Raw genomic sequence first — 140813 nt, 5'->3', positions numbered from 1 at the left:
TAGGGGTTATGATCCCTTCAATATCATCCCCCAAAGATTTTTCTGCTCAATCAATGCTCAAGTTGATGCTCAATATCAATGCTAATGTTTGGCCCAAAATGATCGCTGCTCAATATCGATGCTGATGCTTGAACTCAAATAATCATTACTCAATATCGATGCTAATGACTGTTTGCAAGTGGTGATGTCGCTATACTTAAGCTACCTATTTGACTACATTTTCTTTCTTTTATGTGACCTTAACTATTTTCTCATTGTTAGTTCCTCTCAATCATAGGCACTATTTTTTTATCTCTTTACCTGGGAGGGCCTAATAATGTGTACCCAGATTGAGATGCCCTGTTTTGGTGTGAGGAGCGGGTCCGTGGCCGTGGTCGTCAAGATACGCCTATCTATAATAAGTGTTGCATAGGTAGTAGCATTGTTCTGCCTCCGTACAAGCCGCCACCAGAACCCTTGATTAGTCTTTTAACTGGCCATGATAGTAATTTTTCAAACTTCTTTGATGGCATTATGCACTACAATTCTATGTTTGCTATGATATCTATGGGGGTGAATGTCATAAAATCCATTAATGACAGCCGAGGGCCTTATATTTTCAAGATTAGTAGCCAGATATGCCATTGAATAGGATCATTAATCCCATCAAGTGGCAAAAGGCCAGAATATTGTTAGCTCTATATCCATTAATAAGGTGAGGAACAAAATGGTTGTTGCTTCACATGAAGACGCTGTTTTCTAGCCTAATGAAGCTATTGTCTCTTCTTTGGTAGCAATGTTCGATTATCATAACCCAATCGTCCAAGTTTTTTGTACTTCTCGAGATAGGCTATCAGATGAAGCTGATGATCGGTACTCGGTGAAGATATTTAGTGTCCCAAATCAACATGGCAATGTTTATAGTGCCCCTATTGCCTCAGAAATGATTGGCTTGGTGATAAATGATCTAGGGATGACCGATGAAGGTCGAGCCTGAGTGGTCCAGGATCATGCATCTAACCTACAGAAGATCAAAGAAACTCACTATAAGTTTATATCGATGCAATACCCAATATTATTTCCATATAGTGAGTAAGGTTTCCACAAAGATCTAAAGTACCGACAGTGCTGATGAGCAGAGACAATTAAGAGAAAAAATGTCACAATGGTAGAATACTTTTCATATAGACTGCATGACAGAGTTGCTGACTTTAACACCCCCTTGCATGGCAAGAAACTCAGTCAAGCATATTTTGTTGATGCTTATTGCTGCGTTGAGGATGGCCGATTAAGCCATTATAGAAAGCTATCATTTCAGCTCAAATATAAGACTTCTCAGTATAAATCTTTAGTTCATGCAGTCAACAGTGGTGTCACCGAGGCTTCAACTGCAGGTCAGAGAGTCTACTTGACAGGTTCATTTCTCGGAGGCCCACGCTGGTACTACCAAAATTACTAATATTATGTAGCTATTTGTCATCTGTTTGGATGCCTGGATCTTTTCATCACGTTTACATGCAATGCTTCCTGGCCAGAGATAACAGAGGCTCTATCATCTGTACCAGCACAACACCCATCTGATCGACCTGACATTGTTGATCGCTTTTTCTATATGAAGCTTATCCTGCTCATGGATGACTTAACAAAGTATTCATTTTTTTTGGCCCCATATTTGGAGGTACTGCACAATGTTCCTTTACAATTTGTTATCATACTTTACATTATCTATCATAATTTTTTCCTACCTTTATTTTTGATGCAGTTGTTTACACAATTGAGTTCTAAAAGAGGGGTTTGCCACATGTTCACATAATTGTATGGCTAAAAAAGGATGGCCCCCTTAGTGTTGAACAAATTGATACTTACATATCAGCATAGCTACCAAATCCCTTCATTGACCCTGTTGGATATGAATCTGTTTCAAAATTTATGATACATGGGACATGTGGTGCTATAAATTCAGCTTCTCCTTGCATGGTTGATGGGAAATACTGTAAGTTCTATCCCAAAGAATGGGTAACAGTACATCTGTGTCATCAAATGGTCATGTTATATATGCACGACCAAATAATAGCATCACAGTTCAAAAGAACGGTGTGGACATTGACAATCGGTTTGTGGTTCCCCACAATGTTGACCTCTATGTCAAGTACGATACACATATAAATGTTGAAAGTGTTAACTGTGATGGTATGGAGAAGTACCTCTTCAAGTACACAACCAAAGGCTTTGATTGTGCAAAGGTTGGGATCCAAAATAGAGGCAGTAATAATGTTGTTGGAGTGAACGAAATAAAGCAGTATTTAGACTACAGATGCAAAACGCCCAATGATGCAGCATGGCGTCTTCTCCAATTCGATATCCACCACACTAATCCATCTTTGGAGCGGCTGAATGTCCACCTTTCACTTGAGAACAATGTCTTATTTGCTGAAGACGATTGGACATGGCATGCTGATGGAAAGTATTGGGCACAACGCCGTAATGATCGTGACAAAATTGGGCGCATAACTAATGTCATCCCTAACGAAGGAGAGGTTTTCTACATGCGTATGTTGCTACACATTGCGAAATGAGCATGAAACTACTTTGATTTATGAACTATCACTGGCCACTAATACCCTATGTTTGAAGCTGCCTGTGAAGCTTTTGGTTTACTTGGTGATGATCGTGAATGGTCCCATGCTATGGCTGATGCAGCACACTGGGCGCTTCCATACCAACTCTGACAACTATTTGTCACACTGCTTCTATTTTGCCAAGTTACAAGTCCACTAAAGTTGTTTTATGAATATGCACAGATAATGAGAGATGATATGAAGTGGCACGCCGGGCACCTCACACTAGGGGCACCTCAACCATTACTTGAGCAGCAAACCAGGCCTTATGTTCTACTTGAATTAGATGCCTTACTAAAAAATGTGGGTTATACCTTGAACCAGTTCCAATTACCACAACCAAACCATCATGCCTCCTCAATTCTTCAGATTGACTAATAATGGATGAACTCTCCTATGGTCCTGATGCTGCAACAACAATAGCTAAGCAGATCAGCCAATTGAATGCAAATCAACGACGTATTTATGATGCTATAAAACACTCTATTCTAAATAATTGTGGTCACACCTTCTTTATCTATGGATATGGTGGCACTAGAAAGACATTTCTACGGAATACTATGCTCAATGGTATTAGATGCCAAGGAAAAATAGCACTAGCAGTGGCATCATTGGGTATAGTAGCGTTATTACTACTGGGTGGTCGTACGCCTCACTCACACTTCAGAATTCCTTTAAACATTGATGAGCACTCTATGTGTGCAGTAAAGAAAAGGAGGAAGCTATCTGAATTGATTGAACAAACTGTACTCATTATATGGGACGAAGCACCTGTCAACCATAGACATTGCTTTGAAGCACTAGATCGTACACTTCAAGATATCATGTCATCTAAAGACCATACCTCAGCAAGCAAACAATTTGGTGGCATAACAGTAGTACTTGGTGGAGATTTCAGGCAAACTCTACCTGTCATCCCAAATGCAAAGAAGCACCAGATTCTAGCCGCCTCGATTACTCGCTCCTATTTGTGGCAACATTGCTTTGTGCTTGAATTGACTGCAAACATGAGGCTTCGATGTTCGTCCCTTTCTCATTCTAACAAGATTGCGCTTCAACAATTTGCTTAATGGCTTCTCTCTGTTGGCGCCGGCAAAGTCCCTGGTAGTATGCTTGTTGAGCAGCATGACACGGCTTGGATCCAAATTCCAGAATACCTATTGTTACAGCCTGAGGAAAGAACCCTTGCAGGTTTGATTTCTTTTGTATACGAATCACCACCATAAGCCTCTAAATTAGAAAACTTTCTATGTGAAAGAGCAATTTTGGCTCCAACAAATGAGGTAGTTGTTGCCATAAATACACAGATAATAAACCAAATTGCTACTGAAGAGATGTCATACTATAGCTGCGATAGCATCGATGATACAATAGTCTACTGTTGTACTACCCAATCTCTGTATCCTACAGAATTTCTTAACACAATACGCATGAGTGGGCTTCCAAACTATCATCTGCAACTTAAAGTTGGTACTCCCATATTGCTTCTTAGAAATATGGATCCAACAAAGGGCTTATGTAATGGAACAAGGCTCATAGTCACACAACTTGCTCATCGTATAATTGAGGCACAAATAATCACAGGGAAAGCAAGGGGAACACTGTCCTACATTCCAAGAATTGTCTCTATTTCAACTGACCCCAAATGGCCTTTCAAAATAAAGTGTCGTCAATTCCCCGTTCGTGTTTCATACGTGATGACCATAAACAAAAGTCAAGGCCAAACACTGAGCAAGGTTCTTGTGTACCTACCAAGGCCTGTATTCTCCCATGGCCAGCTCTACATCACTTTCTCACGTGTTACATCTCTGAAAGGTCTACATGTCATCATTGAGAACAACTCCTCTAGATATGAAATCAGTACACATAATGTTGTCTACACTGAAATTTTTCATGATATATCGGATCAGCATTGTTAGTTTATGCTAGTATTCTCACATACACTCAATATATTCAGTAGCAATTAAATATATCTATCTGCTAATGCAACTTTTACAATTTCAAGTTTAGTGAACAATGCATGCCCTCATCATACTGAAGAATTTCTTCACCTTTTGGACCTTCTCTAGATGGCACTTCCTTTTTACATGTTCTTTATCTTCCATGCTACTGCAAGGCTCTTTTCTCAAAAGGTATTAATATTTTCCATCTCGGTGATATATTCATGTACCAGTCTTTTGCCATTTTCTTACCAGCAAGCTTTGTTTCTCGATCGCTTTCACTGCTAACAATTTGACATTTGTTTTTCAATTACCACTGCTAACACCTATATAAGCAGTCTTTTTGCCATTTTATTAACCCTCACTTCTTCCTGCCAGAGAGGGCAACTAGAAGGTGAAGACACCCATCGATCTACCCCCTCAAGAGTCAAAAATTTCTGGTATTAACTCATATAGGACATACTGGTTGAGTTTCTACAATCGCACATGTGTTTTCTTGATTCCAGTTTGACATTTTTTTGGCTTATCCATTCTACAACGTTGCCTAAAGGTTGCAGCGATTGTTAATATGGGTCGAGCCCAACGCTAGCATCATCATCCTAGACTTGCTCAGTTCCACCTCCTGCCATCGTTTTCAAGAATGTGATGGTTCATGTACTGCACATGCCTTCATTTGTCTAACAAATCCATGATATATCTTTTAGTTCAAGTTTCACACCACTATTTTTTTCCGAATCGACCAAGTACATGTGACTCCCGTTTTTCGCCACGCCACAACCGTCCCGCTTGCAACCATCGCTCGACCATCTCCGTCAGCCGAAACCGCTGTTCCCACATGTTCGTCGTGCCCCTACATCTTGGCAACCGCCGTCCACGGCTATAAAACCCATATCGAACACCCGACCAAGGCTCCTCTTGCCCCACTGCGCCCAAGCCATCAAACCTCGCCAGATTTCCTCCACCATAGCTCCCTCATGCCATCACCGGACTTCCTCTACTCCCCAGCGCCATCATCGTACCGTTCCGCTGCTTCCCAATGCCGTCTGAGCTCAGGACACCGTTCGTCGTCCACATCTCGACGTCCCTGACCGATCCCTATTGAGTTCCGGCCAACACAAGAAGCTCTAGCTGCTGTCGAACCTTTTCCGAGCCACATAGTCGTCGTCGAGCCGCCTCAGACTTCGCCGACACCCACAACCGTGTTAAACAGACTTGCCATCGACGTATGGTCGCGCTCCACCGCTCGCCGTCGCCTCCCGAGCATCGCAGAGTTTCCTCCGCCGACCTCTAGCCGTGCGTCGCCGTGAAGACCCGCCGCTGTCGCCATCCCGAGTCGAAGCCGAGAAAACCCACCCTCCACCATTCGATCGTAGATCAACGGCCAAGATTAAAAGGTGAGATACCCCTCCGCTAGCCAATCAGATGACGCCACGTGTTCTCTTTATCCCAGTCAGCACTCATAGTCCACGTCAGTGCCACGAACCTTCCACATGTCGGTCCATGTCAGCCGAGCTGAGCTAGTTAGTAGCCACGTCTACGTGCTGATGTCATAATTAGGTTTTCTAAATTAATCTGTTAATTCTTTTAAATAGGTAATTTTGTAATTAGGTCCCTAGACTTTTTGAGTGTAAAAAAAAGCCCCTTTCAACCCCTGATATTTTACTTTTAACCCTTTATAGTTTATTTACTTACATATAGGTCCCTAAAATTTTACAAATAAGCACTAGAATTTTCTATTTTTACAAAATAGCCCCTATTGTTTTATGAAATGACCCCTGTAACTTCAAACCTTTATAACTTTTTCACACGAGCTCTGTTTTAGGCGATTCTTACGCTCACATGATCGTAGTAACAAGTACTTTCCGTTGTAAGCTTTTATAGTGCTTTGATGTTGTTTGGTATATTGGTCTTAGTGTTTCCTTTGTATTATTTGTCGGTAGTTTCTGCGATTAGTTGATAACGTTCTGGAACAGTTCGAGAGACTTCAAGATCAAGATTTTGACCATATTGAGCAGCATCTAGGCAAGTGTCCTTGATCACATTGACCATATTATAGGAAAGTGTCTTTTACTTTCTAAGTTGCATGCTTGTCAATATGAATCACATGGCTAGGGTTTACTAGATTCTTCTATGATTATCATTGTCGTCTGTGTTGTAGTTTTGGTGTTGTGGGTAGAAATACTTAGTCGTGTTGTCATGTCAGGTGGTTTAAATGTGAATCTATTTAATGGTCTATGCAACATGAACTGGTCTGGTAATCTTGGTAGCAACATGGGTACCTAGGGACTTGGGCAAGTGGAACGAGGGTGGTTGTGACATTATGGTTATCTCTGGTGATGGTTTTCTTCAGTTGGCCTGTGGACGCGTTCCAGGCAGTTTGGTTATTCTGATATTCATGATGGTTATTTACCCATGTTACTAGTGGTAGTCTTGCCCAAGTCAATAGCTAAGGACCAGTTCATGGACATGTAACCCGGCACAACAGCGCAACCACGAGGCCTATATGGGTACAGTCTGACTAATTAATTAGCCACCCCTCTGGTTTTGTGAGCATCATTGGGCGGTTGAGTGGCACAAGAGGGGGCTTCTGCAGTGATAGAATCACTGTTAGTGGTGAAACCCTAGTGGGTGCTTGCAGGTCGACGGGAGTTTTGTAAATGCCTAGTAGTGATTTCCTGACGCCCACCTCGAAAGTGTGTAAGTGGTTGGCTGGCACGACAATATGGAGACTGTCATCTGGTAATGCGGGTGTTGAAATCACGACTTGTGGGTAAAGTGTGCAATCTCTACAGAGTGTAAAAACTGATATATCAGACGTGCTCATGGTCAAGAGCGGGCTTAGACTTCTTCATGATTAGTGGGGATCTTGGATGGTTGGTTTTGGGTAGTCGGGAGGTGGTAACCCGATGAGTTGGTAGCTAGGTATGGAATACCTGGTGAGTTTGGTAGTCGGATGGAAATCGATGAGCTGTTCTTGTGTAGTAGTATCATCACACATAGTAAATAGGACTTCTAGGTCTTCTTTGAATCCTAGGTTGTTATGGCTTAGTTGCAGTAAACTTGAGTCAAGTCATTCTTGTCTTAATCCCTCATGTCATGCTCTCCCACACTTACGGAGTACGATATGTACTCACACTTGCTATCTCCAATAATAAATGATGCTCAATTGGAGAAGACTACACAGAGATCAAGGAAGCTGATGGCTAAAAGGAAGACAGAGCGTACTAGGTCGCGTTGCCCCCAGTCATTTGCATGTGGTGTGCCCTGAAGCTTTTGTTGGAGTTTCCTCTTGTTCTTCCGCTGTGGTTTAAAAACTCTGGTATTTGTTTCAATAAAGTTGTTTTTATTTGATATAGTACTATTTATCGTGGATGATGTCACTACATGTATGATAAAACTAATCCTAGTATATATGTAGTTTGCATCCGATTTGGCCTTGTAAAATCGGGTGTGACAGTACACGTGTTCGATGGGCCAAACAAATGGTCCATGGAGATAGGATTTCTTTTCCTAAATATTTTTTACTTACTAGTGCTATTTACATATGTTTCATTTCCTTTTCATTGCCATGGATCATTACCAAGGGTTTTACTTGATCAATGAAGAATTTATGGAGTTGAGTTTGGTTCTGTCATTGATGGGATGAACCTCTTGCGACTGAAATTGGCTTCAAAGAGTAATGCCATCTCCATTACAGATAAGACAAGTAGGAAATTAGAAGGTTAAAAAAATCTCACTTGGTCACCTCCCATTAGCTTCCTCCCTGTGACTAGAGCTGATAAAATAGTAGGTTATGATTCCATAGGTGTATTACCACTTGGTACCTCATGATTAGACCCTCCTCTATCAACTGCTAAAAGTCTATCCTCCGGTTATGTGTATGCTTATCTCCTTTGGTTGACAGGAATTTAGCTACGGATGCAAGTGAGCAACTTCTTATTGGTGAAGTTCTAAACGACCAGAACAAATAATAAGCAATATATCCCCATAATACCTTTTTACGAAGTGAATCTTCAGTGCTGATATATTTGTTACTCGGCCATGCTTATGTTACTGTGACACAGTTGTTCCTTCCCTTCATGTTTTTATTCCTTGGGTTGCCATTCCTCAAGTGCCACATGCTGAAAAGGTAAACCTATGTGCACAAGAATCCATTATCTTAATTTAAAAGAAGAGACTATATCCTTGTTCCTTTTTGTTCACAAGATATGCAAAATCAATGTTTTCTGGTTCCTTCTGCATGTATTCATTATCTTAATGTTCTTTTCTAACTTCCAAATTTCCTTTTCAAATTTAAGGTTTCTCTGGCATCAGTGTAAATCCATGTACCAGTTATTTGTTGATTGTATGGTAGAGTGTGTTATAGTTTGTCAAAAAACTCACTTCTTTCAGCAATGTAACTTGCGGTTGTTCATTAATATGGTAGATTTACCATTGTGCAGCATTTATAGTATTTTGAGATGTGCATTTCCTATTTCTTGCTCATTCTGGTGGAAATATTGCCATTGTATTTTTTGACTGGAAAGTGAGCTATTCTAGAAAACAAGGAATTGCTTTGAGCAAGTTTATCCCTCGTCCCTTTGTGTCTAGATATTTTTGGCAAATACAGTATTTACATGGTGTGGGATGCAATTTGTTAGGATGTCATATCATAGGTGCAATTTAGTGATCAATCATGTTCCATGTATTGCTTATGTTCTTTAGATGTGTACTCAGCATGGTTGAACTAGAATAGAACAAAATATTTTGTCCAACTTTAGCCTTTATGGGTCCTTTGATTTGTTTAAAGATAATGTGTATGAAACACCTTGTACCAGCACGATCCGTGGGAGCTCAGTTGGCCAAAGAACATAAATCTCTCATTAAGTTACTTGATTTTACATTGTTGAAATGATAAAAGGGCTCAATTTAGATTTTACTCCTCATATGATTTACTGTTTGAGTAGTCACATGATCATCACTTGAGTTGTATCAAATATTGTGTACACTTTGCTAACTATCTATGTATGAAATGATGAATTTTTTTAGAATAAAGTACCTTCTATAATGTATAATATATGATAAGTTACAGCTCCAGTTCTCCGTCGGTCTCTTGCAAAATGTTGTCATAAATAGATATGTATCATATATATGGTATGAATCAATTATGAATTTTTATTGCGCCCGTGGCAACACATCATATATATGGTATGAATCAATTATGACTTTTTATTGCGCCCGTGGCAACACACGGGTATTGCTAGTCCTAAAGGTGAATGGTCTGAGATTACTAAAGAACCTAGTTGAACAAACCATGTAAAAACATCAAGAAGTTGCATGACACACAATTGAGAAAGCAAAACACGCCGATCCGCGCCGCAGCCAACTCTTGCACGCGTTGCTCCCGCTATCGTGTGCATGCAGCCTGCGAGAGTGCCGCACCGGATTCTCACGCGCATGGATCCTCCATTGTCCGCGTCGGGCTTTCAAGCGTGCCGACAGCCTATTTCTCATGTGTGCCACCGCCTGCCCCGCCTATTTCTCATATGCGCTGCCACCGCTGCCGTGGATGACAAAGGTAGCGACATGCATTAGGGACGTGAGGGGCAGTCTTCATCAACAACAAGATGAGGAAGCACCTCACGTGGTAAAGGCGACGGCTCCGACTGGACATGAACACTACCACAATGCATGATAGATCTTGTATAATTGAATGTTTAGGAGACAATGATTACCATATGGATTCAGAATAAAAAGATTGTCTTGCCCTTAAATGACATAGTGGGTAAATTTTATTAATATTATGATAATTACTAAAATATCTAATTAAGTGGATCGTTGGATTAAATTTATACTACCTCTCGTATAGAGCACCATAAAAATGCTAAAAAAAGTCTTTTTGTTATATACAGTGTTGCAGCCTAGTTCGGTGAGTACAAATATATGACCTCATCCTAACCCAAAGTGAAGCTTGAACTTGACTCCGTAACATGGAGCGGTACATACACTCATCATTGTCACAAAATCATCTCCATACAAGTAACTAATCAAAATCTCAACTCTTACGTCTGTTCATACGGTATCAAATTCAGCCAAACAAATAAAAACGTATCTCAACCTATTCAGAAAGATACAAACAATTAAATACCTTTCTTTTTAACAAATATAACTACACTCAATCTATTTATACTATGCAGAAACAAATACACCCTTATGTACACGACAGTGACAAAGAATCTTGTATAAGTGCCTGCCACTGCCAAAAAAAAAAAAAAATCAGTACGGGGAACAAAAGGTACCAATCATTTGTACTGCAGGAGCAGCGGATGATTTTTCATAATTCAGGAGCGAGCTATCTACACATAAACACAACTAACTGTACAAGCAAGGTCAGGTTCAGCAACCTGTGCAGGCTGTGCTCCATTGCTTCATCTCTGCAGCGACTACCCATTGAGTAGTAAATAGCCTCAGATAGTCGTTCCAATGGCCATGCCCGTGCTTGAGGGAGGCTGAATGGCTGATGGAATAGTACACTAGTGTAGTACTCCTCCACTAGTTATTCAAGAGAAAAGCAGGGTACTAATTGCACACATTCACAAACATTTTCTCAAGAGTACAAGACAAGTAGACAACCCGGAATCAATGCATGAGACGCCCCCACAAACACAGCAAGCAGTACGAACCAAGAACACCGCCCACCTGCTCTCAAATCTCATTGCTGGACTGAAAAACACAGGATACCTCAACTCTTGTCGGAAGCCAGCAGTTCTGCGGTTAAAATCAGCACGAACTCTAGCTTCAACTCTTTCAATGGCCGTGAAAGGAACCTTCCTACCTAGAAGGCACGAACTCTTTCTCTGTACTGTGGTTGCCTTATTAGACGCTACCCCCTTGATCGGAGGTGTCCTCGTAGTAATACGGCGACAGCTTGCCAACCCGCGGCCTGGCCTCGGCGCACACTTCTTGCAGCATCTTCACCACTCTACGCATCGCCGGCCGGTTGATCGGCAGGGAGCTCGCGCAGAGGAGGCCGATGTTCAGGACCCCGACGATCTCTTCCTTGAAGGTCATGTCGAGCTTGCTGTCTAGCACGTGTTCCACTCCCTTCTGATCAATTGTGCTGCACACCCACTTCACCAGGTCCTTCTCCCCAAACTCAGGATCGACTGGTAGTTTCCCGGTCACGAGCTCGAGGAGGACCACTCCAAAGCTGTATGTGTCACTCTTCTCGTTGACGCGCAGTGTGTATGCATACTCTATGGAAGGAAAGATCATGACAAGAAAATCAGGCTTACAAGTCTATGGAAGGACAGGACTACGTACCTGGGCTTAAGTAAACAACAATCTGAGACACTTACCGGGCGCAATGTAACCGCACGAGCCGGCGATGACCGACATGGACTTGGGTGCGCGGCCAGTGACCTCCACCACCTTGGCGACCCCGAAATCCGCAACACGGGCACCGAATTCTGCGTCCAGGAGGATGTTGTTAGACTTGACGTCCCTGTGGACGATGGCCGGGACACAGTCATGGTGAAGGTAGGATAGCCCCTCTGCTGCATCCAGTGCAATCTTGTACCGCGTTGGCCAATCCAGCAAGCCAGCCTTGCTGCTGTGCAGCACATCACCGAGGCTACCATTGAGCATGTACTCGTACACCAGCAGCTTGCAGTCCTTGTGCGTGCAGCAGCACCAGAGCTTGACAATGTTCTTGTGCCGAATCTTGCCGAGTGTCCTCACCTCAGCCTCAAAGCTGTCGTCGGCAGCAGAGCCCTGGCCGCCGTCCTCGATATCCTTCTTTATTGCCCCGCTCCACAGCTTCTTGACGGCGACCACCTCACCATTGCTCAGCACTGCCTTGTACACCTTCCCGGATGCACCGCTGCCAATGGCATTATCCTCATCAAGGCAATCCAGGATCTCATACTCGCTGAATGAGAGCTTGTGGAACGATGTCAATGTCCATTTCGAGCGGTAGGCGCTCAGCTTCGATTTGTTGAAGCTCCGGTACCGCCAGTAGAACCACGCAACTCCGGCAACCAAAACAAGAGCCGCAACTAGGAATATCGAGAGCATCATCCAGGCAAAGCCGGAGTGGTACTTTGCCCTTCCCTGCGAATTGGCACATAAACCGGCAATTTCTCCACACAGCTCAGGGTTGCCCAAGAAGCTGTTGCGGTACGCCTCTGTGGCATACTGCGGCGGTAGAGGGCCCCTGAGCTTGTTGTTGGAGACATTGAACTGGTTCAGCTTCAGGTTCTCCAGTTGCATTGGTACCTCGCCGGTGAGTTTGTTGCCGGAGAGGTCAAGGTAGTTGAGCACCGGCAGGTCACCGAGCTCCGGTGGTATGGAGCCAGTGAAGCCATTGTCGGCGAGGTTCAGCTCACTGAGCTTCTTCCAAGATTCGATCCCCCGAATCAACTGGCCGTACAGCGAATTGTTGCGGAGAACAAGCCGGCCAAGTTCTGCCAAGCCGCCAAGAGAGGCTGGGAGCGGGCCAAAGAGCATGTTGCCGTCGGCCGACAGCTCGTACAGCTTCGAGACCAATCCAATTTCCGATGGGATGCTCCCTGTTAGCCGGTTGTTGGACAGCACCAGCTTAGACAAGTTGGCCGCGCCGGCGATGACCGGGGAGATCTCTCCGGTGAGCTGGTTGTCATTGAGTTCGAGCAGCGACATGTGCGGCAGGCCCCAGACCGCACCGGGCACGTCGCCGTCGAGCCTGTTGTTCGACAGCCGCACCCGCCGCAGCCTCTGGCACCGGCCGAGCGCCTCGGGGATGCGCCCGGACAGGATGTTGTCGAGCATCAGCAGCTCCTCCAGCTCGCCGCGGTCGCATATCCCCGGCGGGATCTCGCCGGAGATGGAGTTGTCGGACAGGTCGACGCACACCAGCGGCGTGTTCTTGCCGAGGTCGGCAGGCAGCGTGCCGTTCAGCCTGTTGGCGAACAGCCGCAGCTCGACGAGGGACGGCGCCTTCGCCACCGACTCCGGCACGGGCCCCGTGAGCGAGTTGGCATACAGGTGCACGCTCTCTAGCTTGGGCGCCTCGAAGAGGTCCTCGGGGATGGCGCCGTCGAGCCGGTTCATGGAGAAATCGATGCCCCTGAGCTCCCGGAGCTTGCCGAAGCCCTTGGGAATCGGGCCGGAGAGCGAGTTGTTGTACAGCTCGATCTGAAGGGCGCTGGTGAGCCCCGTAATCTCTGGCGGGATCGGGCCGGTGAGCGCGTTCGTGGACAGGTCGAGGTCGGTGAGGTTGCCGAGCCGGCCGAGGGAGGGCGGGATGGAGCCGACGAGGTTGCAGCCGGCGAGCCAGAGGACGCGCAGGGCGGACAGGTCTCCGAGCTCGGCCGGCACGGGGCCCGCCGCAAAGGGGTTGTAGGACAGGTTGAGCTCCTGGAGCGTGGCGAGGCCGCCAAGAAACGGCGGGACCTCGCCGCCGAGCAGGTTGTAGACGAGGGAGAGCGACTCGAGCTTCTTGAAGTGGCCAAAGGACTTGGGGATAGGGCCGGAGAAGTTGTTGCTCTCGAGGTTGAGGTAGACGAGGTCCGGGAGGTCGGCGAGCGCGTCGGGGAGGTTGCCGACGAGCGAGTTCATGGAGAGGTCGAGGCGCTCCAGCGCCTTGCAGCGGGCGACGGCAAGGTCGGGGCCGATGTAGTTCATGTAGAGGTTGACGGAGCGCAGGCGCGGGAGGCGGCAGAGCGCAGCGGGGAAGGAACCCGCGAGGTTGAGGCCCGGGAGGGAGATTTCCGTGACGGCGCCGCTGCCGGCGTCGCAGGAGACGCCGGTCCAGTTGCAGGGCGTGGCGTCGCGGGGGTTCCAGTCGGCGAGCGCGGGCGACGGGACGGTGAGGACGCGCTTGGCGTCGAGCAGGTAGAGGCCGTCCTGATTGAGCGCGCGCGCCAGGAGCGCGGCATTGACGAGGAGGAGGAGGGTGAGGAAGGAGCCCATGGTTCGTGGCTTGCTGATCGGGGGCGTGGATGGGGGTCAGAGGAAGGGCGGTGGGGAGGGGGCAGGCATCGGCATCGGCATGTGCGGGAAGAGAGCTGAGTTGGTGGGTGGTGTTATGGAGATGGGGGAGGGGAGCTGAGCCGCCTGAGGTGAACGGAGACGAGTGGATGGAGGCAGCAGAGCAGCTGCTGCCGCTCCATATTTTACTCCTCCGTTCGTTTTGAGGCAGTGATTAATGGAGGAGACCAGCGTTTGACTGACCTGACCTGACCTGTTTTGTTGCGGTCAAACCAGTTCAACGGTGTCTTGTCTGTCGGTGAGAATTTGTTAGCTGCCTCTGGTAGGGATCCGCATCGTCTGATTTTGCTTCGACAAAGTCAAAAATATTACAGTAACCTGACTCACATTCTCCATGAGCATGGATCCGGATTGTTCTATCGAATTAAAGTTTGATTTGGTAGAAATTTACTTAAAAAAAAGTGTCATCCATATATGTTATCGTACAAATCTCTCTCAATTGGGGGCATGAGGGGAGCTAAGACTACTCTAACGGTTTTTCTTCGTGGACGAAAAACTCATCGTGAAAGGGTTTTTTTTTTCTTTTCAGTATTCAAACGGTTTTTCTTCACGGTTCCCGTTACAAAGAGATTTTTAAGGTCATTCCCTTCAGAACGAGATTTTCTCTTCTTTCCCTTCGTGATTCCCCTCGAAGGGAAGCTGTTGGAGATGAGAGAAAAATAAAGGTAATGAAAACGGGGAAGGGAATCGAGAAGGAAACGAAATAAAAGGAATATGGTTGGAGATAGTCTAAGGGGTAGTCTAGATATGTCTGCTCACATTTTCTTCTTGATTTGTTGCAGTCAGTAAGAGTGACTTCAGCCGGAGGTGCAACTCTTGGACGGCGGGAGGCGGTGCAACTTTGGCTAGTCGGTGTGGGTGGTGAATCTGCGCGAGGAGGAAGAGCGGCGGCGCAGTCCGGATCTGCAAAGTGCAAAGGTGAGGAAAAACAATACCCCACGGCTGTAGCATGTTGAGGGTAAAAATACGTGAATGGTATGCAATGGCGGACCCAGGGATTTCAATGAATTTGGGCTGGGTGCAGACCATACCCGTATAGGTTAGATTTTGCCTAAAATTTGACTGGTGCAAGTCACAAATTTTCTTATAGCCTATATAGAGATACAGAGACGGATTGAGACAGAGTACAGACGGATGCTTAGGGTCGCCGGACCCTAGGTCCGCCAGTGATGGCATGGTAGGTTAATGGTGCACAAGTACACGGGAAACTCCATAACAACCAGCAAAAAATTAGTACGAAACTAGGTTGCAAGCGATTCGGCAAAACCGCCGAAATATTCCGCGCCATTCTAGGCTCGAATTGATCTGAGCTCTAGGCGTTTGGTACCAATTCTACTGAATCGGCGCATAAACGGAATCGATTCAACCTTTCAAACAAGCTCTTAATGTGCCATCATTTTCTCATAGCTGAGCTAAGGCCTCTCCTACTACTCCATCTTGACCTATATCTTAGATATTAGATACATGTTCATGTATGATGAAATCTAATGTAGCAAGCAATTAAATGATAAAAGAGAATAAACTACTGTTTTGTAGAAGAAACAAGCTAGCCTTGAAATCCAAGAGATAAGAAACAACAAAATATGCATCGAGAGAAAGGTAATATCCTCGGTATGTGTTATTGCATTCATCTATTGATCATACAAAGCTCTAAAAATAAAAGCTATAAACATTATGTAATGAGAGGGTTGTTTCTTAGTACATATGCGTTTCTTGCATAATATCTCCGGTAAGAAATAGCTATTGGCAGCTTGTATTGTGAGTGATCTAATACTACAGTGCATGCAATTACTACATCGATCCTATATGATTGATGAGAGAGAGAGAGGCACGCACCTGAGGCCATTGCGCGCATTGCATGGTCCCTGACCATCTGCTGTATCTCCTCATGCAGCACGCAACTCATACGGAGGAAGAATCGGCTCGTCTCGTTTATCAACCACTTCTAACCTTCGGAGAAAGAGAGAGAGGGAGCATGATATGATCCGGCCGCATGGCTGGCCGGCAGGATAAAGAATGGAAGAACCCGGGTCTGGGAGGTGGTTAGACTGACAGGGGACACACGGCCCGCTTGAATGCCTCGTCTGTACGTGTCCAATAATCATCTGGGATGTATTTGGTTGATGGAACAGGTTTCGTTATATATTTTGGATAAACAGAAATAGATTAAGTGGAGTCATATGTGCTGAATAGAATAGTGTTTGATTGGTTGTATCTAAGGCTACATGAACAGATACAATAAGCTGATTTTTTATTTGCTTGACTTAATCTGAGACTGTATAAGCAGATACAATAGTTGAGATTGTGATTGGCTACTCATATGAAGATATTTTTATGACACTGATAAATGAGTCGGCTTGTATGAGCGGATACAGAGTCTACATCTGCTCATCCAAGATCAGGAGTGAAGCTCAAGGCCATTAGTATCAGAACTGGTTTGATCATTTATTGACTTTAACCGGCTTTGTAATCCGTAGACAACATGGAGAGAAGTAGAAAGATTCTGTTGTTTGATGGCTATTTTTCGTACTAGAAGGTGCGCATGGAGGTTTATCTCTTAAGACAAGGCAATGCAATTTGGGAGGTAGTTGATTCCAACTACAAGATCTCTGCTGCTCGCACGACTCAGGTTCAAATTGAATAGTATAAGACCAACAACAAGGCCAGAAATATTTTGTTCACAAGTCTAAGTCAGAGTGAGTTCGACAGGGTTCAAAACCTTCGTACTGCCTAGAAGATATGGACTATTCTGAGTGTCTTTCATGAAGGCACTAATCAGATTAAGGCCAAACGCCAAATCACGTACAACTAAGAATATCAAATATTTGTGCAAAGCCTCGGCGAGTCTTTGGATGCCATATTTGCTCGTTTTGATGGAATTGTTAGCAATCTTCAATCAACTGGTATTTTGCCCTATTCTGACCACGAGAGAGCGATTAAACTTCTCTATGCTCTAGATCGTAGCATATGTAAAGTGAAGATATCGAGCATCGAAGAGTCATCAAGTTACGACACGTTAACTTGTGATGAACTCTTCAGCAAGCTCAAGTTCACCGAGATAGCCAAGGCCGTTCGGATTGGTCTCGAAAACCCCCTATCTTAGAACATGGTGTTGGTTTTTGGACCTAGCGATGGCAACCAGTCTGAAGTTGGTGTTTCTTGTGCTAACATTTTATCTGGTGGATTTATTTTGTCTTCCTTGGTCTCTATTATAGAGGAGCAGGTGGATGTGCTTGATGATGAGGATCTTGCATTGATCATGAAGAAATTCATCCGCTTCTACAACAAACATCGAGACCAGAGGAAGGCAGTTCTCGTGCCTACTTTGAGTGTTGTGACACCACCCACTTCAAGACAGACTTCCCCAAGCTCAAAAAGAAGGAAGATCATGACCACGACTATGACAAGTACAAAAAGAAGAATAAAAAGCCCTTCTTCAAAAAGAACCATGACAAGATGGCCAAGGCAGCTTCTAGGGCTTTTGTCGGAGGATGAACTCCTCAAGCGGGGATCATGGGGGACCCCCTTTGAGATTCGACCGGGGGATGATTCTGAATCTACCTCGTATGTGAATTTAATGCGAGTATGTGAGATGTAGGCGGGATGGATGATCGACTGCTAGTGGGAGTAAATGCTCGAGGGATTTTAGACAGGTTCGGGCCGCATGGAGCGTAATACCCTATTCCTGTGTGTATGCTATTAATGCTTTGGGAATACCTCTCTGTGGATCTCTTGTGTTACAAGGTTTTCTGTCTAAGTCTAGAGCTTCGGTCTTGCTTCGAGCTTGGTGAACCTCTGCTCAACTTCTCAAACTTGTGTGCTGAGCTTCACTTCACTTGTTAGACTTGTTGACCCTCTCCTATTCTTCTCCGGGGTGCACCCCCTTTTATCCTGTTGGGGGAGGCTTGGCGTGCCCAGAAAGGAGAGCACGAGCTCCCACGAACCATAAATGGAAAGCAACCATCATGGGGCTGCAGTTTGATGTTACAGGGGGTTGAAAATGCGCCCTCGGCCGGCCTTGTCGCTCATTACGCCAACTTCAGCAGGTGTAGAGAGGGGGGCCCACTGGGCAGCCGCCGAACAACCCCGCATGCCCGCTCGGTCATAGCTGGTCTGACATAGCAGGGGGGCAGGCGATATGCCTCGAGCCCAGCGACGATATCTCCAAGCTGTTTCCTTCATGGACACCGCAGGGTGACATACGATGGGACCCATCACATTAAATGTCCCCACGCCCCTGCCAGGCGGTGGCAGGGGCTGGCGTACTCAGTACGGCAGGCGTGGGTGGGAGTGGTTAGAAGTGACAAGCCACACTCCCTCTTAAATGCAGCATCGGGCCTTCCACCGATTGACATCTCACCGTTGAGCCCTTGTGGGGTCCACCGGCAAGTGGCTTCTCTACTCAGATCATCGGGAAACTATGGGTGCTCGGGGACCACTGTTCATGGCCCCGAGCGCCCTCTGCCAGAACTGGTTCTTCTCGGATCCTTGGGGAACTATGGGTGCTCGGGGACCACTGTTCATGGCCCCGAGCGCTATCTCCCGGAACTGGTACTTCTCGGGTCCTCGGGGAACTACGGATCCTCGGGGGCCACTGTTCATGGCCCCGAACGCCCTCTCCCCGAACTGGTACTTCTCGTGTCTTCAGGGAACTACGGGTACTCAGGGGCCACTGTTCATGGCCCCGAGCGCCCTCTCTCGGAACTTGTACTTCTCGGGTCCTCGGGGAACTATGGGTATTCGGGGGCCACTGTTCATGGCCCTGAGCGCCCCCTCCCAGAACTTGTACTTCTCGGGTCCTCGGGGAACTACGGGTACTCAGGGGCCACTGTTCATATCCCCGAGTGCCCCCTCTCGGAACTGGGTCTTCTCGGGCCTCGGGGAGATGGTCCCCGAGGAAAGGCGCCACGTGGCATTCTGCTGTCCTGGCCTCGGGACTCAGGGACCCCTGGTTCCCATGTCACCGACAGCAGCCCCGGGCCCATCGGCAGGTGATGGCCCAGAGACTGCGGATGGGGCCCTATTTCTTCAAGATCGATCACAGCATCGGTGCCACGTGGCTTGTCGTCAGGCGCCAAAATCTTGCGGTCTTTGCAACCTTTCTGGCCCAGGCTCTTGGTACGGCCCAGGTGGGAAAACCGAAAGGGCGCGCGCCCTTTCGACTTTCGAGGGGAATGATAACGAGGCGGGAGGCGCGTGTGGCAACAGTGCGGATCGAGGGTGGTGCACCTGGCAACTGCGTGAATCGAGGGAGATACGCCTCGTAGATTGCGCTGAGGAATGTGCCGTTTGAATTCCCCACGATAAAAGGAGAGGGGCAACGGGAATGTGCCGTTTGAATTCCCCACGATAAAAGGAGAGGGGCAACGAATCGTTGCCCCCCACTCCATTCTTGCGGTTGCCATCCTCTACCTTCGTCTTCCTTGCGCACTGGGAGCTTTCTCTTCAGCCCGCGGCGCACCTTGCTTCTAGCTTCTTCCAGCACACTCTCCACCCCCAAAAACTGCCGAGGGCAAGAAGCGGCCGTCGGGACGCGTCAAGTTCCAACAGCGTCCTGCCGAAGTCCCGCCTCATGAATGAGGAGGGGGCAGAGAAGGTCTGCAAGTTGATAGTCCCTGCCGGCCAGCGGGAGGCGTCGGTGGTGACACCGGCGAACTTTCCGCCCTCCACGCGCAGGCCCGGGCAGATCGTAATCTTCGTGTCTTTTATCGCCGCCGGCCTAGTGCCGCCGTTCTCGACGTTCCTCCTGCAAGTGCTGGACACGTTCGGCGTCCAGCTCGCCCATCTGAGTCCGAACTCGGTGGTCATCCTGACGATCTTCGCCCACTTCTGCGAGATGTTCGTGGGAGTGCCACCATCGGTCGCGCTCTTCCGGCACTTCTTCATTCTTCGAGCGGCCGGGAAGAAGAAGGGATCTGACGAGGTGGAGGTGGTCGGCTGCTGCAACTTCCACCTGCGGGAGGGACTCGGCGACGTCTACATCCCGCAGGTGCTGCGCGGCAAATGGGATGACTAGCGCCGGAACTGGGTCTACGTCGACGTCAGTCCCCATGACCGCCTCGCGCTGCCCCAAACGCTGGCGGAGCCCCACAAGCCGATCTGGGGGGCGGCCCCTACGGAAGACGAGGGCCAGCGCCCAGTGTTGAACCGTATCGAAGACCTGCGCTAGGCGGGGCTTACCTCGCTAATGGTGGTCGCTGATTACCTGCACCGCCGTCTGGCCCCTCTGCGGGAGCGCGCCCGCTTCGCCGGGATGTACACCAGTCCGGGCGACTTGACGCGGACCTGCATAGGCGAGGAGGGGGACCTCGACGAGGGGGCCCTGGCGACCCTGCTGAAGGTGGTGACCGGCATCGACGACCTCGCCTGGGTGGTCCTGCCCCGCGAGGAGCTGGCGCTTTGCACCCACCCGGGCCGGGCAGCTCTGCAGGCGTCAATGCTGACCTTCGACGCTCAGGGGCTGGTGGACCGTCCGGGGTGCCGGGACCCCAGGACTATACACATCCCCAGGGTGAATGACAACGGAGGGAGGGGCACCGCCGCCGAAGACAGCAGGCCGACGACCCGAGGCGACAAGGGGAAGCGTCCCCAGGCGTACGTCCCTCAGCCATCCTTATCCTCATCGCCGTCACCTCCGCGACAACGGACGACGGCAGGCGGCGTGACGGCGGGCAGCCGAGGCGGCCAGTCTTCGGGAGCGGATTCCGGGGCGAAGGCCGGAACTAGGGCGCGGCAACCCGGGGGACAGAGCCCGGCTGGTGGTGCAACGGCTGGCGGCCGGACCAACCAGCCTTTAGAGGCAGGCTCCGGGGCGGTCGTCGGGACCGGCCCACGACGGCCTGAGGGCCAGAGCCCTCCCCCGAAAAGGAGGAGGTCTGAGCCGAAGCCGCAGAGCCCAGACTTCCGGATCCCGCAGTCCCAATGGCGGTATCACGGGCCCAAAACCACGTAAGCTCCCTTTCTGTCTCGAGCACATTTTGCCCGGATTTTGGCTAGTTACTAACCTGTTTTCGTTTCAAGCCGCCCAAGGACTTTGCAGGAGGCCAGAAGCCCCGGGAGCAGCCGAGGCCAGCCCCTGTACCTAGGCCGAGTGCACCGGCGGACCCCGAGCCGAGGGCTCCAGCCAGTTCTGAGCCAAGAGCCCCGGCCGGTCCTGAGCAGAGAGCCCCGGCTGACCCTACCCCGAGCCCTCCGAGGAAGGAGCGAGCGGCCACAGGGGAGGTGGTTGCGACAAGGGCGGTGCCGGCGTGGTCGCCGTCGGGGTCCCCGAGCGCCTCTACAGAGAGGGGTCGCAGGGGACCCAGCCCCCGGCCACCTTCTGGCCTGGCCCCGGAACCCCTCCCCGACGGTGGCACCCTGACGGGACCTCCCACTGAGGGTGTTACCTGGGTTCCCCCAACTAGGCTCGAGGGCTCTCCTTCATCCTGGTCGGCAGGCAGGACGGATGGCCGTGTGAGCCTTTCTTCAAAGGCCCTGGCTGGGACGAGCGCCCGGGCAGAGGCTAGGCGGGAGAGGTCATCGGCCAGAGCGTTGTCGCGGCGAGGTATGTGCTGCAGCTCCAGGCCGTAGAAGTGCCTCTCCAGCCTCCTGACTTCCGCCACGTACGCCGCCATCTGTGAGTCTGCGCACTGGTATTCCTTGGATACTTGGTTAACCACCAGTTGGGAGTCTCCCTTGACAAGCAGCCGCCAGATCCCGAGACCCACTGCTGCTCGGAGACTAGCGATGAGGCCCTCATATTCCGCCATATTGTTGGTTGCCCAAAAATGCAGCTGCATGATGTACTGGAGTACTTCACCCGTTGGGTAGGTGAGCACCACTCCAGCCCCCGCGCCTTTTCAGCGTGAGGGAGCCATCAAAGTGCATGACCCAGTACCCGGGCCCATATTGCCCGGGGTATGCGGACAACTCTTCATTGTCAATGTCGGGGACTGGCGTCCACTCTGCCACGAAGTAGGACAGAGCCTGGCTTTTGATTGCCTGGCAGCTGACGAAGTGTAGATCGAATTCTGCGAGCTCCACTGCCCATTTGACAATGCGCCCAGTGCCTTCTCGGTTCCGCAGGATCGGCTCCAGTGGGTATGTGGTGACCACCGAGACCTTGTGCGCCTCGAAGTAGTGGCGCAGCTTCCTGGAAGCGATGAGCACTGCATAGAGTATCTTCTGGGCTTGGGGGTATCTTGTCTTGGCGTCTCGAAGGATTTCACTGACGAAGTACACCGGTCGCTGTATATGGCGGGCCCAGACAGCGGCCTTGCCCGAGGGCTTTTCACAGCCCCCGAGCTCAGCGCAGTAGTCGGGGCCGGCTAAGGTCTCGGGCTTGACTCCCTGGTCGGGAAGAGCCCCGAGACATGTAGGCTGCTCGGGGGCGGCCGGGAGCTCGGACCCAGCACCTTGCCCCGAACACTCGTCACGCTCCACCACCAGTACCATGCTCACGACCTGAGGAGTGGCCGAGACGTAGAGCAATAAAGGCTCACCCTCGGAGGGGGCCACTAGTACGGGTGGTGAGGTGAGATACTTCTTCAAGTCTTGGAAGGCCTGCTCGGCCTCCGGTGTCCAGTCAAAGTGACCGGTCTTCTTCAGGAGTTTGAAGAGTGGGAGCCCTCGCTCCCCGAGCTTGGAGATGAAGCGCCCCAGGGCCGCCATGCAGCCAGCGAGACGTTGGACCTCTTTGAGACGGGCCAGGGGACGCATCTACCCGATGGTCCGGATCTTCTCTGGGTTGGCCTCGATCCCTCGGCTGGAAACCAAGAAACCGAGGAGCTTGCCCGCGGGTACCCTGAAGACGCACTTCTCGGGGTTGGGCTTCAAGCGGGTGGTGCGGAGACTATTAAAATTCTCAGCTAAGTCTTCCAGCAGGGTGGCCCAATCTCGGGACTTGACCACGAGGTCGTCGACATAAGCTTCGACGTTGCGACCAACCTGCGTATCAAGGGTAATGCGCACGGCCCACTGGAATGACGATCCAGCGTTGCGCAAACCAAAAGGCATTGACATGTAGCAATAGGTCCCCACTGGGGTAGTGAAAGATGTTTTTCCTTGTCCTGTTTGGCCATGCGGATTTGGTGATAACCCAAATTTGCATCTAGAAAACACAAAAGATCGCATCCCGCAGTGGAAAATCTACAATCTGATCTATGCGGGGTAAAGGAAAATGATCTTTTGGACAAGCCTTGTTTAAGTCGGTGTAGTCGACACACATCCGCAGCTTGCCGTTGGCCTTCGGGACATGACCACGAGATCGTCGACGTAAGCTTCGACGTTGCGGCCAACCTGCGTATTAAGGGTAATGCGCACGGCCCGCTGGAATGAAGATCCAGCGTTGCGCAAACCAAAAGGCATTGACACATAGCAATAGGTCCCCACCAGGGAAATAAAAGATGTTTTTTCCTCGTCCTGTTTGGCATGCGGATTTGGTGATAACCCGAATTTGCATCTAAAAAATACAAAAAATCGCATCCCGCAGTGGAATCGACTATCTGATCTATGCAGGGTAAAGGAAAAGGATCTTTTGGACAAGCCTTGTTTAGGTCGGTGTAGTCGACACACATCCACAGCTTGCCGTTGGTCTTCGGGACGACGACTGGGCTTGCCAGCCACTCCAGGTGGAGGACCTCTCGGATGAAGCCGGCGGCGAGGAGCTTGTTGACTTGCTCCCAAATGAACTCCTGCCGCTCGGGCGCCTGCTGCCGGATCTCCTACCTCACCAGCCGTGCGTCTGGTTGCACAGCAAGGCGGTGCTCGATCACCTCCCTAGGGATCCCGGGCATATCTGACGGCTGCCATGCAAACACGTCAGCGTTATCCCAGAAGAAAGCAACGAGCGCGCTTTCCTATTTGTCTCCCAGGTCACCACCGATTCGGATGACCTAGGACGAGTCTTCGCCCACCACGACCTCCTTCGTGGGGATGGAGGCGTCGACGGTGAGTCGGGGTTTGGATGAAGAGGGTCCCGAACCCCCTGGGTGTCCTTCGACCTCGGCCCGAGCAGAGACCAAGGCCGAGTATAGCTGCTCGGCGTAGGAGACGGCGCTATCGGTCTCGGCATCTTGACCGTGAGGAAGGTGTAGTGCGTCACCACCATGAACCGGGCGAGCGCCGGGCGCCCGAGGATGGCGTTGTAGGGGAGAGGGACTTCCGCGACATAGAAGATGATGTTCTCCGTCCGGAAGTTGTCCCAGCTCCCGAAGGTGACGGGCAGCTTGACCTGCTCAAGGGGTAGAGTGTGTCCTGACGTTACCCCGTAAAAGGGGAGGGACAGCTTTAGGCGTCTCGATGGCTCCTGCAGCTTCTTGAAGGCCTCCTGGGACAAGAGGTTTTGGCCTGCACCCCAGTCGATCAACACCCGGCTGACCTTCACATTGCAGATGGTGGGGGACACTACTAGAGGTAGTCGCCCCGCCCCTACAGTACTCGCGGGGTGGTCCGCCAGACAGAAGGTGATCGGGGTCTCCGACCACTTCAGAGGCCTTGCGACCGCAACGCCCGGGGTTGCCGAGCACACCTCACACCGCATTGTCTTGACGCAACAACGAGAGGAGGGCGTGTAGGCGCCTCCGTCGATGAAAGCGACGGTGTGCTCGGGCTCTCGGAACCCGAGCTCTTGGTTTTCGGGGGCGGCTCTGTCGTCGCCACCCCTGCGGCGCTCCTCGCGCTCCTTCTGGCGCCGCTCGATGAGGCCCTTGACCGAATGGCACTCAGTGAGGTCGTGCCAGTCAGTTTGGTGGATTTCACACCGCTTTCCCGGCTTGGGCCTCGCGGGAGCGGGCTTCTTGTCGACAGCCGCCTGGCGTGTCGGACTGCAGGCAGGGCCCTCCGCCGGCACGACTGGGGCAGTGTCGCGCTTCTTCCTCATTTTCTTTTCCCACTTGTCGGAGCGGGAAGGACCTGCCTTGTTGGCAGCGTGTTGCTCAGGGCGCGGGACATGCCACGCCCAAGCTTCCGCCACCTTTGCGCACTTGTCGGCCAACGCGAAGAGCTCCGCGGTGGTTTCGACCTCATGCGTACCTAGCTTTTCGAGCATCCGCTCATCGCGGATACCCTGCCGGAAGGTGACTATGATTGCGTGGGGGGTGATCCGAGGAATGGTGTTGCGGACCTGGCTGAAACGCTGTATGAAACGCCTCAGCGTCTCCCCCTCTTGCTATTTAACGGTGTGGAGGTCGCACTCCAAGCCGGGGCGCGTGAAAGTGCCCTGAAAATTAACCACAAATTGGTGGCACATGTCATCCCAGGAATCAATGGATCCTGGGGGTAAGTTCATAAGCCAAGAGCGGGCAGAACCCCTCAAGGCTATGTGGAAGTAATTGGCCATTACCTTTTCGTTCCCGCCCACCGCTTGGATGGCGGTGGTGTAGATTTGGAGGAACTCGGCGGGGTTGATGAACTCATTGTACTTCTTCGGTAGTTTTGGCCGGAACTTCATGGGTCAGTTGACCCGGCGGAGCTCGCTGGTGAATGCGCGGTAGCCCGTGCCGTATCCCACGGCGCCAGCAGTGCCCTTGGGGGGTGAATGCCGGTGCACCGGGGAACCCCGGCGGTCGCGGGCCGTCATAGAGGAAGCCTGGTCCTCTGCCTCGGCCTCGCGCCGGGACTCCCGGTGGCGCTCAAGAGTAATGCGCGCATCCTCGACATCCCTCCGCTCATTGAGGTGCAAGCGGAGGTCCTGAGCTCCTGTTGTGGCCAGGGGGGCGGCGCTTCGCCTGGAGCCCCCTCAGCCGATTTTGCCGCCACCTGAAGATGGTCCGGCTTTTGTTGCACCGCGGTGGGAGGTGGCGCGGGAACTTTCGGCCAGCACCTGCCGGTGAGCTGTGCCTACCAAGGCGGCCACCTCCTGCAGCCAACGACCTTCTGGGGTTTCCCCTGCTGTCTTGATAGGCCGGTGCGTGAGGAGTGCTTGCGCCACAAGCAAAGCACTCCCAGGGCTGGCATCACCGAAGGTGAGCCTACGCCGTAACGGCACCTGGTGTTGTCCGGACGTAGATCTTGCGGCATTTGCCGCTTGCTGAGGGCTGGGCGGCCTGCCTGCGACAGCGGCGGCCCTGCTTGGCCCAGTGTCGTTGTCCCCAAGAGAGGGAGGCGCCGTACGGGCCGGCTGCTGCTGTTGCTGAGGAACAGCAGGTGCCGGGGCCTCCTAGGGCACGTGCTCCACTTCTTCACTAGAGTTTGAGCCAGTGCGTTGAAGACGATGTCCGCCCACCATTTTTCCTGCAGAAAACAAGGCGGATTCAGGGATGCAAACTTAACGAACTGAAACATCTAAGTAGCATTTACCCAACACGATCATCCAGGGTGAACAAGAATTGGGGATCGGATGCAAGCAAAATTCCCGCCAATGGCTGAGATGTTCAGTCGAGCAAACCCCACATATAGTTATTGATCCCCTTCATCTTCTGTGGCCCTGTCGGTCGGTACGAAAAATCAGCTTTTAAATAAAAACAAAAATTTGCACTGAAAACCGAAAAACTTGCAGCAAAACAAGGGAGCCAATAGAAGGAGACTAGAAGGAGATGAACACAAGTATAAAGAGCAATATGATCTTCATTACTTGCAGAGGACATCCCCTTTTTGGTATATTGCAAAAGTATTTTTCTCATAAAAGCTCTCACCTAATACATATGCTAAGCACTCCTCTCACCCTTCTAAAACTCTAGCTTACAACTCTCAACTGGCTGGCTCCAGGCTCTTCAAAAGATGTACCCCTCTATTTATAAGCCTAGGGAGGTTTCCTAGCCCTTAAATTTTCTTGTTCCTAAAAAACCCCTCACTTCCAATACACTCTTACCTTTCACCGGGACATTTTGGTCCAAACTTTTCTCCGTCCATCGAATGGCCGTGCCTTCGTTACGACTTAGCTTTATATCGATGCAAGCTTCACAATGATGCCACGTGCACTCCGTCCTTCCATAGTTTTGAGGCCAAATCGTGAAACTGCCTTTCACGCTTCTCAAAGCGTGACTCACCGCCACTTCCTTATGCCTGAAGCAAGCATTCCTGATGTCGACACGTGCACTCCATCTTGCGATCTTGACCACCGACAAGTCTCTCCCACTCCCGATCCCTCAGACTGCCTTATCACTTGCACTGGCATCTCTTTCACTCGACTTTGTTAACACATCATCTTCACCCATCTTCTCACGCTCCACTTGTTCTCCATGTGTACAACAAAGATCACCCTTGACTCCGCCCAGCTTCCAATCGTCCGGCACCAAACACCCTACTTAGCCTGCGCCAAGTTGCATCCACTACCTACACATCATGAGACAAGCAAACACGTATCTACAACTCCATAAATAAGCACAAGGTCCAGTTAGACATCATCAATATCCATGTTGAAACACATCGGATAGAAAATATGAATACCGGATGATCCGGTGTTATCACCAGTACAAGCACCGGACCATCTGGTGTTATCATCAGTACAAGCCCTCCGGTGAAGTCTCCGGTGTGTACACTATCTATCAACGGACTATCCGGTGTATACAAGCACACCAAACATCCTATTTTGCAACCTCTCTGGAATAAATATTCGGGCGTAGCATTCGGTGTACACATTGCTCATCACAGGACCATCCAGTGTGTGAAATAGCACCAGACATACTTTGCAAGCTCTTCGAAATAAATAGTCCAGTGAAACATCCAATGTTCACATTGCTCATTACCAGACCATTTGGTGTAGACTTCAATTTTTGCCACTAGCTTGAAATGTTCTGGTGTTCGTAATGCTATATCGCCGGATCATTCGGCGTGTATAAAATCTCCAACGTCGGACCATCTGGTAAGGCAAATTTTTCTAAACTCAAAGATAAAAATATCAATTCTATTTTCTCTGTAACTTTGGTTAGTCATGATCATAAATGTAACACAAAGACAAGCTCATGAAATCCTATAAATCATCAAATCAAATCAATAACCTTCTCAATTACAAATTACATATAAACTAAGACACATTTTAATTTGGTTTATCATTCACTACTTACACAAACTACCATTAGTATCAGTTTAAAATCACCATCGGTGCCGGGTTTTTTTAACAAGGAGCAAAATGCTCAATTATATGTACTGTTGCTAGCACACCAGGATTGCGGTTAAATGGTTGTAAACAAAAAGAAAATAAAAGAATTGTGGTTAAATGATTGGACCTTTATACATGTGAGAGGAATTAAACTAGCACAATCTATCTATCTTGATTCCATGTCTACTTTGTGAAAAGAAATGATTGGGTGCTAGCTCGGATTACTTGTCCTATCAGATATGATATGATCGATCATGAGAGGTGTCGGGAAAAGGAACACCTCCGATCTCTAGGTACCAATGCCCTTCCTAGCCTGGAACTTAAAGGAGATGAGTGAGAACCCTTTATTCCCTCCGTCAGGCTGCAATCAACTCTCAAAGCTCCTTTGATCGATCCATCACAAGATAGATCGCACAGCCAACTCATCAGTGATCCGATGCAAAATCTCCCAATTATATTTTTGCTTAGCTAGGACTGGGAGAGAGCTGTTCAATTCATTCGCACTTGCACATACTAGAATATATAGAAGAGATCAAATATAATATAATGTGTAAATTAAGAAATCAGGCATGGCCCATGCATGATCTCGACAGTACGTCTCGGAGCTCGATCTGTACTGTAAAGCAAAAAACTTGCCCGTAGTAAACAAGGAAGAAAAAGGACGTCTCATGATGTAAGTATCACACCTAAAATTCTGATTTTGGTTATGAGTATTTTAAAATAATAAAATAATATATTTTTTTAATTTGAAAGCTTTCCAAATGATTTTTTTAAGCTTAAAAAGAATTTGTTTCGTGAGGTGAAAAATATATTTATAAATATTAGAATAGGTTAGGGAATTTTAAGATAGGATAAATTCTTTATTATTTTTCTTATATCATTCAAAAATCATCAACGAACAATCTCATCCCACGTACTTTTGATCCAACGCAATGTGCACCGTCTTTCCTCAATATTTTTCTCTCTAGCATGTGGCTCCAGACCAGCAACATGCCATCAATTTTGCATCACGTTGAATTGCTAACAGGACGGCGCACATATGTGCTAAAGCCAGCCCAAACTAGCTCGCTTGCATGTGCATGTACCTAATCATTTTCATCCACCTCCAAACGACGTCAACCATTCGCCTAGCAACCACAACCGCCCAGCTGCCCATCTCCATGGCACTTGCCCTCTCTTCTCTCCCCTATTATTTTTTCATTCAATCCCCCACATCAATCAATCTTTATTTTCCTCAATTCAATATCAAAAACTGCTACTCCAAATATCTCTAATGGCCATAATGACAATTGAAGCCGGCTGCCAGTTATTCTTCATCGTCAGTCTCGTCTTCTCACTAAGATTCAGAGTTCAAGACGGCCTCAAATGCAAATCTTGACAATACCAAAGTTGTAGGTCTCGTCGAGAGCTTTGATTTGCACATATGGAAGTCCCCATTTTCATAATGGAGTTAGGAGTTATGGCCCCTGAAATCAGTGTTGCACAGATTGGTCTGAATTCAAACAGTTTATTTTGTGACACATTTTTGTAAATTAAGACAGTGTTTCCAGAAATTCCAATGAATACCAAGGTTGTAGATCTTTTCGAGTAATACAAGATAGAGTCCAAAAACATCCAATTTTGTATCCCTAAGGTAGAGTTATCATCATCAGAACACATGCCTATGAATTAGCGTCGTGCAATCGGATCACAACTTGAGCCTAGGCCATGGCCGGTTTGGATCCCACCTTGGATCACTAGCTCGATGTTCCTAGCCCCATAAAAAGGGACCAACACACCCTCCCCTACCCTTTTCCCACGCCCACCAAACCCTAGCCGCCACCTCGACCTGTCGGGCGTCGTTCGTCGTCGCAAATAGCCATATCATCGCCGGTTGGTATCTGTGTTCCCGGTGATCCGTCCAGCCAAATTCCTTGATATTTTTCCAATATGTGCCCTAAGTTGTCCCCCACTATGTCCCAAGATAGTTTGTCCATAGGAGGGCAGATGACGCCGGGATCTACGTCGTCGTTCGTGCTGCTCTGTGTCTGGCTGCGTCCAGGGCACGAACCGAAGAATCCATCGGTGTTCCCAATGAATCCAGTGAAGATCCAGCCAAGACACCCGTGTCACCATGTAGAACATCGATGGAAACTCAGGATCCCTGAAGGGATCGGCAAGATCTTCATTGGTGCAATGGGGACGTGAGCCCGAATTCTAGAGTCTCCGTGAATCCTTCTTCACCGATTGTTGCAGCAAGGTGAGGACCCCGGATCAGCCCCTTCCCCTCCTACTTTTCCCTGTTTGGACACCATTTGTGATCCCTAACCGAACCCCCAACCCCGACCAAAGCTCGATCTACGCCGCCATGGTCGTCACCATCGTGAATAGACGCGCCGTCGCGGATGGCATTGGTGTTCCCCGGTCGATCAGAGATCGGATTGCCATGCCCTTTGACCAACACATGCCCCTGGATGTCCCACATGCCCTCACCAAACTAATTGGCCATTAGAGCCCTGAAGCCACCGGGATCACGATTGCCGTGACACTGCCCCAATCTGGAGTTCTGCGCGTGCAGCGCAGGTTCAAATCGCGTTCCCGGGTGAACCGGCACTCCAATCCCTTAGTCCTTTGGCTGACACATGCCTTTGATAGTCCTTAACATCCTCCTAATTTGGGTTGTCCAAATCTGCACTAGAGCTACCGTACTCAACGTCAGCATTGCCGCTGCCCTGTTTGGATAAGTTCTGCGCGTGCACTGCAGGTTAAGTCCGTGTTCCCCATCAATCTAGCAGTGGTTTTGATGTACCGACTACGTCATGGTGTGTTACGTCACATCTTCTTTATGTACACATGAGGGTCCCCTTGGATCTGCAGTGACGCCACCAGGAATACGATCCCAACCTCCAATGTCGTTGCACAGTCTCACCAAAGTCCCCGATCGATCTCCCTCTACGAGGATGATATGTCTGAACCACTACCGCGGCATCATGTTCTAAGGAAAAAACTTTTTCAGATGGTTCCCCAAAACACAACAAATCTTCGGTAATGCACACATATTCTTTGATGTGTCTATGCGCGACCACTACCGAACCTAGGAGCGTTTGTCGTTGTTTTGCCGCTATCTCGGAACCTCTCTACCAAAACCATCCATAAAACCGAGCTTTTCTTCTCGTGTTCTACACCGTGCCCTCCTTGATTTTTTTGAAACACCATTGCTTCCCAATATCGATGTCAGTGATCGCCGCCGCCGTCTCTATCCAATCGTGCACCTCCCTGCCTTCAGCTCGCCGGTGTGCGTGTCTTTCTGTACCCCGGGTCAAGCTGAGCCCTCCATAAGTTCATGGCTGCGCAGCGACTCTGTCTACACCATCTCTGTCAACCCCAGACCTTTCACCCACCGGCGACATCTAGAGCCCACTGCCAGCCGACTCCTGCATGTCAAGCTCCCCTGTTTTGCTCTCTGATTTCTCTCTCTTGGTGAGAAACCCTAACAACCCTCCAGGGATCCTTTATTTCTGTCCTTATCCCCTGTTTAGGATGTTTACATGTTAGCCGTTGTCTTCTATAGTTAATTCTATTCCAACTCTTATAATTCAACTAGAGTTCATCATCTCACATCTTGTTCCAACTCTATGAATTCGCCTAAATCTCATACCTTATCCAACCATAGTGTTTTTATAATGTTTTGTCTCTGTTTAGTGTATTGTTTCTTAGTTGTTTTGTGCTTTTTCTTTCGTTGGTAGATCTTGTGAGCAAAATATGATATTTCTATAGATTCGATGAGCTACAAGGTTGAGACTTCAAGATATGCCAGAACTGAGTTTACGAAAATAACTAAGCAGCAGCCAGGCAAGTGTCATTGAATATCTTGTACCTATTTTTAGAAATTTATGTTAGTTTTTTATCCTTTATTGCATGCTTATCTAATTTGGAAATCTATGAATAGGGTTTACTAGCTTTTGTCCGATTATCCTTATCGTCGTTGATCTAGTCACTGCCATGGTTGGGTTATGAGTTAAACTTGACTAATATTTATGCAACATGAATCGGGTGTGGTAATCTTTTGTAGCAACATGGTATATGGATCCTAACAAGATGGTTTGTTTGAGGATGGTGCAAGAAGGCGCATGTGTTGTGCTACATGGTGGGAATGTGTATGTTCCTAGGTGGGGTCATAAGGACTGGTTCTTGAAGCATGTAACCCAGCTAAATAGCGCAATCACGAGGCCTATATGGGTACAGCCTAACCAATTAATTAGCCACCCCTTTGATTTTGTGGGCATCAGTGGATGGTTAATGGCACAAGAGGGGGCTTCTGCAGCGATAAAATCATCTGTTAGCGGTAAAACCTTAGTGCGTGCCTACGGATCGGTAGAAGCTTTGTAAAGGTCTTGTAGTGATCTCCTGGTAGCACACCATAGGAAGTGTGCAAGTGCTTGATCAGCACGGCAACATGGAGACTGTCACCTGGTAATGTGCGTGATGAAATCATGACTCGTGGGTAAAGTGTGCAACTCTGCAGAGTATCAAACTGATTGATCGGCCGTGCTCACGATCAAGAGTAAGTTTGGACTTTTTCTTGATTAGTTGGGATCAGGGTTCTGGAATGGATGGTCGGGTAGCCAGGTAATAGGATTACCTGGCGAGTTATGATAGCTGGATATAGAATATCGAGTGAGTTTGGTAGTCGGATGGGATCCGATGAGCTGTTCTTCTTGTTTAAGTTGTGTCTTTATACTTAGTAAATATGATATATGTTTCTTAGAGTTATACGTTAAGGTTGCTTAGTGCAGTAAACCAGTGTCTAATCTTTTCTTGACTTAAGTCCTCATGTCATACTTTTCTACACTTGCGAAGTACGATATGTACTCACACTTGCTATTTCCAATAATAAATGCTGCTCAGTTGGAGAAAACTACAAGAAGATCAAGGAAGCTAAAGGCTACAATGAAGACGCAGCGTCTTAGGCCACGTTACCCCCACTCGATTGCCTGTGGTGTGCCCTGAAGCTTTCGTTAGAGTTCCCTCTTGTTCTTCCGCTGTTGTTTAAAAACTCTGGTACCTATTTCAATAAAGTTGTTTTTGTTTGATATAGAACTGTGTATCATTGATAATATCACAGTATGTATGATAAAACTGATCATAGCATACATATGGAATACACCTGATTATTCTTTTGAAAAAACAGGCATGACAAGGGGTATCAGAGCTATATATCGACTGTAGGAACATGACCCTAGTAAGAATGGATGATTGGAACCCCTACTGCTGAATATGAAGGTTCGCCGATGAAGATGAAGGTTCGTCGCTAAAGATAAAGGTTCGATGCTGAAGTTTCTCCTTAACGGTTAAGATTTTTCCACTCACTTAGGTGCCCTTTTGTTTAGTGAGTGAAAGCTCGGCCTTGTATACAAAGAACTAGCAAACATTGCTTTGTGTTTTCTTCAAATTATAAAAATATTTTTTTAAGGGGGTAGCTGATCGCAAGACAAACCCTAAGGCCGCATGCTCTTCCTTCTAATTTCTCTCTAGTCCACCCAAATCTCGGGGCGAGATTTCTTTTAAGGGGAGTAGTTTGTCACACACCAAAATTTGGATTTTGGGTTGTGGGTATTTTAAAACAATAAAATAATATTTTTTTCAGGAATTTGAAAGCTTTTCAAACAAATTTTTTTAGAGTTTAAAAAGAATTTATTTTGTGGGATGAAAAATGTATTTATAAAATATTAGAAAAGGTTAAGTAATTTCAAGGTTGGATAAATCCTTGTTCCATTTTTTCCATATCATCCAAAAATCCTCTGAGAACAATCTCATCTCACGCCCTTTTGATCCAACCCAACGTATACTGTCTTTCCTCAATATTTTTCTCTCTAGCATGTGGCTCCAAACCAGCAATATACCATCAACCTTGCATCACGTTGGATTGCTAGCAGGACGGTCCACATATGTGCTAAAGCCAGCCCAGACCAGCTCACTTACATGTGCATGTACCTGATCGTTTTCATCCACCTCCAAACGACGTCGTCCATTCGCCTGACAACCACGGTCGCCCAACTACTCATCTCCATAGCACTTGCCCTCCCTTCTCTCCCCCATCATTTCTTCATTCAATCTCCCATATCAATCTAATCTTCATTCCCCTCAATTCAATATCAAAAACTGATACTCTAAATGTCTCTAATGGCCATAATGGCAATTGAAGCCGGCTGCCAGTTACTCCTCGTCGCCAGCCTCGTCTTCTCACTCAAATTCGGAGTTCAACGGGCTCAAATGCAAATCTTGACAATACTAAAGTTGTAGGTCTCGTCGAGAGTTTCAATTTGCACCTATAAAAGTCCTCATTTACATAATAGAGCTAGGAGTTATGGCCCCTGAAATCAATGTTGCACATATTGGTATGAGTTCAAAAAGTTTATTTTGTGACGAATTTTTGGAAATCAAGACAGTGTTTCTAGAAATTCCAATAAATACCAAGATTATAGATCTTTTCAAGTACTATAAGATAGAGTTCATAAATATCCAATTTGGTATCAGGAAGGTGGAGTTATCGTCTTAACATGATGTGTCTTGAAGCTTTCGTTGGAGTCCCTCTTGTTCTTCTGCTTCTGTTTAAAAACTTTGGTATCTATTTCAATAAAGTTATTCTATTCGATATGGAACTGTATATTACTAATAATATCACCGTGTGTATAATAAAACTTATCTTAATATATATGTGAAATATATCTAAGTTATTATTTACCGGACGTGACAGTAAGTTACTCATGAAAAATAAGACTGGTACCAGGACTCATATCAATATACATAATCTGGCCGGCGCTAGCTGCTGAGCGTTGTGCTTTGCTTTGAAGGTTTAATATGGATCCTAGCCTAATTTGCTTTAAAGCACGGTAGCCGATAGATCACTGTGCCCAGCCATATGTGCCGAGCTTGCTTGCAACAATTCATATAATTAATGGTCCAAGCAATTGATATTGTTAAACTAAGATTTAAGAATGAAGGATGTGTGTATCTTGCTTGTATAGTGGAGGTAGCCATCATCACGCGCAGGCGAGCGAGCTGGTAGGTGCTTTGGTTTGTTGAATTGGTGGTGGTGGGTGGTTTGGTCTGTTCTGGAAGGTTCTGCGACTGTTGAATCAGTGAATGAACAATGATTTTTGCCTTGACAAAAAACAGTTAGAATTAGTTGAGGTTGCTATTTGAGCTCGAGCTTGTGGCTAGGTTTGAATCCAGCTCGTTAAAGGTTCCCTATATCCGTGACCTGCAACTGTGGGTGGAAACGGATCGAATATGTATGGAATCGAATTGGGATAGTATGATTTACTATATTTTAATCCGAATGTGAATACGGATTCGGATACTCTCGGATGCGAATACAAAATGAATAGTCTAAATTCGAATTTGCATTCGGATATCTACTCAATCTTCGAAATTTATGTCTAGAATTTAAATTTTTGATAAAATTTGAATGAAATTTGGTAAAACTTGACTAATATTTATTCTAATTTGATTGGGATAGAATTTTAGAAATTTGGTTCGAAATTCATGTCAAAAATTTAAACTTTTGGCCAAATTTGACTGGAATTTGATAAAATTTGATTGGAATTTGATCAAATATGACTGAAATTTGCTCCAATTTGATTGGGCCGGAATTTCGCTTACCTCTAAAATTTCTAAAACTTTAGCAAAATTTGGTTACCTGGTTGGCGGATACGGATACGAATCGGATATATCTCAAATTCGAATATCCACATTTGAATCTAAATCTCGAAAAACGAATTCGGATGTATCCATTTTAGTATCCATTTCAGAAACAAATACGAATACGGAGATCCATATTCGTGTTTTAACGGATACGAATATCGGATAATTCAGATACACGGTCATCCATTTTCACCCTAACCTGCAGCTTGAGACAATCAATACCTGTATGAGTGAGTTCCTTGGTACGATCAAAATTGGCTGATATCAAAATCAATTAATTCTTCAAACTGGGCTGCAGCAGCAGGTCACCATTTTGGGCCTCTGCTCTGCTCTGCTCTGATAAAATGGATAGGCAGGCAGGCAGGCAGGCAGGTTGGATGACGGCGACGTCTATCCGCGGGGACCCAAGAAAACCCCACCCCACCCCTCCCCTCCCCTCCGCCCACAAACTTTTTATCCTCCCCCGCTCCCTCCTTGCCACTTCCCACGCTGCCTGCAATGTCGGCGCTCGGCACGCTCTCCGGGGGCGTCGCCGGCCTCCTCCGCCTCCGCCTCCGCCGCCGCGCCGCACCCGCCCCCTCCGCGCTGCAGTTCCCGGCGGTCAAGTGCGCCGCAGTGCCCGACGCCGGCCAGCTCGTCTGGGGCTGCCAGCTCCGCCCGGCGCTCCTCCCCGCCGCCCTGCTCTCGTCGCAATCCAACAGGAGGCAGACGTTCCGCCCGCCCGCCGCATCCGAGTCCGCAGGGTCAGTATCTCGCTCACTAGCGCCCATTTCCAACTCTGCAGCTGGAAGCTTCTAGAACCGCTGCTCGGTCATTTGTTTATACTACCACTACGTACTAGTAGTTGCTTACGAATCCCTCCCACCCGTCGTTGAGAAGACAGCAATTGGCGTCAGCTGCGCGTGCCTTCCTAGTTGCTTCCACCATTTCGCTTTCTGTTTTAAATCTTGCGGCGCAAATCAGCGATTCCATTCCAAATGATGCTGGCCCCACTTACGGATCACTGACCACCTGTACCCACTCACGCAGCGACATAATCTGTACAAGCAACACCGGAATGTGATATGCTGCTTGCAAAAAATAAAATCAAAATTAGTTGCATGCTTTTGATGATTCCTTTCCTGGTTTGATTGTGACAGTGAGGCGAAGCCGGCGGGGTTCCTGGACAAGTACCCGGCGCTCGTCACCGGCTTCTTCTTCTTCATGTGGTACGTTTCACAGCCTCAGAGTCACACCACCTCCTTTGCATTTGCACTGCATCTTTTCAGCTCAGGTAATTCGTCAATTGTCTAAACATTGCCACACTGGCCAACTGATGCTCCAGGTACTTCTTGAACGTGATATTCAACATCCTGAACAAGAAGATCTACAACTACTTCCCCTACCCATAGTAAGTCAACTATGCTTTCCCTTGCTTCAGAGCCAAAAATCTTTAGCGCTCTTACTTACATTTTTGTGATCAAGTTACCACTTACATGGGAAAATGTGTTGAAACCGAACTCGGATCTCGGCTTTGATCAAGCACAGGCACAGCTCGAATGCGATGAACACAAAGAACACGAACACACACACACACACACAACGAGAGATGAAGAGTGATATATGCGCTGCCAAACATTGCAGCCTTTTCTTGGAGTTTTTCATTGCCTTTTATACAGACGAAAGATTGATCCTGGAGCGTGCGGCCCGCTTCTTGCGCCATGTCGTCCAACGCCCGCTTCTACCGCCACGCCACGCACCAGCAACGTCGTGCCCGCGCCGTGCATGCCGCGGCATGCCTAGACTCGGCCACAACGTGAACTCAGCACGCCTCAGGCCTCTAACTAACTCTAACTAACCAACATACGAGAACGCAGAATAGGTGACACGAGGTTGAAGATGCACAGTAAAAACAGGATGTGATTTTATGCAGCGATAATGAGAAACGAGATTTATTCTAACAAATCACCCCCTAATCTTGTTTCACCTCAACTACTCCAAGCTTATGCCTCATCTCGACGAACTTGATGCGCCCGAGCGACTTAGTGAGAATATCGGCCAATTGCCCAGCTGTGCTGACATGATCTACCTTCACCTTTCCTTCATCGATGCACTCACGAATGAAATGGAACTTTGTATCAATATGCTTACTTCTATCATGGTGCACCGGATTCTTGCTCAGCGCTATCGTCGACATGTTGTCCACCAGCAGCTTCACCTGAATTGGAGTGCTCGCCATCAGTTCACCCAGCAGACGACTCAACCACACCCCCTGATAGGCTGCTGCTGCTACCACGATATACTCCGCCTCACAAGACGAGAGTGCCACGACCTTTTGCTTCTGCGACGCCCAAGTGATGAGACTGGTGCTGAGGAAGAAAACGACTCCCGTCGTGCTCTTTCAATCATCAACATCGCCGGCAAAATCACTGTCACTGAACCCAACAAGCATAGGTTGCAGACCAGTGTTCTTGTAGCTGCAGCCGTACCCAATGGTTCCTCTCAGGTACCGGAGTATGTGCTTCACCGCCGCCCAATGCTGCACTCCAGGAGCCTCCATGAATCTGCTGACCATGCCCACTGAATGGGCAAGATCAGGCCTGGTGTTGACAAGTAACGCAGGCTACCAACAATGCTTCTGAACTTGATGACGTCCACCATCTCTCCTCCTTCCTTCTTGCTCAACCTGAGCTGATTCTCTATGGGAGTTTGGCAAGGATTACAGTCACTCATCCCAGCCAATTCAAGGATCTTGGCTGCATATGAGCTCTGGCACAGTGTGATCTCACCTTCTCCTTGCTTCACCTCGATGCCCAAGTAGGTACTTAGGAGTCCGAGATCACTCATGTTGAAGCGTTGCATCATCTCCTGCTTGAACTTGACGATGTCATCGTTGCTTGGCCCACAGATGATCAGATCGTCGACATACACGCCAACAAGGAGGAAGGAGGGATGATCCCCTCTCCTATACACGACATGATCCAGCTTGCTTCGCTCGAAACCGAGCGCGATCAGCTCCTTGTCTAGCCGCGCGTTCCATGCCCGTGGCGCTTGACGCAGCCCATAACGCCTTTTGAAGCTTGAGCACCTGCTTATTGCTGTCACCAACAATGAACCCTGGAGGCTGGTGCACGTAGATGTCCTCGGAGAGATCACCATTCAAGAACGCAGATTTTACGTCCATGTGGTGAACTTGCCACCCGCCGTACGCGGCGAGCGCAATCAACAGCCGCACGGTCTCCATGCGCGCTACCGAAGCAAATACTTCGTCGAAATCCACCCCCTGGCGCTGAGCATATCCCTTTGCAACCAGGCGGGCTTTGTGCTTGACGATGTTGCCCGCCGGGTCCTTCTTGACTTTGAACACCCACTTAAGCCCTATGGCTCGGTGACCCGCAGGCAATGTCGCCGGCTCCCACGTACTGTTCTCCCGAATTGCCTCCATCTCCACCTCCATTGCTTGGCGCCAGCAGCCCTCAGACAAGGCCTGCTCGACACTTGTGGGCTCCTCCGCAGCGAGCAGACAAAGCCCGCTGTAGTCGAAGTCATGGATCTCCTCTGTGGTGTCGATGAGGTTCGGGATCGTGCGGAATCGGAGCGCCACGCCATCTGAATCGACGGCGCCCTCAGTCGGTGGAGTCGCCCACTGAACACCCGCAGGAGTCCACGATGTAGCCATTTGATCTTGCATCGGACTTGGGATGGCTGCAGCCGGCGTCGACGCGTGCGGGATTGACGCTGAAGATGGCAGTGCAGGCATCTGCAGGCCTCCCGGATTTCCGTTAGCAACATCGCCTGATGTCGGACGACAAGTAGCGGTCGCGTACTCCACGATGAATGTCACTGCAGTGTCCTCGTGCTCACCACCGTTCTCCGCCCAGTTCCACGCCTTCTTCTCGTCAAAGACCACATCCCACGTGACCATGAGTTTCTTCCCCACCGAATCGTACACCCGGTAGGCTTTCGTCCTCGGCTCGTAGCTGAGAAACACGCCGGGAATGGACTTGTCCGCCAGCTTTGTCACGCCCGGGCCGACCCTCTTGACGTAGGCGACACACTCGAACGTGCGCAGGTGTCGAACGCTAGGCTTCTTCTTGTACCAAGCCTCGAACGGAGTTTTCCCGTCCAGGCTCCTCGTCGGGGATCGGTTTAGAATGTAGACTGCGGTCTTCACTGCCTCGCCCCAAAATTCAGCCGGTACCTGCATGCTCTTGAGCAGACACCGGGCCATCTCCACCACAGTCTGGTTTCACCGCTCGACAACGCCATTCTGTTGAGGTGAGTATGGCGCGGTGTGTAGTGCTTGATACCGTTCTCGTTGCAGAAGTTTCCGAACTCGACGGAGTTGAACTCGCCGCCGCGGTTCGACCGAAACGCCTTGAGCCGGCCACCTAGCTCATTTTCAGCGGCTGCCTTGATCTTTTTGAAGAGTCTGAATGCCTCATCCTTTGATGAGAGGAGCTCCAACCACATAAACCGGCTGTGATCATCCACCATCAGCAAGAAGTACTTCTTCCCTCCTGGGGTCTGTGGTGAGATCTGGCCGCAAAGGTCGCCATGGAACAGCTCGAGCCCGTGCTCCGCTCGGTACGTCGTGCCGTGCGGGAATGGTGCGCGGTGCTGCTTGCCGAGAGCGTAGCCATCGCAGAACTGCTCCCCACGCTGGATCACGGGTATGCCCTCCACCATCTGCTTGACGCCGAGATCACGCAACGATCTGAAGTTCAGATGCCCAAAACGGGCATGCCACAACCACGCCACGTCGTCGATCTTGGAAAGGAGGCACATCAGCGCACTCAGATGCAACTTAAGGGTGTACAGCCTATTCCTGGTGCGTGCCGCGCGGGCCAGCAGTGCGCGCTCGTGGTCATAGACACACAGCACACCGTCGTCAATGATGATCTTGCATCCTCCTCCTTCTAGCTGTCCAAGACTGATAATGTTACTTTTCAAACTTGGAATGTGGTATACCTCAGTGAGGACCTTGTGCTCCTCGTTCTTGCTTGCCATCATCACGACGCCGAGCCCACTGTTGATCCATCGCCGAACCGCACCAAGCCACGGACGGACTCGTCGAGGGATGCGAGCGCAACACGACACCCCGTCATGTGATTCGTCGCGCCCGTGTCCAGGTACCAGATGTCGTCATCGCACTCCACCGGGAACACGCGCTCCTCATTGAGGAACACGTTATGGGACGTGGTGTGCGCGACATTGCAAGCGTGTGCAAGGAGAAGCATAGGCTGCTCGACATCGGCCTTGGCGAGATGCGCTTCCTCGCGACGCTCACGTCGCGGCTTCTTACATTCCTTGGTGGCTTCTTACATTCCCAATGGCCATAGATGCCGCAGTTGCGGCACTTTCCCTTTCGCCGTGGAGTTCCTTCAGAGGTCAGTTTAACAGTGGTGTCGCGGCTGTCACTCCGTGCGTTGCCCTTGTTCTTTCCATGAGCGTGACCTCTGCCCCTTTTGCCGCTTGACGATGAATCACCTTGTATTCGGTGCTTCCACTTGGCGAGCCAGTCCTCCTCCGCAAGGAGCAACCGCCCGGACTTGTCACGGACCTCGTCGCTATCGTTGAAGCGATCCTCCGCAGCGCGCAGCCGCCCGACCAACTCCTCGATTGACATCTTGTTCAGATCGAGCTAGGTCTCAATCGAGAGAGCGATCTGAGAGTAGCGGGCTGGCACGACGCGGAGCATCTTCTTGACGATGCGGACGTCCTCCATCGACTCACCGAGCGTGCGGATATTGCTGGCGAGACCGGAAATTCACATTGCGAAATCGTCAACGGCCTCACCCTCCTTGAAAGTAATGTTCTTGAATTCCTTCAAGAGCTTTTGGGCGTTCGCCTCCTTGACTCGATCGATGCCCATCCGCATCGTTTTCACCACCTCCCACGCTTCCTTAGCGGTCTTCCACGGCAATAGTGGAGCGCATCTCGACCGGCACGGCGAGCAGGAGCGCAACCAGCGCTAGTCGGTCATCACGCCGATCAACCTCGCCGATCTCGATGGCCTCCCAAAGCCCCTGTGCCTCCAGGTTCACCTGCATCACAAGGTCCCACTTGTTGTAGTTTGTGCACGTCAACTCCGGGTACACGATCGATGCGCCCGACTCCTTCACGATCCGCTCCACCACAACCTCCCGCGACGCGCCGCTGCTGTCGCCCTTCGTCTGGTCGCCGATGCGAGCCTTCGGGGATGGGGAGCGACTGCCGCCGGCCATGTTCAGCTAGCAATCCTCCAACCCGAGCTCTGGTACCACGTGTTGAAACCGAACTCGGATCTCGGCTCCGATCAAGCACATGCATAGCTCGAACGTGATGAACATGAACACACACCACAACGAGAGATGAAGAGTGGTATATGCGCTGCCAAACGTTGCAGCCTTTTCTTGGAGTTTTTCATTGCCTTTTATACAAACGAAAGATTGATCCTGGAGCATGCGGCCCGCTTCTTGCGCCATGCCGTCCAACGCCCGCTTCTACCGCCACGCCGCGCACCAGCAACGTCGTGCCCCTGCCGTGCGTGCCGCGGCATGCCTAGACTCGGCCACAACGTGAACTCAGCACGCTTCAGGCCTCTAACTAACTCTAACTAACCAACATACGAGAACGCAGAACAGGTGACGCGAGGTTGAAGATGCACAGTAAAACACAGGATGTGATTTTATGCAGCGATAATGAGAAACGAGATTATTCTAACAAAATGTACTGCTTGTCGCAGCTTTGTGTCAGTGATCCATCTGTTTGTGGGCGTCGTATACTGCCTTGTGAGCTGGACTGTCGGTCTCCCCAAGCGCGCGGTAATTTGTACAACCTACCATAGTTTTTTTAAGGACTACTACCTACTGCAATACTGTTTGTTCTCTTTGACTTTTTTTAAAAAGTTTTTTTTATGTGAAAACGTAGTGCCATTTAGTTATTTCCTAATGAGAATAATGGAATGTATTTGTTAAGTGTTCTAGTTGCTGAGTACAAACCCATTACGTGATTTAATGTATCTTTTGCGGAAATTAACAATAAACCCAACACAAAATCGTTCTGTTCTGTAGCCTATCAATTCTACGCTCCTGAAGCTGCTCTTTCCAGTGGCTCTGTGCCATGCTCTTGGTCATGTCACTAGCAACGTGTCCTTCGCTGCTGTGGCAGTCTCATTTGCTCACACTATTAAAGGTGCTTCTTTTATTTCCATTTATATTTCGTTGTGGAATCTTCTTGCCCCTTTTTTGTTCTATATGCTGATGTTTTTATGTTGCATAACTGCAATGCAGCTCTGGAGCCCTTCTTCAATGCAGCTGCTACTCAGTTTGTCCTTGGACAGCAAGTTCCCTTGTCTCTGTGGTTGTCTCTTGCCCCTGTTGTCCTTGGTAATTCTCAATTCAATCCTCTGATAGTAGGGTGCTAGTAAAGTTGCTAATTACAGTATCAATGGCAAGGTAAAATACAAGGTGCCATAATAAGAAACTAGGAATATCTTGATCTATTGAAGTTTTAGCTTTTTGACTGGACTGAAGAACACACTCTATTCGAAGTTTAAGTTTTTGTTTTTGTATTTTAACTCTTAGTTTCAACTGAATTCCATACCTTTTCTTGTTCAACCTCTCTAACCGCATGAAGATCACCAGGTGTTTCAATGGCGTCACTCACCGAGCTTTCATTCAACTGGACCGGCTTCATCAATGCCATGATCTCTAACATCTCATTCACTTACAGGAGCATTTATTCGAAGAAAGCTATGGTTTGTGCTAATGACTTGACTTGCTATAATCGGCTTTATCATGCTTTTTTTGCCCCAACTCTTGTTTTAATCATTTTTTATCATTGCAGACTGACATGGATAGCACCAATGTGTATGCTTACATCTCAATAATTGCTCTCATTGTCTGCATTCCACCTGCACTGATTGTAAGTATGTTGACCCAAGAAGTAAAAAAAGGGGGCATTCATGTATTATAATTAATGGTGTTATTCATATGTTCCCATACTTGTTCAGATTGAAGGGCCTCAACTAATGCAATACGGATTTAAGGATGCTATTGCAAAAGTAGGTTTGCAAAAGTTCGTTTCAGATCTTTTCTTCGTTGGACTGTTCTACCATCTTTATAACCAGGTAACCAGTTCCTCCATATTGCGCAAATCATACAGGTACTATTATATGAATGATCTGTCTAGCATTTGAGCTGGTTCACCACACAGTCATATTATAATAGCATGTGGCAGTACATTTTTTTTCTTTCCTATGCAATACAATTAGCATTTAGTGATCTACCTTTAGTTGATCATGACATTGCCAAACAGGCATGCACAATTTTATCATGGACTGCCTTTCATCTGTTATAACATTACTAATGCGATCATGGGCTCATGGCATGGCAGGTTGCTACAAACACTTTGGAGCGAGTGGCTCCTCTGACACATGCTGTGGGCAATGTGTTGAAACGTGTTTTTGTCATTAGTTTCTCAATCGTTGTTTTTGGTAAGTGAACAGTTTCTTCTTTTCCAGGAATTGAGCAATGCATATTCTATTTGTTTTCCTGTTGTCATTTTCTACATGACATGCTTATGCCTTGCTAACATTTTGTAAACCTTACGCTGAACAGGCAACAGAATTACCACACAAACTGGAATTGGCACTTGCATTGCCATAGCTGGTGTTGCCATGTACTCTTACATTAAGGCTAAGATTGAAGAAGAGAAAAGGGTGAGTTTTTATTGCAGTTATCACTGTCTCCTAAATCTGAATACATGTATCAGTGGAAACATTGATGCACACATCATTGCTTGATTCTAATTGAAAAATGGATGCACACCTCACCGCTTTGAAGCCTGAATTGTACGCACTCCGTTGGTTTACCATGGTTATTAGCCCACGATGATGTCCGATACATTTTAGAAAAATAATGTGCCTACGTTAGCTTGAGTAGTGCTGAGCATTTTAATGACGGTTTTTCTTTTTAGTTACCACATTATACATATTAGATATTACACTTCAATAAGTAAGATATTTGAACGCTGTTTCTTTTAAAAGTGGAATAACAAAACCGAAGATTTTCCAACACTTATCTGATACGTCCTGCTCATCCTCTAGAGTAACCTTTTTTTTTTCTTTTTTTGGGAAATGAGACTATTGAAGTAACTGGGCATGAGAAAGTGAATATCACTTTAATTACCTTGACATGGTTAGAAAGGCCACACCAGTGTTTCACCGTTGAATCTTCAATCCTGTTTTTCTCCCTCAGCTGCTTTTATCTATTAGCATTAGTGTGCCAGCGAGCACTGATCTAAACCATCAGCATACCCAAAAGTTTGTTTTACTCTATTCGCATTCCAAAAATGTACGCAAACTGATTTACTAACGTTGTCATCTCACTCTTTCTTAAATCCAGCAAAAGAGCGCATGATGAGGTGACTGCTGTGAATATGGTCAGGTGGCTATGTGCTTGAGTTGTACTTCCTCGGAGAACATCTTTGACAATAATGACATCTTCTCTGCCTTGTTTTATTTTTATTTTGAGTTATTTGGTCAATTGTTCCAATTTGGTGTTGAACAGCACGTTGCAGATGGTAAGATTGCTTACCATCAGATGATCGTCAAGAGAGCTTCAATGTGTAAAAATAAACGCTCATACTTGAAAAAGGCTTTTCGTTTTGTATGTGATAACCGAGTATTCTGTTTCTCCTTGTATCCTTCTTGTGGTGCTGTAATGGATACGAATTTGGGTTCTTAAATAAATATGTTACCTGGTAGACCGGCTGTAATTGCCTGTTAAAACTGCCTGAAAAATTTGAATGTAGTTTTTATTTTTAAAAATTTTGGGTTGAAAATAAAAGAAAAAAACGGTGGATATTCACTCACATTCACCATTTCAACCAATAGGCCTCTGATCGGTTCACAGGGCACATAAATTAAAAATTACCATGTCACTAGAACAAGTGCTCTATGAGTGTAATTTTGAAGCAGGTACGTTGATACAATTTTTTCTTTATATCACTCTGATGCCGATAGGACTACATCTATTTCAAATGCAGATTCTGCTAAAACATACACATCAATAAAATCTTGCCCGAGGGTAGAATTGTTAGGAGCGCGGAAAAGTTCGGCCAAGTTTCAGCGGCATACTAGCTTGACAGCGCACATCCGCGAATGTATATCATGCCTTCAGCGCAAATATTTCTACACATGGTCATCTACAGAAACTCAAAATAGTCCCAAGAATGATCAAAAGTTTCAGCAAAAACTAGTGCCAGTGCGAAACATGCAACTCTTGCCAGTACAGAACGATCAATTGGTAGCCTGAAGAATTATATTCATTCAACATTCAACCAATTACCTGTGAAAAACCTTCAGTAAACCATGGAATAAAATTAACACACAATAAACATACTGTTACAGATATGTTATAGAATTAACATCTGCTCTTTTCTCTCACTTCTTGTATTTTGCTTCCCCAGACTAACAGAAATCTACCTAGCCAATTACTGGCAATATTCACAATAACTTTCATTATAAAATGTCACTGAACCAGGCCTAAGAACCCAATAGCCTTTTGATCCCAGCTTTTTGATCAGAAGTCAGCCTGGAAGGGAACTTGATGTTGAATTTAATCCGCAGATTTCCCTTCTTAGTGGGGTCCTTAGGTATTGGCATGCCCTCTCCAGGGACCACCTCTTCATAGCTGGGATGGATTACCGAGTTAATGGGTAACAACAGACTCCGCCCATCAAGCGTAGTGACCCGCACAGTATATCCGGTCAGCGCTTCAGCCAAAGAGATTTTCTCTGTCATGACAAGATCATTCCCCTCCCTAGTGAAAACATCATGAGGCTTCTCTTCAATAATGAAAACAATATCAGCAGCTGTCATATTTGGAGCTTCATTTCCCTTTTCAGGAAAAGTTATCTTTGTCCCCTTCTTCCAACCAGGCTTTACATCTATCGTCAAAATTTCCTCCACCTGTGAGACTCTCCTGTTAAGAATAGTATGATTAGCATCCAGGTAAAGAATACAAAGTTACCAAAAAAAAAAGGTTCTCATTTCATTAGGGTACATATGAGGATCCTAAGCAAAATAACTTTCATGGAAGAAGCATATGCATCAAAACTGAAAGGCACTTTCTCATATACATAAGTAGGATTAGCACCCTCTAAAAAACAGAAAAACATAAAGTGTCATCAACAATGGAAGGAGGAAACACCAGCAACTAGCAAGCCCTGGGAGGCTAATAATACCACCATGAGCAGCAAATTAGAAATATATTCTTTCGTGTTTTTCTGTGCTTTTGTCAATAGCTATAAAGAATATTTTCCATTATAAAATGTTGCCAAATAATCAGAGAATACAAAACTTCCCAGTAATAGCAATACTATTGCATGAAATTGATAAGCACATAAATCTAAACTAGCATTTCCTTGCTTCCCCCACGGAGGCACTAGTTAAGTTAGAAAAGTTTAAATTCAATAATGACCTTTTTGTCTTCAGCTAGAGCGATGCATAAGCAATTATTAACAAGAGTATCACTTGTCGCAGATTTGTTTCGGAAAAATAAACAAAAGACTATAAAAAGCAGAAGTCTGAGGCTGTGTGATTTCTTTAACACCTAGCAAAAGGAGCTTCTACTCAGAATACTTTTACCAGTTCACGTAGTAGCAGTGACCAGACTGATAAGACTATTATGAGGTATTAAAAGGGAAACATGAAAACGTAGGGTATCATTGAAAAGAAAGATGGAATGGCAAATCATTTAGTAAAACGTCGGCAATGCTATAGGTCAGAAACAGTCGTAACAGTTTGCTGGCTATACGATTGCTCTTGCAGATTGGCATTAACTGTCGCAGAAACAGAAAAGAAATATTTCCGTTGCCTATCAATATCACTGGTTGTGCAGCAGTCATTTATGCAATAGCACAAGCCAAGATGGAAAGTAGTCCGTAAAGAAGTCTTGAATTTAGTCTCCACTGGCTTAATTCACCAGGTATGGGTATGTTTATACTATCGTATTCATTACCACTTGCAGGCATCGACAGGATCAGTTTTGTTAATATATCAATGAAATAAAAAAAAGGAAGAATGTTCAGCTCAATTTATATACAACTTAGCAGCAAACGATTGATCAGAGAGAGTAAACGATACAGGGAGTGATCGATTATGCTTGGCAAGGAAATAAGACAATCAATACAATGGAGGGGCTGCTATATATTTCATCACTCACAATGGATATTGTGACAGTGCTGCAACACCAATAATTCGGGCTCTATATTAGGTCTCAACTCTGTCATAGAGCCAAAGTGTTCAAACCAAGAAAATGCATCATACCTACAATAGAAAAGAACTTACCTTCCACGAAAGATAACTTACCACCTTTCCAAAATAACAACAGTTGATTAGTTGATGATTCTGTCTATGTCAAATTAATGTGTCACTTTTAGTAGTTCAATAGCAACCAAGCCATCTTATTGCAACAGCAGTGTAGTTGGATATGGCATAAATGAGTAAATAGTCTAGTACACTATGAAAGAGTCCCATATAGGAGCTTACCCACTGGCATCTATAGTCTCTCTTGAGATTTTCATCTTTTTTGTTACACCCTTGTACAGATCTGAAAGGCTAACTGGAAGCCGATTCTCAATGGGATGTGGCTTGTGTAATGGTCGCTGCATATTGACAGAACTGGCAGAACCGACACCGCCAAAGCGTGAAGCGAAGAACTCATTGCCAAACGTAGACCTCTGGAATCCTGGTTCCCCCCGCATGCCTCCCATGCCAGAGAATCCAAAGAACTCGGCAAAAATATCATCGGCGCTCCTCGGATTAAAATGGAATGAGGTGGAGTGGGCCCCACCAGGGTAGAAGGAAGATGCACCAGGACCTCCTGCTCCTGGGGGCGGTTGCCCCTTGAGCCCTTCTTCCCCTAGCTGATCATAGATTGTGCGTTTCTGGGGATCGCTAAGGACCTGAGAGGTAACACATAGCATTAATGTGTATATTTATATAAAGCCTGGAAGTCGAACTTGTTCAACAGCTGCAAGAACTGATTGAGAAAAACAAATGCCTTTGGATTGCACTACCAGAAAATGCAAGACATAGAGTGAAATTTACAAGCCAACTGTGCGGATTATCAAGGCCTCAAAGCGCTAAGGTAATGTTTGGATGAAAAGAATATCCCTAGTGAAGTTGCAACAATTGTTCCTACGTCCTGGGTATCATTAATTTCATATCACCACCTTTAAAAAGGGCTAAAGAATCACTCTCACAATGTACACCATCATAATAATTCTACAAAACACGTGATCGAAAGTAAGGAGGAACTCTCCAAGGCCTGGCAATGCAGGTTCTTCTCTATTCCATTTACCCATGAAAGTTAAAACAAGCGCCAGATCGACAAAAAAAAACCTACAGTAACAAGTACGCAATCGAAACAGCCAGATTCAAGCATTAACATGGTCCAAGGCCAGGATAATAAGCCGATATGAAGTATGATGGCAAACACAGGTACCCAAGGATGGATCAAAAGGTGGAAAGGTGATTTTTTTTACAGGATTTTCCATTGGCAGTGTCGAATTACTTCGTAACTATCGAGAGAACAGGCAACTACTCACGATTTTCGCCATCATAAACTAGAGGGACAATGAAGCAAGAAGCCATATTGGGATCAAACAGTTATCGTTGCAAGAGTAAGGAGGCTAGGAAAAAAAAAGGTAGAGAGAGAGAGAGAGAGAGGGAGGGACAACATCGTAGGCCTCGGAGATCTGCTTGAACTTGGCCTCCGCCTCCTTCTTGTTAGTGGGGTTCTTGTCGGGGTGCCAGCGCATGGCGAGCTTGCGGTAGGCCTTCTTGAGGTCGTCGTCGGTGGCGCCGCGGTCGACGGCGAGAACCTTGTAGTAGTCGACCCCCATCTCCCTGGGCGGCAGAGGCGCCTCCCTGCGCCGGCTGTTGGCCCGCGCGGACGAAGACGACGAATCGAAGGACTTCCGCTTGGTTCCGCCGGCCTCTCGAATCTTGCCGGCTTTTGTGCCCCAGCCCACTCGCGTCGAGGTCGGTCGCCGGTGGTCGCCTTGCGCCGCGCGGGTGGCTTGGGAGAAGAGTCGGGCAGTCGAAGGTTCCAGAAGCAGGTATCCGATACGTGTCGGACGTGGGCTCCAGATCCCCGCTGCGTGTTTCCTACCGGGCTGCAAAAAGTGGGGGGCTGCAAAAAGGCCCACTTATTTTGCAGCCCCAGGCTCATTCCGAGCTTTTTTATTTTTATATTTTTTTAATTAAAATTTTAAATAAATAAATTTCTCGAAGCAATATTTACCGGAAAATGCGTGCGTGGAGCCATTTGCTCGTCTAGATAGATCGCACTCGTCTTGCTTCAACAATTCCTTCAAAAAGTCAGGGCACATGAACCAAAGATTCTAAGACCACAGAGAGCCAAAGGAAAGGAAAATGACACCATCGATGATCCACAAACTGGCGATAATCATGTTGCATTGGGCCATGTGCGCGATGATTTTCGTCCTTGCGACTGCTAGCTCCATCCATGATCGACCCGTTGGTGTTTTCGCCACAACATTAATTTTCTCATGACATGTGTATATTATTAATTAATTTGTTGTACGATCGAGGCAGCGACCGAGCGAGCTAGCTGCCGGTTCAGAGCAACTAGTCTGATTGGCGCGTCACGTCTATTTTTATTTTGCTACGTAAAGTATGATAAAAAAAACTAAAAAATTAAGTTCACAAATTTTGTATATTTTAATATTTATTTATAAAATTATTAATGTTAAACACATTAAATTAATAATAGAGAAAACAATAGTACTTTTATACATGTACATAGTTTTAACATGTAGGTGAAAGTAATATTAACCAAAAAAATTTGTTTCATATTTTTTTTAGTTTTAGATATTTTTCTTTGCATTTTAGATTTTTTTCAACTGATTTATTAATGTAACTAATATTTATTTCGATATTTTTCTAGAATTTTTGAAAAAAAGAAAATTACATATGTATATATATACGTATATATATACACATATACATATATACTTATACATATATATGTACATATATACCTACAGGTATATATGTATACGTATATATACATATATATATACGTGTAGGTACCATACGTACTCAGGACCCACTGCTACAGTAGCAGGGCCCTGAGAGGCTTCGATTCCTCCACGGTTAGGATACAGTATTGACAAGGTCCAGACTTGTGTGGGATAGACAAGCTAATCAGAAAGATGCATAGTATCACCTAGCATATATAGCAACTACGTACGTACACTCGTCTCACCAGACACCGCCATGCATTGTCTACTTCGACGAACAAGATGTATAGAATAGATAACATATATAAAATCATTGTATGTTAAAAGAGGAGAGCACGTGGCAAGATATAGAGCTTAAACACAACACAAATAGTATGTAGTGAACAGGTTAATTCAGAGTAGACTTCCCCAAACACGGGGTGATTCTCTCGCCCTTTCCGTCGAGGAATCCTCCTTGGTTATGTTGGTATTAGATCTAGCTAGCTGGTTCGGTTGGTGGAAAGAATGGATGGAACGTTGGCGAGAGATGATCAAATTGTGCGCTCAAGGATTGCAGTACCTAGGTCGAAATCCAGCACTAGTCCAACCAAAGAAGGGGAGCATTTTTCCTAGTGTATGCATCTTGCTGCTAGCTAGCAAATTAATCATTTTCTCCTGATAGATTTTTTGAGTTTCAAATGAAACCTAGAAATTAATTTCTAGAAACCTTACACAATTTTCCTTTTGAAATAGTATAGTTTGGTCTGAACCACAAAGCGGTGAGCACTCTTGTACGTCCACGCGAGGTGATCAAGGGAGGTTATTGTTAAAAAACCTAGAGTTTTACAATCGAATGTGGATCCATCTCGATCTTTTGAAAGATTTGATTATATCTTTTAGAAATTTTGGCACTATATATACAGGGCATAACCTCTCGTTGTAGAATACAGATGAATAAAGAATAAACAGTTTTTCTCCTATATTGTGTATCCTTTGTAATTATTCGAGAGATCGTTGGACTACACCCGGTAACAGCGACTTCTCAACACGTTATCAGCACGAAGCTTTACTGGAGACCAAGCTAGCGGAACGAATCTGCTTGCGATCGATCTGTATTGCATCGACATCGTCGTCAAGTAGGCAGGTCATGGTCTAGCCTATATGCCCTACGTGGCATGAATCTGTTCGTAAGAATTGTAAGATACGATCACAGTAGATCTAAATTGAAAGAATCACTGCCAGCGCCTCTACACAGTGTGCCGTCATAGCCCTTGCACGGCACATCGCTGTGAGCCCTGCCGAAGCTCCTGCTTGTTGCCATCATTGTCACGTTGCCCTGCTATTGAGTGCGCTGCCGGAGGCCCTGTTGCGTTGCCGCATGGGCTGGAGGCCCTGTCGTTCCTTCTGTCGCCTATGGAGCAGAGAGGAAGATCGGTTGAGGGTCGTGCTGCTACCCTATCGGCAGCTGCCACATACCCCGCCTAGCCTTTACCGTGCGCACGCTGTCGCACCTGAAGGCACCGCCCTGCTGCCTGCGCTACCCATCTTGCTGGCCTACACGTAACGCACCGGCCACCAACTCCTGCAACAGAACACGCAAGCGCTGCACTATCTGTTGGCTGCCGCCCTGCTGGCCAGAGGCCTTATCGGCCAAGCATGCACCGAATCACGCAAGCACTGAATGCATGCATGACAACACCATGCCATAATGCATCGATCACGTAGTCATGCTGTCGTGCTCCTTGGCCACGTGCCGCACTACTACTACTGCTACCCATCGCCCTTGTTGTTATGTTGTCTTGGCCCTGCAGGGCCACACCCTGAGTTGCTGCCCGCGTAGAGGAAGAGCAGAGGCCCTACTGGCCGGCAATCTGCAGCACGCCATAGTCCATGCGCACCATGCCTTGCCCCACCCATGTGCGTCCGCTGCCAGCTTGGGTTTGCCCCACTGCCACCACCACTGAAAGGGAACAGGGGCGGGTGGAAACCCAAACCCCGGGTAGATTGGGCTAAATGGGTCGGTAGCCCATTAGTGGAAATTAGGCTCGTTAAAGGAAGAAAACTGGTGGAAATAAAGAGAGAAGCCACATGGGCCGGCTAGAAAGAATAGTAGTGGGCCAAAATAGAAAAAAGGTATACAGAAATTTTGCAAATTAAACCTTGTGGTTTTTGAAAATTATACAAATCTTGGAATTTTGCGTATAAACCCATGGACTTTGCAGAAAAACCTGAAAATACTTTTTCCTGCATGAAAGTACCCCTAGAATTTGAATTTTGCATCTATTATCAGCAATTATGCGGTATTTATTTCTATGTTATTGTTTAAATTGCCTGGTATGCGTTTAAATTTAGTAATATTCATATAATAGCATAGAAAATATCGAAAAATTTGTAGTAATCCTAATTAGCAACACGATGCAACTTTACTAGCAGTAATACTTGCGTCATTTGAATATGTAAATGGTTGGCATCACGAACAAGGACTTCGTTGAGCTAAGGGCAGATGGCCGTAACTATCTCACTTGTGCATTGGATGTTGGATTATACTAGGAGCAATAAAAGCTTCATACTGCCATTGGTCTAGAAATAAGTAGTGCAATGGTTCCCACAAAGAATGAGAATGATCAAGCACTTTATTTTCTCCGTCACCATCTCTCTCCACTTTGAAGGATGAGTACATGGCAATGACCAGTTCTAAGGCACTATAGGACGCACTGCAGGAGCATTTTGAGCGTCTTAAGTACACCATTAAGCCCCTTGCAGAGCAAGAATAGGTTCGGCTCCGTTTTTGTGACTGCAAGCGGGAGATCACTGTTAGGTACCACATCACCATCGCAGGACTTCTTCTCTTCTTCTCCGCGTTGGAAGAAGTGTCTTCTTCGTCACGACCAGCATTACTCTTCTTCTTCTTCGCGTTGGCGAAAATATCTTCGTCCTCACAATCATCATTCCTCTTGTACTGACTCGCATTGCACACTGGACATCTATCCAAGGCTTTGTACTCTTTACGATAGAGGATACAGTGGTTCGGACAAGCGTGTATTTTTTGCACATCCAATGACAATGGGCAGATAAGCTTCTCCGCCTGATAAGTGGTGGTGGACAAGGAGTTAGGCTTCGAAAGCATGTTTGCCAAGAGACTCAACAGATCCGAGAAACTCTTGTCTGACCATCCATTGCTGGCCTTCAACCTTAGAAGTTCAAGCACCGAATGCAATACCGTAAACTCCTTATCACAGCCCTTCAATTCCTCATACAAAAGTTCCGTCGATGCCTTCTTTAACGCCTCGAAATTATCTAAACCTCTCGTATCCCTTAAAACATGCGGTTCTGCGTTGCGCAGCATTTCCTCCAGATCAAAATCAGTATCATCATCCATCATATCATCAGTGTCGCCTTCCACTGCTCCCTCGTCATCACCATCCACTTGATTAGCAGCGATGTCCTCGTTTAGTTCACTAGTACGTTGTTCGCCGTGATTGGACCAACATTTGTAATCCTCAACAAAACCTCTCAAGATCAACTGTGATTTGATTATGCTTGATTTGTCCCACAATTTCTGTTTCTTGTAGTCAGAACATGGACAGTATATTTCCTTTGTCTTCTTAGTCATAGCGTCATTCTGTGGTCCTGATCTCGGGACTCGAGGACCCCTGATTCCTTTGTCACCGACAGGGGTGAATTAGGACACTTAGAAACTATTCAGCTCCAAAAATTTATAAGATAAATCTATCTCAAATTATATCTAAATGTGCTCTAGGTTTATCTAATGTATCTACTTTACCACTGTTAACACCAGATGATCCAGTGAAAACAATTGTACTAACACTAGATCATCTGGTAAGTATAAACTCAGGAACTAGCCGTTGGAATTTCACTCACAGCCTCTTTGAATACCGGACACTCTGATGTACCTTCAAATCCATCATCGAACCTTTCAGTGAGTTATCTTGAGCCAGACCGCGCTATTTCTTCTCTGTAAGAAATACTTCGGTGCATTTATCTTTAGAATACCGGACTTTCCAGTGGGTTATTCTTCATTCTTCAACACTTGCAGTTGCCTAGAAATACTCTGGTGTTATACTCCGGTGTGCACAAACCAAGCACCAGACCATCTGGTGAGTTGATATTTAATCTTCTATACTTGCATTCTTCTATGCAAGAAATACTCCAGTGCTATCTAGTGCATATCACAGGACTATCCGGTGAGGTCCTCAGCCTTCTCCACTTTTTCAAAAATACTCTGGTGAAATCAACACAGAGCACTAGACTATCCGGTGAGGCTATCGGCCTTTGTGCATAAAGTCACGGTGAGTGCAAACTCTACTACACCGGACTATTCGATTAGGTCAATTCTCCTAGGACTTCTCCAATTCAATTAAACTTTGTCCCGACTGCAATAGCTTCTTAATGTATTGCATCCATGAGACCTACTAACATATATTCTTGACAAACATGTTAGTCCTAATAACTATGTTGTTGTTAATCACTAAAATCATAATCATGACCAAATAGGATCATTTTTCGCTGCAGCTGGCCTGGGCACGGTTACGGCACGACGGGCCGGTTGGGCAGGGAGGGGTGGTCGAGCGGCACGGTGGGGGCGACCGGCCAGGTGGAGGCAGGGGCGGGGACAACAAGGCGACTGGACGGCTGACCGGCAGGACGGGAGTGGCTGAGGCGAAGGTGAGGATGGTCGGGTGACGCAAACAGGGGTGGCTAGGGCAGGGGCAAAGGCAGAGGCAAGGAAGCTGTACCAGGCCATGTTGATGTGTCAACCCAAGCACTACCTAGATCATATCATATCATGTCTGAAGCGTACCTATAGTAATATGCTTTGGACTAACCCAATAAGGTCAACTCTAGTAGAGCCTGCAAATCTGAAAATACAGTGCTACAGTGTTTTCCGGATTGCTGTAGCACAGAAACCTTCTCGAGCAGATACTTATCCAGCGTACTGTAGCAGTACGCAATACTGTTCACAGAGGTGGTAGTGGCCGGGGAGAGGAACACTGCGGTAGTACTGTAGCAATACTGTAGCAGTACTGTTTACAGAGACTGTCTGGAGGGAGAAAAAACTTGTAGACGGGAGAAAATAGGTAGCTGTTGGAGATGAAAAAAATAAGAAATACTGTAATAGTGATAAGGAATATATAATAGTGTTTTTAAAGATAAAAATCTAAGATAATAACCGGAGATAGACTAAACACGGTAAAGATGGACAGCACTAAATGGCTCCATCATGCATCGTCATGGGTCTAAGAGTCCGTTCCTCTCTTTCGATATTGATTGAGCACGTACGACTAGCTAGCTAGGACCATAGATATGCATGCTCAACCCCCTGCTTACACGCCAAAAGCTAGTCATTTCCATTTTAATTACCAAGCAGATTAACCGACAAAGTAATTAAATTTCGCAAAACTATACATCTGATCGATATATCCAACTAAAAGTGAAAGTGAATTCGTAATTTGCTGATTAATTTCTAAGCGCGCGGTACCTCCAAGCACGAAGCACGGTAAAATTAAAGTAGCATGACCTGATCCCGATCGATAGATAGATCTGTATCTGTGGCTGCTGTTACACCAACATATATGTGCAGGGCAGGCAGGCGGTTTTGTACGTCGTTTTTCCTGTGTGCGTACGTACTTGCAGTGCACCGACAACAGGACGCGTGGGCCCTGCCTGAGCCCGACTAAGTGCTCCATCACCACATGGTGGTATGTTCAGCTACTGCTAGTGTACTTGATCAGACGGATCGAGCTTAATTATATATATTAGCCTCAACGTACGTACGCATAAATTAAGCAGCACGCAGTTAATTAGTCAGCCCGACGAAACGAAGTTGAGGTGGGAGCGATAGATCGGAGACGGCCCGGCAGAATTATTTTCTATGGCCAAATTCAGCCGCCAGTACTCACTGAGATATCGCATACAGATAAACGCTGCGGATCGGAGCCTAGTGTCGATCATATGCGATTATGAGTCGCTACCATCGATCAGTCGATCGATGTACATACATACAATGAGAGAGAGAGACGGGCGTTGCCACAAAGGAAAGAGAGATCAGAGAAACCCTATAAAGCAAGTGTAGAGAGACAAATCTCAATTCAAGGAGGTTGTGGTGGTCCTCATGTCCTGCCCCTAATACTCCAAAATCACCACCAAACTAGTCTTGTAGCTAGGAGTTAGTCCATTGTTCTCACACCTATCTTCTTCTTTTTCTTTTTCTTCTTCTTCGGTGGTCATCGAGCGAGCTTCTCATGCAGGAGTACTGATCGATCGATACACTCACCATCCACCTTGCTCTTCGATCTGTCAAGCCCAACGATCCTTACACAGTAATCGATCGAGCAAAAACCATAGCTGATCGAATCTGCACCAAAAAGTTAGAGAGATTAATTTAGGACTAGTAATAATTTTGTATATATTAGAATCTCTAGTTGTTGCTAGTGGCCCGGATCGATGCTTGAGGTGTCCACGCTGCGAAGCCCTAGCAAGGCGGATCAGCTTGGGTTCGTCGGCGACCATGTCGGGTTCCCCAGCATGTCCGCCACCGACTGCGTTGACTTCATGGTCGACGACAACCTGCTCCTCGACTACATCGACTTCAGCTGCGACGTCCCGTTCTTCGACGCCCACGGGTACATCCTCCCGGACCTCGAGGTCGACCCCACGGAGCTCCTCGCCGGGTTCTCCACCCCGGACGACCCGACAGTGAGCCCGGCGTCAGACGGTTGCCGAGCCCGTGGCGACGCCGAGGCGAAGCCCCCGGACGTGAAGAGCAAAGGGAAGGATTTGTTAGAAGACAAAGATGAAACGAAGCGGTTGTTGCAAGATGTGAAGAACGGGGATGAGGTCTTGAGCGACACCAAGCCGTCGGCGTCGGCGTCGGCCAAGAACACCCATGGCAAGCGGAGGGTGAAGGTACGTACGTACTATAACACCTTGCATGCCCTAGCTAGATACTGTATATACCAAGAGTAATACAGAAATATTAAGGGATTAAGCACAAGCACCACACCTCCATGCGAGCAGATCATTCAGATCTGAGCAGAGCGCACACACGCACTTTCGACTCGCTGCATCAGCTGGCACATAGATCATCATGGGATATGATGCAGAGACCTGGCTGCCCTGCATGGTGCTAGTACTGCGGCCTGCAGAGGCAACACGCCAAGTCGAGCTCGCTCGGCTGCTGCTGTTCTAGTTTGCATGCTCTTCAATTCGTACGCATGGAGATGGAGCTTTACACCCAAGTGCATGCGCAATGAATAGGGCCATGGGAATCCCCGTACGTGTAGCTCTCTAGCTTTTCGGATAGATGGATGAATTCGAAAGAGCTGATCGACAGAGCAGGCCGGTGTCACGGCCGGGATCGACCAAGCTAAGGATGCACGCATGCATATACCAACAAACACCCGGTACAAGTTGCAGCACCAGCACGTACAGTATTGTCTTTGCTACCATATGCAGCTAGGATAAAAAATCTAAGGCTCAAGGATTGCATTTAAAAAAAAAATCTATGTACATTATATTAGATTTCAGACATAGATCGATCGGTGTTTTTTACTAGCAAGTTTCTTATATACATGTGGATGTGATATTTATTAGGTGGACTGGACGCCGGAGTTGCACCGGAGGTTCGTGCAGGCGGTGGAGCAGCTCGGGATGGACAAGGCCGTGCCGTCCCGGATCCTGGAGATCATGGGGATCGAGTGCCTCACTCGTCACAACATTGCCAGCCACCTCCAGGTACGCACGCAACTTGTCAGCGCATGCAGCAGTGATCGAGATAGTACCAGTGCAGTACATCATGTGACGACGTGAATCTTTTACCAGGTTCTGCCAAAGCAGGGCTTGCAGTAAAAGTGAAAGCATGCATTTTCAAACACGGGACGCATTGCAGTTTATCTACGGGCAAAATTCAAAATTAGACAACATATACACACAATCGTATTTACCGAAATAGATAACATGTCAGTATATTTACAATTTTAGCATCCGTATTCAGCACACTGTGTGCCGAATATGACACTGTAGCCACCGTATTCGGCACACAGTGTGTCGAATATGGGATCGTACGTGCGTCCTCGCCAGGGACGATGACACGAACGTTGGACGGGCCTGTGCCATCATGACTGGCGTGGACACGACCTATATCCGCGCCATCATCCCTGGCGCGAAGCTACTTCCTCCCAGCTCATTTTGCTTTTTTCACATCGTGCTTTGCTTTTGTCGCGTCGCTGTCGTTTCGGTGTCTTTCTATCTGTGATTATGGCCGGCGGTGCGTTATTTTGTTGCGATGCTTTCAGTGCGTCGTCTGCCGCCTGCTACAAAATGAGGAGCGAGCAGCAGAGCGCAAGGCAAGGAGCAGAGCGCAAGGCGAGAAGGAGCAGCAGCGCGAGATCAGTTATGTCGTTCGATGCCATGTTGTCATTTTATTTAATTACCAACTTTTATCAAAATTTAAAATTATTTACTAATTTAATTTTCATTTGATGCCGACGTATTTTCATTTTATGTAATTACCAACTTTCAACAAAATTTGAAATTATTTGCTAATTTAACTGTCATTTGATACCGGCGTGTTGTCATTTCATGTAATCGCTAGGGACGATGGAGCAAATAATTTCAAATTTTGTTCAAAGTTGGAGCAAATTTTCGGAGTACATCGTGTGCCGAATACAGGCAAAAGTGTATTTCGGCACTCGGCCGAATACAGTTGGTATTCGGCACACGGTGTGCCAAAATACATGTTTTCTTCGTGCCGATTTGGCTCTTCATTTTATGTAAGCTATTTAATGTGATTTGACCACTTTCTTACTCATGCATTTTGAAATATACAGTTATATTACCAACTAATTTTTAATTTGGTTACATAAAATACATAGCCAAATCACATGAAATAGCTTACATAAAATGACGTAGGCGGCAGGCGACGCGTTGAAAGCATCGCAATAAAATGACGCACCACTGGTCATAATCACATACAGAAAGACACCGAAATGACAGCACGTGAAAAAAGCAAAAGGAACGGAGCTGGGAGGAAGTCGCTTCGCGCCAGGGACGATGACGCGGATGTAGGCCGTGTCCGCGCCAGTCATGATGGCGCGGACCCGTCCAGCGTCCACGTCATTGTCCCTGGCGCGGACCCACGTACGTCGCTACAGCCCATATTCGGCACACCGTGTGCCGAATACGGTGGCTACAGTGCCATATTCGGCACACGGTGTGCCGAATACGAACTATAGTGCTGTATTCGGTACACGGTGTGCCAAATACGAATACTAAAATTGTAAATACGCTGACATATTGTCTATTTCAGTAAATACGATCGCGTATGTTGTCTAATTTTGAATTTTTGTCATCTACAGATAAAATTCAAAATTAAACAACATACATAACTGTATTTATTAAAATAGACAATATGTCAGCGTATAGACCAATAGACCATGCATTGCATTTATATCGCTCGCTGGCTCGCTGCATCTGCATGTCCGTGGCGTCATCTCATACGTGTATGTATATATATTCCTTTGCTCAAACCGCCGTGCAAACTAATCAATGAGCTTGCTTAATATATTAATTACTACCAGTTACTCTCTTGAATGATGGATCGATGTCGTCATTGCTGCAGAAGTATCGGTCGCACAGAAAGCACCTCATGTCGCGAGAGGCAGAGGCGCAGAAGCGGCGGCAGATGCACGCGCCGACGAAGGGCATGCCACTGCCAGCTGCAGCAGGCCCGCGGGTCGTGCCGACCATCGGGTTCCCGCCGCCTCCGCCGTTCGTCGGGGTCGGGCCGCTGCACGTGTGGGGCCACCCGCCCACCGCGCCCGTCGCGGTGGCGGCACCCATGCTACCCGTGTGGCCACGGCACCTGACGCCGCCCGGCCGGCCGCTGCCGCCGGTGGACCCGGCGTCGTACTGGCACCAGCAGTATAACGTGCGTGTATCGCATCGCATCGCATATGACTCGTTCGTTCTAGTAGCTTTGACTCACTTTTCGTCCTCTCATCGGTGCATGCTGCAGGCGGCGAGGAAGTGGGGCCCACATGCAGTGACAGAAGGGACACCTTGCGTGCCGCCGGCCGCCATGGTAAACTACTCTAACCTCCATGCCATGCTCGCGCGATCGTTTCTTTATGCCTTTGATTTCGTTCTAATTAACATACTAGTGTACGTATTGGTCCATGTGTACGTGGACGTCTAGTTGCAGAGGTTTCCTGCGCCGCCGGTGCCGGGGATGGTGCCGCACCCCATGTACAGACCGATCCCGCCGCCGCCGCCTCCTCCTCCGCAGAGCAGCAAGGTCGCCGGCTTGCAGCTTCAGCTCGAAGCCCACCCGGTACGCATTGGCCTATAACTTTTGCCGGCATTTCTTATTGGAGATAAATAATACTGAGACCTTAATTAATTCGGATTATATTGATGACTGATCTATCAATATATATAATTGTTCCTTCCTCGTGCAGTCCAAGGAGAGCATAGATGCAGCCATTGGAGATGTTTTAGCGAAGCCATGGCTGCCACTTCCCCTCGGGCTGAAGCCGCCGTCGCTGGACAGCGTCATGTCGGAGCTGCAGAAGCAAGGCATACCCAAGGTCCCACCGGCGGCGACGAGCGCCAGCTGATCGAACGGTTTCCACCTCTCGCCGCCGGCGACGGATCGATGATATGCATGGCGCATCGGCACGTTCATGCATGCATGCTTTTGTGTAGATTAGCAGCAGCAGCAGCAGTAATCATTTGAGGGTTGCGTGTTTTGTAAGATGAGACAACCAACAACACTATGTTGTGCTAATTACTATTATCAGGAAACTCTGACAGTTTGGTTACTGACTTACTGGTACACGAATCAAATGTCCAACATCAGAGATGAGGCGTCGGGAATATAATCAGATGTCCGGCATCGACCTCGTATAGTATAGTACGCACTTGAAATAGTGATGCTTTGCGGCTTGGAGATCAACAGAAACAAGGCAAGGCCCTGCATGATATGGCTACTCAACTTGTTCGATGATTCTTCGTTTCCTGAAGGGCTGCACAGGCATGCTCCCTGGAGCACTGTGCTTTCGCCTCCTTTCCTCCTTACGGTTCTCTGCTTCAATCATCGCACGCCTTAAGTTGCCTGCCTTGTAGATTGGCTTCGGTAGGTGTCTATGCCTGCAATAACAAACCAAAGATGCAACTTTACTTAGGAAACAAATTATTAGAGAAGCAAGACTCTGCCTGCCCATCGACGACTTGATTAAAACACGCAATAGATAATTAGAGATCATCCCTGAAGCAGGAACTCTCCATGCCAGGACGTAGTAGCTTACCGCACAATCCGCTTGACTTCTGGAAGGTGCTTATACCGCTCCTTGACAGCATCCAGGTATTCTTGCTTTTTGCGCTCCCTTGGAAGAAGCTGCAAAGCAGATTTGTTGACAATCACATACCAGACCCAACATAAAAAATGTTAATAAACAGAAGATAAACCAACAATGAGCAATAAAGCGAGGTTGTAAATGCTCTATCTAACTCAGTGAGCAGATAATGATTTTTTACCACAAGCTAACAAAAAGAATGAACGTCAAACAAAGTAAGTAGTGCAACCATTTTCCAGAATAAGCATCATAAGCTAACAGCGGAGAAAGAAGTTGAACATGGAAACAGGCAGCTGTGAACTTGTCTAAGTTAGCTTCCAGTTGAGCTCAATAATAACTATGAACTAGAGGGCAGCAAGCATGCCCAAAGCCACAAACACAGTAGCAACTAGCGAACAGTGCATGGCGTCAAAAAACTTACGACTCCCAATTGTTCTGAAGCTTTGGACTTCCACAGCCGAAGATTTGTATCATCACTGCCAGATACTACATAGGTCCCGTCATAGGTGTACTTCACACAAAACACCCTTCAAAGTAATGTTGTAAATTGGTTAAGATCTGACAATAATATTCATGGTAAATAGCAGAAGATTATCTTTCAACAAAAAGATGCATCGAATGGAAATACCATAAATTGTAATATACAAACAGAGAGGAGAGGAGGGGGGATCTGAAGATAAATTTGCTGAGGGATATGTATTCTAAAAGTGTATAGAAGAATTTTTTGCTGACAAATCTGAACTGAACTAACAGATCAACTAAAATTGAAGTTCCGCATAAAAACCCAGTCTGAATTTTGGTCTAAGAATGAGGGCACCGATGGTAACTAGAACAAACTAAGTATGCAAAGAATGGCAAATAATGCAAGAAAGGAAAACCTTTGCATCCTCTTGGTATGGTAAATCTCTCTGCTGTGATCACCATTATAATTGAAGATTCTTACCTGCAAAAGCATTAGATATAAGTTGCCATAGAGAAAAGACCAAGACATATTTAGAGTGCGAACTCATTGTATCATCTTCAAGAGATAGCATACTGTTCTATCATAGGAACCAGTAACAAATTCACGCCCTGTTGGTGAGTAGTCAATATCCATCCTGAAAACCAAAACTCGTGTTAGAACAGCCTCACATATTAAAAGAAGATAAACATGCATTCTGACAATGTGATCAGTAAAGATAAACTACATTAAGTATTATCTTTTATGTGTATAAGAAGCTTGCTACAAATGCATCTACAAAAGGCACATCAATACATCCTTAATCAACATTAAGACAGATTAGCAACCCCAAGAAAAAATTAAAGTACCAAAGTCACCTTCCATTTTCAATATGTACCCTTCGGTTTATTCATATGCTCTTCATATTGATAATGAATATATGCTAGTCTGGGCAATAAATCTTTCCCCTAAAAAGGGAGTCACCTTCACAGCTATATCTACTTAAAAAGAAAAATCAGTACAGAAGAAAATTTTGCAAGCAATTAGTACTCACACTGCTGAAACATGGCCTTTGTGAACAACTTTGGCTTCATCCAGCCTTCTACAATCGAAGGAGTAACAGTTTGTGTCTTCATTTGCCTAGCAATAAGAAATATCAGCACATATATTTTATCTGTAGAGATAGCTTCATAAGTATGTGAGCTCCGTAACTGCAGCAAGTATAGAAGAACAGCACGAATCCATTGTTATGACAGTCCGATTATGTGATAATTAAAGCCAATAAAAAAATAGTTCAATCTTACAGCAGTGAAGTTCATGGGTTCCCTAGGGTTCCAGCATATTGAATTGCACCTTGTCTGCATAAGCAAATAATACATTAGCTTCTTCACAAGTCAGCAGGTACCAAAACAGAGGCTAAAAGAAATGTATATTTATCAAGATTAAGAAAATGAGAATTCAATAACCTTCATGATTAGCTTTCTTGCTGGCGATGACATGCGTAGGTCATAAAGTGTTATACTCCTATCACTGGAAAATTGACACCACAGTATTTTAGAAAACTAAAAGTACTAGTGTAAAGCAAAAAAAAAACTACATGAAACCAATATGAAATATATCCTATATTACAACTATACTGCATAAACAAAAAGAGTAGTCAGTTCGTAATGAATAAATCTATAACCCAAGAAAAGATTATCATTTTTGGGTCATGTTATCTAAGATACTAAAACTTAAAACAAGTAGACAAGTGTTATCCACAGAATGTGCATAAAGGCAAATTAGAAATAAAAACCATAAAATACAGGCATTGAAAGAGATCTCATTCTCTTCATTGAGAGGCTACACATGTCCTGACCCCTTGGGACCACATTGACATCAAAATTGCTAAGCAATTTGCAGTGATCAAGGCTAAACCAACAATTTGCTCCTGAATAACAAACTGCCAGAGTGAAGACAGTCTACTAGAATCCATGATTGCATGTAGTGTTAGACTAGCCCAACTATAAATGGGCAATTCTTTGAAAGGTCTTCTCAACATGCAAAGATATCTGACCCTCTTGTTGATGCCATTTAAATTATACATATCTGTGAAACATGATCATATTTAGCCATAGTGATTGATCTCTGGAAATAAATATTCAGAAGAAAGGAACTAATTTTCTCACATCTTTCACAACCAAAAATAACATTGGCAACAAGAAATGACATTATGGTCATCGTCTCATAAAGCACAACAAAAGGATAAATCCACATTCATTTCATTCAAATAATAGCTTACCGCCTGCTAGTTAATAAGATGATAACAAAACAGTTAGAAAAATAGCAAAGTTCGCAGATATAGTAATAAAGTTACCTAGCTGATGTAATTAAAACGTCAGGTTCTCCAGGATCAAATCGCACGGAAAGAACTGTATCTTTACCCCATTCAAAACTATTTATTGGCTCCGACCTATCCAAATAAAATTAGCATTGGTGTTGGTGACAGACAAAAGAAAGCTTATATTGCTAGAATATGAATCAGTAAATACTATACCTGTTATGATCCCATATATCTACTTGAGCACCGACAGTGGCAAAGAGACTACCACCCCACTGATGGTCAGCACCCCTAAAAATAGTGACAACAAAGATGATTTTTTCACGCAAATGGTAATGAGAGGAAGTCAAGCTAGTACAAAAATATTGCTCTTACCAGAATGCATGCTTCCAGGTGTAGACTGCCGATGGCTGTAAACCAAATTGGTGAATTGAACAAATAAGAAACAGGGATAGAATAAAAGAGAAATGTAGATATGTTTATCCAATGCATGCCTGGGAAGCCTCTCCAGTGCAGTTGCTAGTATCCACCATCCTAAGCATTGGAACTTTCCAGAGTCGAACACTGCAATCAGTCAAAGTGTAAGTGCACTGTAACAACACAGACATCAGTAGTCAGCAGTCACACAACTGCTTTACTTTACACCTAGAAACCGTACAGTTTAATCACGTAAATCTAACTATTATAACCTGTTTGCAAAAGCTTAACGCATGCGCAACCCTACAGGCCGTTGCAAGGCAGAACAAGCTTCTTAGTACAAGTGGGTCTTAGGTGTATCTACAAAGCCTCCATAAAATGAGGCCATTAGGTGGGGCTTTAAACTGGCGGCAGGTCTTCATTCTAAACCCTCATGCCCACAAATATAATACATTCTACTCAACTAAGACACTGCAACCTCTCTGGTATAGAGCCAGCTTTCCACGACAGGTGTGAAGCAACAGCCAACATAACACATGGAAACCCAGTGGACACTAGAACACCTCTGCCCAAGACAAAGAAAGTAACATCCACAATTAACTTACGTGCAATCAACGCCGCATGATATAAGAAGATCACCATCGGTAGATGTGGTTAAACCTCTTACAGCACCCTGGTGTCCAGGGAATTGGCAAACTGTTTTCCTGTTTTTTTTTTTTTTTGTTGTAGGAAACACATACAAAAAAAAAACATTCACAAGCGACAGGAATAGGATATGAGACAAGAACCAATTGATGAAACAAATCTTGAACGGGGAAGAAAAGAAGTCATCCTCAGGGAAAAACATTGTAACAGCAGTACCTTGCAGCAATGTCCCATAAGCGAATATCTGTCAAGAAAACAGAACGGTACATTTTACCACTTGATCCGAAGATAAATAAGGTGAAGCGAAATCAGAATCACTTTTCCTTCATGTCAAAGATGACTAGCAAAGATAATTAACTATCTTAAACATTTCAGTTAGTGGTTGACCCAAAAAAAAAAAATAGGTTCCAAATTTACATACAACAGCAACATCAACCATACCACTGCTGTTTACTACAATCATATCGTGTTTGCAAAGTTATAACACAAAACTCGTGGGTTCTTGAATCTTGACACTTTGGGGGCCATACAATAATTTCAGAAGGAGCGCATAATTACATGTTGTCGAGGTATAACAGTAAGACTCAGTCAGCCCCAATAAGATATCACTTTTTCTTACTCTATGTTGAGTCCCTGAGATCAATAAAGCATTAGGCATTTCTTTTGCAAATGAACTGAACAAGTCACTTAATGTACACTTCCCGACACCCAAACTGGGAGCAACAATGCTGTGTTTGCCCTATGCAACTCACATTAACCATTCCCTTTCTAGATGTCAATTCCTGACAATTTTATGATGATAAAATTAACATTGCGTTCTAAATAATAGATGACACAAGCCAGTTGCATCAATTGCATGCTAGAAGCCATTTTACAGTCTCTTTCTTAGTAAACGCGGAGCATGCTAGAGCATGACTGCAACAAATGCAGATAAACGCTTAGGTTCATATTCTAGTTTCTAGATACATCCATATCTTTTGAGTTGAATTTCGCTGGACCAGAACAGAATTAGAAGATGAGAAATGGAAGGTAGTCTGAGCAAGAGAAGAATACGGTAAGAATTCACTAGAACCAGCTACGAGAAACACTCAGGCAAATCATCTCACGTTAGTATCACGCCAGGGCCCAAATTAAAAAGTCAGAAATCAAAATGATGTACTTGTATGACATAAGTTATTAATAAATTTAGTTCATCATTTTACCAAAGGGAGAAATAAGTTTGTGCAAAGACACTCAATAAGATAAACGCTGGTCCAGAAGTAGGAAATTACCCCCATCCATGGAACCAGAAACTATTGCTTTCAAATGATTGGGATTTTTTGCCATGCACGATACAGCATCAATATGCCCGTCCATTGCTCCAATAAATGGCTTTGCAAATATCTGCAAAAGGAGAGCAGTAAAATTCTCGTTGCAATAAAAAGTAACCAACAAAACATGAATGCAGAGAAGGAAGAAGGGACATACCTTCTCTAACTTTGCAGCGTTAAGTGCCCGAGTGTACTCAACAGCTTTCTCTTGTGTACGAAGTCCTGGATCATAATTGCGGAATACTTTCTGTTGAGACCAACAAGTGTGGTTGGGAATGTCAGTCATGGAGGGAAGTAATACTTCAAAGCATAAATGCTTGAGCATGTAATCGGGCAGTCTTTGAAAGAGTTCAACCTAGTGTTGGCAGTGGTATTCAATGAAATAACCACTATAGGTTTAAGAGAAAAAAGACCCTTAGTTCATAATTATGTACAACATTCAACATCCGATAGTGTATGCCGAAGATTTCAAATTATAATGCTATTGTGCTAAAACAACAAACTAGCATCTTATCTAGTACACACTTGATCAAGAAATTCGATGTGTAACAAATGCAAGCCTGGTACTTTTACCCGTCAATGGAAGTTGAATTGAACTAGATGAAACAGACTGAACCCTGCAAGAGGGCCTTCTAGGTGTCAAACCGATTGAAAATCAAGGAGCATCGTTATAAGGGGGACATGATTTTGACAAAAAGGGATCGAACTGCTCCTTCATAAATTTACAAGTAGAATAATTTCACTAGAAACGCACTAAAATGAGAAACAAAAAAAAGATGGCAGACAAACTATTCCGCAGGTAATGAAAGCACTGTAACAGCAGCAGCAGCAGCAGCTAAAGCAACGCACTTGATGCTTTGGGAAACAGAGAGTAGGCTGCAACACTAGAGTTGAAGTTCATAAAACCGAGTTGACGATGTCACTCCCTCACGTGGTAGAAAGCAAAGTAACGGATTCGACGCTGCTACAATGAAACCGAGCAAACACAGCAGCAGTAGCAACAAGGAAAGCAACGCGGGCATCGCCGTCGCGACAGGGGTCGCCTACCTGCAGGTCCTGGCTGCGCTCGCGCGTGAAGTCGTCGGTGGAGCGCGATATCACCTTCACCTTCATCGCGCCGGCGGGATCGGAGAGGCAGAAGAGCACTAGACAGGAGATGCAACCGCGGAGCTAGGGTTTTGCGCCGCCCTCGACCGCCGAGGGGAGAAGAAGAAGGCTCCTTGGATTTCGGCCAACGGCTCAAACCGCCCTCGGTCGTGGAACAATAAATAAAATAAAACACTGGGCCGGCCCTCTACAGGATTCATGGGCCCAAATACGGCCCATGTCATGCTTTGCGTTGGAATTACATTACTGCCATCTGCTCTGCTCTGCTCTGCTCCGCTCCACCACCACGATGGCCGCCGCCGCCGCCACCGCTAGGTCGCTGCTCCGCGCGTCCGCTTCCCTTCTCCGCGCGGCCCCGGCGAGGTCCGCCTCGTCGTCTGCGACGCGGACGCCTCTTAGGCGTGCGTTGGCTGCACCCCCTCGCCTCCTTAGGTACGACCTGGCCCCACCCTCTTCTCTGTCCCTCTTAACAAGCAAGATACGGACTGGTGGTGATGGCGTTGCTCTCTGCGTAGGTCGCCCGTCGAGGCGAGCTTCTGCGTCGAGTCTTTGCTGCCGCTGCACAGCGCCACCGCCGCTGCGCGGATGACGTCCATGCTCGCCGTCCCCGGCCGAGGCCTCGGCTGGCTCACGGAAGGTAAAGACCAGCACCACCCTCTGGCCTTCGAATCTGCTATAGTTCAGAGACTACGGTAGCTTTGTGTGCTAGGCCCAAGCTAACAATGCTCTAACCTGCCATAGTTGTTGACATTGTGCAAATAAGACTCTAGTGGCCTTTGTTAAGTTTTTTCAGAATGTGCACGTCTATTTTTTTTCTCGTTTCTTTAGCATATATATCCTAGTGTAGGCAGGCTTAGATGCAGTGCATAATTCTCTTCTCTGCCATGTTTCCTTCTTTTTGTTTGGTGTATGTCATCTCATGTTGGCATCATTCACCAGTCCTGTTTCTAGTGTGTTTGATGAACCAGAGTCATTTTCTGTTTTTCTTTTCATTTATTGTTGTAGGATCAGATGAAACTATTTGACGAGCAACCGAGGAAAGGTGATCACTAGAATGTCTCCACCATTTTGTTGAAATGTCATTCAATGTTATGCAACTTACAACCTATGATTACCGAACCATTTTCTGATTCGTGAGTAAAAGGTTGCTTTGGTTATGAATGAAACGGCCTATTGGGTATAAAGCATTCCTCCCCCACCAAATCGTCACACTGTTTTTCAAGTTATTGAAATGACTACCTGTTCTTCAAAAGAATGCATAGGTGGCTGATAATGATTGCTCCACAAAACTTGTTGTCTTATTGAGCCAATGAGCCTTCAGTATATTGTAGTCAGGAAAAGCAGTATATTGTATTCAGGAAAAGGAGGATAACAATTTATAGTATTGGAGGATATGGTGTGTAAGACTCCTAATTCTGCTTCAAATAATGAAATGACATCATTTACAAAGTTCGCTCTGGGAAAAAATTAAATAAATTGGTTTAGAAGTGTTACGAATTAACTGGGGAAGATGAAACAAAATGAATTGAGAATACTATAAAGTATAAACTTTGTGCTGGAGCAATATTAAAGAAAATGGTTCAAGATATGTTTTTAAAGTTCTTAGCAGAGTGAAGTCCAGTTCCCCTTGATGAATAAGAGGCCATGAATTGCTTGGTGTAACTAATCAGTTATTACTCAAGAGAGTTAGCTTTGCATGATACTGAATGACGAAAATCATATGGTCACAACCTGCCCTACTGGGAAAACCAAATTATAGACAAAGACCACGGAAATATGTAATATACTCACATCGGTGATGTTAGGTTCTTCGAACAATCATGACGAATTAATATTGTTGGATAACAGCTGAAACTGATGGAGTATGATGCTGGCACCATAGGAACCAGGAGATCGTTGGTGTTTCAGAGTTCTTTTGTGGTCCTGCAGAATGAGTTGACAAAAAAGGAAGCATGGTTTCCATTGTCTAATATGTGAACTATGATGATGACTTAATAAACAGTTTTGGATGTGGCTCAGCCTTTTTGGCCTTCCCATTGACTAAAATCTTTATGTAATGATCTGGTGACCGAAATTCTTGCAAGGTGCAAGACGTGTTATTTTATCGTCAGTCCTTCGGAACATCCTTTGCCGCTTTTGACCTTGAGTTATGAGTCACATTTATCATGGAAAAACACTTGTGTCAATGATGTTCCTGTGGGCATCAAATAATTCTCCAACATATGATCTCAAATAATTTACAAATAACAGTATCTACAGGTGCTTTGTTGCCAAGTTTGGTGGGAAATTCCATTGCATTTCGTCATTCTGGTAGCTAGACATGAACTTCATGCAGATAGGCGGCTGGACTTTGAAAATCGAAAGAAACGCCGATGGCAGGACCCAGAGGCCATCTCCACAGACCAAACCAGACGCCACTACAATTGAGAGCATACTTGCAGTTTGCTTGTCTGCCCTCTTCCAGATGATGAGTATCAGGCTCCCAATGCACGTGTCTATGGCGAACGTCGGTCCAACAAAGAAGGGGATCGACATGGCCATGATGTTTGGGACGTAGCCTTTCACCTTCCAGTTCTTTGCCCTGGATATCGTCGCCGCACCATCCAAGCTCAATGCCAGGAAGAAGCAAGCTACACAGAGCTTCGTGGAGTGCTTGGGAAGCGCCTTGACTCCTTCAGCACTTAGCACCGCGATGCCGCGGTAGGCGATGGCCATGGGCGCCGCGTAGACCGATCCAGCTTCTCCCAGGTGCTCCTTGCCGACGATTCTCTGGAAGGCGAGGAAGACGAACGGGTTGATGAGGCAACCGAGCGTTGTTCCGATCACCTGGCTCGCGAACATGGACAAGGGCGAGGTGAGCGTCAGGTACGCCGTCTTGAAGTCTTGCATGAGCTCTGCGGTGCTGCCGATGACCACCACCACCACAGCGCAGGCCGCAAGGCCAGCGACAGCACCACCGGATGCTTCGCCGGCCCACGCCCCGACGATGAATATGGCGAGCTTGCCGTAGACGATGCCGGGAGACCAGTCCGTGAGTCCAGAACGCCAGGAGGGGAGCTATGGCGTAGCATAAGGTAAGGTAGCCGGCGAGCGCGAAATGGGTCGGCACGTCCTCGCTCTGAAAAGTTTGCATCCTGCGCCGATCATCGTAGCTGGGAGATGATGTTCATCCTTTTGTTCCTGGCTTTTTTGGTGTAACTGGCGTGCTGCCTTGATGCTGATTGCACCCAGTTGGAACAAGGAATCCCCAAGCACCATCGATATGCCCATGGGTACCTGCTTCATTTCATTTTATTGATGAAGCACCACATAATTAAAAGATACTAGTCAGTCACTGAAGAATATCAAGCCATGCTTCAAAATAAGCGTTCTCATAGTAAAAAAGAAAAAGAAAAAAACTAAACTCAAGTCTGCTGCTCGCCTTGTATCCATTGATTCCCCTGAAGCTGCTCGGCGAAGGATCGGTGAACCATTTCCCTTGCTTGCGTTGCAGAACGGGCCAGATGATCTTTGCGCCGAGGAGCAGCGAGAAATTTATCAGGTAAGGGCAGATCATGCCGACGCCGACGAGACTCAGGGAGAAATCGAAGTAGAATCGTTCCTTGTACGCCTTCAGCCCGAAGATAGGAAAGGCTTGGAAGCCACAGCCGTCTCCTCCCGTGTAGAACCACTGGAAGACGGCCCACGTGAAGCTTCCAACCAGAGATTTGAGCAGAGCGCGCACTTGCAATCTAAGGAGAGAAAAACTAATACATTTAGTATATGACAATAACTAGAATTTAGAGATCGCATTTTACAAATGAAATGATCAAGAGGACATATTGTGGTAACACTAGATGAGCAACACTGGACATTAAGGCCATGTGTTGTGTTTACTTTGCAGTTGCAGCCCCCTTCGGTGTGTGGAAGCTGTTGACAATGCCAGCTATAGCTGAACCAGATGGGTACAACAATTTGTAGTCCAGAATCATGATCTGCCAGGGAATGTCAAAGAAAAATAATGTTGAAACTCGATGAGTTGTTCCATCAAATCAACAAGATGGAGAGCTTTACACGATTGCTAAACCAGTTTGGTTCTAATTCTTAGTGCCATGTTGATCCAAGTCTTGAAGAAATGCAATAAAACCAAGCAGACTATATTTCTTAATTCTTATGTAGGGGGGGAAAGTTGATCAAGCACTGGCTATTCTTAGATGGGAAATGGCATCAAGATGGATCTCTCACCTTCGTCAACGGGAGCGTGCTGAACAAGCTGGAGAAACTTGTGAGGAAGAGGAAGGCCATGATCTTCCCTGTATGCAGCGTATACACATCCTTCCCTGTGGCTGTCCTGCCGGCTGATTTCGCGACCGTCTCGGTCATCGCCGGCAAATAGGACGTGAAGCCACCTGCACAATTCAGGTGTTCGTTCCCATCAAATCAACCAGCTCTGAATTTTTTTCACGAATACGCAGGAGGACTACGTATCATTGTATTAAGAAGGAGAATAATAAGTTTAAGTACAAACACGGCGCGGGAGAATAAGCCTGTTTAGTGGTAAGAGCCGCAACACATAGGTGATTACTCGCAAAATAAACGACCTAAATGTCTTGCACCCACTGCTATCCAAAGATGCGCGTCCTCCTTGATCCGCTCGATAACCTGCTCCACCGAGGAAGAACGACGATCGAAGAGTCTTGGGTTGCGCTCCTTCCAAAGGTGCCAAGCAAAGAGCGTGATCATGTAGTTGGTGCCTTTTCGCATCGTCGCTGGCTGCAAAGAGGAGATGTGAGCCCACCAGTCTTGCAAGGAGGATCTTTGTAGGAACGTGCACAGACGCCATGCCCAAGTGAGGGAATCCCACCAAATGGACTTAGCGAAAGAGCATTCGACCAGGATGTGATCCATAGTCTCAAGGTTCTGATCACAAAGCCAGCAAGTTATGCATCAAGGCCGTGTTTGAGGCGCATGTCCGCCGTCCAGATGCGCTGATGAGACGCGAGCCAGATGAAGAACTTGACCTTCAGGGGTGCCCAAGCCTTCCAAATCCTTTCGGCACCTTGAAACAGAACCGCACCTTGGCAAAGGACGTTGTAGGCTGACCGCACTAAGTAGAGGTCATCTGCGGTCCATCGCCAAACGAAGATCTCGTCCCTCTGCTCATTCAACTGCACTTCCGAGAGGCGCGACCAGAGCAAGACGTATTGCACCAACGCTTGCACTGATAACGCCCACGCTTGCACTGATAACGCCCCTTGGCTATCCCGAATCCATTGCCGGCCCTGGAGAGCTTGTGCAACCGTTCGAGTTCGAGCAGCACGGCTAGTGACCAGCTTGCAGAGCGCAGGCGCAAGTGACTGGATGTTCTTCTCGTCGATCCAATTGTCGATCCAAAAGAGGGCACGATCGCCCCTGCCTAGGTTTACGTAGACAGAGGCGTTGAAGAGAGCTTGAACCTCCGGCTCCATGTGCAGCTGAAGCGTGGACCAAGCACGCTCCCGATCAACCTTCTTCAACCATAACCAGCAGAGGTGAAGTGTAAAACCTACAAGCTTGAGGTCGGGTACGCCGAGGCCACCAAATTTCAAAAGTCTACACACCGCACCCCAAGCAACCGCGTATTTGCCCCGCACCGATACATCAGTTCCAAACCAGAGGAACCTTCGATGAATGGCGTCGATTTCCTCTATCAACCAGGCGGGAAGATGTGCCGCCATGATCGTGTAGATCGGCATGGACAAAAGGGCGAATTTCACTAGGATGAGATGACCACTTTTCTGCAACAACGGCCCCTTCCAAGGCGGGAGCTTGTCGGTGATGCTCTCCACAAGCGAGCGAAGCTAGGATCTCAGGAGTTTCTTATTAGCCAACGGAAGGCCGAGGTATTTGATCAGAAAATTCATATTGTGGCATGGAAGATTTCCTAAACTGCTTGTAAGGTGGCCTCACATCCAAAGATTGGAGTAATAAAGCATTTGTCCAAGTTGGTCCCCAGGTAGATCCGAAGATATCCATAACTGACTTGATCACTGAGGCTTCATGGAGCATCAGAGAGGCAAACAAGATCACTTCATCCGCATACAAGCTACATTGGTGATGAATTGTCAGGTGACCAATCGGCTACAAGAGGCCATCAGCACTAGCTTTGGCAAAGAGGCGACTGAGGACGTCCATAACCAAGATGAAGAGAAGGGGGGAAACGGATCACCCTGGCACAGACCACAACGGTGATGGATGGGCTGGCCAGGCCAGCCATTAAGCATGACGCGCATGGAATAAGAAGACAACAGGCTCATAATCCAGTTTCTCCAACGCTACCCAAATCCCCACGCTTGCAGGACCTCCAGCACGAACGCCCACGCCACGGTGTCGAATGCTTTGGAGATGTTAAGCTTAAGCAAGAGTTTGGGAATTTTTTGAGCAGAGAGCAACCTCGCAGATCGTTGAATGAACATGAAATTATCTTGGATCGATCGGCCCTTAATGAAAGCACTTTGGTTGAGAAGAATGAGGTTGCCTAGATGATGCATGAGACGATTTGCCAACATCTTCGAGATGAGCTTCGGGAAACTGTGGATCAGGCTAATCGAACGAAAATCCTTAGGACAAGCAGCATTCGGCCTCTTGGGAAGCAGGGTTAAGAAAGCACCATTTAAGCAATGGAAATGGCATCTATTCTGAGCATAGAAAGACTCAAGAGCCTTGATAACATCCGCCTTGATGACCGGCCACACCGATTGAAAAAACCGCCAACGAACCTGTTAGGTCCAAGAGCCTTGTCTGGCAGCATCTCACGGACAACACTCCAAACTTCTCCCTCGATAAAAGGAGCCTCAAGTCCGGGGAGATGCTGTTGAGAGATCCCCAACGAGTCCAAATTGATCGTGAATGTTCTATCCACGTCGTAATTCAGGAGCTACTCAAAGTAGCTTTGGAGGACGGTAGCTTTCTCCCCATGACTGAACACTGAACGATCGCACGCAGGCAGACAATGTGGTTCTTTTGTCGCTGGTAGCGAGCATGCAGGTGAAAGAAGCAAGTATTTGCGTCACCTTCCCTCAGTTGGGTGATCTTGGATCTCTGTCGTGCCATGGTATGCTCCAGGGAAGAAAGGCCAAGGCAGAGGCACTTAAGCTTCATGCGGAGCTCAAATTCATCGTAGAGAGTGACCGGCCTTCTTGCGCGCAATCGAACCTGAAGGTCACCTCCTTGGATAGGAGGAGCTGAAGCTTGACATTCCTGGCCTTCTTTGCCGCCCAGCTCTGGAGCTCTCTTGCCGAGTTGCAGAGAAGACAGTCAAGCTGATGGAAGGGGTCACGGAGAGAGTCTGGACAATGCCAGCCTCGATCGACGACCTCGAGGAAATCATCGAACCTCAGCTAGAAAGTTCAAAGTGAAATCTTGGCTTGACAAAGAGAGGCGTGTTACATTGTAGAAAGAGTGGCCAGTGATCCGAAATGTCGGACGAAAGCCCTTGCAGGAAGGAATAGGGGAAGAACTCCTCCCAATCCAAAGAGGCCAAAGCGCGGTCAAGTTTGACGAGCGTCGGATTAGTGCGCTCATTACTCCAGATGAAGGAACGGTCGTGCAGATACAAGTTCATCAATAACCTGGCAAAAACGCACCATGCTGAGCCAGTTAATTCGCGCATTGTTCTTATCAGCCACATTTAAAATCAAGTTGAAGTCACCCACAACTAGCCAAGGGTTTGGGCTAGCGTCCCTAATGGCTTGCAGCTCTTCCAGGAAGAGCACCTTCTCATTGTCCTTCTGAGGACCGTAAACTGAGGTGAACCACCAAGGTTGATCACCGGAGAGGGGGGTGACCTTGGTAGTGATTGAGAAATAACCAATGTGCACATCGGACATAGTAGCAACATCCACGCGACAAGAGATCAGAACGCCACCACGAGTGTGACTAGCCGACAGATATGTGAAGTCACTAAAATTAGACCCAAGCATCGAGAGAACAACGCCATAAGAGATCACGTCAAGTTTAGTCTCTTGAAGGCATAGAATGGAAGCTTTGGCATCCTCCAAAAGGAGACGAACAACATCGCGACGAGCTGCGGAGTTCAATCCCCACACGTTCTAAGAAAGGATAGAGGTTTGATCCATCTGAGCAAAGACAACACCACGAACTGCAACATAGCTCAGGGAACCGTGGACGCTATGTGGCCGACGGGAACATAGTGGAAGGGGTCTTGCCGAGGGACGGGAAGAGCTCTTTAACAGCCGCCAATTGTTGCCCGCGTAATTCACTTTTAAAGAGTTCATCGTAGGCATTCCTTGCTTCCTCGTTGATCAGCGCAGACTCAGAGAGGATGCCTACACGTCGCATGAGCACAACCTTGACACGCTTAGCTGGTCTTACCTGTGACAACGCCTAACTTGCGATCCACCGGCTTCGCTTGGGCAAGGGAGAGGGCTGCGCGGCGACACCGAGAGCGACAGGAGCAGGATTTGGTGCTAGAGGCATTTGGATTTTCTTCTGAACACGTGTAGCAAAGGACTGTAGAGGGTCCTCCGTGCTGGTGGTGGATGCGATCTGAGGTGTAGCATTCATAGCCGGATGATCAACATGTTGAGCAGGGGTGTCGTCGAGTGGCGGGAAAGCCGTTGGTGAAGACGGTAGAGTCTCAGGAAAATTATCAGCAGGAGCACATCGTGGCACCAAAGCACTGCTTATCAACCGACAACGAGCGCGTTGGCGCACCCGGAGGTCCAGACGTGTCCTAGGAAAGCATCAAAAGCAACGTGCGCTTGACCTTCCGCGAGAGCCCGCAGCAGATGAGCAGACGCTCAGGCCCATAGGGCTAGCTGCCACTATGGTGCGGCACTTGGAATGCACAAGAGAGATGCGTCGTGCAGCAGCTGGCGTAACATTGGCTCTTTTGAAATTGAAAACACTAGAGCGAAGTTCCACCGTCATGGGGTCAAAGGAACGTTGTCAGACATCGTCACGGGCGAAGACGCATGCAGCAATACGTTCATGCGCGCCTATGCTCTATGCACCGGAAGGCATAACAGATGCACCGTAGCCCTGACATAGAGGCATGGGCACCGGTAAAATCTCGGGTGGCACGACAGGAAAGCATTCAAACTGGATAGGCACGGAAGCCGATGCGGGTGGAAGGACACCACCCAACGGACGCCACGGGCACCACCAATGACCGGTGCTGGAGGAAGCCTAACTGGCGAGGAACCAACTGGACTACAGTGGAGAGAGGCTTGAGGAACTAGAGCCGAGCCAGCTGTCGTGGCCGTTAGAGGCATCCAAGACAACCTCCTCCCTGGGGGGAGTCCATCGCGGCCCATACCATTGCCTGGCTCCCATCAAATGCCCCAGCGCCACCATTGGATGAAGCAGCATCTTCGCTGCTAGAGGACGATGGGATACGGAATTCCGCCAGGGAAACGATCCGAATGAGAACGTTATGCTTCAAGGACCTTTCCTCCAAGATGTAAGGAGGAAGACTGCCGAAAAGTTGTTGCATCTCAGGGTCTTCGTGGTGGACGGTGCGAGCAGGCTCCGTGACCTCCAGGATCATCATGTCGGGGAAGGCTCTTGGACAATCACACCAAGCGGCAACACGGAGGTCCGCCAAATCAGCACAGTCGGCCGGAGCAGATTCATCCTCGAGCCGTTCCACCAAACAGAAGGAGGACAAGAGCTTTTGAACCGTAGAAACGGCCCAGGCGAGCGGGATGCCGCGGAGAGAGATGAGAACACGGAAGGCCAAAATGCCGCTTTCCGCAAAGGACATCCTCGACCAGGGACGGAAGAACCAGAGGACGTCGGGCACAAGGGATCTGCCGCTTGAAACTAGGATGGAGTTGTGCACTGATTGAGACCGACAGACGATCAGGAAATCTTGTGGGAAGAAGGTCTTGACGGTGAATTCCTCCACAGGGACGCCAAGAGTGCTAGAGATGAAGTTGGACAGGGCTGGGACCTTGAATCCTGACTGAGAGCGATTCGTGTAGGCAATGAGCCCCCATCGAAGGCTACACTCTTATGTCAAAAACTTGTCAATCTAGGGTACAATGCATCTTGCGGGCGGTGGAGCACCGCAGGTGACTGCCCCCTCCTGAACGGCAGTAGGCGGCAATGCAGGAACCCCCAAAGCCCGGAGGAGAGCCTGGAGGTGTAGGCCCAAATGTCGCAGAGTCGGTGTGGGTGGAGCCAGCACGTGATGGTTGCTGGGAGGCGCCAGTGGATTGGGGTGGCGTAGCACTCCTAGTCGTAGAACCAACCAGAGTGGAGGAGGACGAGGAAAGGTGGTAGATTTGTCGGCGCCCACTATAATCCTCCGAGTCGGAAGAAGAACCACGCGGACGCTTACAATCCCGAGCATGATGGTGAAACCCCCTACAATGGAAGCATCTTGGCAGAAGATGACAATCCGCATGGTGGTGCTTCCATGATAGACAGTTGAGACAACGCTCGTCTAGGGCAACGGGCAAACTCTTTTTGTGTGGCGTGGATGAAGCAGGGAGCAGGCGGGTGTCTCCCTTAGTCGGGTGAAGATGGTGGCAACTGGTGACGATAGTCCAACCATCATTGTCGGGTAGAGGCCGAAACGGCGCTCGTAGAGGCTGGCGTGATGAAGCTTGGGTGAGGAAGGCCGGTGGAGCTCTCTATGCGGCCGCCATGAAGCCAGAGGGAATACGACCAGTGGGAGGACCCGACAAAGAATCCTGGAGGGCAAGCTTACCTTTATCCACGCGGGACGAAGGAAGCGACACAATAGGAGCCGGCGCAGCAGGGGACAACGATGACCCCCACGGCCGAGGAGGTGGACAATGGAGTATCATGGAGCCAACGCTGAACCTTGGAATGTCCCGTGGAGGAGGCGCTAGGGCAAAACGGGTGAGCGAAGGGAGAAAGCGGGGAGGAGGTCACCTTGGGCAGGGCCGTTGAACTGAGCAGGTGCCTGGAGGACGGCGACCCTGGGGACTGTGACAACGAAGGAGACAAAGGAGAAGGCTAAGGAGCAGAATCCATCCAGCCAGCTCCGAATTGGAAGACAGAATATATGCCCATGCTCATGTATCCTGCATGCGTACCGTAGAGCGACAGGGTAGTGCAGGCGATGATGTAGGTCTGGACGACCGACATTCTCCTGCCTGGTGAACGGCTGGGTGGCCACGCTGCAGCGGCCCAGCAGCCGCGTCCACCAGCTAATCACGAAGAAGCTCACCAGGCTCACCGACATGTTGAACGACAGCACCAGGTCGGTGGTTAGCCCGATCCTCATCGAGATGAAGCTGAACACAGTCCTGAGCACCACACTCGTGGCCACCGACTGCGCCGTGATCCGCCACCACCACGGCAGCGCCAACTGCCCCGCGAACGGCGCCATGGCTCGTGGTCCTCATTCCGATGGTCGGCAGCAACGTCTCCTGCCATGTTCCTTGAGATGTATCCGTGTCACCCTTTCACCCGTAGCCAGCCTCCGACATAAGCATGGCTTTTTATAGGCAACTAGATTGGCGGACTGACAACCATATTGTCTCCTTTCTTGGCGAAAAATTGTTACAGCAACTCGTCAATGGCAATCACTAGCAAAGGAAGAAACACCAACAGTTAAAAACGTTGTTTGTGCAACACCCAATTGCAGCAATTAGTTCCACTGATCTCCAGTGAGTGCACCATGTATTCATGTCTGAGTTTGTTCCATCACAACAACACAGGCAGTACCAAGAGGAATCACCATCTAGTAGATCCATGGACAACTCAGTTTGATCGATTGCACGTTCTAAATGAAACGATACAGCCTTCACCTTATCTACTACCACTGTAACAAATAAACAAGCTTAGAGAGGCTTCATAATGTTCATTCATCCGTGCTTCCTTCTTATGGCTCGAATCACTCAGCCACATTAACCAATTCGTACTCTACTAGCGACAGGTTGTTGTCTTCCTTCACAGTGAAGCTGGCAGGTTCTGTAGCCTCTATGCGCCCCCATTTGTCCACTGCAAGCCTCATGGATCCTTTGAACATGTCAATTTTGGCATTGCGCAAGATCACTGTGGCATCGGGCTTCAGCAAGTCGACTGCATAGAAGGAGAGTTCATCGTAAGTCCAGGGTAAATACATATTATGTGATGATACACAAGCAACCAAAACAAAGGACAAACAAGCCAAGAATAAATGAATAAATAATTTGATACACACAGAGAATGAATATACAACTGTAGGATCACAGTATCAATTGTAAATAGAAGTAAAAGGTTATTACTGCTGCATGCACTATAGCCACTGGGATGTAGTCATGCAGTTAGCAAATGAATAGAGTGAAGCTACTATGCTTTCCTCTTAACTATTTTTGCAAGCCTTCAAATCAAGCCGATGATATCTGAAAAAATAATTGAATGTCTGAGATGACAAGCCAAGTGAAATATGGCTGTGTCCCTCAAAAACAAAAACAAAAAAATCTAAGTATGCAAGAAAAGTAACCAGCACTGCAAATGAGCAAGTAGCAATGGCAAAGGGTAAAAGAATGGAATAGTTAATACGGTGCACCTTAGCATAGAAGACGAGCTTTGATCAGAATTCAGAAATGATGATGCCAGATTTTCTTTTTCATGCACATAGGGTGAATTATATTTCACAGACACCAATAAGAAATATAGAAATAAACTACTGCACTGTTGTTCCGAATGATACAGGATCTGGACTCAATTAAGCTGCACAAAAGGCCAACAAAAAATAGGATAACAGGTAATGAAGAACTGTTAGATCCAACTTCTGATATGGTGGGCAGTCAGCTAGTATAAATAAACGTTTGGCAAAAGAATGTATCGCACAGTTGTTGCTACTTGTTATCCCATCCATACTTGGTACAAAATTCACAGGTCACAAAGTTCTTTTTTTTTAGGGGAATACAGTGGGGGAAACCCCCACTGTGGTAATTAATTAAAGGGAAAAAAGAGATACAAAGCTGTGCAGGAAAAGAAAAGGAATTTAAGACTGTACAAAAGGGCACTAACTAGGAAAGCTATAAGAGAGCAAAGTGCACTAAATGAAAGAACTAAGCCATGAGGAAACATCGAGGCTGATGTTAGAGCTCATTCTATGTAGGTGCAGGTTTACAGTATCTGCAAAATTTGCTTTCCACTGTTGAAAACTTGGTCTTGTTTTCCGAAATATGAGAGTATTTCTTTGCTTCCAAATCTCCCAGGTCGAGATTGTGAAGATTTCCATGATGAACTGATTTTGGAAGTCATCTTTTGCCTTCCGTAACATTGGGAGGAAGCTAATAGAGTGATCCCACACTATACCAAGTGAATCCCAACATCTGACACTGAATGGCATTCAAAGAACAGGTGATAGGCAGTTTCTTTGACATTGTGGTTGCACATGATATGGTTGTAATTGTCTCCCTCTATCTTGTAGTTCTTCCTTTTGAGCAGGTTTCTAGTGTTGAGTCTATCCATGAAGAGGAGCCACATGTGAACCTTGAGCTTCTTGCAACACTTAGATTTCCATATCCATAGGAATGGTGTCAGTGGTGTGATTGATTTGTAGGGGATAGCATAAAATTTGCTTGAAGAATACATAGTTCCCCAACAATACAGCCATGTGTCTGTCTGTGTGTGTGCTTGTTGAATTTCTTGAAGTTTGTTTTGCAAAATGTGCAGTCCTGTGTAAGCCTGGTGAGTTAGAGGTATGTCACAAAGTTCTCCTTGCCTATGAACATAAAACAGAAGATACCCCATCTTTTATTCTATAATCACCACAGCTAAGTAAACCTTTTACATAGAATATACCGCCAATGAGCCTAGTACATCTAACGTAACAGCCGGGTGGCATCTCATCAAAACGAAAAGGTCACACATTTGTCTTCTTTTATACTTGTTTTAATCCCAGAGAATGTCATAGAATCTGGTAACGATAGGATGTTATCTACGACACCAAAGCCCAAGCGGATCAGCGCAATCAGATGGGAGCCTAGCAAATCTAGCATACGGCAAACGATAGAAACAACAAGGGCCGGCTAATCAGGCAATCAACCACCTTGCTCATTGCGGGCGGTGAAGACGATGACGCCGGTCTCATCGCCGACGAGGCACTCGGCGATGCGGGGCGCGCGGGAGGAGGCGGCGGCGGGGGCGGGGGCGCCTGGGCGCGCGCGGCCGGGGACGGGGGTAGCGCTGACGACCTTGACGGTGAGGGTGTGGCCGTTGGTGCCCGGCTTGAGCTGGTCGACCTTGGTGAATACGGGCTTCCGAAGCGCCGGTTTCTGCGACGCCGCGGTCGACATCGCCGTCGGCGGTGGTTGGGATCGGAAACCCTAGCGTTTGGGTGGGGGGAGGTGGAAGAAGACGAGGTGAGGAAAAGAGGAGTTGGGGATGGGTTGTTGTGGTTGCACAGGCCGTTGATGGAATCGGGCTGGGCTCAATTTGGAAGGGCCTGGCCTTCATAACTGAACGGCAATGGAAAATCAATTTCATTTCGAATTTTCTTTTATCCTTCTCTGGCTCAGAGAAATCTTTATCTCTACTACTTAAAAAAAAAATGGATGATAGCAGTGTGAGATGTTTGCCGACACCCTGCAGAATTCACACATGACCACGGTGTAGAACGCCGGGGACGGGCAGCAAGTCGCCCTTGGCCTTGGAGGATGATGCCACCGAACACGCTGATGACGTCGAGCTCTATTAGACCATCTTCAACCATATTTTTTTCATTTCGTTCTCTTCTCGATTCCCTTCTCTCTTCTCATTTTCTTTATTTTCTCTCCATCTTCAACAGCTTTCCTTCGAGGGGAATCACGAAAGGAATGAGAGAGAATCCCGTCCTAGAAGGAATGACCTTTGGAATCCCTTTTGTGACGGAAATCGTAAAAATAAACTGTTGAAATGTTAAAGGGAACGACGAGATTTTGATCCCGAAGAGAAACGATTGGGCATGATCTTATTTCTCTTGCAGCACCTGGTGGAAGCAGCATACGCATCCTGGCATCGACTTGGTTTGTAATGCTCAAACCAATCCATCATGGAGCTTAATTAATTGCGTCGTTAAATTAACAGTTTAGTGTGCACGCATGACTAGTTTGTGCATTCCAGATATTCTATACGTTACTCTTCTTCTTGCATGTACCACCACATACACACGTTGTATGGAATATGGGGTGCATTGTCCAGAATTTAGATGTATCTGAGTGCCCAGCCCATAGGATTGGATTAATGCAATTGAGGGCCCACAATTGTGCTGGGCCCACCTTCTCACACGTTGTAAGAAGGGAACACTGTTCTCTAGTCCTGAACCAGCACTGTTGTCCTGTTTTTGTGACTGAAGCCATTCTGTTTGGACTTTGAGAGATGTTGTTTTTGTTCATGGTCAACAAGAAATGCAATAATAATATGTCTAAAGTACGGCTTACAACACTAGGAAATGCCAATTGTTTAACAGAAAGACTGTAATTTTTATTTTGGATTGATGTCTTGTAGATTTGTTCTGCTACTAGATATTCGGAGGTACATGAGTAATGCTCGTTTGGGCTTCTATGATCTTGCTGAGCATCACAGCTTGGACCTTGTCGAGTTTTCGTGTACGCTTTTCCGAGATCTTGCCTGTAGTGAGGGTTGAACACACATTTGGTAGTTCAGCAACTGTTTGAGCTAACTTTCGGTTCTTGTTTACAGCACTTCCGAGCAGTTGCTGTAGATGTTCATGCATGTATGAGATGAATGATGAATGCGACATGTGTTTGAAACTGTTGTCACCGCTTCTGTGGGATTAGCTGCTGATGTGCCATGAATTGGCTGGAATCTATGTAGAGTTTGTTTTGTCGAATTGTGAACTGCGTCATTCTTGGGATGAAAAGAGTACGGATGATTTCGTGAGATATTCTACCTGGATTATTGGAGATTTTTTGTTCCTATGGCACAAATATCTCCTTGAATTTGTGGCTATCGGTAAGAGAAAGTACAACAACATGTGAAGCTGTTCTAATCGTCAACGGACCAAGTGAGGAGTTCCATCCACCCTTCACAAAAAGAAAATACTTGCAGGGTCTACTGTAGAACAAGCGTGTAGCTTATGCTGGATGGTGACGAATTTTGGAGGAACTGAACTGAAACTAAATACCTGCAAAATTCTCGTGGGATGCCTGTGAAATACTTGCATTCAAAAGGTTATTCTGTAGTACTCTCTATAGCAACATGGCCCTGGTTCAATATCATTTTTTAGTTAAATCCATTTTTATATTAAAGACAGGATATTTATGCTTGAGAAAGAGAGGGACGTGCTGCTTCCAGAGCTAGAAGAAGCCAAGCGCCTATCGCTCTATCCGCCGGCCGCACAGAAGCTTCGCTTGGACGGGACGAGAGGAAGGTGAAGAACACAAGAAATGGGCTCCGGTTCACTGGCCACGCGGCCTTCTCCAACGGCGTTCCCGGCGCCGTTGCCCGCCCCCGGCCGCGGCCGGCTACACCGGGCGCCGCCTCACCTCTGCATGTACACCGGTATCTTCTTGTCCCTTCCTTTTTTTTCTTTCTCCATTCGGTGCTGATTCCAAGACTACACCCTATCGCATGGGCGAGTGAAATCGTAAGGCTAGCCCATTACCATTCAACCAAGTCTCAGGGTCTTTCCTCTCAGTGGTTCCAAAGCTATTGGACGCAATCCACAGGATAATTGATTTCTTTCAGTGATGTAACAACTTTGTACTTAAGTGTAGGATGTGAAGAAGTTATGCCTAGTGTTTTATCCATAATACCGACTTGAGTATTGCTGCTGTCGTCAATCACAAGTTTTCTTAAGCTATAATGTTTCTGCTACCATTGATATAATCAGTGGATTTCACTATGATAAAACCAGAACATGTTCCGTGTAGACTATTGCTTCAAAAAACAAAAAATAAATATTCCCCTTTAGGAACTGTGAGCTTCATTTCTTCAGAATCCTATGGAGATTTTAAACTTTAATTATCGTGCACACCATCTTACCTGTATACACTATTACACTGACTATATGCTAAGTCAGTACTTTCTGATACTCCAAAAATAACGTTTCACTGTTTCCGCTTGAACGCTTTTGAACCAGCACCTTCTGTTTTTGCATTGATAATAATAATTGTTATTCTTGCTGTTGTAGGCAAGCTGAGGGTTCTTACCATCAAAGCAACTCATAGTGGTCTGAGTGATGTATCTGTACAGAGCCCTCCTGATGATGAAGTCTCAGTGACCGGTGCTGCTTACAGCTTTAGAGGAGCAACAACATCACTTACGAACAAGATCTTAACCTCATCGAAGAAGATTACTCTTGTTAGACATGGTTTGAGCTCATGGAATGCGGAAAGCCGTGTCCAGGTTAGTATTACTTTTCAATCAGAGGGTGCTACCTCACTTGATTTTCAGACTTTTAATTGACTTTGGAGATGCATGAATGAATGTTTGTAAAATGCAATTTCTGTTCTACACATTGGAACGTATTTTCAATCAATGATTTTACAGATTCATTCAGGATACATGTTTATCTATTCTAGTGACTGGAAAAATGGATATATTAGCCATATACCATGGATGATAAGTTTGTAGTCCTTGCACGATTGTTTAAGAGTGAACTAAGATTTGTAACTACTTGAGTTCATTATACAAAATAAAAATTTTGTTTTTCGCTGAATAACTAGATGTACCTTTTGAATTCATTAATGAAATCATTGCTTTTGTCTAGGGAAGCTCAAATCTGTCTGTGTTAACAGAAACTGGTGCCAAGCAGGCAGAGAAATGTCGTGATGCTCTTGCAAACATGAAATTTGACGTTTGCTTCTCTAGTCCTATTTCACGAGCAAAGGTTCCAACTTCAAGTCCACTATCTGAATGTAATTAGCAAAAATATCAATATGATGCATTGATGCCGAATTGTGTAAGGTATAAATGACATTTCTATGCAGTCGACTGCCGAAATTTTATGGCAAGGAAAGGAAGAACCCCTTGTTTTTCTTGATTCATTGAAGGAGGCACACCTCTTCTTTTTAGAGGGCATGACCAATGGTATGTATAAACCTTATAGCTCATGATTCTTTTTGTCCGTTTCTGCAAATTGACCATATTACATACTTGGAGGCAGCGGATGCTAAGAAGCAATATCCAGAGTTGTACACCAAATGGAGGGAGGACCCTGCAAATTTTCATGTAAATGGCATATACCCAATTAGGGAGTTGTGGGGAACATCAAGACAAGCTTGGGAGGAAATCTTGCTTACTCCAGTATCAACTTTTGAGCCTTCCTAGTTATTTTTTTCTCTAGGGTGTGTCTTCAATTAGTTCAGGTTTGAACTCTTCTTCTTCTTTTTTTCTGACAGGGAGAAAACTTCTTGGTGGTTACACACAAATCTATTTTGCGTGCGCTCATCTGCACAGCACTAGGTCTTCCTCCTGAGAGGCAAGCTTGACCTTTTCTGGCTGCAATTTTGAGATTTATGCAGACCCTTAACAATAAAAAATTATGCTGAAAACATTATAAATTGCTTCACGATGTTATCTCATCGGGACTTCATCGCAATGATCATTTTTCTTTCCTGAAATAGCAAGTGAATAATGCAGGTTTCGTGCCATTGATGTAAACAACGGCGGCATGTGTGTCTTCACGGTCAACAAGGGAGGAGAAGCTATGCTCCAAGCACTCAATTTGACAGCACACATGTATAGTGATCACACCTATCAGTATTAATTTTCCTCTCTTTTTTCTTTGCACATGTATGCCTACCCTGTATATTATACATTCATTAGACTTGAGATTCTTGAAATGATTTGTTAAATGTGACCTTAGCGTGTATAATGATAGTTTGCACAAATTGCTCCTGACAGATGTGATTGTGGATGTGAATGTAAACTGAATCATGCTAAATCATTAAACCTTTGAGGAACGATGGTTTTCTGTGTATCACCATCTATAATGTGCTTGCTCAAATACTCCTTGAGTATAAAAAATTCCTTGTCTTGCAGAAATTTTCCTTAACAGATATTTTCAGAGGGATTTCCCTGAAGAGCTGATAGGTACAGTACAATTGAGATGCTGTTAGCCTAACCTACTGCTAAATGGCCAGTCCTCTAAAAGACAGATATGGGTTGTTTGTGACCCAAGAATTTTGTAGAAATTTCGTAGAAACTTTACAGAGAACATAGCGATTCCTAGAGGACCTGCCGAATTTCCTCAGCACAGACTGGGAAGTGGCTATTACCATGGAAGAAAATTTCGGCTGAAAATCGGCAACTTTCAGTCCTACCGGCCACCTCCGGTATTTGTGTTACCGGCCGAAATTGACCACCAAAATTATTCAAATTTGGCTGAAATTTGACTGAAATTGGACCAAAATTTGATCGAATCGTTTTACCGGTGCTCTCCAATTTTTTTTAAAAAATCCGAATTTTTTTCCATGGCTATTACTTTTTTTTTAAAGGACGGCAAGAGAATTGCCGAGCATATATTAAGAGAAAGAAAGGAAAAAAAAGCAAAGGTTCAGTACAACATCAAGGCTCCTGGAGAGAGTAGCAACTCATCCAAACCTTAAGGACAAACCGTTCCCATACCATTGGAAACATAGCTAGAGAGCTAGGAAGCGCTAAAAACAAAGTTTACAAGACAATAAAAACTAGAAACTTAGATCAGCCTCAAACATGAGCAAAAGCCAAGGTATGCATATCAATGTCCCCTTTTTATTTGAGGACTTTTACAGTACACCTAAATGAGTGTATACCGTCCATTTTCTTCATCCGGTGGTTTAGATTGGCCCAATGATACTCTATCGCCTAGCAGTATCATGGGTATCATTAAAGAGTATCATGGGTATCACAAGGGTAGGATTGGAAAAAAAACTATGATAAACTTGTAAATTATATGTTTAATTAGGGAAGATCAAAATGTTAGTTTATTCTTCGGATAAGCTTTCACTTATTCTGTTCATTTCATTTATTAGGGTTTCCACCCTCCGTCGGTCGGTCGATGATGGGTGACGAAAGTCCAAAGTCCGGTCAGTCAATGACGTAATTACCCCTAAATGTATCAAGATAATTACAATAATACCTACTAAAATAGACGGTTAGATCACAACAATGATACTCTCTATCATCTAGTATCATTGTGTACTGTAAAGGTTCTCTTTTATTTTGTATGCCACCTCCAGCGCAATTATGCTTTCTCCTTGGAAAATTCTCCTATTTCGTTCTTTTCAAATGTTCCACCAGAAGTATAAAATTGCTCCACCAAATTTTTTCTGATGGTGCTTCTCAACTTTTAAGCGTGCTTTTTTCCACCATGATCCGACAGTGTTGTAGGCTTGGAGCTCTGGCAGGCTGTAAACGACATCCAAGCTACAATGTACAACCAAACTTGATGAGTGAAGTGGCAGGTTTTGCATAAGTGTTTCGGCGTTTCTTCATGTGTTAGACAGAGCTTATAGTGTTGATGATGAGGCCAACCTCTTTTTGCAAGATTATCCGCTGTTAGGATTTTACTTTGGATAAGTACCCATGCATTTCGGCTCAGTTTTTGCTTTCCAAACTGGTTTCATATCAAAACTGATGTAAGAACCTATGAGCTGGATTCGGTAAGCACTCTTGCACGTGTATTCTCCGTGTGGGGTCCATCTCCATGTGATTGTGTCCCTAAGATCAAGGCTTATGTAGTATTCATTAATTTCTTCCCATAGCCGCACCAATTCCTCGAGTTCTTGATGAGTGGATAGATGTCTTAAGTGTCGAAACCAATTATGATCAGTGAGATTTTTGTGCACCGTCACATTCTTTCTTTTTGATCTTCCATATAAGGTTTTGGCAATGTTTTTAGGAGCCTGACCATTGACCCAACTGGAATGCCAGAAGGATGCTTTCCGGCCATCTCCTATAGTGACTGTGGTGGAAGCATGGAATAAGTCCCTATCTTCCTGGTCGCAGGGGATTTGCAAGTTTTTCCATAGCCGGTCTTCATCCCGACTTTGATGCCACATCCATCTTAGTCTTAAGGCTCTTGCAAATTTTTGGATATATGAAAATCCAAGCCTTCCCAGCTCTTTTGGTTTGCACACTGTATTCCAATTTACCAGGCAGTGACCTCCGCTAACACTTTTAGGTTCCTCTCCTTTCCAGAGAAAACTCCGACATATTCTATCAATCCTCTTCGCCGGCCACTTTTGAAGTGGGGAAACAGTTAGATGATATGTGGGTTGCGAGGAGACTTATGACTTATGACAGTGGACCTTATTAGTTCGTCAAAAAGGAGATGATGATGTATCCTTCCCCTTGACTCACAAATTTTCTGATGAGAAAACAATGCAGTTGGAACCAGAATGAGATAAGGATCTCTCAACTTACCCTCCTATATATGGATCATGATCCTCTGACTTTACCCCTCTGAAGTCACCGTGATTTTACTCCAAACCGAAAAATGTTGCATAACTGACTGGAAAATATTGCATAACGAACCAGAAAACGTTGAACTAGCTATGCAACCAGAAAATATTACATAACTAACAGAAAAATATTGAACTCCAGTGAAGTTCAGATTCAATTTTAAACGTAGATCATAGATTGAACGGCTGTTAGAGTGAAATCATAGGGGTGAAATGAGAGGATCTGTATCCCCAATATCTGTCTAATCAGAGGAAGCTTGGACCTCGACCAACCCACCATAAAAAAATACAATGGTTGTGTGAAACATCATGGATAATTTAGTTAAATCTATTAATTATTCTGAAATGTACACGTCATGTCGACACGTCTTTAATTTGACCAAAGCGGTAGCACAAGATAAAGTCGCCAAAATAAAATGAACTAAAATGAAATTTCTGCAGTTGAAGTTGTAGACATGGATCAAAACTAGGCATGAGATGTTTTGGAGTTTCAGACCGTTGATGCAACAAGAACCAGCAGCTGTTACACAAACAAACTGTGAACCATACCATGTGGAAGAGGTCACTTGCAACAGAAGGGTTATCTCTAAATCTGCTCATGGCAACAGAGGGCTTGTCGGTGTGTAAATGGAATACATGAGACGAAGAAGCAGAGGATAACTGCGACAAATCAGGAGATGAGAGCCCCCCTGACATGGTCGCAGAATGTCTGTACCTGCCCGCAGATCGCTGGCCAGCCGGCATGGCTGTTGCCGTTCTTCCCCAGGTCCGATATGGCGCCCGCAGCCGCGATGGCGCCGGTGAGAACCATGCTCTCACGCGGTTACGTATGGAGCGTGGGGGCAACGCTCCACGGTGAAGCCCAACCGCGCGCCGTCACGACCCTGAGCACGACGGCGACGACCCTCGGTGCCTTGGCCATGTTGGTGGTTGTCGTCTAAGGTGATCGATCGAGGTGCGTGAGAGAGCAACAGGAAGGGAAGGCGTCGTGAACAGAATTGCTGAGGGTGATGCTCGATCGATCAGTAAGCCGTGGAAGTTTAATTTGAAGTAGGTGAAGAGCTAGTTCATGATTAATCATATATATCGTCATATATACTCATGTACTCCACTAATTGGTCGTTACGGCCGGTACGATGTCCATAGACTAGCAAATTTCTTGACCTATCAACTGAACAAATTTCAAGAGTTATGTTGCAGTTGCATGAGACGGACTCGATCAGTCTTCAACTTTTGCAGACAGAAGCAATGGAGCATTTAACTGAATTTGCGCTTCAGTCTAAATAAAACTGTTTCCCCCTGAGATCTTTAATTTCTTAGATACGTAGTTGCAGTATTTACATCCAAAAACATCCTTCTTTAGGCTTGCATTCACTCACATACATAACTGAACTTGTGTCCACCATCCCTTTTATATATAAAAAATGGCTTAAAAAGACTAGTTTTGAAAGGAAAGAAATGACTAGGGATGGATGGAGACAACCTTTCAAACTGGAAAACGAATAAAAGCACATCGTTGGATGTTTTGGTTCTATTCCCTTTGATGATTGAAAAGTCAGTCTAAAATTTGAGAATCCTGAGCACTAGATGATAACTTATTGCTAAACGACTTATTCTCAAGCTGGATCGCTCCTCGTTCTTTTCTTAATCTCGGATTGGTTGAGAGGTTATATATAGTGAGTGAAGAAGATATAGTCAGCGGTAACAACTTAAAGTATTCTGGTAACATTTTTTGGAAATATAGAGAGAGCTATTCTAGATAACAGAGGGCTCCGGGGCACACGTTGTAAAGAACTGGTTCTGGTAGTTCAGCTCATCCGATGCAACTAAACTAAATAGGGTTCTATTTGATAGTTCTTCAGCTTCTAACTCCACATTAGATCTTAAGTTTGTAAGGTAAGATAAGATAGTTTAAATATCTATTTTTAGACTAAAATAAAAACAAATAGCTCATCCAAATACTATTGGTGTGCTCACGATTCCAGTTTCACGAATTTCTGAAATTAAAAATATCCAGCTACAAATTTTTTTTTTTGAATTTAGAACAGACCCTACGTCTGGGAACTCTATCTTGAGATCCAGGACGCAGACGGAGCGAGTGAGCTTGAGTTCATTGAAGGAGACGGGACGTGAGCCTGTCCTAGAAGAACTCAAAAGATAGGTTAGGAGAACATTGAACCTGAATAATGCTTACATTTGCATGGACGTATGGTTATTAATATATATCCTGTACTCCTGGGATCCTATATATGAAGAAAAAGAAATGCAAATGGTAACAGCTGCATTGGTATATATGGCCAATGATCTATAGTTGGAAAAGCATATATAATGCGATCAAATTAACAGCTGCATTTTCTTGACATGCTGCCTGCTAGACTAAAAAGGTCGAATTTCGACAAGGTTAATTTTGAAATGACTAGCTAGGTTGATCGAGTTGAGTACTGAGAGTTGTACGTCCTTATTGGCACGTACGGATCACTCATGCATGCAGCTGGCTGATCAATCTCGTGTCCTGTTCCTCTGGGATTATATTTATAGCTAGAAATCTACGATGCCACTTCACACGAGATAGCTAGACTAGACATTTTCTGTTCCGAGGCAGCTTGAGCAGGTAAAATTTTATGTAATTTTTTCCTCTATATGTCATATATTTTGGTGGCACAGTCCAAGTGCTCACCGCACCGCGAGGGCTACAGCCGCAGGCTTCTCACATGCCCTCAGCCCAAACGCCTCCCTCTGCCTCTCACTGCTCGATGCCTCCACACGATCACACTACCGACTTGCGAGAGGCCGATTTGGAGTTCGAGGAGCATGGCTATCTCATTGATTATGGAATGTTATGTGATCTATAGCAGCATCCAATTTGACTAATTGGGTCACTTAGTAGACTACGCCGCTGCTGTGATCTTTTCTGTTAGCCGGTTGTCTAGCTAAAAGATGGACAAATAACATGTCTGATTCTACATTTGGTAGATGATAATCTATCTATTTTGCAATATGTAGATGATATTATTATTTTCATAGACTATAACATAGAATAGGCTAAAAATATGAAACTCATTCTTAGTGTGTTCAAACAACTCTCGGGTTGAAAATAAACGTCCATAAAAACGAGTTGTTCTGCTATGGTGAGACAAAGAGACCAATATACTTATTTATTTGGGTTTAATATTAATACATACGCTTTTAAATACCTTAACATTCCAATGCATCACTAGAAATTAAGAAATATTGATTGGAAGGGGGTTGATAATAGATTCGAATGAAAATTGAGCAGTTGAAAAGGTAAGATGATGTCTGCTGGAGGCCGATTAGTGCTACTTAATTCGGTCTTCATTAGTCTTCATATTTTTATGATATCTTTCTTTGAGATCTCACGAGGAGTCCTTAAACAGTTAGATTATCTATGATCCATGTTCTTCTGGCAAGAAGAAAATCACAAGAAGAAGTATAGACTGACACGCTGGGACATTCTTTGCCTACCCAAGGATCAAGGGGTTTGGAAATTACCACGGTCAAAAATATGTGTCTTCTAAGTAAATGGCTTCTTAAGCTATTTAATGAGGATAGGGTTTGGTAACATCTGCTCAGCAATAAGTATCTTGGTTTTAAAGAGCTCACACAAGTCCAAGGATAGCTAGGAGATTCACACTTTTGGACTGGTTTTATGAAAATTAAAAATGAATTTCTCAAATGGGGTCTTTTTAAATATAGAATGAGAAGCAAACTCGCTTCTGGAATGATATTTGGCTGAGTAAATACCCACTAAGCCAATTTTATCCCTTGATGTACCAGGTAGTGAGACATAAACAAGCCACAATAGCGAAGGTCATGAGAAGCATACATCTTAATTTATCCTTCAGCTGACCGATCATTAGGAACAAACTAATTGAATGACAATAATTGACATTGTAACTTATTCATATCCAGCTCTCTAATGATAGAGATATTTACAAATGTAATCTAAATGGGAAAGGATAATTTACCGTCCAATCGATATACAAACAAATGCTAAACCAACCTATCAATATCCCAAACAAGTGGCTTTGGCAACTCAAGCTTCTGTTAAAAACAAAAGTTTTCTTATGATACATAGGACATGAGGTGATTTTGACCAAAGATAACATGGTCAAAAAAAAAAAATGGCAGTCTAAAGTGCTCCTTTTGTAATCATAATGAAACTATCCAACACCTTTTTTTAATTGTTCATTAGCTAAGACTATATGGTATATTATTATAATAACCTTAGGGATTAAAAAACCGAGGAACGTGTCACATATGATCGGTAATTGGTTACGGAAGATAGGAGCTAAGAAAAAAAGAACAATCTTAGTTGGGATATCGGTAACGTTTGGGGTCACTTGGCTCTGTCGTAGTGATATAGTATTTTATAAAAAAAACAAAAATATCATTCATGCAAACGCTTTTCAAAGTCACTTATTGGCTAAGGTTATTGAGGCTTCTACACAGGGAGGATCAAAAGGTAGAGTTTATGATGGTTTATCATATATTGAAGGTGGTGACAATAGAACTCTTGACTAAACATGGATGGTCATATAGTTACAGATTGCAAGCTTCATGACTCTTTATCTTTTTACTTTGTTTTTCCTCTCCGTGAGATGTTAGACTGCATATGCCATAGCTTTGTAATAATTAATTGTTAGTTATATGCATCTTATGATGCAAAAAGCCGGATGCTTACCCATTTTTTAAAAAAGCTATTGCATTTGATATGATTATTTCTGTTCTTTTGAGTTTTCTTATTGGTCAACGTCCAGATATATTAGTCAGCCTATATTTGCGATATCCAATTTGAGATGTTTATGGACATATATATCTGATTTATAATTATAGTGCATGATCTGATTAATTTTGTAGTTCCTTTATATACTTTGAACATACTTTCAAGCCACAACGACCCAAAACATAGGTCATATAGCGAAGAGTCATCATTTACCAGCATAACAAGTTTAACCAAGAGACAAATGTTAATATGAAAACAACATGTAGCTACCTATCCCACATGCGCTCTATCACCTCAAAATGTACCTGGAAAGTAAGCAATGGTGAAATTTGAAATCACAACAACCGAATTTGCTTTAACAAGCTATTTAGCCACATTTGGTTAAACGATTATCTTTAATAGAAATTGAAAATAGAACACGCTAACAACATCTGGAGAATTATGACTAAGCAAGACCAGTAACAACATTAACAATTTTAGCATTCTCTATCTTGATCCTTCACAATCGTATCATATATAAGTCAAATTAAAGACTTTCTTGCAAAGTAAGACATCAATGCTATCAAATTAAAAAATATCATATGAATGCATATATATGCACATATCATACTCTTCTTCACCTTTACCCCTTCGAGTAACATGAGGGTATGCACCGTATCCCTTCTCAGGTAATGTATGATGTCGCATCAGTACGGTCGATGCTACAAGACGACGATAAACTTTCAATGCAAGAAATACACATGTATGTCATGCCTCATGCATTGGCCACAGCATAACTTTCAGGATCACATACTTCTATACAAAGAAGCATATCGCTTTAAGAATTACATAGAATACGTTTCATGCATGAACGAAGATATAACTTTCAATATATATAAATAATTCAAGTATTGGATATGAGGAATAATAACAATTACAAGTATGCGACATACTCACATTTTATTAAATAGATTAATAGAAAGCGCATCAAGGCAACCAAATAATAGGTCAAAAAGTAGCAATTTGCTACATTCACTTCTTCATTGACGATGAAGACAGAAAATAGATGTGTTCCGAAACAACACCTCTGAACAAGTGCATGAATTAACGTCGAAACGCCGTAACAATCAAAATCAAAAGAAAACATGCTTCTACGCTTAAAAACCCACGACAACCGTAGTCTACTAAAAAGACATTTACCACTTCACCTGTAAGATGCAAGAACTTCCTCTAACGAGACGAAAGACCGAAGAACAGCACACAACGCGAATTAGCAGTGCTCCGGCGACGCACTGTTGGATCGAGATGGGCAAGCCACCCTCTCTCTATATTCCTCGTTGCCATCCTGCGGTGCGGATGAGAGGAAGGGTTACGTTCTGACAAGACTGGGCTAGGCCATGAGACAAGGCCGATGCATGCTTGGTTTGGTTCGAGTTCACAACAGCAGCATCAGGCATCAGCCAAGGGGATCCAAGAAACCACACGGCGGCGGCCTCTCCTCCTCACCACGTCGTACGGGTACAACGGGAGCGAGGTATGCTCAACATCATCTCCCTTTTTCTCCTCCTCAACTGGACATCATCCTAGGTGTATTTATGGGCGCTCATTTGCACACGAGTCGGAGTTACTATGCTCCAACTTGCAGCTGATAGTTTCATCCATACAAGCGCTCAAGAATTTGACGCTTAGAATACATAGCTGAACGAAGAGAGATCGATATCCGTTGTTAGCGTAAAAACATGGATCCAGCCGATTGGAGGGAGGGATTGATCAGATCCTATATTTATTTACATATGAACACCACCAAAATACTACTACTAATCTACTAGTGGGGAGTGAGGAGTGGAGAAAGCGAAGTGTGGGAAGGGAAAGCCGAAAGCTCCAAGCTTTTGTTCGAGTCCTCCTCTCCAACACCTACACTACACTGGTGCCTGCCCTCCCGGAGGAGAGGACTGCTGCGCTGCGGTTTCCATCCATCCATCATCGCAAGCACGCGCGCGGGAGACCGGGGGACTCCTCCCTCCCCAGTCCCCACCGATGGCGGCGATCACCGCGCTGCTGCTCCCTCCTCCTGCCACCTCCTACCGCCTCCACCGCGCGCCTCTCATCCGCCTTGCCTCCTCCTCCTCCTCCTCCTTCTCCCACTTCCGCCCCTCTTCCTCCCGCCGCCCATCCTCCTCCTCCTTCTCCGGGGCCGGCAGCGGTGACGGGGGCGAGATCCTCCACGTCTCGCCGCCCGCCGCGCCCCCGGGGGCCCCCGTCTACGTCACGCTCCCCGCCGACGCCGTCGGCCCGGGGAGCCGCGTGGCGCGGCGCCGCGCCATGGCGGCCTCGCTCGCGGCGCTCGCCAGCGCCGGGGTCGCGGGCGTCACCGTGGAGCTCTGGTGGGGCGTCGTCGAACGACAGGGGCCCGGGGAGTACGACTGGGCCGGGTATCTTGAGCTCGCCGCCATGGCGCGCCGCTACGGGCTCCGCGTCCGCGCCATCCTCGCCTTCCACCAGTGCGGGGCCGGGCCGCAAGACCCGCTCTGGTGCATCCCTCGCGTTTGCCCTCTGCTCTTAATACTCCTATTTGATCTGTTCTTCTTTTGTTAGGTTTTAGAGTATGCTTGCGAGTACAACAGTTCTGGTGTCGAATGTAAAAATCTTGGAACGCCACTCCAAAAAACGAATTGACATTTTAATGGGTTGATCTCCTAAAAAGTATATGACACTAACAATACTTGTATAACCAACCTACATTCATAATTGCTCACAATGTCACAAATGGTGTAAAAATTGCAGCTTTTCACTATGCAACCCCTCAAGGCCTCAACCCATTAAAGTGTCAATTTATTCCACGATACATGGCTGCATGCTGCCCATTCAGAAATTTCTCTTCTGGTCTGTGTAACTGTTACTGAGGTGGAGGTTGGAGTAGACCTTGCCGGAGCATATTCACCATATTAATCATCTCTCAGGAGCAACAATGTTGTCATAACACAGGTAGAAAGCCTTGGAGGTCATGTGTGGATGATGCATATTCTAACAGGCATGAAGGGTGGCATAGTTTTTTAAAGATTCAGTAATCCCTGAGATTGCAACTTATCCTTCAAATTCTCGATGTTCCTGTTGTAAGAAAGTAGTCAAGCTTGTTTATGGAGTACTATTTTTTATCATGCCTGTAGCCTGAATCTAGTGCGTGTAGATCATGCAGTGTTCAAGAGCTAAGGAAAATTGATCTGCATTTAAGGATGCTTCTACCGTTCGCCTTTTTCTAAATAGGACATGCAATTACATTGTACTACAAGGCACTGAATTCTCAGTCGAAAAAGAGTACCATAAGCATAAGCCACCGATGCAAATATTTAGCATTATGGTCATGCCCATGAGATGCTATTATTGTTCCCTTTCACTTTATTTTTCTTAGAGTGAATTGCACAAAATTACAACTATTATGCCATTTGTAACACAAAAACTACAACTATTGTGCATAGTAACACAAAATTACAAGTTTTGTACACCAATTTCACACATAACCCGATTTTCCTTATCTCTGCCGTCGAAATTTACTGTTCACCAGTATTGTTTACCAATGCAAAAATATTTTTTATATATGATGGACTAATTTTTAAAATTATTTTCAGACCTAGGTTAAATGGAGCATTACAAAGAAACTTATTTTTTCACCATATAATCTAGGGTTGGAAATATATTTAGAAATTAGTCAATCATATAAGAAAAATATTAGTGGATTTTTCCAGATTTTTAGGATTTTATTTGAGACCCTAACAATTGTTAGAAGTTATAAAAGTAGTCATTTTTGGAGAATTTTAGTTTAAATTCTGCACAAGCTTTTTGGGTGAATCTAATTAAAATGGGTTGCACATGGATTATGGAACACGCACAAAAAGTTCTAGGATTTTTGGAGAAACAGAAAACCATTGATTTTGTATCAGTGAACAGTGAAGTTCGATGGCAAAGATAACATAAATCGGGTTTTGTGTGAAATTGGTGTACAAAACTTGTAGTTTTGTGTTACTAGGCACAATAGTTGTAGTTTTGTGTTACAAATGACACAATAGTTGTAGTTTTATGCAATTCACTCTTTTTCTTATATATCTCATTGTTTATAGTTCATTAGGGACGTAATGGTTAATCGAATATGTGGATTTGCTCATCTGTTTCCAAAGAACAGTAAATGGTATGGCAAATGCCTCACACAAGGATTGCCTATTTAGAGATGACTGGCTGTAATGCTAAGCATGGAATGCAGTGTGCTCATAGCGCTCACATTGCATCTAAAAGAAGGCCTCACGTTACATGCACCAAATGACACACTCATGCGCACACAACAATGTGGCCGCAATTAAGGCCCAATAAGATACGAGCCAAGAGTTATCAATGTATTGCTACATAAGAGGTTTTAAACTAGGTTGGTATGGATGTTGTGAGGTACAGCTTGAGCTCCCTCACTGTCAAGAGCGAAGTAGAGGAATGTAGTAGAGTGAACTGAATAATGGCATGCGAGCTATTACGGCAAATTGGAGCCAACTTCGGGAGACCGAGAGAGTTGGCTAGAAAATTGCAGTATTTTCCTATCAGCGTGGTAGAGACTGTTTTTTTAGGGGAATGGAAACAATAGGGAAGACTGATATTAGTGCATAGATCTGGGTGCATGGGCTTGTGTTGGGCTACACGGTACACTCATTTTGGGCCACTGTAGACACCGGTACATATCTTATTTATTTGGGTGGGCTAGAATATCTATTTTTCTGTTCGGGCTCAAGTCGTTAGGGGCTATTGCCAATGCAATATAGTCAACAACAACTACAACTGACCCTTTTTTTCCCAAGCAAGTAGGGGATGGCTCAATGCAATATGGTCGTGCGATAGAAATGGAAACTAGTTGGTATATGACTGTTTTTGTTTATGGTGCCTGGATTGTAGATTATCGATGTAATTATCAAATGCCAAAATGAATTTCGCTGTGAATTTTTTCTGAACACTTTAATCAATGGAATGACCCAAAATATCTTTTTTTATTCCTTGCTGGATGTACTAGCACTTGCTCTTTCCCGAAAGTGTCACCCGAATGGAGGTTACTATTGACTTGAAAAAGTTATTTGTGTGATCCAGAAAGTAATACGAAGCCACATGCTATTATGTTAGCCGCTCGTGAAATAAAATCCATTATGATTTTGCAACTTTGTAATTGTTTTCCTTTCTAGATGCCTCCCCCCCCCCCCGCCCCAAGCTATTCTTCAGTCTTCACGCTTTTTGACCTTGTGATGGACGCAATTATCAAATGCCAAAATGAACTTCTGCATAGACTTTGTGAGCATTTTAATAAATGGAAGGTCCCCAGATATTAATTTTGGCATGTCGGATGTGCTAGTACTTGCACTTTCCCAAAAGTGACACCTGTATGGCGGTTACATTTAACTTGAAACATGATCTAACGAATAATATGAAACCACGGTCCACTATGTCAAGTATCGGTGAAATAAAAATCCATTATGATTTTACCGCTTTGTAAATGTAGGTAGCCAAATCTAGGTAGTAGGCGTTTTTTTTTTTGGGTAGTATAGAGCCAAGCTATATTCACACTTTTTGTCACTATAGTGGAAAGTTCGATTCACTGGGTATTGTATTTATGCCCACAAAAGTATCTCTCCTTTCTGATTAATGGTTGGAATTTCCTCTCTTTCCAGGATCCCTCTTCCGCAATGGGTGCTTGAGGAGATGGATAAGTTTCCAGACTTGTCATATACTGATAAATACCAACGGAGAAACAAAGAATACATCTCATTGGGGTGTGATGTTCTTCCTGTTCTGAAAGGAAGATCACCTATGCAAGCTTACTCAGACTTCATGAGGAGTTTCCGCAATAATTTTGAATATTACCTTGGGGGCACAGTAACAGTTTGTATTCTCCCTTGGTGTTTACGCACATAAAGATAGTACACCAGCATAAGGATGTAAATCTCTTACAACTTTGTCTTTCAGGAAGTTCAAATTGGAATGGGCCCAGGAGGTGAGCTTAGATATCCATCATGCCCAACTGAGAAGCTAAATCAGTCTGGCAGCTCATATGAATTTGGGGAATTTCAGTGTTATGACAAGGTAGACTGCCAAATAATATTCTTAGTCCTAAAATAATATTAACTGCCCTATGTAATTCTGTCCACTCCTTATACCATTTTAAGGATGCAAAAGTGCAATACTAGGAAAAGGGTTTCATTCATTTTTTTATAATTTAGTCTCCGTAAACTTTATTCTGTTGTGAAACCACAATCTCGTGTGTTTTATTGCATGGCTTGCATGGCTCTCGTGAAGGGCTTTGGATTTTGCAATCTGATAATGTATTTGCATTACAAGATTGAATTATGACGTATGTGTTTTGTTCTACTATGACAGTTTATGCAAGCATCATTGAGTGCTCGTGCACAGATTCTTGGGTTGCAAGAGTGGGGGAATGGCGGTCCAACTGGCACAGATGGCTCGCAGCAGAACCTTGAAGAAACTAGTTTTTTTCGCGCTGATGGAGGATGTTGGGATACACCTTATGGTCGTTTTTTCCTTGAGTGGTATTCGGGAATGCTTCTCCTCCATGGGGAGAGGTTATGCATGATAGCTGATGCAATTTTCTCTGGTACTGGTGTGACCATATCAGGAAAGGTTGCTGGCATACATTGGCACTATTATACTTGTTCACACCCATCTGAACTGACAGCTGGCTACTATAATACACTATTGAGAGATGGTTATCTTCCTATCGCTCAGATGTTTGCTAGATACAAAGCTGCACTGTGTTGTGGTTGTTTTGACCTGAGAGACGCAGAAAGAACTGATTCAGAGAGCAGTCCAGAAGGGACTCTCCGTCAGCTCGTAGGAGCTGCTCAAATGTGCAACCTTCCTCTGAATGGTGAAAATTCTGTGACAAGGCTGGACGACACATCACTGACTCAAGTCATAAGAAGCTCAAGGCTATACTCAAGTCGTGCTTCAGGAACATCTTTTTCCTTCAACTATGTTAGGATGAACAATAGATTTTTTGAGTTCCACAATTGGAGTCGATTTACCAAGTTTGTTAGGCAGATGTCAGATGCCAGGACCTTTCTAGCAAGACTAGACTTCAGGAGAGGGCAGCGATACCTGTCTTCCATGTCAGTTGTTTGGGTAGTTAGTCGGGCATGTGCATATACATGAAAATTATCAAAGTGATTGGAATCATCATGCGCCTGTAATTTCAAAAATAAATGATTCGATAACATGGAAGGAAAAGTTCCGCTCGGTAAATGGCTCATTTTTTTGTTGCCAGAAGGGCAGGAAAGGTGTTGCTGCTGACCAAATCTTGAAGGTCTATGCTGTAAAGTGGTAGTCAGTATAGTTGTTGTCAACAATGTTTGATCTTTCCAAGATAATATTTTTATGCTATAACATGCCCTGGTGAATATTGTGTAGTAGTTCGATTTTTTGGTATTGTTGTTGTTGATATTCACCAGTTATGAACTAGCTTAGCTGTTCGTGAAGGCTTTATCAACCTCATGTCATCAGCCTTACTCGGCTGGAATGCACTTCGAGAATATAGTAGATGATCGAACCAATTTTTACTCTAGTCCTTGTTGCCGCTGCAAACAAGAAAACGGTTATGCTGCTTCAGTAGATTGAACTTCATTTGGTATGTATTACATTTGCCTACTCTTCCATAGTCCATAATGTACAATGTTTCACCATACAGTTAACTGACTGACTGGAAAAATGCAGAGCAATCCGTTCTCCTGCTGACCTGACGAACCTCCTCCTTAAAGGGTTTTTTTTTTTTTTTTATTAATCCTCCTTGAAGTTGGCGTGCTCGCTGCAACCAACAACTAACCTAGTACCCCAGTGTATTACACATCACCAAAGCAGGTATCCCTCCCTGAGAAGTCACCTGGAAACAAAATTCTAGAGGTATTCCGGAAGTGTGTTGTTTCAGCTGCAATATTATCCAGGTAGGCCACAACCATATGCAAGCCTTACACGTAGCATGAAAAAAGAAAACTACTTTATACCTTGACTTGAATCTGGCAACAAATCTGGACAATGTTGCATAGAATGGCCACTTATTCTGCTGGAAAATTAGCCTGTATATACGCTTGAAAATGACGACTATAATATATGATGAACCACTCTTCAGCAGTGCTGGATCGACAAGAAACCTATAATTGGGTTTGTAGGCATGAACAATTCTATCATTACACCAGTTCAAAATCATTATAGTTGAACTTGATATGCTAGCAAGGAGCAAATAAAATGAATGTCTTTACAAGCGGGAATAGTTAACTACAAAAATCAGATGTATTTCCCAAACAATCTTAACCTCCAAAAAGAGCTGAAGGGATAACAAGGTGCCTCCAAGTTCAAACCCAAGAGCTCCGAGGGTGAAGCATTAATCACCGGTTTCGGTCATGCCCTTGATTCAGATTTTTGGTCCCGAGATGCCTACCTGAACGAACACTGTTCCACATCTGGCCAACAATTTCGGTTTGTAACTTTGTTCGACAGAATTTTCAGCACCAAGTGTTTAATATGTACAGCGTTGGCTATAAGTACGATTTGCACAATTACACATTTCGTACAAAAAAAATGATGCATTCACCAAACACAGCTGCTAATGCTATCTAGCAAAAGGACTAGATCAACAACAGGTGAAACTGACCTCATCAAACAAGAACTTTTGCACACTGATTAAACGAAGAAAAATGCTGGAATGCATATCAACCAGAGCTCCCACAGGAACTACCAACGTGTGCCACAATATCGCTAACCAACACCCTGATGACATGGCTACCGGAATTTCGTGAGATCTCCATGCATTCTTCCAAGTCTGCATTGCACGCCAGCTTCACCCACTCATGATCATCGTCAAGATACTTTATATCAAACGTGCCAACATCCATCCTTAGCCTTTTCGCTACTTCATCTTTCAATACAGTAACACTGCCAGAGCATGGGAACCGGAACCTTACAATGTCTTCCTTAAAACTTGCCTTTATTGTTACAGTCCCTGAATGCTTCATTGACACCAAATTACTGGGAGGGGCGAAAATGGGTTGGTTGGCTGCTGAAGTGAAGAGATTCTTCAAATCTTTGGAGCTACCAGAATCCTCAATGAGCATCCTGGAAAGTGGTAGCTGTGGTTCTTGAAAAGGCTCTTTAGTGAACTCCTCCACATTAAGTTGAGGTTCCACGAATGTCGAAGCAATTGGGTTGCATACAAATGTCTGGTTTGCGGGGCTTCCCTGGCATGAGCCCTCTGAAGTACGTGAATTTATGCTGCCTTCTCCAGATGAGCTTCTTGAGTGAGAAGCTTTGTCTGCTTCAAGGTGCGCATTGTTGTTATTCTCCATAAATCCTTGCTGGGACATGGGTATACCAAAGTGGCCGTCATTTTCAAGTGATTTTTGCAAAGAAGAATCTCTGTCACCGTCAACAATGGGATTCGAACGTTCTGCAACTTTACTTTGAGTAACTTTCTCTACATTGAGAGAATCTAATGAAGGACCAACAGGAATAGGAAGAGGACCTGTGATAGATGTGAGATTAAATGCGGCGTCTGAGCCTTGAACAGACTCAATTACCTGCTTTAATTTCGAGAGAGACCGATTGACCTTATTGATTTTTCGAGATGGCCAACGAGAAATCCCATGCTGCCTGCAGATGCGCTTCATGGTTGTAGGACACACTGTCATATTCAAAAAAAGAAACCAGTCAATGCTCACAATATCCAAGAGTCAACCCTTTAAATTGTAATCATCATTAAAATATCAATGTTCTGTAGCTTCTACTCCCTCTTCTTTAGGTTCTAAACGACAATTAGTGGAAAAGGAAAGTGGCAGCAAAAAGTGTTAACAACAGACACACAAAACGAGAGAAGCTTCCCCACAAAATACACCATCATGCATAGGAAGGCCTACTACAGTACCATAGCAAGCAAATCTGATAGAGACCGCTGGTAGTATGGAAGGAATATGGGGATAGCAACATTGACAGGTCAATTCTGTATATAAGACAACAAATGCAATAAAGTTTAACTAAGTCATCAACCTTCTCTCACCAAGACTAACTATTGAACACAGATCAATCTCGGATATCTACACAGAGCACTGGTGTCTAAGAGTATAAACATACAAGATGTTCAATATGAAAACAGTTATGTGTTGACAAGAACAAAAAATTATATCCTACAATGATATGCTAAAACGCTAAATGGAGGAGAATCACCATGTCTTCTAACCATTCCGTTTCTGTTCCAAAATTCAAATACCTCTTTGTAGGCCCTACCTTCTGCAACTCTATTTTAAGAGATGCTACTTATATCTCCAACAACCTAGCCATAGTTTCCCTACAAGCCAACACCAACAAACTAAAAATAAAACTAAAATCCCATATGTCAAGCTGTCAACTACACCAACGAGGTAGTTGCAAATAAATAATAATAATACAGCATATGCATGCAACATAGAAGCTCAAACCAGAAAGGTGCAACATTATGCTGTCATTTTGAAATTTAACAAACTTGCACAAACCAGACTACCATTTGAAAAATTAACAAAACTGCACATGAGCCGAATATGGCCATGCAAGAGTTAGTGTTATGTCAGAAAGAGCGGGACACTTAGAAGGAATATAGTGAACTTGAATATTAGAAGCATACCGCCAAGGCTTTTAGCTGCGTTTTTCAGGCTTCCAGAAAAATATTGCTGAAGAACCTCTAAACTGATAGTTTTTTCAGCTTTTCCTCGTCTCCTTTCAGGGGGTTTGTTGGTTTTGTGAAGCAATGAGGAAACAGAGGCACCGCTACCATTTGGTCTGGTGGCAGAAGTGCCATTGTCTTGAGAGTAGTCATCAGCCAACAAATGACCCTCAGGCATATTTGAAACTTTCTTATTCCCTTTATCAAACTCGTGGACTCCTCCATGTGTACCACCTTCAGGTGATCCACGAAGGCAACCTTCAGAGTTATCAAATTGCACATCCGTCTTGAATTCTTCATTCCCAATTTTTAGCACATTATTAAGTTGAAGAGAAACCCCATTCAAGTCTCTGTCGCCAACGACCTTTAGACTACGAAGACACTGCTTCATCAGAGTCAATATAGACTCCAACAGGGCATTTTGATCATCTTCGTCGGTACAATTGGGTGGCAGGAAAAACTCTAATATGTAATCATCGTGTCCAGTGTAAGAACTTTGCAAGCATATTGCAAAGCAGCCAGCCAACCCAAACATTCGAGCATAGTGTACCAGGGGATACTCCAACTTACAGAACTTCTTGATATCTTTTGAAAAGCAAGGTTTGCATGAGATAAAAGCCTTTCCAGAAACTCCTTGCCCCTTCTGTAGGTGATGCTCTACACAGGCATCTCTAAATCCCCACATATGAGCATCAATCACATGAAACGCCACATCACTGGTTGACATGCAGACCTCCCCCATGCAACTTCCATCAAAACTTAAGCAACTCTTCTTCAAACCACCACCATGTGCCAATACACTTCGATACTTGCAAGGTACCCAGGTTTGTGCTAAAGGAAGCTTGTGCTCTTCACATACTACAGTCAAGATCTCCAGTATTTCCACCAGCGCAGTTTGACGGCCTTCATTACGTATCTGAGTAAGCAAGAAGATAACGAAAACATAAACCAACGCCCTATGGAATAAATCGGAAAAGTTATTTGTCCATATTGCAATGATGGAAGACTCACCTGGACATTTGGATGGTCCAATATTTCAGTGCTTTTAAGATTTACTGCCTGCAGATAGGACAAGCATTATTGCCAAAATGTAAGGGAAGGATTAAACAAAATTTATGCTACAGCTGGTTGCTGTAGCTGGTGTTTGAGGTTATTAATATCCACACATCCAAGCAGTTATCACCTGAATGTGTATGTGACCGTTAAAACAACATACAGTAAGGAAAAGAAAAGAACCAACCTCAAGGGCTTTGCAGACTTTATCAACCTCACAAGCATAGTTTATCTTCTTTGATGTCATTATAAGTTCGACGACAGCGATGCATGACTGTGCGGAAGGATCAAAAACAGGCAGGGCGACAGTACCATGAACGTTGTAACTGATCGCATGGTTAAGCCGTGGATACTCAGTAATGCTATAGTACTGCACATTTGGTGTCCACTCAGGTACCTTTTGCTTATAAACACGCCCAGGTAGCCCCAGCTCTCCAGAATTGTCCCCATCAACTGAAAACATGTACATCATGGATACAGCCCTGTACTGAAGTAGCCCGATGCTCTGGTGGTCAAGCACAAAAGGCTGTCCTGAAGTAGTAAGCACAAAGCGGTCTCCATTCTTAACTGGTGCCCAAACCTGAACCAACAGATGTTGATCTGTGGACTCCTTGAAGTACCTGAGAGCTTGAGTGAGCCTCTCCTTGAACAAGCTAGAGTTATCAGTGGCATTGTCATCCAGAGATAGGTGAAACTGCCATTTGTGGTTGATCTGTTCAACCCTCTTACTTGTAGTGTCAGGATTTCCTAGATAACAGAAGCAAATCATAAGGGGAGGATGGCTAAGATAACATATAAGAAAGAGATGCCACTGCTAATCAAACAACTAGAAGTTCTGCTTATGCTAGACCCTTCAGTCCAAAAGCACCTAGCGCTCATGTGACAGGTAAATCCCTGTTTTAGTATGGACAAACCGAGTTTCCTACATGCATTGAGTTTGAAAAATTCCGCCGATCTATGCTTTCAATAAAGTGAAGCAAAGATCAATGCTGCAACACACAATACACGATCTAGAGCTAATGAAATGAAGACGTCTTAGTTTATTCGGCACGTAAGTAAAGTTGATCTCATTGTTGTGACTTAAGTTTACTATAGTATAATGAGACAAGTAAGGCGTTATCCAACTGCTTCAACTTTGAATACAACAATCTAGTGCACTGTCATGGCTTCATAACCCACCACTAAATCTAGTAAATAGGGCCTGAGCCTAACTTTAGAGGCACCAAACAACCACATGGAGACACAGAAAAGTAGTCCATGCATTATACTAGTCTAAAGTAAATGACTCAGGCAACAATAGCACAAGAAAGGAGCCTCTTTTTGTATTGTATGCACAGTAATCCATCAAATACTCTTCCAACTTCCTAATGGAATCCAATTTGCCATCAACAAATCTTAGCAATCATTAGCATTAAAAACCAAGCATGACCCCACCAAGTCGGAAAGAAAGCCAGTTTTTTTAGTCTTAGCAGTAACTAGACAAACGCATTCGTACCATTACAACGAAAACATGCTGCTAACTTTACAACATTTTATCCATTTTCTAGCAATAGGAAGCACAAAGTTTCTGTTTCATCAACAAACAAAAAAAAAAAAAACCCCCACAAGGCAAATGTTATGAGACCAATAAACATGCCAAAAGTCAAACATAAAGCCGGCAACCTGATGAGGTTGGTAGCGTATTAGCGATAAGAATAACTGCAAGATTCCAACTTTGGAACAGAGAGATTACGCGAATCCAAGCAGGGTAGGCTAAGCCAAAGATGAGCACAAAATCGCAAGGGAACCTCCTGAAATGTCTCTTCTCTATTCGTTCCCAAATCGTACGATCCGCGAACAGAAACGAAAGAAGACGATGCACGTAGTACAGTCGAGTCGAAGAAAGGCTCACCGGAGCGGGCCCGTTGGACCTCCTCGACGACGGCGGCGGCGACGGCGGCTTCGGGCGCCGCGGGGGCCTCGAGCGGGAGCAGCTGGCGGTCGTCGAAGAGCCAGAACGGCGAGGGCGGCGTGAGCCACGAGGAGGAGTTCCCCGGCAGCGGCGGGGAGGCGGAGACGGAGGAGAAGAGCAAGGATGTGGTCAGCGTGTCGAAGGGCCACGCGTCGCCGGAGCCACAGCCGTCCCCGGGGGCGGAGGAGGGGGAGGGATCGAGGTCCATGTTCACTGCTACAACCCCGCGGCGAGTCAGGGTGCGCTAGCGGAGACGGCGACGGCGACGGCGGGAGAGGAGAAGGAGACGAGACGGGGGGTGCAATGGAGGAGGGAGACGCGGTGCCATTTGGGGCAGGGGGATCAAATGTGGTGGAGGCAGAATAAGATAATGGCGTCACAAGAGGCAGGCAGATCCGCTGAGGCGACGCCCCCCTGTGGCCGACCTCTGCCTCCGGTCGGCGTGCGTGGTGATGGAAAATCTACCCGGGCCAGTCACACGCCTCGGCTGCCCTATAGACAGAGACACACCATACTGGATATGGATTCACCACGCACCAGTCTATAAAGAGCAGGGCTCCAACCATTATCATTATGTCCGACTCAAGACTCATTGTTTCTAGTATCACACACTTGCACCGTCTATAAGTTCTCGATGGAATGAAATGTCTAGATAGATGTATTAAGCTTCGTTTGGGACTTAAGAGACTTGGAAACTGCATTGTTTCTTACAAAATTATTGTGTTCCAAACAAGACAACAAATTAGTACCTAACAAATCAAATAGATACTTAAATATGCTTAGGCATGAAACATCTATACTTTTAGATGTTATTGATGGTAAAGCAACTAATATAGTATAGTCTATGGTTACTGAGCGATCAGAAGATGATGATTATTCCATGATTTAATGTATCCTGATAATAATGTAGTTGATTTGTAGTATATTATCTATGGCAAAATAAATCAAGTGGCTGGTTAGACTACACTACGCAACAACCGCGCGCCACCACACCTAAAGTGCGGTAGCAAATAACCTAGTATAATAATTAACAATGTCCGGGTGCACTCCAACACGGCCGTAGCAATAATCCTCAGGCGCTGCTCCGTGCTCCGGATCCATCCACCTCTTCTCTCCATTATCCAGAAATACTAACGAGATACACTGCACTGCACTGCACGCATGTCAGCCAAGCATAAAATAAAACAAGGACAAATCCTCAACAATACATACAGCTAGCTACTCCTTCTGCAGATTTTGCTTGCCAAGAAAACGAATGGCCTGGAAATCAACAACATGATGTACAGCCAGCATCCAATCGTGTCTGTACGCGCGTTTCCGGATCGACAAAATCCTAGCTGTGGTCGACTGACTGACGGTTTTAGCATCCATTTCGCTTCCTTCTTTCGGCAGGTCCATGTCGATGTATATATGGAATATGATGGCGGCCCAAAAACAAAAATCCACGATGGATCTCGATCGAGTGGCAGGGCAGGCCGACCACTGAAAACGACAAGCAGCAGCAGCAGCAGCAGCGTCTTATCTCCCTCCGCTAGCCATCTATATGTTCTCCTCAATTGCATATCCGATATTTGTTCCGTTTTTTGGTGGATTCATGGGCATCTTCCATCGCTTTCAAATAATAATAATGCTCCCGCCAATGTGTGTCGAAGAAATATATATAATGCTTGCATTCAGAATCACATCCGCACAAGCTGGCTGCCGTTGTGAACTACAGTTTATACATGCATGGACGACATCGACACCCAGCTTGCTTGATCGTTCAATATTTCTAGCTCGCTCCTGCGATGCTGGCTGTAATAAGTAGTAACAACAAGCTAGATATCATCATCAGTTAAACATAACGGATGATGGATATATATAGCCACAAGTATGATCGATATATATACACTTACTGTGCATCTATTTTGCAGGTACCTATAGCATACCTGTGGAATACGCATAGGCTACGCGAGTAGTCAACCAGACTCTGACACGCGTACCAGCCCCATACGACCGAACGTACTCCCACCACCTATCTCGCGGGCCCACTGGATGACCAAGTGTGTTTTCATCTCGTGAGTAACGATTGCAATCAGTTACAACTATATGCATAGAGGAGTTAAAACATATAGTATAGAGTGATTGCAACTATTAGTTATAACTATAGATATAAAGCGATTACAATTATATGCATAGTGAGATTATAACTTAACTGACAAGGTTGACTGATTATAACTAATTATGACCATGTTGCAATCAACAATATTATAATTATATTGTTTAGTATGTTGTAACTAGATTATCTACTATGTTATAACTATAATATTCACTATATTATAACTAGAATATCTATCTTGTTGTAACTAGTAGATACTCAACACTGCAATTCACTATGTTATAACTGCAATGTTCACCATGTTGTAACTAGAGTGTTTACCATATTGTAACTGTAGTGTTCATCATGTTGTAACTAGAGTGTCTACCTTACCGTAACTAGTCGACACTCAACACTGCAGTTCACCATGTTGTAACTGTAATGTTCACCATGTTGTAACTACATGGACGCAACTCATTTATAATCCTAAAACTTCATCAGAATATAGCATTCATGGATCTCATTTTGTTAAGCACATTTTTCCAACAATAGACTTCAAACGGGTCAAAAATTGGATATATGGTTCTAAAGATATTGCATTTTAACGATTGAAATCAACAAAATATCCCTTACGTATAAGTCGACCTCCCCGAGCTTGTTTCTCACCGTCGGTCGCACGAGCGGGCGCGTGGCCACGGTGAGAGATGGGCGGCACCACGCTGAAGCAATAAATTCAAGGGACGAGAGGAGAGGCAGAGGTGACGGACTTGTGTGGGGAGATGGAGGCGGCGGCTGCCATGTCTACCCATGTGACGCCAAGAAGGGTAGCGCAGATCGGGGATGGCGACCGCCACAGGGTGGGAGGCAGTGGGGGCATGACGGGGAGAAGCCGAGGAGTCGGCGGCCGGTTGCAGTGGGAAGGAGAAAAAAGGCAAGTGAATGGGGCGAGACGAGGTGAGGACAGCAAGACGGGTTCCGAGGTTTTCGAGTCTTCTGAGACGCAGTTATTTTGGAATATTCCAAGAATCTCTCCCGGGGTAGCAGGACCATACGATCTTGGATCAAACGGAGCGAAAGATTCAGCCGACGTGGACGCCCGTCAGATACCCGTGCTGCTTTAATATATACTAACTAATTTGAGGATTCTTTTTTTCCCCTAGAACAACCATTTCTCAGCAACCGGATGATTCCATGGGAACTAACTGACCGAATAAAACACCAAAAGATGCACATCACTCCATTAATTTGCTCCACAAAAAAAGTATAAAAAACTGGCACGAATAGGTAAAACCGAGGGAAGCAGCCTTCTGAGTGACCTCACTCACTTTGCTAACAAAAATTGTTGTTATACTAGTATGTTTCTTGTTGCTGATAGTTATCGGATAAATTTTTGCATCTCCATGTCGTTTAGTCCGTGGTCAATTAGCTGGTACAGTACGGCTGCACGATTGTAGAAGAAGACTTTCTTTTCTTTTTGAGATGATTGTAGAAGAAGACTTTTTTTCCTATTCTTTTTTTTTTTGATTTAGTGTAGATTGCGAAAGAAGTTTTTTTTTTAGAGGTGCAGAAGAAGATTCATGGCCCATAAGCTAGAGCTAGTACCATGGAGGCCCAGGCAGGCCCATAATTTAGAAGCCCATGTGTGTGTTACTGTAGATCTAGATGTTTGTGGTCTCAATTGGAAATTAGGCCAGATATGACTTCCAACCATTGGCCTTTTTAATATGAGTTGGGCCAAGATATCGGTTATAAAGCATTAAAAAGAAGATACTCCCTCCAATCACGAACACGAACACGTGGTAACATTTTGGACAAACTATCGGTCAAACTTTTAAATCTTTGATTATCAATATCTTTTAAAAATATATAGATTGAAACATGGAAATTGTATTAGTAGGTTTGTCTTGAAATGCACTTTCGTGATGTCATAATTCTATCGGATTTTATAAATGACAGAAAACAACGATAAAAGTTAACCTTTGAAGACTACATCGTTGTCTAAAACGTCAAATATCTGTGACTAGAGGAAGTATCAGTTAAAGTTCAAGTTAATACTACTCTGTAGTGGCGCAGCTTAATGTTTATAATCCTATTTTGTAGCTGGTTAAGCAAAATAGTAGTTGGCCTTCTTCCTCGAGGGAAAAACTGGCCTTCTTCCTGAACCATACAGCTGTGACTTTGTGTGGAGGACTGAAAGGAATTACAGAGGGTCCTAATCAAATTTTGTGTACATGGTACACCTTTGCTTCTTAGATGAGGCGTTTCATGGAATTACTCCATTTTACTCTATTGAATTTCATGAAAGTCAATTTAATTCCCTAAAACTACAAGGAATTATATTGCCCAATTACCATGCTTTCTCTTGGAAAGTCAGGCATGATAAAATATGTTGATGTGTTACAGGGAAAGTTCCCTGACAAGCAAACATGGTTCCTTAAACACAAGACATTGTGTGGTGCAAATGTCTTGTCTCATCACACACTTGCACGAAAGAAAAAGACTAGTGGACTCGAAAGGAAGGCGTTGATGGTTAAATTTCACTACTTTGCCGGAGTTGGTCCCACAGCAAACATGATAAATTTCATTCATGCTCCAGCAAGAGCTCTCCATTGTTAGTGCCACATGAACTCAACATAAACAACCAGCCAGCATCGGTGCTGCTTCATGCTCCATGACAAGAATGGCAACAGATTACTGGAAGAACAAAATAGATGAAGCAGCATTGGGGGCAGGGCACTTGTGAACCACCAAAGAGGAAATGCAATGATTGATCTTTAGTGATATGGACACTGGTGTCTGAGTGTCTCCATCTTTGGCATGACAATGGGGATTCAAAGAAATGGCAAACATTGAACACTGAAACTGAGACTGAAACTGGGGAAGCTCATCTCAACATTGTATTCAGTTGCTGTTGGGTATACTTGGGCGATGCCATGAGCAACAATGAGCATGTTTCCGCATTGTATAAACACACCAAAATGACACGAAAGAAAAGGACAAGATCTCACCCTTTGGCAAAACTAATATAACAAATATCAGAGAACTGAAATAGTGAAGATTCAGTTTACATGAAACTTTGGGTTTAAACATCTCAGTAATCAATACTCGTCCAGGTAACTGTACAACGACTCGTCATTCCTCCACCTACGCCTCGTGAGCAACGACTTGAGGAAACCCCTGCCTTTGCTTGAGCTTTTCTCCTGCTCTTTGTGGTTGTTCCAATCGGTGTGCAATTGCATTGAAGTTTGTCTCTGCACGGAATATCACATCAGAAAATTAAAATATTGATTTCTATGATCAAACACACCGAAAACCGATCATGTAGGGTCTTTAGGAATCCACCAGTAGTAGTGTAAACAAGGATTATCCAAAATATAACATGTAAAAATTGTGCTCATGACATACAAAATGCTTTGGGTTCACAGGTGGTCTTCTTGCAACCGTAGTGGACCGTGCAAGAGGGTTGGAATTTGGTATTGGCGAGCCTGCCCTTGTTTCTGTATGGAAAAGTGATTGAAATGATTTCCAATTAAATTCCTTTATGCAATCTTCACATTCAAATAATGCAACATCCGCTCAATGAGACAAACAGTCAGGTAAGGGCAATGTACCTTTTGTATTTGAGTTCACGATCCGAGGAGATGGAGATTTAGCTCGTGCTTTTCGAGAAGGGGAAAAAGACCGTGATCGATGATATGTATTATTAGGTGTAGGAGATGGTGAACGAGCATGCCTGCAGCGGAACATGCATTAAATAAGCCTGTATTGTATCTTTTTGGGTATTGAACAATGAACAGTCGATTTTGACCCAAAAAACATACGACAGAGGGATCTGGAAGTTACTATTTGTTTACCTCATTGTAGTCTGTCGACAACCTGGAGTAGAAATGGCTGGAAGAAGTACCAGTTGCAAATCAACGGCACAATAATAATTTAAAAAAAAATTAGAGATCAGAAATTTAATGAACTTACAAGATCGACTCTTGTGCATTTTGCGACTTCTATATTGCCTGTTATACCGTGGAGGCTCTGAAACTGGATGAATGGAAGATTCCAGTAGATCTGGGCCTATACAACATATCTACGATGATCTATACATCCAAATAAGGTTTCTATGTAATGCATCAGTAATAAAATAGGACGTGAAATTGCCTGGTAATATGTAACGCCTGTGGTATTTTGGTGCCTTGATGAGAAGAGATTGTTGAGATCTTCCTTCCTGATCAATCGTCTGGTGGCAAACTCGTACCCTCTAAAATCATGAGAAACAATGGTATGAGGGCTCGAGACGTACTAACAATCTTTTTTGTGGGAAACTGTCACAGTGAGGAGACCAATGTAGTACCTGATATTCATTCCATATCAGCAAACTTGCATAACACAGTCAAGAAAGATGATTTACAAAAAGAATTTTCCCCCAGTAGGTACTTAAGCATTATACCTGTTCAACTGAAGATACTCGAAATTCTGTTTCATTAACCTCATCAGCTTTTTCGCTGACAAGATTATCCACCTTGTATGACACAAAACCCAGATGATCCACGGTGCTAATAAGGGCCTCAACTGTGTAATCTTTCAAACTCGTCATCACCCTACAGAAGATTAGTGTGAACAAGATGAGAGGAGATATGTTACTCATTTCTGTAAGCAATAGGAAACAAGACAAACAAGAAAATAAAGATCCAAAAAAGACCATACGTAGATTTGTGCGAATTGTTTCTGTAGAATACTTCAAAATATTCTGCTGCTGAGTATAGCTGTGACCGCAGATTCCTCAGGTCCTACAAACAAGCATAATTTAAGCTCAGCATAGGAGATACTATAAAGAAATGCCAGCTCAGCTCATACGGAAGACACACTAATAATTAACAAAGGCATAGTCATGTTGGGTTTCGGTGTGAACAAGGATCCTAATTTCTTTAACCCGCAGAGACAAATTTGACAATAGATTGCAGCGGCACGTTAACAGTTGACATTAACAGACGAATAAGCTCGGTAACACTCAATCAAGCATTCAAGCTACAGTTCAATCTTAAATGAACAAATAGACATCGCATATGAATAATGACGTATATAAAAACGAGCTTGGATGCTGCGAGCCTCGGTGTTGGGTCGCCGTTACCATGTCGTTATGCAGACAAACGCATTTTTAAAATCTAAATGGGATGGTGCTTTTGCTTAATAAGGGGGAAAGCAGGAAAAAGAAATCCAATCCAGCCATCATAAAATTGCAAAGCCAATTATAGCAGTAATGCGGGATTCTTTTTCACTTTTGTCGGAAGGAAGCAATACGAGATTAGATATAACTAAATTGTTCATGAGTAGAAGACTAGGTCTCAGTAAAAAATATTCAAGGTTATTACTGTACCAATGTACAGGGACTACACGTCCCATACTGTTTAGTAGACCAAACTAGGGACAAAATCTCGTGATTGACATGGACAGGAAAGCGCATAGTGAGGTGTCCCAACAAAATCAGACACCGTCACATTTTTTTTCTGGAAACACAGCCGTAAATCAAGAAATGCAGCCAGATTTCTACAAAAACGTTACCTAGATCCATAAGAACAAAGACTGGGGAAGGAAAAAGATTGTGTCTTGTGGGTGTGGGTTGGGCAAGGAGGGGGGCGTACATGAAAAAAAAAATACCTTGAGGCTGTCTGAGAAGAGGAGGCCTTCTTGCAAGGAGATGTCCTCGCTGATGGAGGCAGCATCATGGTGGTGGGAGGAGACGGAGGATGGCGACATTGCGACCGCCTCCATGACTGAAGCTGCGCCTTCACCACCGGCACCACCCACCAACCAATCAGAAATGGGAGTCAAAATCCAGGCGCCTCCTACCAAGATTCCTCCTCCCAAGAACACCAAAACCCCTTCCCCTCCTTGGCAAAACCCCCCAAGAAAGCAGGAAGCTTTTGATGAAGAAGATGAAGTGCCCCGCCCCCCGGGCTGCTGCTCCCCTCCGGTGGGCGGCGGCGGTGGGGTGGCTCACCTAAATAAACACCTAATGAAGGGGAGGGAGTTGAACCACCACCTGTCTGCCAAGATCTGGTTTGGGTCCCTCCCTGTGGCTTGGGAGGTTGCTGTGCTAACGATTGGTGGTGACGGGGGAGGGGGCGTGAGCAAGGATGGCCCAACGCAGGGAGGGAGAGGGAGGGGGACGATTGCGACGGGGAAGAAGGCAAGGAAGGGGTTGGATTAAAATAAGCTATTTTGTCTGCTAATTTTTGTGGGGGGAGCAAAGCGAGTCTGCGACAAGGTTAAGGTTACCGTTACCGAGCTTCGGCATAATCGAAAGTTCACGATAAAATTATTTAGCAAAATTTGAAATTAGAAAAAAATCACGATTTTAACGATTTATCGAGCGGTTTTCTTAAATTTTTCGTATTATCGGTAACCACTCGATTTTCTCGATTTATTGAACGATTTTCTCGATTTTCAGTGAAGTTAAAAAAAACCTAAAAAATATCTCAATCTTATAAAATCAATAACTAATTCATCTGAGCTTCAAATCAAGTGAAACAAATTTTGTTGATTTCCTTGTAACATGATCTACATGATAAAAGTATTTATACTCATAAAAAAGTTCTGTGAAAAATTATATTTGTTAAACCAAGTTAAATGCATAATTTACTCTTTGCTAATCCAAAAATCATGAAACTAATTTTGTTAGTCTTCTTACATGATCCTATGTCTTTTAAAAATACATGAACTCATGAATTAGTTATTGTAAAATGCATGATTGTGTAAATGTGTTGTGACTAGATTAATTCATAACTGATCCATCACACCTCAAAAATTAGTGAAACCACTTTCATTAGCTTATTTATACTATGATTTACGTAGGAAAAATAATAGTAGATATGAAAAAGTTAATTACAGTGCTTTTTTTAACATATTCACTTTATGTTTGTGAACTTTGTAAAAATCATAGAGAAATTAATAAAACTCTAAATAAAGTGAAATCAATTTTAAAGATTCTCTTAAAATACGTTTTACACAAGAAAAATATGTGTTTTCATGTTAAACATTTCCTTAACATGAGTTAATAACTGAGCCGCACGCTTCAATTTTTTTTATTTTTTTCAAACTTCCACCCTATAGAATATGATGCAAACGACATTATTTTTGAAAAAAAATTCACAGAAGGTCTTAGAATCGTGTCTAATTTTTTTAAAGATTTTTTTGAATTTTTTTTGAATTTTTTGAATTCAAATTCGGTTACCGTTCGGTTTCTGAAACCGGACCGGACCGAGAAAGTCGGTTATCGTGGTTTTTGAGCAGTTACCGTCAGTTTTTTGAACCGCGGTCTGCGAAGGCTGACTGGCCATTCAATTCGAATTGGTTGTCCGTAGCAATTTAGTCTAATAGATGCGTATGATTTTAGAGATAAATGTGTTCAATTGCCTATAGATATGGTTTTAGTCTAGTTTATTGATACAAATGTATGTTTATAGTATGGTTTAGAGAGTCCATACCTTGATCAAGGATTTATACAGATGAATTCACTTGTTAGTGTTATAAAACCATCTTCGTACAAATAATTAATCACAGTCACGATCTCAACTTTTATATCTGTTCATATGGCCTTAGATTCAGTTAAACAAATAGAAACTTAGCTTAACCTGTTCAGACAGATGCAACCAATCAAGCACTCTTCTTTTAAAAAAATATATAACTCCGCTTAATATTTTTTTAACACCGGACCCTCTTTACCCACGACCTTTTATTAGAGGCCATACGGGGGTGCGACACCGGGGGATTGAACCCTGATAGCAGTGGCGGACTCAGGGCCTGGCGACCCTAGGCATCCGCCCGGGCTCCGCTTCGACCCGTATATGTAATTTTATATAGGCTATGAGTAAATTCGTGATTTGGATCGATTAAATTTTGGACAAAACCTAATCTACACGGGCACGGCCTGCATCCAGCCCAGGCTCCCTGAAATCCCTAGGTCCGCCGCTGCCTGATAGGCTCGACAGCACATTGCTACTTTACCACCACGCTTCTTACGTGCCTATACAATTCATACGAATAACCAATCATATCATTCGTTTACACGCAGAACCAGTTGTTTGTTTCACCCCTATCTTTGCAAGGGGGCGTCTCTACTCTGACATGGGTTCTTAGGCCGAGTTCAGCAGCGTCGGAATCCACTGATACAGTGCGTCAAGAAATTTCATGCTTGAGACGCATGGAAAACTCACGTGAGAGTAATGACGTGAGTAAGAGACCATGTGAGGAAAAGCCACGCATGGAAAACTCACGAGTAAAAGGGTGTGTCAGTCACTTGCTATTGTGCTGGAATTATCGGCCCAACACAGCCGACAAATGTGCGTTGATGGCTGTCACGGGAAGTTGTTGTCATGTGCGGATGGAGACAGTGGTGCGTGATTTAAAAAAGAATTCAGTGGTGACAGTGGTGCGTGATTCATTCATATCTTTGTAATACATTATTTTTCTTTTCTTTGAGAAATTCATATTTGCTAACAACCCTTGACAATTTAGCTCCTGTAATTCTAGGAAACTAACAACTAATCCTCCGGTCACTGGCTATTGTTGATCGCTACGTTACTGCTCGTACGTCAAACTTGCAACCATGTACCTGCCCAACTTCACCGGCTTTTAAGCATTTGTTGGGACTAGCACACGTGTGCCTCCTTGCATGCCATGTTTGTGCTGCCGATCTCATGGCATGATAGCTAGCTTGCCCCAACGTATAGGGTACTGAAAGGCGACCTACTGGTCGTGGTTGGCCTTGCGCTCACCGTATTCGGGACATACACATCGCCATGCAAATTCCAATTATTCAGTGCTCAACCTATTGATATTTGGATTTCTATGTATTGAGGATTAATTTTCGCAGCATATTAATGTCAGGTATATTGGTTGCGGTCTTGTATATATGGATCCGAAAGAAAATAAGTGACACAATAACAGTCATGCAGATTACAGAAGAAGACGAGAGAGAAAAACAGTAACACAACACAAGCATAGCGACAGAGCTCAGTTGAGCCAATCACGGAGGAAAGGATGCAGTGTAGACCATGCACATGTGTGGAGGCTGAGCAACATGGTGTGATGAAGCGCCTACTCTAGATTTAGGTTATCCGTAGCAAAGAACGGACCTTTAGCTAGTGAGATAAAATCTAAACTCTAAGAACATCTTCAATATTATATACCTCTTTGTACACATGCCCACCAGATTTTTCTCACTCATGGGCATGCTCTTTAATAGCGATAGGTAAAAAACTGAGAACATACGTATCATCATGTGCTTGCTGGCAATAACATTCAATAGAAGGCTCACCATGTAAGAAATATGAATATAACATAAATAATTAATAAAAGGACTCAATGGTACAAATAATACCTAGTTCCAGACTACAAGCAAACAACATCTAATATTTAGTTGTGTCTAGTAGACCGGCACACAACACATGTAAATTATTCAAATACTCTTCTAATCCGAGTCGGCGGTCAAGAAGCATGTCTCCTTGAGTTCATCTTCCATCTGGTCAAAGCATGTCCATAAGATCTTCATGGTCTACAACCATCATTCACATGAAAACCAAATAATTTCTTTGCATCACTACCAGGAAATTACAACCAAATAGGACACAAGGCAATTGCATATTTGATAACATTTAAGATTGTTGTGAAGCTAGTTTTGGGAGCACATCAATACTTCCAACATACTTGGTGTGAGGTGGCTGCGATGTTCACTTAGAAGTCTTTCACTAGTGGTAAAGGCATAATCAGAAGCTATAGTTATTGGAATTACCAAAATATCACAAGCTATCATCCATAATGTGGGAGAATTGGGTTGGCGTATAGTGTTTTTTGTGTTAGAGACTAGGGTTTCGCCTTTGGGCCCACTTGTCATATGAGTACACGAGTAAAAGGACGACATGTGCGTGGTTAACCCTTAGCTATACTTTGTTCGTTTGCCCATCGAGCCCGCCCAGAAAGCAAAGAACATACCCACCTTCTCTACTAGAGTATTTACACATGGGAGCACGAGCTCTCGCAATATAGGTGAGGTTTGACTGTGGAGTGCTCCTATGGGAGCCGTTGATTTTGCCAATCACAGCGAGAGATCTAGATGGAGCAAGATGGGAATGGGTTTTACCTCCACCCGCCCCCAGCAGCATGTCCTACATCGGTGCCTCGCCTCACCCTGTCCTGAGACTGGGTGAAATTTTTCCTTGCCCTGCCCTGCCCCATAGAGCCCTGACATTGACCTGACCCGCTCCACCCCACCTAAAATCATCAAAAGCTTTAGATCATGTTTAATTAGGAGATAATAGCTATCATAATATACAAATCAATAAAAAGCTGCATCTAAAATTCACGGGACCTAATATAACATGACAATAGTTACATGCATGCATTAGCTTACCAAAAATTTCATTACAAAAGGACAATAAACTTCTTAATAAACCTACTAAATGTGCATCTAACATATACCCGGGGCGAGACGAACCTTGCTCTGCCCCCGCCTTATCTTGCCCCGACAACAATTAAAATAATAATAAACCTACCCCAATCGGGGCGGGGCAGATAGAAACCAGGCGGGTCAGATGGGTCTTAGACCTCTTTGGTCATATCTCTGTGATGGATGTACAAGTCTTTGTTGGCTGAGTAGGGAAGGTGGGACGCTGATGGCGGCGAGGGGAGCCCATGGGCCGCCTCAACAAGGGAAGCGGATGAAGAGGCGATGGCCAGGGCGTAGCCAACACGAGTCCCCGCTCCTCTCCGATAGGTGATCGGGTAATCTTTATTCTACTAGTCGGTCAATTACGATCTAAGTATATATGTGATCATGCATTGCATGCCTCATAGCTTAAGTGTTCTCTAGAAACAAGTAAATCTGAACTCAACTCGAAATATATATTTACAAAACTTACATACCCACAGGTCTTATACATCTTCATTAATTATTCCTTCTCCCAGTAAGGCTTTCGCCAAACATAAGCAAACTACTAAACGGACATTGTCATTTTCTTTACATCAAACTAGAGCCACATTATCAAACCTTTTTCCTTTTTGAAACCTATGTTACGCGTCAATTCTTCTTCAAAATCCTTGTGAAGATTATCATAACTGACGCCCACAACCAATCTGTTGCTTCATCACAACAAGCTAGCCATCATGTATCAGGTACAACCATCACCCTCCAGTAAAACGATAGCCACCGACGCTTCAGCACTGAAAAGCTCCAAAAAATCCACCTTTCAGGCATGCCCTCCCTTCTAAAATTTAGTCTTGAGATCCTGCTCCAGGCAAGGCTCGAGATTCCTCCCATCTTCAATGGGGTAGATCACAATCTTCTTGACCATCTGGCAAAATTCCCTGCAGGAGTCGAAGAATGTATGTCAGTTCTAACCCATTCAACTCCTCAGTTTGAACAGCTGGTGAATTTTTTACTGTATGGAGAATATATGCAGAACAAAGCTTACAGCCAGGGATCATCTCTGACTTCCGTTGTGTCACCTTCATCATCAGTGAAAGACACCTTCCATTTTTCTTTCAAGCTGAGGTCTTTTATCTCAAACATCTCTTCAAGCTCATTGATCAACTGTTGATATCCATCCAGATTCGCTAAATCTACAACTCTGCCCACAGCATTTCCATGCATTTGAACCTTATACAAAACAAATATGAACTTCAGGTTAGACTGTTAGAGTACAGTTTAAAAAGCAAGGAGGAAGAAAAGAAAAATCAAAACTTGTACCTTAATTCGAGTTCTTGCAGTGCTACTCTGATGGCTTTGGATTTCTCGGGGGCTTTCATTCACGAATTGTGTAAGGTCTTTTGTTACTTTTGAGAGTGCTGATAACTGACCAGAGTATTCAAAAGAATCAGCAGCTCGGGTTGATGTTTCCCCTACTCCCACAGTCATCTTCTCAGTAGTAGCCGTACTCTTGGCATGGTTAATCAAATTAACACCAAACAGGCGGAACATGCTGGGTTCCTTCTTTTCTTCAGCAACAGTGGGAAAATTTGGAGCAACCTCCTCCGTCTGGTAACTGCAGAGAGCAGTGTTACAAAACAACTTGGAAGAGTGTTCTTCTGCATGGTAACCAGAAAGCCCAGTCCAAGGAGCAACTCCATTGCTTGAGGAGTTGAAGTCCTTCAACCAACTCTCAAGTACTACCGTATTCTGAGAAACAGAATTAATACTCATGGCACCGTATCCTGGGCGTTCGCTTGTCCAAACAACTTGATGTCCAGACATACAATTGGGTTCAATGCCTGTCTTCTCATGCTGCTGAGGCATTCCAGAGAGCCAAAATTCTTGGGCAGGTTCTGCAAAATTAACAACATCAATCCCAAAATTCCAGATTTTTTTAAGACAAGCAATGTGAAATTTGCAATAGCATACCCAGTGCTTGAATATCCAGGCTTTCAGCTGTCTCCCTAGGCCGTTTGTTTTTCGTTGATGGTTGCACTGGTATGTTGATACTAGGTGCAGAGGCATCAAATGGTTCGATTTCCCAAGAGGAAACCCTCTCGGGGCCATTAAAATTTGTGGCTTCATCCCATTGGACCTAAGCCAAGAAAACTCAGAAGGTATTCAGCGTCTTTATATATATAAAAAAAAAAGATAAGGCAAAACAATTAAACAATCAAGAATAGATCGAATTTATCTTACCTTCAATGTCTTCCATTCAGAACATTGCCATTGAGGAGCAAGATCTCCTTCATCAACTATAGTTCCAGAAAACCTACAGGGTTAAAATAGATGAATTGACATTTGAATTTGAGAGGATAGCAAGTTGGCAACACATGAGGAACAAACTTAAAGAGAAATATATGAGACGGCAGGATGAATAGTAACTTCTTCACAGGAACATCTTCTCCTTCAAAACTCATCTTAAACCTCAAGCCCACAGTGAACCCAATTTTACTAGCTTCAAGGTACTTGTTCAGACTGACAATGTATTGGCTTTGGCTTAACCTAAGAAAGTAAATAAGAATGACTATAATTAGCAGAGAATAAGCACAGTTCTACGGACAAAAAGTGATGGTAGGAAATGTCCAACCTTGGTCTATAATACACTAGGAAAATGGAATTAGTCTTAATGGCATGGGATGCACTTGCAAGCACCCCAAGATGCATGCTTTGGCTTGATATAACAGATGCTGGCATTGTTCTTTGTTTCTGCACAAGGCGTCTCACTCCAACACGCTGCTCTCCTGTCTCACTCCTACAAAAACAAAGCACAGTCTCTTGAATATAGTTGATATGAACATCTGCGAAAATCGTTTGTGATGCAAGATGGGTTACAAGAGAACAATATAAGCTCAACAGTTCAGTTGAGATCTGACCTCAGGTAGACAAATGCATCACCAGCAATCAGCTTCTTTGATGTGACAAACGTACTCCATCCGGTAGTCAGAAGGTGCCTACGGGGTTGGCCTAGGGAACCGAGAATTGTATAGATAAGAACCAGAAGTCGCATAAAGATACCATTTTTTCTCTTGATCTATGGCCAAATGATTAGAAGATAATTTAGTAGATATTGTGAATACCCCTGTAAATGTGCTTGAACCTCCATTCTGATCCATGGAGATCCTTTGTGACGAGCTCTTGAGTTGGAGTTGGCATCGACATATCCTGATTAACATGAAACAAATAAGAATTTAGCGTCACTGTACCATATGCAGTACCAAAAACATGGGAATTGTGCGTACCAGTGGTGGAAGGCATTCGTTGGCATGCCGTCGGAGAACAGAGAACCCGCCATGGGTACTGGTGTCGGATGGTGTGAGGATCTTGCAGAAGGAATGCACCACAGGCCTCGGCAACTCCGGCGGAGATGGGTCAGATAATGTGGGCAGATTCACTTGCTGCAAACAACAGGAAATTACACTTTTTTCAGACAAACCCATTCGGTACAGTGACTCAATGTGAGTACAAACTCACTGAATTGCCGCCCTTAGAAAGAATTTAATGGAAACATCTCAAACTGCCTGACTTCTAAACAGAACCCAAAATTCAGGGAACACACAAAGATACCCACAATTACGGACAGCAAAAAAATATTTACGGACAGCAAAAATGGCATTCAACTGAATAATTAAACTCGTGGTGGTGACCACTCACATCCGGGTCGGGCTGCAGGGTGATCTGCGCGAACATCTCGTCTGTTTCCGTCTCGGCCTGCACATCAGAAACGAGGAAGATTAACAGCTCGCACCAGACGGAAGGGAAAGGCGAGACCTTTGTTGATGGATTAGTTACCTTGAGCTCGACGTTGACGACCTTGCAGAGGATCTTGTTGGGCACCTGGAACATCTTGATTTGCTCGGCCAGCAGGGCCGGGTCCGTCGGCTCTTGCAACTGCAGCACACGAGTACACGACCCAACAAGAGAAAGCAACAGCAAGCGCATCACTCTGACGGGACTGAAGTAACAGAAAACAAGAATTCACTACCTGTGAACAGAGAGGAAGACTCACCTGCTCCAGGTGACCCTGGAGGAAGTAGAACACCCTCTCGTCCGTCTGGGGCAGCTCCACGAGCGGCCCCGCGCAGGCGCGCCACAGCTCCGCGAACAGCTCCGGGTCCCTTCCTGCCATGAACAGAGACGCGAGGACGAACTGACCGTGAGCGAACTCCAAGAACCCAAGGAAGAAACACGACGAGGGGCACTGCACGGTGGACTCACCTTGCGCCATGGCCACGGCGTAGTGTGGCGGTGGCTGGTGGGTTTGCGTTTCTGGGCTTGGCCTCCCGGGGAGCGAAGTGGGGGTGAAGAGGAGGTGGTGTGGTCACCGCACCGGTGGTGTTCTCCTGTGTGTGTCGGAGTGTTTGTAAATAAAAAAATAAAAAATGCTCACCCCATTAAAGAAAGCCGCGGTGGGAGTGGAGAGAGAGAGTGCATCAAGGTAAATCAAGGTAAGTATAACAATAAACACGTAACAAATTTTAAAAGTTTTGATGAAAAGAGTATCTAACTTAGGTCTGGGTTTTTGGTTTTGGTTTTTGCTGAAAAGTTGTGTTTTTTATTTGTCTAAAAATCTATTTTTGAAAATAAATTGTTGATTTCTCCAATAAATTTTTAGCTTTTCAGTGCATAGCTTCTAAGAAAACGTATCTCAGCGAGCTTTATTTTTCTCAGAAATAGTCTTGTAACTTCTACAGAAACCACCTCTCTAAAACACCATTTATTCTGTATTTTAACTTCCAACTTCTAACAACAACAAAAATAGAATCGTAAACAGGAAACAACCAGAGCCTTATATGGCTTAGGACATGCATGAGAAGGCACCAGCAACTACGATAACCCTAAATTGCCGAGAGAATGAATTATGCAAAAGACTAGGGTGTCTTCTGTGACACAGCAAATGAACTTGTCCCGTAAAAACATGAAACTGGTGGACGAGTTTGCAAAATGCACCTCCTCACTTTTGGTCTAGGAACGCACTTACCGTTTTTTTCCTTTTCTAGACCGAGAAATCGTAACTATTTCAGTTATTTGATGGCACTGATATGTCCCCTTTTTCAACAACGGGTAAAGTCTTGGAAATGAGTTCTCTTTTTCCAGGAATCGATCGAGTTATTATTTTCTGGAAAAGGAAGGGCATATATAAACATGCATGATGCATAGCGCTCTATCTCTCTCTCACGCCGCATACATTTCATTTGGTGCTGGATCCATCGCGTGCTTAGCCACTCCACCACCATGCATACATGCAACTCTTGTGAGCTTACGATAATTAATATACGTCCAGATATACGTATCACAATACAAAAACAAATCGATTGGATTATTAATTACTGTTTTTAGATTAAAAAAACAAGAAACTATTTACACTCCATGCATGATCAGCGCGTGGGGTTAAATTGATTTCCAACGTCAAAATTGACGTGTATATGGCGCGAATAACCAAGGAGCCCTCTGCATTTATTTATTTATTTTCCAAGATGTGCAACTGTTAGCTACTTGTATTCTGCTGCTGCCAACTGCTCTAAGATCGAATTTAGCTTTTGAAAAAGCGTGTTAGCACTAAACAAATAAGATCATAAACAATGCGATCATCGACGTACAGAAAAGTTTTTTTTTCTCTCGCAAAGATTCCCAACAAACCGAGCGGAAGGAATCTGGAATCTCCGTTTGGCAGGCAACTTTGCTACCCTCGCCGTATGAAAAGAAACAGCAAATTAACTCGTTCGATCGTAATTTTACAAAGAAAAAAACTTCATGCATGGGATGCACACATTCACTAATTTTCTGTACTGACTCCAAGATGTGACATCCGTTATCTCACAACGTGAACGGTCAAAAGATCAAACTAATGTTGAGATCCCTGAGACAGTTATAACGATGATTGAATTATGTTTACTTCTAAATAATATTTTATTTTGAAAATTATTATTATTTATATTAATTAGTAAGAATGTGATTTGTTCGTGAAACTTTTTGTTTGTAATATGATGTTATTTTAAGTTGATCCCTAGTCATATATTATTATAATGATTTGTAAGGGCAGCACATGTATTGATTGATGGTCACGTTTCACAAATCATAGGTATAAAGATATTGGATCAATAATATGAATATTTATGTTATGAAATATGATATTGGATAGAAACCATCATGAGATACTGCTAAGATTGTTATTTATGATGTGTTATCAGTTGTTATCTCAAATGATGTATCTGCAGGATCATTAGATCTAAGATCGTCGTTAATTCCCGAAATGCGTAGTGACATATTTTGGGGTTGTCAAACGTTATTTTGTAATTGGGTAGTCATAAATGTAGTTTTCAGGTTTGTCATGTAACAGTTCATGGAGTGTGAACGATCAAGATAAAATTTACTCCTCCTTAATAATGGGAGAGATGTCTTTGGGACTCTCGAGGTAGTTGGATTGAGAAAATACATAGTCATGTCAATATATGATTAAAGATTTAATCACGATAAATCCACTACTTGATCGAGTGAATGATCAAGCTATCCTAAGGGTGGCACATATCTCGTCTTAAGTTTGACTGGTATCGTAAGACAAAGGGACCAGTGCATGTGTATATCAAGGTTCAGCTGATATAATCTTTATGTATATTCAGAAGTCAATATATCCTGCTAGAGACCGCTATTGATTTCGGTTTGAAAAGGGTTTTTGAGTCATAGTTGTTTGTACATGAACCTAACGAGTCACACACTTAATGGATTGGAACAAAACATGCGAATTAGATTCGTATATGAGTTTGATTGGATTGCGATCGATGAGGAGTTAGAGTCCTAAAAGGCTTCTAACGTGGGAGCCATTAGCGAGCTCTATATAAGGTGAGATGTGGGATGAGGTAAGGAGGAGCCACTCCAAAAACCCTAGCCGCAACCTTCCACATGATCTCTCAAAAACCCTAGCCGTGCGTGCGGTGCTAGCACACCAGTGCATAGTGATCCTGCCAATATGTGTGGATACTGTAGAGGCGCTAATCTCCTCGATGTAAAGATCGTGACACTGCTACTAGGCTGGTCGAGGACTTGTTCGGTGGTTTGACATACCTGCTCCGTGCTAGTCGCAAAGCACGATGCAACCACTCAGAATTGGTCGAAGAACATGATGCGACCACTCGGAACTGGTTGAGGAACACGACGCGACCACTCAAAACTAGTCAAGAACTCGACGCACCTGCTCAGAGCTAGTCGAGGAACTAGTCAAGGAGCACGACCACATGTGCGGAGCTGATCGAGGAGCGTGACGTGCACGACGTTGGATCGGTCAATTCTAACTCTTCTTATGCTACGCGCATGTCTAGTGATAACGATCTATGATCTCCTACTAGCATATTTTCCTAAGTGAATGCGGTAGAAAATTTTATTTTAGGCTAGCCTAGCCTACACGTTCCCTTACACGAATGACACATATAATCCACCAACTGACTTGGAGTATATGAGTGTGAGTACTTAGAGGGAGGTACCTGCAGAATGCACACAGCCCGCGTGCGCGCCTGATCGAGCAGCCAACCAGACTCTGACGCATATGCCAGCCCCACCTGCTCTCACCCTCCTACCCCGTTGGCACACTGGATGACCGAGCACGTTCCCACCTCGTGAGCAGTGATTGCGACCGGTTGCAATTATGTGCATAGAGGGTTTACAACTATAAGCATAGAGTGATAGCAAGTACCTATTGCAACAATAGGCATAAAGCGGTTACAATTATATGCATAGCAAGATTGCAACTTACCTATCTAAGCTAATTGATTGTATCTAATGGTGACTATGTTGCAATCGGCAATGTTGTGACTATATTGTTTAGCAAGTTGTAACTAGAGTGTGTACCATGTTGTAACTAGTCCACACCAAATCATGCATGTCATACCTAGATTGTCTACCATGTTGTAACTAGAGTGTCTACCATATTGTAATTCGGCTATTTCTGAACCGCAACTACAACCCAAGTTGTAACTGTAGTATAGCACAAAACGTATCTGATTGATTTACATGGACGTAATTCCTTTACAATCATAAAACTTCAACAAAATATAGCATTCTTGAATCTCATTGTGTTAAGCATATTTTTTCCAACAATATGCTTGAAACGGATCAGCAATTCGACCTATGGTTTAGGAGATATGACATTTTAAAGATTGAGATCACTAAAAAATTCTCTACATACAAGCTTGTCTGGTGGTGGAATGGTCGATAACGTGGCACAAGCTGATTTGTTGGCTCCTTTGTTTTGTTCATGCAGGTGGTGGAAGAAAAGCGCATGTGCATGTGCGTAGCGTGAGTATACTATGCGCGTATGCACATTTTAGACTCACCGTGTGTGTATATATATGTATGTATATATATGTGTGTATATATGTGTGTGTGTGTGTGTGTGTGTGTATATATATATATATAGGACACCTATTCTATACTTCTAGGAGTATGTACTTTCACATGCAATATACCACCTAAACAAACACTTTATACTCTTTTATCATTTTTAGTATACTCTAATACTAATTCTAAGATACTCCAATATGAGTTGTATGAAAAAAAATTCAATGTTAGCCTTTCATTTTTGCTATATACTCTTTTTTATACATAAAAGAAGTATATACGCAAATTATGATAAAAATCATGGAATTTCATAAAAATTTTCGTGGGATTTGTATTGTAGTATCTTATAATTACTAATGAAGTATATTTAAAGTGATAAAGAAGTATAACACACGTGTAAAAGTGGTATATGAGAGGTGGGAGTACATACACCTAGGAGTACATACTAGTTTTCCTATATATATATATATATATATATATATATATATATATGGTGAGTCTATTCTGCGTCTAACCGAACTATAGTTTATGTCAGACCCCCAAACCCAGGATCTCATATGCCTCCCGTATCAGTCCCTATATCAAGTAACTGATATATACATTATAACAGTTGTAGTATCATAGTCAAACTTCGTACATAAGTATTAAGGTTTAGAGCACAAAAGGTTATAAATCATATTGTATATTACAAATCTAGTCGAGAGGCCAACAAAACACAGCGGAAAGCAAAATCCCAAGCCACAAGCAGCTTAGGGTGCGAATGCGACTTTTAAGACTACTCTTCCCCCTCGGCTTCACCTTCGGCGAAGTCAGCATCAGCTTCCTCATCTGAATGACAACAAGAGTGAGTACGGAAGGTACTCAGCAAGCCCTATACTACTTCAAGTGTGTGATAGATGCATAAAGGGTTTAACTGAAGGATAAGACTTTAGGGTTTAGTTTTAAGCGTAAAGCAGTTTATGCAATTATTCAATTGGAACATCTACTATTAACTTTAAAACAATATAAAGTGGTTCAAAACCAGGTCACAAGCTATATCTAGGGTTTTTCGATCCTAGGAGGGGCTACACTTCACTTCACAATCTCTATCATCATATCTGGTGTATTTCTGGTGGATCGAGTCGGGAACCTCATCACATGGAAATCTAGTCCACACACTCACTCATCAAGACACACACACCTGAAGTCTAGTCAAAATGGTTACTGTTGTCGCATGTCCATGACAGTGGACACGGCTATTCGAATAGGTTTACACTCTGCAGAGGTTGTACACTGTATCCACATGATGTGCTCAGCCTCCAACCGTTGCAAGTGGAGAAGCGAATCATACTGAGACACTTCAATCACCTTTCCTACCAGGCTTTTCTACGAGATTTACCCTTAAATACTATTGCTCTTGTACTGAACGCCAGATTCCCTTTTAAGCACTTGTCGGTCTTTGCACACTCAAACAGAGGGCCACATAGTCACTTGACTGCTCGATGCTCTCAGCCTCCTAGTATGATGTCTAACTCAATCCAGTGAAAGAGAAGTTAAGTCCTACCCATTCAGGATGTATGGTTGCACTGGGGTGGCTAAACATGACGGCGCAATAACTGGGCCCTTAAATGTCCAGGTCAGATATCTTCTGGCAATGAATACCGCAGAGGTGACTCAAGCCCCTAGGAGCATCCTCATCCAGAATACTTCTTCACTACCCCCGCCAAATATTTCTCACCCATTTTTACACATCACCCACCATATCCCACACAAAATCAAGGATTTCACAACCATCAAGGATTCATGGTATATGAGTTATCATTGATAACAGTAAATCTTATCTCCGAGGTTTTCTTCAAAGTCTTGATTGTAGTCAGGATCTTCCTCGCTTCCGCCGCTTCCTACACAGCACTCGTAGAATTCTGGTGGTTTTGTAATTGTGACTACGATCGGTAACGAGCTATACTAGAGAAGAACCAAATTAACACCAAATGGAAAGCCAATGATCCCTAATGGATATCACATTATGATAGATGGACAGATCATGAATTTACATGAATTGTAGTGAAGGAATCGTCGAAATCGGAGCCAGAATGGAGAAGTTACGACTCACGGAAGATCTAATCTAAAATTAAATCGAGAAAATACAAAATTGCACTATTCATAGGTGGGGCCCAAGGGTGGGACCCACTAAACAGTAACTAGGGCACATGTGAACAGTAACTTAGTGGGTCCCACATGAACAGTACCATCTGGGTTGAGATGGGCTTGATTTGGGCTGGGTTTAGACCTAGATGGGTTGGGTCGGACTTAGGCTGCATAGTGCCAAGCCGCTCGGGTTTGGGTTGGTGGTCTAGTGGGCTGTGGAGCTGGGCTGTCCCATTAAGGCAAGGCCCGTTGCGGTCTGGGCTAGCCTAGCAGGCCAGCGACGTGTGGGCCGAGCCGTGTCCCACTTGGCCAGGCCGAGCCATAGCCTATGGTCAGTCCATGCATGCACATGGGCGCACAAGAACGCTGGCCGAGTAGGGCGGTGACGAAGGAAAAACGGGCGGCGACGAGCGATTCATGGTAGCGCGTCACCGGGGAGCTCGTCGGAGCAGGGTTTTCGCTGGAGTTTCACGAAGACGAAAGGGCACAGGCTTCTACACGATACGGCGGATTCAGCTGGGAGCTCATCGACAGGGGTCAACAACAGAAACAGTAGCAGATGGCAGTCGAAGGTGAGGACAGCGGGGCATGAAATTTGGGCAGCATCTCCCCTAGGCTACTTACGTGCTCCCTGCATGAAAAAAGGGGCCTAGGGCTCCCTGGACATCACAGCACGATGGCTGGAACACACACAAAGGCACAACGCACTGGTGGCGACCACAACACGGTGGCAGAAGGACAAACACGCGGCTGCGTGTGGCTATGCGCGAGAAGAAGCATGAGGACGGCTAACAACTACCTATGAGGGAGTGTAAGGGGACGAGAATGCTCATCGAGAGTAGGAATGGCGTTAGGCAGGGCGGAGGCCAGTGATGCATCGAAGAGGCGACGGAGGGCTGCTCGGTCTCCAACTCAAACGACATCCCTTCAGGCTCTCGGTCATCGAAGAGCAGCATAGGGATAGTGGTGAGGTCCTGGACCTCCTCGGCAACACTTGGTGGTAGATTGACAACGGCGAGCTACAGTGGCAAAGAATGGAGCGGCGGTGGCGCTATTGTGGTCAAAATGTGGAAATAGAGATGGAGGGACACCAGGGTGCTCTATTTATAGGACGCAAAGGAAGTAGCAAGGTGGTGCGGTCGCTGTGTCACGCAGTTGGCGGCGGCAGTGCGGCGGTGAGGTGGCGGGGTAACGCCACCTTTTTTCCAGGGGCATGGACGCACTGTGTTGGCCACGCGCGTGCGGGGGCGAGAAAGTCACGGTGCTAGACGGTATAGGTAGAGCGCGGGCATGGGCAGAGAGAGAAGAGAGAGCGAGAGAGCGGAGGACGATCATGACGATATTTTCCGGAGCGAAACGTCGTCCAGCGTCATGGTTGTGAGGTGGAGGAGAGGGAGAAGGCGCGGGTGAGCGGCGAATGCGCGACACGCATACGGCGTAGCTCGCGCGCGGGAATGCACGGGTGGGTAGGGCGGCGAGCGTGAGAGCGGGCTGGGAACGTGGGAGCTGGGTCGCGCGGGGGCTGGCAAGCGCACGGGTGAGGTGGGTTGACAGCACAGTCGTGGCCCAATGTGGGGGAAGGAATGGGGGAAGAAAATGAAGGCTGGGCTGGATGTTGTGGGCCGCGCAAGGGAGAAGGAATGGGAGATTGAGCCCAGGGGAAAATGGAAGAAAAAATGGAAAAATAAGAAGAGAAGGGTTTTGGTTTAAATTCAAATGAGAGATTTGAATTTTGATTTGCCTTTGGATTAGGATAAAAATCAGATAGACACATTTGAACTTTGATTTGGAGTTGGATCTAGATCTTCAGGAGAGGATTTGAATCCAATTTGATGTGAGCCGAGGGAAAACTAAGAATAGATTTGAAATTGAGAGACATTCAATTTCTAATATCCACACAAAGAACCATAAAATCCATAAACCGATATGCACGAACCAATTTGATGCATGACTATTTTGTAAACAACCTTAGTGCATTTTGGAACACCTATTCAACTTAATACATTTAATATGTATGTATGTATACATACTAGTATATATACATTTATATATATATATATATATATATCCTTAATTTTAGTTAGCCTAATTAATCACAAAAGATTTAATCTGGAGTGAATTCGTAATTGACTAATATGCTAAACTCGTGATGTTACAGTTTACCACTATGCACACCAATAGTTACAACTCAAAAAATAGTTAGTTATAATCTTCTAGGTATACTGGTTATAACTGTGCGTTCAGAAGTACATAATTTTAATATAAGAAGCTAACGAGTTAAAACTAATATATATAAGGACCGAAGTTATGGTTTAGATTGTACTATGATTACAACAATGTTTTTTAAGTTGTACATCATTATGTAAGGAATTTGTTAAGAATTACATTCATCCATAATGCAATTGCAACTCAATTTTTTTAAATTTACGTTTGGTTGTAACTCACTGCCTCACGGATTATATCTACTATTTTTTGATTGTAACGGTGGGTGATGAAACAATAACTAGAGTTAAGCCTAAACATATAATATACACACACATACATATACATATACATATGAAGCATTTTCTGTACTCCCGGATGTATATACTTTCCCTCTAATGGATGTTCAGAAAAATAGTATATACATCTTAAAAAGTAGTGTGTGTATATATATATATATATATATATATATATATCTTATAAAGTAGTATATATTTCAATTATAATAGGATCAACTATGGATCGAGCCGGAAGTATGTACTCTCGAAAATGCAGACTAGTTATATATATATGGTCGCAATATGGTCACAATTAGTTACAAACAGTCAGTCTAGACAAGAAAGTTACAATATCGCTATGCATATAGTTGTAACCGCTCTATGCCTATAGTTACAATAAGTAGTTGCAATAACTCTATGCTTATAGTTGTAACCCCTCTATGCACGTAGTTGCAACTGGTCACAATCACTTCTCACGAGGTGGGAATGTGCTCAGTCATCCAGTAGGCCCGCAGGGTAGGTGTGTGGGAGCAGGTGGGGCTGGGCATGGGAGTCAGAGCCTGGTTGGCTGCTCGGTCAGGCGCGCGCGCGGCCTGTGCGCATTACGCGTATCTACAGAATATATATATCGAGTACCCATAGAAAAAATGCACGATCAAATTTGCTACAGTAAAAGACAGTGACAAGTAAACTGAAACGGAGGTAGTATATATATCGTGCATAAGAGTAGTTACTATTCACACTACGTACATCCCTCGTTACAATCTGAAAAACTATGAGTTACAACTCGTTAGGTAGATCAGTTACAACCGCGTATTTAGAAGTATATAATTGCAACCCCAGATCGGCCTACACACTATGAGAAAGCGTGCATGCATGCATGCACATAATCTTTTGTTGATTCTAATCATTAAAATGCAATATCTCTAGAACCACAGATCTGATTTTCAATTCGTTTAAAGCATATTGTTGAAAAAGATATATGCTTAACAAAATGAGATCTATGAAGACTATATTTTGATGAAGTTTTAGGAGCGTAACGGATTTATACCCATGTAATTTACCCAGTTACACTTTGTATTATACTGCAGTTACAACTTGGGTTGTTAGTTGTAATTCAGTTATAATATGGTAGGCATTCTAGTTACCACAACATAGTTATAATATAGTAGACACTCTAGTTATGATAATATATTATCAAGTCAGTACTATTACAATATGATAGACACTCTAGTTATAATATGGTGAACACTCTAGTTATAACATGATAGATAATTTAATTACGATATGTATTGTCGAGTATAGACTAGTTACAACATGGTTAACAGTATAGTTACAATATTACCGATTGTAATATGGTCGTAATTAGTTACAATCAGTTAGCCCTAGATAGATTAGTTGCAATCTCGCTATACATATAGTTGTAAACGCTCTATATTTATAGTTGCAATAGTTAGTTGCAATTACTCTATACTTATAGTTGTAATATTTCTATACACGTAGTTGTAACTGGTTGCAATCACTGCTTATAAGGTGAAAACTCACTCAGTCATCTAGTGGAACCGAGGAGTATATATATATATATATATATATATCTTGTTCACACACATAGAATAACCTATCACCCGATCGGCACCCAGGGGCAGAGACAAGGGGGCGGGGCCTGCCCCATGCAGCCCCCTCCTCCAATAGTATATGCAAATCCCTAAGACAATAAATATATGCACTGATATACATGTAATGAGTGGTGTATAAAAACTAAATAATTTTAGAGCTCATTAGTATACAAACTCATTTTATTTATGATCTATATTTCAAGTATTATATATATTTTCATGGAGACATATTTCAGTATTATACCTCATAAAATATACTTTACTGCCTATGGTTATTGGGAATACATATAACGAAGCGTTTTTCTTGATAAACTTTATCATAGGTAGCAAATGGTCATGATTGTTCTTAATGGTCATAATTTATATTCTATTACTCTATTTTTTTATTGACCTGAGCTCTAATTATTTTCTATTTTAGAGATTTTTTTACATATTTAATGGTAGTCTCATATGGAGCTAGCAAAGGCAACATCAGGACGGTGAATGAATATATATCATTATCTATTATACAAAAGATCGTACGTTTATTATTGTAGATGAATTTGTGTATGAATAAGAAAAGTAATGTTTTAAGCCGATTATGGAATATGGATTCATCGCAACACCTGTATTTGTTCTCCTAAAGAAAAGAAAATAGATTAACCAATATTAAAAAATTATACTTTTTTTTACAATAATCGATTCAATAGCTTCCAAAACCGATGTAAATTTATCTCTCATCGCCCCCTTCATCTAATCCTGCTCCGCCTCTGTCAGCACCGGCCAAGGTATTGCAATGCCAGCTGCCATGCATCTATCACAAGAACTCAATCATTCATAGCCTCCTCGTACTTTCCTTAATTTATCAAATATTGCCCTGCTTTTGGCTATATATATCTTGCTTTTTTAATTCGTGGTCACTCTATATGGTGAGAGTCCGTTGTAGTTCATGCATTGCATCCATCCATGGTTTGCAAGCCTGGAAATGTGCCCTGCCTACCAAGTACTCCTAGAAGATGTTTAGTTTAATGTTTTGGAATCAATCACACACACTAGTTGACATTAGTTAGCCTTTTTGCTTGGGTCTCTCTCTCTCTAGCTATAGGGCTAGCTATAGATGATATGTTGGTGCCATTGGCTGCAAAGTGCAATGTCGTTTTAGATATCTTACCTGTGGGTAGGGATGAAAATAGACGGGATAAATTTCGTCTCATTTCGATCCGTTTTCTATATTTTCTCATCCGTTTTCGATTTCGTTTTCGAAAGAAAATGTGAAGATGAAAACGGTTACGGGGTTTTTCCGACCGTTTTCGGATTTCCCGTTTTTAATCTAGAATTTCCCGTTTTTCTAATTGAGATCAAACTTCACAAATCACAATGTAGCCCACATGCCAAGCCCGGCCGACCAGTCCAAACATAACCCATATCCCAAAGTTCAACCAGATCCTAGTGGTCCAGTCTCAGTGGGCTGATAACCTACCGATGTTGTTCAAGCTCTTGCGCCACCTCTAATCCTAGTTTTAGTGTGATTGTATGTTATGTCGAGTACTCGAGTTACGATATAGTAGTTGTTTTTCAGTTGGTACTTATGTCATTACATGATTCATCTTTGTATGATAAATTACTTTTGTTGGTGTGAATTAATTATGTGTCGTGTCGATGCTTGAAATCATTATTCTACGGATCGGTGTTCTTATTTTAAATTATCGGTTCCTGATTGATACCCGCATATTTATGTTCGGATTGGTTCGTTTTTTATATCCCGACATTCCCGAGTTCGTACTCGTTTTCGGCTTTCCCGTTTTCGATTATGTTTTCGAGAGAAAATATAAAAATGAAAACGGTTATGAGGTTTTCCTAACCGTTTTCGTTCATTTCATCCCTACCTGTGGGAGCCAAAAGTCATGCATGGTCATCAAATTTTATATGTGCTAGCTCTCGATGACGCAACATATATACATCTAAAATTATTGGGTGCAGTGCTAGCTATTGCGTGTGCCTTGTCATTCATCAGAATATATAGCTGATTAATTTCATCTGTGTAAAACCTAAGTAAGTAAGTTTAAAAAGGCACTACCACAGAAAGGGTCATCAATGATAGCTCAAAAACGTTGATAATTTTTGAACTGGCACTAATTACTCAGCACTGATAGTTACGGACTATCAGTGCCGGTTCATAATAAGGAACCAGCACTGATACAGAGAGTATCAGTACCAGTTTTCATCATGAGTCGACACTGATGACCCTCCCATGTACATAAAACAGCACACACAGAAACGCTAGCAACTCAAGCTTACAACTTGCAGAGCACTTTATTCTCAACATTTTTTCAGGGAAAATAAAATCAAATGGTAGTTTGATTTCATTGTCCAACAACATTTGCTTAGGGAAAATAAAAGCAAATGAGCATCAATCCTCAACATTTTCTCAGAGAAAATAAAAGCAAATGATCATCAATCCTCAATATTTTCTCAGGAAAAATAAAAGCAAATGGTTGAAAGCAACCTTGCTGGATGAGAACTGAAGTCTCCGAGATCTTTTGATGTTTCTTCAAATCACATATGGTGGCTGCTCTTGCTGATTTCTTGGAATCCAGCGGAGAAACTAAAAATTTGTTGCGGCTACAATATCTTCTTCAATCTTCACTTTGGACGTCAAAAGTTGGCTTCAATGCCTTCTCAAATACTAGTGGTACGAAGTTTCTCTTCTGACAACTTATGCTCTGCACAACATACATGACAATTATGAAATGTTGGTAATAATTGCCGGCCCTTTCCAAATTTGATTCTAATTATCACACATGTTCATGATTTTCTATCTGTGATTATGTTTGGTCCTAATTGGCTTTAGATTGAACACGAACTAGTCCTTTTACATATATAGATGTGCGTCTGTGTGCTTATCGGTTTAGATTGGAGATAATTTGGGCTCGGATAGGGATGAATGGGGCTCTGACAGTAAGTAAAAGGAGGGGATTGAGGAATTTTCAAGAACCCTAAAGTCAAATCCTAATATTTATCTCCAAATCTGAAACCCTAGAACCCAATTTTGGGGAATTTTCAGAACCTAAAGTCCAACCATAATATGTGTCCCCAATCTGAAACCCTAATCTCATTTTTACCCCAAATCTGAAACCCTAATCTCATTTTTGCCTAAAGTGTAAAAACCCCAAAATCCCAAAACATATACCTAAAGGAGGAGGCGTACTTATGATTTCCGATCGTTCTTGCAGCCACCGGAGCTCCTGGACCCTTCTTCTTCGGTGTGTTCGTCTCCTAGAGCTTGGGTCTCACGTGGATCCTTTCATCTCATGCGCCTTCACGATGCCACCACCACCTCCTGCGTGCGCGTCGGCTCCTCACGGGTGTAGTCTCCATTTTCATCGCGCGCGTCGGGTGCCACCGCAGATCCACTGACGGGTCCGCGTGCGAACTTGGTCGCATGCGCGCACCGGTGAGAGGAGGCCGGTGAGAGAGAAAGAGGTCGGTGATGGAGTGCAGAGCTGCGGGCGTGCGGTAAGAGATACGGGAGAGAGAATCGAGCCTGATTTGAGCACACCAGCTAAAATCATAGTGCATCAAAATATCATGTTTGTACACAGTATCAGTGTTGGCTCAGATTATAATACGACACTGATAATATAAGTGTTGATTTATAATTCGATCCAGCACTGATACTTAATATTAATATTAGTTTAATCTGGCTCAATCAATAATCGAACACGGGATATTACGAACCGATACTAATACTTCATCAGTGTCGATTCTGATCTATCAAACACCGATGACCCAACGTGAATAACTTGCTGAGGGCATGCACGACGAGCAGCAACAACGGTGACATACGATGGGTAAAAACCTTGACTGAACTACAGACACAGCGACCAGGGGACAGATTATATTGCGCGTACAAGATCCCGATGAAGAGAGATGATGCGTGGCATGGCATGGGCGCAAACATATATAAAGTTATTCAGTGAGGTCCACCCTTTGAAATTTCATGAGCCTCCCTGAAATTCCAGTGTCGAGTCGGACTATTTTACAAAAGCCCGTATTGATCCTCCATTCTACGTTCCAAACAGGACGGTGAGGAAGCATCTTCCTCTGCCATGGAAGCGTCACCTTCAGAAGTACAAACATTAAAATTGATTGGTTTCCTAGTATTTCAGTAGAATTTTCGTCACTAACTAACGTACCAAAATCAACGTTGACATGCAAAGTTGCGAATAGACCCCAAGAGCCGGATGTTTCTTGCAAGCTGAAATTAATCGATGTGTGCAAGGTTTGGGCTGGAAGATGGCGAATCGGACTATTATTATTTCAGCTCTACGCTCCAAAAGAAGAAGAAAAATCTATTCAAGATGCACGCAAATGAGAGGAAGTAGACATGAAACTGAGCTAACATTTCTCAAGAGTCTATCCAAGGAGATGCCAAAGGATCTTATCACATGGAGAGTATAATACACTAAATAAAGACATTTGTGTGGAACAGAATTACATCATGATGAGGTGTGCCTGACCCAATCATATGGCAAATCACGAGACAGAGAGCAGCCAATTCAAGGTCTACAGGCAGCAACGCATTAGAGAGCAGCATTCTGCTTGGCTACTACTGGCTGAAAGAAATCTTAATGGATGGCATGCTGTTAATATAATTTGTGCATTAAGAAACATGCCCACTTGGGCATTAACAAACTTCATAACAATAATGTGGAGATTATTTGGGTGTTTTGCTGTTCAATTTGTCGTTTGCATCGGGATTATCATGGAGGCTTTTATCACGCCTTCTATTTGGCAATGTCTTGGTCCCCCCATGGTTTGTTTAATCTGAACGGCTTTAGTTTATAGCCACCATAATAGTTGTTCAAGTCTATGTACTATGCTCTCATTGATCCTTAGCTCAAATGAATGGAATGGAATGGTTCAATTCAGTTACCTGAAACATCAATGTTTCAGCATTTAGGGAACAAAATTGACCTACTAACTGTGTTCCATAACAAGACAAATAATTTGTAACAAACAATCTGAGCTCATTGTTTACAGGTAGGTGACAGTGGCATTGGACTATCCAAGGTAGAGCAAGGTGTAGAATATAAAT

General features: G+C 44.6%; 12 protein-coding genes and 1 pseudogene across 18 annotated transcripts; 6 read left to right on the top strand and 7 right to left on the bottom strand.

Annotated features, from left to right (window-relative positions):
* Positions 1 to 1991: 1991 nt before the first annotated feature.
* LOC133930433 (uncharacterized) lies at positions 1992 to 2555 on the top strand. Its single transcript, XM_062377084.1, has one exon. It carries the CDS (start codon positions 1992 to 1994, stop codon positions 2553 to 2555), a length of 564 nt encoding a protein of 187 aa, XP_062233068.1.
* An 8082-nt stretch (positions 2556 to 10637) lies between these two features.
* LOC133931307 (receptor-like protein kinase HSL1) lies at positions 10638 to 14643 on the bottom strand. Its single transcript, XM_062378192.1, has 2 exons — positions 11875 to 14643; positions 10638 to 11772 (listed from the first exon to the last, which is right to left on the bottom strand). Exons 1-2 carry the CDS (start codon positions 14465 to 14467, stop codon positions 11393 to 11395), a joined length of 2973 nt encoding a protein of 990 aa, XP_062234176.1. The 5' UTR covers positions 14468 to 14643; the 3' UTR covers positions 10638 to 11392.
* Positions 14644 to 36672: 22029 nt separating this feature from the next.
* LOC133931219 (triose phosphate/phosphate translocator TPT, chloroplastic-like) lies at positions 36673 to 45977 on the top strand. Its single transcript, XM_062378094.1, has 12 exons — positions 36673 to 36991; positions 37388 to 37456; positions 37573 to 37638; positions 42955 to 43033; positions 43283 to 43403; positions 43502 to 43597; positions 43856 to 43968; positions 44058 to 44135; positions 44224 to 44340; positions 44607 to 44706; positions 44831 to 44931; positions 45617 to 45977. Exons 1-12 carry the CDS (start codon positions 36747 to 36749, stop codon positions 45629 to 45631), a joined length of 1200 nt encoding a protein of 399 aa, XP_062234078.1. The 5' UTR covers positions 36673 to 36746; the 3' UTR covers positions 45632 to 45977.
* Positions 45978 to 46573: 596 nt separating this feature from the next.
* LOC133931141 (uncharacterized) lies at positions 46574 to 50375 on the bottom strand. The gene is made up of 3 exons (XM_062377983.1): positions 49959 to 50375; positions 48766 to 49181; positions 46574 to 47197 (listed from the first exon to the last, which is right to left on the bottom strand). Exons 1-3 carry the CDS (start codon positions 50121 to 50123, stop codon positions 46759 to 46761), a joined length of 1020 nt encoding a protein of 339 aa, XP_062233967.1. The 5' UTR covers positions 50124 to 50375; the 3' UTR covers positions 46574 to 46758.
* Positions 50376 to 57236: 6861 nt separating this feature from the next.
* LOC133930686 (probable transcription factor GLK2) lies at positions 57237 to 62021 on the top strand. 2 transcript variants are annotated; one of them, XM_062377500.1, is made up of 6 exons: positions 57237 to 58172; positions 58860 to 59000; positions 60886 to 61194; positions 61282 to 61347; positions 61468 to 61596; positions 61724 to 62021. In XM_062377500.1, the coding sequence occupies exons 1-6, from the start codon at positions 57711 to 57713 to the stop codon at positions 61880 to 61882; spliced, it is 1266 nt and encodes a 421-aa protein (XP_062233484.1). In that variant the 5' UTR covers positions 57237 to 57710; the 3' UTR covers positions 61883 to 62021. The 2 variants fall into 2 exon arrangements, with proteins under 2 accessions (XP_062233484.1, XP_062233413.1); XM_062377429.1 differs by having other exon boundaries at positions 61462 to 61596.
* On the bottom strand, positions 62022 to 69004 carry LOC133930602 (uncharacterized). Its single transcript, XM_062377312.1, has 17 exons — positions 68799 to 69004; positions 67909 to 67998; positions 67713 to 67824; positions 66658 to 66685; positions 66402 to 66500; positions 65874 to 65943; positions 65755 to 65789; positions 65596 to 65670; positions 65416 to 65511; positions 64526 to 64589; positions 64364 to 64417; positions 64114 to 64199; positions 63657 to 63717; positions 63499 to 63563; positions 63042 to 63147; positions 62573 to 62661; positions 62022 to 62414 (listed from the first exon to the last, which is right to left on the bottom strand). Exons 1-17 carry the CDS (start codon positions 68862 to 68864, stop codon positions 62252 to 62254), a joined length of 1359 nt encoding a protein of 452 aa, XP_062233296.1. The 5' UTR covers positions 68865 to 69004; the 3' UTR covers positions 62022 to 62251.
* Positions 69005 to 69040: 36 nt separating this feature from the next.
* LOC133930824 (protein NUCLEAR FUSION DEFECTIVE 6, mitochondrial-like) lies at positions 69041 to 70981 on the top strand. 5 transcript variants are annotated; one of them, XM_062377902.1, is made up of 4 exons: positions 69041 to 69290; positions 69374 to 69495; positions 69870 to 69900; positions 70741 to 70981. In XM_062377902.1, exons 1-3 carry the CDS (start codon positions 69076 to 69078, stop codon positions 69881 to 69883), a joined length of 351 nt encoding a protein of 116 aa, XP_062233886.1. In that variant the 5' UTR covers positions 69041 to 69075; the 3' UTR covers positions 69884 to 69900; positions 70741 to 70981. The 5 variants fall into 5 exon arrangements, with proteins under 5 accessions (XP_062233886.1, XP_062233820.1, XP_062233747.1 ...); XM_062377836.1 differs by having other exon boundaries at positions 70707 to 70981; XM_062377763.1 differs by having other exon boundaries at positions 69864 to 69900.
* A 115-nt stretch (positions 70982 to 71096) lies between these two features.
* On the bottom strand, positions 71097 to 83250 carry LOC133930512 (probable metal-nicotianamine transporter YSL1; annotated as a pseudogene).
* Positions 83251 to 85085: 1835 nt separating this feature from the next.
* Positions 85086 to 87658, top strand: LOC133930422 (probable 2-carboxy-D-arabinitol-1-phosphatase). Its single transcript, XM_062377101.1, has 7 exons — positions 85086 to 85313; positions 85945 to 86159; positions 86524 to 86643; positions 86744 to 86843; positions 86920 to 87059; positions 87155 to 87234; positions 87396 to 87658. The coding sequence occupies exons 1-7, from the start codon at positions 85199 to 85201 to the stop codon at positions 87520 to 87522; spliced, it is 897 nt and encodes a 298-aa protein (XP_062233085.1). The 5' UTR covers positions 85086 to 85198; the 3' UTR covers positions 87523 to 87658.
* Positions 87659 to 96824: 9166 nt separating this feature from the next.
* On the top strand, positions 96825 to 102370 carry LOC133930331 (beta-amylase 1, chloroplastic-like). The gene is made up of 4 exons (XM_062376999.1): positions 96825 to 97453; positions 100616 to 100826; positions 100911 to 101027; positions 101322 to 102370. Exons 1-4 carry the CDS (start codon positions 96960 to 96962, stop codon positions 102111 to 102113), a joined length of 1614 nt encoding a protein of 537 aa, XP_062232983.1. The 5' UTR covers positions 96825 to 96959; the 3' UTR covers positions 102114 to 102370.
* A 787-nt stretch (positions 102371 to 103157) lies between these two features.
* On the bottom strand, positions 103158 to 109033 carry LOC133930238 (protein NLP3-like). The gene is made up of 6 exons (XM_062376914.1): positions 108587 to 109033; positions 106883 to 107442; positions 106654 to 106701; positions 105604 to 106558; positions 103405 to 104631; positions 103158 to 103319 (listed from the first exon to the last, which is right to left on the bottom strand). The coding sequence occupies exons 1-5, from the start codon at positions 108852 to 108854 to the stop codon at positions 103664 to 103666; spliced, it is 2799 nt and encodes a 932-aa protein (XP_062232898.1). The 5' UTR covers positions 108855 to 109033; the 3' UTR covers positions 103158 to 103319; positions 103405 to 103663.
* Positions 109034 to 113758: 4725 nt separating this feature from the next.
* On the bottom strand, positions 113759 to 116918 carry LOC133930082 (probable protein ABIL3). 2 transcript variants are annotated; one of them, XM_062376852.1, is made up of 9 exons: positions 116373 to 116914; positions 115422 to 115504; positions 115165 to 115315; positions 114876 to 114975; positions 114696 to 114791; positions 114578 to 114614; positions 114335 to 114456; positions 114129 to 114220; positions 113759 to 113974 (listed from the first exon to the last, which is right to left on the bottom strand). In XM_062376852.1, exons 1-9 carry the CDS (start codon positions 116484 to 116486, stop codon positions 113822 to 113824), a joined length of 948 nt encoding a protein of 315 aa, XP_062232836.1. In that variant the 5' UTR covers positions 116487 to 116914; the 3' UTR covers positions 113759 to 113821. The 2 variants fall into 2 exon arrangements, with proteins under 2 accessions (XP_062232836.1, XP_062232795.1); XM_062376811.1 differs by having other exon boundaries at positions 114578 to 114791; positions 116373 to 116918.
* A 4679-nt stretch (positions 116919 to 121597) lies between these two features.
* LOC133930008 (auxin response factor 1-like) lies at positions 121598 to 125554 on the bottom strand. Its single transcript, XM_062376730.1, has 14 exons — positions 125401 to 125554; positions 125192 to 125304; positions 124975 to 125073; positions 124837 to 124893; positions 124425 to 124580; positions 124263 to 124347; positions 124059 to 124149; positions 123773 to 123937; positions 123568 to 123687; positions 123382 to 123454; positions 123112 to 123277; positions 122461 to 123035; positions 122186 to 122370; positions 121598 to 122078 (listed from the first exon to the last, which is right to left on the bottom strand). The coding sequence occupies exons 1-14, from the start codon at positions 125408 to 125410 to the stop codon at positions 121979 to 121981; spliced, it is 1995 nt and encodes a 664-aa protein (XP_062232714.1). The 5' UTR covers positions 125411 to 125554; the 3' UTR covers positions 121598 to 121978.
* Between the last annotated feature and the right edge of the window lie 15259 nt (positions 125555 to 140813).

Source organism: Phragmites australis, chromosome 1 (assembly GCF_958298935.1).
Source record: "Phragmites australis chromosome 1, lpPhrAust1.1, whole genome shotgun sequence".
In the NCBI taxonomy this organism is placed as follows: domain Eukaryota; kingdom Viridiplantae; phylum Streptophyta; class Magnoliopsida; order Poales; family Poaceae; genus Phragmites; species Phragmites australis.
The sequence above is the reverse complement of the archived record's forward strand: the minus strand, read 5'-3'. Positions and strand labels throughout refer to the sequence as shown.

Coding starts and splice junctions, on each gene's coding strand:
- LOC133930433 (XM_062377084.1), top strand. CDS start 1,992: ATGGGTAACAGTACATCTGTGTCATCAAATGGTCATGTTATATATGCA.
- LOC133931307 (XM_062378192.1), bottom strand. CDS start 14,467: ATGGGCTCCTTCCTCACCCTCCTCCTCCTCGTCAATGCCGCGCTCCTG. Junction 11,773..11,874: donor GTGCGGTTACATTGCGCCCG/GTAAGTGTCTCA, acceptor TTCCTTCCATAG/AGTATGCATACACACTGCGC.
- LOC133931219 (XM_062378094.1), top strand. CDS start 36,747: ATGTCGGCGCTCGGCACGCTCTCCGGGGGCGTCGCCGGCCTCCTCCGC. Junction 36,992..37,387: donor GCCGCATCCGAGTCCGCAGG/GTCAGTATCTCG, acceptor TGATTGTGACAG/TGAGGCGAAGCCGGCGGGGT. Junction 37,457..37,572: donor GGCTTCTTCTTCTTCATGTG/GTACGTTTCACA, acceptor CTGATGCTCCAG/GTACTTCTTGAACGTGATAT.
- LOC133931141 (XM_062377983.1), bottom strand. CDS start 50,123: ATGGGGGTCGACTACTACAAGGTTCTCGCCGTCGACCGCGGCGCCACC. Junction 49,182..49,958: donor AGATCTCCGAGGCCTACGAT/GTTGTCCCTCCC, acceptor GTTACCTCTCAG/GTCCTTAGCGATCCCCAGAA. Junction 47,198..48,765: donor GAGACTATAGATGCCAGTGG/GTAAGCTCCTAT, acceptor TATTCTTAACAG/GAGAGTCTCACAGGTGGAGG.
- LOC133930686 (XM_062377429.1), top strand. CDS start 57,711: ATGCTTGAGGTGTCCACGCTGCGAAGCCCTAGCAAGGCGGATCAGCTT. Junction 59,001..60,885: donor ACATTGCCAGCCACCTCCAG/GTACGCACGCAA, acceptor TCATTGCTGCAG/AAGTATCGGTCGCACAGAAA. Junction 61,348..61,461: donor GCGTGCCGCCGGCCGCCATG/GTAAACTACTCT, acceptor GTGGACGTCTAG/TTGCAGAGGTTTCCTGCGCC.
- LOC133930602 (XM_062377312.1), bottom strand. CDS start 68,864: ATGAAGGTGAAGGTGATATCGCGCTCCACCGACGACTTCACGCGCGAG. Junction 66,501..66,657: donor TTATGGGACATTGCTGCAAG/GTACTGCTGTTA, acceptor AAAAAAAAACAG/GAAAACAGTTTGCCAATTCC. Junction 65,671..65,754: donor ACCTGGAAGCATGCATTCTG/GTAAGAGCAATA, acceptor CACTATTTTTAG/GGGTGCTGACCATCAGTGGG.
- LOC133930824 (XM_062377687.1), top strand. CDS start 69,076: ATGTCATGCTTTGCGTTGGAATTACATTACTGCCATCTGCTCTGCTCT. Junction 69,291..69,373: donor GCACCCCCTCGCCTCCTTAG/GTACGACCTGGC, acceptor CTCTCTGCGTAG/GTCGCCCGTCGAGGCGAGCT. Junction 69,496..70,706: donor CCTCGGCTGGCTCACGGAAG/GTAAAGACCAGC, acceptor GTTGGATAACAG/CTGAAACTGATGGAGTATGA.
- LOC133930422 (XM_062377101.1), top strand. CDS start 85,199: ATGGGCTCCGGTTCACTGGCCACGCGGCCTTCTCCAACGGCGTTCCCG. Junction 86,644..86,743: donor GTCCTATTTCACGAGCAAAG/GTTCCAACTTCA, acceptor ATTTCTATGCAG/TCGACTGCCGAAATTTTATG. Junction 87,235..87,395: donor CTAGGTCTTCCTCCTGAGAG/GCAAGCTTGACC, acceptor TGAATAATGCAG/GTTTCGTGCCATTGATGTAA.
- LOC133930331 (XM_062376999.1), top strand. CDS start 96,960: ATGGCGGCGATCACCGCGCTGCTGCTCCCTCCTCCTGCCACCTCCTAC. Junction 97,454..100,615: donor GGGCCGCAAGACCCGCTCTG/GTGCATCCCTCG, acceptor CTCTCTTTCCAG/GATCCCTCTTCCGCAATGGG. Junction 100,827..100,910: donor ACCTTGGGGGCACAGTAACA/GTTTGTATTCTC, acceptor TTTGTCTTTCAG/GAAGTTCAAATTGGAATGGG.
- LOC133930238 (XM_062376914.1), bottom strand. CDS start 108,854: ATGGACCTCGATCCCTCCCCCTCCTCCGCCCCCGGGGACGGCTGTGGC. Junction 106,559..106,653: donor TGGACCATCCAAATGTCCAG/GTGAGTCTTCCA, acceptor TTGCTTACTCAG/ATACGTAATGAAGGCCGTCA. Junction 104,632..105,603: donor CGCAGCTAAAAGCCTTGGCG/GTATGCTTCTAA, acceptor TGAATATGACAG/TGTGTCCTACAACCATGAAG.
- LOC133930082 (XM_062376811.1), bottom strand. CDS start 116,486: ATGGAGGCGGTCGCAATGTCGCCATCCTCCGTCTCCTCCCACCACCAT. Junction 114,457..114,577: donor TGTCGACAGACTACAATGAG/GTAAACAAATAG, acceptor GTTCCGCTGCAG/GCATGCTCGTTCACCATCTC. Junction 113,975..114,128: donor CTGTGAACCCAAAGCATTTT/GTATGTCATGAG, acceptor TATTCCGTGCAG/AGACAAACTTCAATGCAATT.
- LOC133930008 (XM_062376730.1), bottom strand. Junction 124,348..124,424: donor ACGAATGCCTTCCACCACTG/GTACGCACAATT, acceptor CATGTTAATCAG/GATATGTCGATGCCAACTCC. Junction 123,278..123,381: donor CTGAATGGAAGACATTGAAG/GTAAGATAAATT, acceptor TTCTTGGCTTAG/GTCCAATGGGATGAAGCCAC.